The 144,179-nt window shown below is 44.0% G+C and overlaps 1 protein-coding gene, 2 long non-coding RNA genes, 1 other non-coding gene and 1 pseudogene across 8 annotated transcripts; 2 read left to right on the forward strand and 3 right to left on the reverse strand.

Moving 5' to 3' along the window:
- Window positions 1–3,822: 3,822 nt before the first annotated feature.
- On the reverse strand, window positions 3,823–83,890 carry ITPRID2 (ITPR interacting domain containing 2). Of its 4 annotated transcripts, XM_020808256.3 has the most exons (18): window positions 83,566–83,883; window positions 82,626–82,671; window positions 61,710–61,759; window positions 60,732–60,788; window positions 56,939–56,978; window positions 55,332–55,430; window positions 53,814–54,022; window positions 51,696–52,381; window positions 38,805–38,877; window positions 29,150–29,244; window positions 26,726–27,895; window positions 24,181–24,258; window positions 23,548–23,675; window positions 20,080–20,230; window positions 17,271–17,336; window positions 9,338–9,751; window positions 5,770–5,894; window positions 3,823–5,018 (listed from the first exon to the last, which is right to left on the reverse strand). In XM_020808256.3, the coding sequence occupies exons 1-17, from the start codon at window positions 83,762–83,764 to the stop codon at window positions 5,790–5,792; spliced, it is 3,666 nt and encodes a 1,221-aa protein (XP_020663915.3). In that variant the 5' UTR covers window positions 83,765–83,883; the 3' UTR covers window positions 3,823–5,018; window positions 5,770–5,789. The 4 variants fall into 4 exon arrangements, with proteins under 4 accessions (XP_020663915.3, XP_072837086.2, XP_072837078.2 ...); XM_072980985.2 differs by lacking the exon at window positions 82,626–82,671 and having other exon boundaries at window positions 83,566–83,586; XM_072980977.2 differs by lacking the exons at window positions 3,823–5,018; window positions 5,770–5,894; window positions 9,338–9,751; window positions 17,271–17,336 and adding an exon at window positions 18,751–19,369 and having other exon boundaries at window positions 83,566–83,889.
- LOC140703581 (U1 spliceosomal RNA) lies at window positions 46,125–46,275 on the reverse strand (annotated as a pseudogene).
- LOC140703315 (U1 spliceosomal RNA) lies at window positions 47,051–47,212 on the forward strand. Its single transcript, XR_012082754.2, has one exon. It is a non-coding gene; the product is annotated as a U1 spliceosomal RNA (small nuclear RNA).
- On the forward strand, window positions 82,704–88,043 carry LOC140702241 (uncharacterized). The gene is made up of 2 exons (XR_012081332.2): window positions 82,704–83,525; window positions 85,319–88,043. It is a non-coding gene; the product is annotated as an uncharacterized LOC140702241 (long non-coding RNA).
- A 20,510-nt stretch (window positions 88,044–108,553) lies between these two features.
- On the reverse strand, window positions 108,554–131,398 carry LOC144589341 (uncharacterized). Of its 2 annotated transcripts, none has more exons than XR_013545414.1 (2): window positions 131,331–131,398; window positions 108,554–115,478 (listed from the first exon to the last, which is right to left on the reverse strand). It is a non-coding gene; the product is annotated as an uncharacterized LOC144589341 (long non-coding RNA). The 2 variants fall into 2 exon arrangements; XR_013545415.1 differs by having other exon boundaries at window positions 131,320–131,372.
- Between the last annotated feature and the right edge of the window lie 12,781 nt (window positions 131,399–144,179).

Genomic DNA, 144,179 nt, shown 5'->3' on the forward strand with positions numbered 1-144,179 from the left:
TTTATTGTATTTTAAATGTTGTAAGCTGCTCAGAGACCTTTGGGTAGTGTGGGCAGCATATAAGTTAAATAAATAAATAAAGAAAGAAACACCAAGGGCAGCAGTCAAGATGGTCTACAGGATACTCTCTTGTGCTCCCTACCATTCAAACTTGTTGAAAAACCAGTCCTGACAACTACTTTGTGTTTGCGTGAGAAGTGGTTAACACAAAAAAGGAGTCCGTTTCTGGGATTTCCCTTGTGTGGTGTCACTTTGTGCATGTTAGTGGTGCTGGGGGACTCCTGTTCAATATCTTGACCAATAGCTTGTGGAATGTCTCAGGGTTCTGATTCCCCAGACTGTTTCATATATACAGGAAAAACCTGAAAGGGGCTATCCAGAATTTTGTGGTCTGGTACCAACAGAGTGCTGATGACACCCAACTCCACCTGCTTTTAAAGATCTTCCAGGAGGCCCTTCTCTCAGTCTCTCAGGCCCGTAGGTGCTAACCAGAGGGGGTGAGGTGCTGAACCAGGGAACACCTGTTTGGCTGTCTGTTGAACAGGCACAAACAGTCCAACCAGCAGTTCGTGCCCATCCCTAATATGAACTTGACAGCACATCATCATCATCATCATCATCATCATCATCTAGAAATACCAGGCAATCAATCAAAATTATAAAAAACATTGATTGGCACGGCACGGCATGAAACCGAACCGTGACGGGGTGCACAGTTATCGTCTCGCTATTTCGGGTTGGACAGGTAACGGTACTCCACAAAGGCGCAGAGCTGCCTGGACGGGGACTCTTTGCCCGCCCGCTCAGTGAATGACAGGCAAGCCTAGCTCAATGTGAGCTTTTAAATGTTTAAAAGCTCACATTGAGCTAGTGGCCTGCTCCGTCCTCTTCCCTGCCCAATGAGTGAAGGGTAAGAATGAGAGTAACTGGTCACCTTGGGGCTAGGTCACTGGCAGTAGGGACACAACGTCAGGTAGTGCTGAACTGGGTAGGTTCAGGTGAGTTCCAGGGTGGGCACCCTAGACGGTGCAAGAGATCCCTCCATTCAGAATTGCATTTCCAGAGGTTTGGCTGAGGGGAGAGAAAACTGGGAGACCCCAGGGAACACTGGGCACTTGGAGTCTAGAGACTCGGGTAGAGGGCGGCCCTGGGTACTCCGGGTGGGTGGCCGAGAGGGTGCTGGACAGTTCAACAGCACCCTTTTGGGGTAGGAACTCCCAGGGGCAAAGGTCTGGACTGGTTGGTCAAGAATGACGAGTAGAGACAGGGGTATTCATATTCGTTTATGAATACAAATATCCACCCACAGGTGGAAATAACGAGGGTTGTGGTGTCCACTCACCATTTGCCGCTGACACGAGCTCGGTGGAGCCTTCCTGTTGTGCCATTGTCCGCAGTGGATTAGCCACTCCTGGCGGGAGGCAGGATGACAAGCCTCTCTGCCAGGTTGTGCCGGATCCTCGTTATTTCCACCTTCGTGGGGGATATCTGTATACAAATACTCCCATCTCTAATGATGAGGGTTCCAGACCTGTTAGCACTACAGCTGCCCCCCTTGTAAAAAGGAGTAGTTAAAAGTTAAATAGTTAATAAAATTGTGGCCCTATTTTTAACCATATTACTGTGTCTTGTCTCGCTATTTCAGGTTGGGCATGCAATGGGTGTCATTCAGCTGAGCCGAACACCCACAAAACTGTCAGTTTTGCAGTGCTTCTCAGAATGCCACTAGCCTTCTAATCATGCTTCAGATCCATATTGGATTGCAAGGCTGTCTTTTCCTTCTTCTCACATGTAAATGTGTGCACACTTTGTGAGCAACATTTGCAAACTGCAAACAACGTGTGCATGAATTTTGATTTATGTTAATCCTTTTTTCGCTTCCCCCTATTGATTAAAGCATGCTGATGGCCCTTTTTCAAGCATACATATCTCTAGCTGTATGTATTTCTCACATGGATGCATACACCACAGGCCTCAGAAATGTATGGATTTCCAAGGCAAGAGTTTCTTTTTGTCGTGGCTCCTCTCTAGAGGTGCAGAACATTATTTATTTATTTTTTGAGGGAAATGTGAACTGATTTCTTTCTGACTCTTGGAGACATGCCAATAATTATTTAATTGTGATTTTAGGTTGGAGAATAAGATGAGTCTTGGCTAAACATAAACAGCCATTTCTTCCTGCATAGATTTGATATTCCATTAAAGTAATTTCCCACAGAATCCTGAGAGGTTAAAAATACGATCTCCCCTCCCCTCCTCCAACAAGCTCTTCCATGTCAGGACATTATATATCAAGCTTTCCAGTTCTGTAAGTTCTTACAGCCAAGCAAAATTCTGCTTCCTTTGAATGCTACCTTGCCTTGGTGTAATCTGCTTTCGGGCACTCCCTTAGATTCAAAAACAGGCTGACATGAGACCATTTGAGAAAAATAAGTCCAAATTTTTGGTGTAACTAGTTGTGTGGCGATTTACATACTGGCTAATAAGTCCAATTCATTGTTAACAGTATGAATCTGAAGGATTGTTTATGTAGGTGTCGTCCTACACAGTGCAAAGAAAGACCCTTTTGAGGGTGAGAAAACACAGTTGCATAAAAGAGCAGAGTACGATGACGTTCATGACCTGCTTGTGGGCTTTTTGGAGGCATCTGGTTGGCCGTTGTGGAACGGAATGTTGGACCAGGCAGGGCCTTTGGTTTGACCCAGCAGGACTCCTCTTGTGTTCCGTGACATTTGCTGGCTGCGTGCAACCAGTGTAATAATAAACTCTTCTATGTGGCAGGGGCTTTTCATTGTATAATCCCACGTCTGTGTTCAGATGCCGTGCAACCACATGTAGACGCTTTCACAGGCTTATGCTTTTATTATTCCTCCACAAGGAGGAACCAAAAGGACAGATCGCTACAGTTCATCATTTACGGAGAAGAAAGCGGGAAAAGCGTGTAGGAAGGTGAAGACTTTTGTTGGACGAAGAGCACCGACAACTGCTTTCCGTCCACTGTTTAGCGCTGCCGCTGCTGATGTCCAAATAGCCATTTTGTTGTTCGGCCTCCTGTAGGAAAGGAACAAAGGTGTAGGTGGAGCGACATTTTATCTGATGACGACAATGAGCAGACATCAGTACCAGGAAGAATTCCAGTGGCATGCAACGTCATCTGGCAGTTTAGAGATGAGGAACATGTGGCCTTCGAGTTAATTGTCCCAACTCCACTCACCACTGGCTAAGCTTATATAAATACCTTTAAAAAATTAGGGCTAACAGCAATTGCCATCCAACATCTGGAAACTAGAGGTCCCCCCCTTCTAATAATTTAAGTGGCTTCAGCCCAGTTCTCAATGGACAAGGACCATTTTCTTTCTGGAGGAAAGGCTCTTCTCCAAGTGACTTTAGCACCAAAGGAAGGTGTAACCATGGGTGGGGCTCTGTCCCTCTCTCGGCTTCACCCCTGTATGTGTGCATGACTCTGCCTCCCCATGTGCTGGGTTCTGTTGGGACCAGAAACTCATGCGATCACTGCATGGAGAAGAGAGCTGCGCGGAGGGAAGCGGAGTGATGCATGCACATGGACAGCTTAGCAGGCACCTTGGCAGGGATACATTCGATCCTTTTTTTCCTTCTGCTTTGCCCACGTGTGTGACTTTTAACCCAAGAAGCATTAAAAACTGGCACTTTTTTTTAAAAAAACCCTTCCTTTAATCTGCCAGGGGGCTTCTTCTCACAAATGCCCAGCCGATGACATGTTAAAATGAATCTTTATTCAGAAAACTTCCACTTCTTGTTGCAAGAGAAAAAGAGTAAAGATTTCAAATGATAACTCCAGACTTGTAGGCAAAATAAATAATTTTATTGGCACAAACAGCCCTTTCCAAAAGAGATCAGCCCTTCTGTATATTCTAAACATACAGCTCGTTGACAGGCTTTTCTTCTGTAATATTGTTAAAATTTTACTAGTCATTGATTACATCTTCAACACAAATTTATTAGCGGGGAAAAAATAATTTTAAAAGACAAGAATCCTAGTGGCATTCAAACCTTGTTGCCCTTCAACTGACTGTGCATCCCACAGGCAAGAGCCATAGGTCAAGAAACTCTACAAACGGCCCATTCTCTTTTGCTGTGACACATGCCATTTCTCCCAGCTTCTAAACAGAACATTGTTCCTTCCAGTTTCCCCGTAACAACCGCAGAAGAGACCATCCACCTCAATGAAATGGCATACCACTTTCTTGTATTAAACTAGTGTATTACAAACATGTCTGAATAAAAGGAGGAAGACGCCGCCTTCTTATATAATGACATAATTCATATATATTAATGTTTATATAAAAAAGAGGCACATGAAGGAATAAGGGAAGATTAAAGAAGCAGAACATTATTCTTTTTAAAAGTATCTACTGCACAAGGATAAGGCCTTTCAGTGTGAGCATCTTTAGTAGTTTTAGGTAAGTTCATGTACTTCTCTAAGCTTTGCAAATGGTAGCTTCTCCCAAGGCTTACAATTTTTTTACAACAAGCTACCCTCCTCTTTTGAAGTGGCACTCAGTAACAGCAGTGGAAATAGTTATTTCAAGCTCTCAGAGTGAATCTGTTATTGCACAGTTAAATACCTCACAGAGGTCAGTGGCGAGGGGTGGGGTGGGGTCCATGGTTGTGGGGGGAGGAAATAACAGTCCGAGGCTATTTTGCACTGAACTGGGGTAGGTCCAGCAGTCTTCAAGTCTTATGAGGAACACTCCTCTACACAGAATTAAGGACAATGCACACACAGATACATACAAATAAATATTAAGGCTTGCAAAACAGCCAGAGTTCTTCTCTTGATGATTCATGAGCAGTAGTTAAGATACAGAGAGTCCTGGTCAGAGTAGAGGGGCCCAATGTGGGAAGTTGGACAGGAGACCGCTAAGAAAGGACTGTACTCAGCAGCCGTTGCTTCTGTCCAAAAGTGTCCAAGCACACACCTCCCTTGGCAGCTTTCAAGAGGAGAATTCCATTGCGCCTCCGGACCACATGGCAACCTTGGAGGAAAAAGAAATGTTACTGCTCGACCATCATTTGGCATCGGGCACAAGGGTTTAGGTAATGGAGCAGGAGTCTATGGCAAAGATCTGGAGGTATGCTTGGATATCCAACATCATGGGAACTGGAACTCCCCAAGCCGAATGGTGGAAATGAGAAAGCAAGACCAGACAGTGAAAGGAAGACCTCCCTACCACCATATATGCTGTGCCCCACGTGTTTCTGCCTTCAAGAGGAAGGAGACAACCGCGGTGCTTGCTTGGCATCCAAATGCTTCCTGAGAGTCACTGCAATATTCCATGGGAAGAACTGTACTGTGACAGAGACCCCCTTTACAGATCCCAAAAAAGCTGGAGGACTCCCAGCACAGGACTCTTGCCCATCTCCTTCCTTTTCCAAACAGAGGTAACATGAAACACAGCCTACTCTATATGGCAGTAGGGATATCTCTCCCCCCCTCAAGAGTTTTGGGAGTGGGTGCCTTAGAAATCTGAAAGTCCCATCCTAAAGGGCCACCCCCACTGAGTTTCCATGGGTGAACGGGGATTTGAAGCCAGGCCTCCTGAGTCCTAGTCCAGCCATCTATCTACTACACCACACTGGCATATATATGGTTTCTCACCAGAGTGAGTCACTTAGTGTGAAGCAAAGTTTGAATGCTGGCTGACACTTTTCCCATAAGCAAAGCACTTATACCGAAGCACTCGAATACACTGATAACAGGAACAGAGTAACACTAAAAGGCATTACCTCTTGTACCGGGTTCATGGTTACATTTCTTGCTTAGCATTAGTAGATCTGCTAGGGGATGAGACAGCTGCTAACAGCCCACTGACAATTTCCCGTCTGATTTCACCAACAATCGACTCTTTGATCTAAAAAAAGAAGAGGATGTTGAAATTACATTCCTTCCCTGAATTATATTAGTGTAATTTATAGTTTTTCTCTTGCAGCCTTGCAGGAGGGACCTAGAGATCTCTGCACAGCCCTCTGCAGCATCAAAGCCTGGAGGAAGGCTGGTTGCTTCCCATGCTCACCAGAAGACAGAGGCATGGCATGGCATGCACAGCAGCCTAGCCTGTTGGTGGTCATGAGCAGCATACCCAAGCAGGCTGCCCACTTGCAGCAGGAACCACTGAACTCCCAACACCCAACTCTACCCAGCCTCGTTTGGTGGGTGCCTTTCTTGCAAATTTTAGTCTGCTTTTTTTTTGCTAGAATGCAGAGGAAAAAGAAAGGGACCAGAGCAAGGAACACAGGAAAAAAAATTGGGGGGGGCAGGGTGGGTGAGTTCAAAGACAGTGACCAAATAGGATGGCTGGTCTTGCTGAACCTAATAGCTAGCTTGAGTGGGCAGGGCCAGTCTGGAGCCTGGAAACACTTTGCTGTCCAAGAGGATATGATCCATGTAGAAGTTCTCATGGCTGCCTTCCTGGAGCGGCTGTGAAGCTGCTCCAGGAACCGAGGGCCCAAGCTGTGATGGCTCCTGGCAACCAAAGTTCATTGCTCTGGATACTCTCTCATCCAGGGACAACTGCAACCTCCCCCAAAGAGAAAGACAGAATGACAACAATTAGGAACAAACTGGGTGAAAAGGAGGACTGCGTTCTGAAATAAACTGATAATGTCATCCTAAATTGGCTCACAGATAATGGATGTGCACACAAGAGGCAGGATTCATCTTTGTGGCCCAGGCTCAGGAACAGAAAACTTGCATTCTATTCTTGGCTTTGCAAGAGCCAGACTTCCTGTGTGACCTTGGCAGGAAGCTGTCAGCCCTCTGCATCCAAGTTTGCGGCTGGCTCCAGCAAGGAATACTTTTGCACTCCGTTAAAATAATGTTTCTAAAGGATGCGACTTCTCGTCTGAAAAGGAGCTTACACGAAAGAGCAGTGCACCTCCAGGTACTCTGCTGTTTCTTTAAAATGTTTTTCCCTTCAGCTGAGTATATTCCTAAAAGCATATTTTAAAAAGGAAAAGAAAAAAAAAAGCACTCACGAGCATCACTTCTCAGAAACAGCACTCTGCACATCAGGGCCAAACCCATTTTATGTATGTGATGCAGGCCTGCTGCATCCTGAAGAAAATTCCTGGAAACAGAGTCGCTCTAATCTGTCTACATTACTCCCCACCCCACCCCCCGCGCACCTTGGTAGGACTTACAAAAGCACATGAGTGTTTTGAGAAACTAAACTGAAAGATGGCCAAAAATCTCAGTTGGATAACTGAAATCACGTAATCTTCCTTGACCTGTTTGTTGAAAGCCACATTTGTTCAGAGAGTGGAAGGCATTCTTTTAAAGAAGACAGCTGGCTGGAGAATGACAGGAGTGGTCATTATGAAAGAGAACTTTCTAAAGCTCCGTGGTTGTCTTTTTTGCTGTCACATTCCAGAAATCAGAGAACAAGTGGTATGTTCTTCGAAAGAGTAAGAATAAAAACAGGCAGCATGAAGTCTCATGACTGTGTGTGTGTGTGTGTTGTGTGTGTGTGCGTGGGAGCGCAGCCTTCTTCCAAGGGAATGGAGTTATCTGGATTGTGGGTTCTTTTCCATTCTGGGAAGTACACTACAGGTCAAAAGTGCGAACACACTACAGACCCTTCCAGCCCAAGCTGAAACACTATTCACAGATTACGCCCCTCCCCATTCCCGCTTTAAAAAACGAGATCATTCAAGTACACAAAAGGGGAGAAATTACTTGGAGAGCCACGAGTTTAACATTTATGGGGGAAAAGGAATATCAAGAATGCATACTAATGGATTTCCCTGCAATGCATTTGTTCTCTTCTGGAAGCAAACCACACAAGGCTGATGCTCTTGGTATTTATGAGATGCAAAGAAGTGTATTAACATGAACGGCGCTCTCCCACTCAGCAGCCCTGCCCTGTACGAGAACTATAGGCAAAACAAGCATTTTGGGCAGCTTGTGCATTTGAGAAACTAGGGCCTTAATCCTGTACTTACCTGGAAGCAGGGGCAATTTAACTTAATAGGACTTCATAGAAGACGGTGTTCTAAAGAAAGGCTGAAAAAGGAACTCAGCCAGGCACTTTGCCCCACTGTTTGGTCTGCTGGAGGGTGGGGATGGGCTGGTTCACTCCTTTTTTCCAGCGATCATGCGACATAATTGCTGGAGCAAACCAAGTTGCCCCCAAAGGAGCCCTATCCACACTTCCGACCTGCACTTTTCTACTTCTTTTGGTGTGGGTAAGATTGCTGTGTTTTGGCCCATCTCCAGTGTGCATGTGTGATCGCTGGGAAGGGGCCAAAAGGGAGCCTCCTTGTTGTCAAAGCTCTTTCCACTCTGAACTTCTGATATGGTGAAGTGGCTTAATAAGCAAGCCACTTCTCAATATCAGCAAAATTAACATTTCCTATGATTTTCAGCAGAGGGAATGAAAATTTTATTTTTTTAAGACTGCAGCAGACTATCACAGATGTGCTGCATCACTAATTAAATTTTTTTTTTTTTTAAAAAAAATATTCTTTGCCTTCTCTGAAGAGCCAGTCAAGAAACCACCTGCCGCCAAATCTCTGCCTGCTTATGCTCGGGTCTTGGCAGGTGCTTGAGAAGCCGCCTTTGTCATTCTTCACCTCCGCACCTCCCTGCTGCTGTGCGCCTTGCAGGAGGTGGCGGGCCAGTCTGGTTAGCGCATGCACAGCTCTCTGGCACTGGCACCAGTAGAGTGCTGCTCGAAACTGTGAGTCCTGCCTGGTGAGGTCTGCGCACTTTGAGCTCACCCACCGGGGCCAGGCTGCAGGGAGCTCCTTCCTGCTCCTTAACCAACAGCCACTGCTGCCCTTTTGTCCTTCTCCTGCTGCTCTTTGCCTATCCTCGTCCGCCACCTCTCTGTGCACTCTGAGCCGTTCCACTGCCCCTTGCAGATGTCCACTGGGCAAAGTTGGGCAGTTGGGCAGAGAGGAGACGACTAGGCTCATGGCAGGGGCAGATGGTGCCCTATGCTCTTCCATGCTCAAGAAGAAGAAAAAAATATAGAGGGAAAAAGTCACTTTCTGCTCCTGGAACTTTCAGAGAGCAGGATTTCTCCCATGGAATCCAAAACGCAACAGAAGCTTCAATCAGCATGGCCAATGGGGTTATGGAAGCTGAAACCCAAAACTACTAGAGTGCTAAAGGTTCTCCTGTTCTAGTTCATTTCCTCTATTCCTAATCACTGTCATAGGCATGAAACCAACTTCCATGTTAAGTAAAACCTCATCTGACCGAATGCTTCAGCTAACAGGATGGTGGCTTTTATTGGCTGGTTGGTTTGAGTTGGCAATTCCAGTGGGCAATTTTAAGCTAGCCTTCGCTTACCTCTCGGATGACTTGCTGCAGTTCATCGTTCTCCACGTTCTTGTGCATTTCTTCAGCTGCAGGCGCAAGAGGCATCTTTTCAAGTTTTTGCTCCGCCTCCAACTGGGAGGCCAGGTGCTCCTCTGAACTTTCCGGCGGCCGCCTTGCTTCTGGTCTTGCCGGCGGAGAAGGCATCAAGGCCACACAGGCTCGGTAGACTCTTTTGCCGGGAGCCTTTGACTTCACTGTTTCAGATGAACGGGCACCAGCTTTTCTACTAGCTTGACTGGAACACACAGAAGATGTGTCGGAATTCCCACCGTGATCAAAGGCAGACTCTGAGCCTTCTGCTGGACAAGTCTCCATGCCATGCTCCCCCAGCCCCAGCCCCAATTCTGACTTCAGGTAGGACTGCTCCCGAATGAGTTCTGACACCTGTGGAAACAAGGGAGATGCAGGGGAAAAAAAGAAAGGTTACTTACCTGTAACGATGGTTCTTCAAGTGGTCATTCTGTGAATTCACACAAAGGGTTAATACCAGCGCCAGCGTTGGGCCTCTCGGAACATTCTCTAGCTGCAAGAGAAAAGTAACAATGTTTAGGACTACCCCTACTGCGCACGCCCAGCCTAACCGTCCCTCAGTTCCATTTGTCCGCCACAGGTACCTGAGTCATAGAGATGCCAGTGACAGACAGATAGAGGGGAGGCCGGGCGGGATTGTGTGAATTCACAGAATGACCACTTGAAGAACCATCGTTACAGGTAAGTAACCTTTCTTTCTTCATCGTGGTCTTCTGTGAATGCACACAAAGGGTGATTAGCACGCTTACTAACCGGATGGTGGGCTGTCACTGAAGAGCTGATGTTAACACTGCCCTCCCGAACCTCGTTTCCTCTCTTGCCCTCATGTCCAATCTGTAGTGGGTTATGAAGGTAGAGGCATTGGACCAGGTAGCGGACCGGCAGATGTCGGGCAGGTCGACGCCACGGAGTAAGGCAGTTGATGAGGCTACAGCCCTGGTGGAGTGTGCCCTAAGGCCTTCTGGAGGATCTCTGTGGTTGAGCTCGTAGGCAAGGGTGATGGTAGATACGAGCCACCTAGAGAGCGTCGACGGCGAGGCCGGACAGCCCTTCTTTGAACCAAAATAACAGAGAAACAGTCTGTTGGCCTGTCTAAAGTCCTTGGTCCTAGAGACATAAAAGGCCAGGGATCGTCGAACATCGAGCATGTGGAGCATGCGTTCAACATCAGTAGCCGGAGACGGAAACAAGGTTGGTAGAATTAGTGGTTGATTTACATGGAAGTCGGAGACCACCTTCGGGAGAAAAGAGACGTCCAGATAAAGCATAACTTTGTCCTTAAAGAATTGAAGGAATGGTTGGTCATAACGGAGAGCTGCTAACTCACTAGCCCGGCGAGCAGACGTGATAGCCACCAGGAACAGCGTCTTTAAAGAAAGCATCTTCAGGTCACAGGTAGCCATGGGTTCAAATGGAGGCCTGGAAAGAGCATGTAGAACCAAGTGAAGGGACCACTGTGGGAGTGGTGGACGAACGGGAGGTCGGAGGTTAGAGAGACCCCTCAAGAACATCCTGACGGTAGGGTGAGAGAAGAGCCGGGAAGAGGGAGAAGCCCTGGGTTGGAAGAAGACAACCGCAGCAAGGTACACCTTGATAGTAGATATAGAAAGGTGAAAATCAAACAGGTAACGGAGATACTGTAGGAGCGTGGAAAGAGATACAGGGGAGGGAACAAGATCCCTCTGCTGGGTAAATTTCAAAAAACTTTTCCACTTGTAGGTATACAAGCGAGACGTGGAGGGCTTGACGGCATTAGTCAAGACCTCTTGGATTTCGGGACGATCCTCCATGCCGTCAGATGGAGCGTGTCGAGGTCGGGGTGAAGGACTTTGCCTGCTTCCTGGGTCAGCAGGTCCGGCCACAGTGGAAGGGTCATGGAGTCCACAGCCATGCTGACTAGAGTGGGGAACCACACTTGGCGAGGCCAAAAGGGTGCAATGAAAATGGCCGGAGTCATTGAACGTTGGAGCTTGATTAGGGACCTCTGTATCAACGGAATCGGTGGAAACATGTATAAGAGACCCTGGTTCCATGGAATCATGAATGCGTCGCCGAGAGAATGTAGGCCGAGACCGGCTCGAGACGCGTACCTGAGGCATTTCGCATTGTGAGGGGATGCAAACATGTCCAGCACTGGAGACCCCCACCGGTTGCAAAGGTCGTGGAAGACCAGAGGGTTCAATTCCCATTCGTGTGTCTGATGTTGAAGCCTGCTCAGAGTGTCCGCAATTGTGTTGTCCTCTGTGGCTACATGGATGGCTACCGGGTAGATATGATGACGGTAACACCACTCCCAGAGGAGGATGGAGAGATACAGGAGTGAGTGAGAGCGAGTTCCTCCCTGCTTGTTGACATAATGCATCGTGGTAGTGTTGTCCGTCACCAGCTGAACTCCGCGGCCCTGTAGCAGAGGAAGGAAGGACCTGAACGCTTTGATAACTGCAAGTAGCTCCAGATGATTGATGTGGAGCATGGTTTCCTGTGGGGTCCATAGGGCATGAATGGTGTGATGGCCGCAGTGCGCCCCCCAGCCGGATGGACTGGCGTCCGTTGTGACTTGAGCGGTGAGACGGAGTGGACGAAAAGGCCGACCAACCGTGAGGTGGGGTGTGTACATCCACCACTGGAGCTGCCTGGCGAGCTCCGGGGTGACCCGGAGACGCTTCCTCTGGCTGTCCATCATAGGGTCGAATAGAGTGAGGAACCATGACTGGAGCGACCGTAGCTTGAGGCGAGTGTGAGCGAGCGCCGGTGTTGTAGAGGACATCAGGCTGAGGAGGTGTTGGGCGTGATGGGCTGTCACCCGAGCACGAGGGTGAAATTTTCTGATGGCTCGTTGAATCTTGTGTATCCTCTCTGGGGGAAGAAATGCCCGACCCTTTACAGCGTCTAAGCAAACCCCTATGTATTGTACTGTCTTGGAGGGAACGAGCTGAGACTTCTGTTTGTTGACAGTGAGACCGAGATTGGAGAGGAGATACAGGATGAATTTTGTGTCTTTCAGGGATTGTCTTCGTGAGGTGGAGACTACGAGCCAATCGTCCAGGTAAGGATAAACGTGGATGCCCCTGAGACGAAGGTAAGCTGCCACTGGGGCCATGACCTTGGTGAAGGTCCGGGGAGCTGTGGACAGGCCGAATGGCAGGGCCTGGAATTCGTAGATTGTGCCCTGAAAGATGAACCGAAGAAACTTGCGGTGGTCGGGGTGGATAGTGACGTGGAAGTATGCGTCCTTTAGATCTATAAGGACGAACCAGTTGTTTTTCTTCAGTAGGTGCATGATGGACTCTAAGGTGAGCATTCGAAACCGTCTGGGTCGCAGGTAAGTGTTTAGGAGTCTTAGATCGAGGATGGGCCTTATGCCTCCTCCTCTTTTTGAGACAGCAAAGTAGCGGGAGTAAAACCCGTGTTGTATGTCGCGGGATGGTACTGTATAGATGGCATCTTTTTGCAAGAGAGATGAGATTTCTTCCTCTAGCGAGGAGTCGAAGGGAGAATGATTTATGAAACCTAGCGGAGGAGATCTTATAAACTCCAGCTGGTAACCGTGCTGAATAATTTTTAGAGCCCAAGTGTCGGTTGTGATGGCAGACCAGTTGTGAAGAAACGGTTGAAGACGGGTGGTAGGTGGTGAATGGGTAAAAATGGGGGGCCGAAAGTCAAAGATACTGTTTTTGTTTCCTTCCAGGTGGCTTAAAGGATTGGCGGCGATGAGACGGACGAGGCCGGTATCCCTGGTAGCCCTGGACAGAAGAAGAGGACTGGCCAGAGCGTTGCTGAGGTAGGTGCTTATAAGGACGGTACTGTTGAGAAGGTTGATATTGACCGTAAGATTTACGCCATTGGGGTCTTCGCTGTCTAGACTGAGTTTGAACAGAGTAGGACTTGGCAGTCCTCTTGGCCTTGTGAAGGTCTTCTAAATGGGAGTCGGTCTTTTCGTTGAACAGACCGCTAGTGTCAAAGGCGAGACTCTCAACCTTTGATTTGACGTCATCCATTATGTCTGCAGAACGGAGCCAAGCGTGGCGCCGGATGGTGATGGCAGACATGAGAACTCTGGCAGAGATCTCTGCTGCATGTCTGATGGAGAGACGCTCATGCTTGGATACCGTCTGAGCTTCCTCATATGAGTTTAGGAAAGCTTGCCGGGTGTCTTCAGGTATCATTTTTAGTCCTGGCAAAAGTTTAAGCCATAACTGTTTGTGATAAGCCCCTAGAACAGTCTGGTAATTTATGACTCGAAGTAACAAGGTGACAAGGGAGTAGATTTTCCTGCCGATGATTTCCAGTTTCTTACCCTCTTTGTCAACGGGGGTAACGTGAGCTTTGGCAGATGGCCTTGAACAGCTTGTTTCAACAATGAGTGAGTTTGGAATCGGATGTTTGAGCAAAAAGTGGGTGTTAGCCCCATGAATCCTGTAGAAGTGTTCTGTGCGACGAGGGACATTAGGGGTATTCGCAGGCTGAGCCCAGAATTCCTTAACGGCCTCCATAACTACAGGCACAAAGGCTATACTAGGGGGAGCGGTACTGTCCTTCTTGATGTCTCCGAAGAACAAGTCCTCACCCGGAGGCGAAGGAAGATTCAAGTCCAGTTTTAGTGTTTTAGCAAGTCTGGACATCATCTGTGAGTAGGAAGAAAAGTCCTCAGATGGAGAAGATGCGTGAGGATCACCAGTATCTGAAACCACCACATCTCCCTGAGGCAACTCGTGCGGTGGCAGGGGTGGGGGTTGTTCTTGATCAGAGTCAGAAGAGTGCTCCGTGGACACCTCATCTGGATCTGAGGAGAAGACATCCCTCTTCTTTTTTGGAGGGGGTCTCTCGATGCCGACCGACGCTGTCGGAGGTCGAGTCGGGACCGCAGTCGACGCCGAGGTGGAAGGCACCGGTTGCGGTGCAGGGGCGACAGGTAGCGAAGGAGGCTTTTCTCCGACTCGGATAACTCGGCGTCGACGTGGAGGGCGGGTCGACTCTGAGGAAGAAGACAGGTATATGTACCGGATCTTCTTATGGTACCGGTCTCGAGATGCGGACGTCGAAGACGAGGAAGGAGACCTCGAGCGCTCACGTCGACGTCGATGGTGCTTACGACGCTTGGGACGGTCGGAGTCCACCGAACAGGAAGAAGAGGATCGACGTCGATGTTTACTACGACGCCGATGGGAGCGGCGCTTCTTCCTAGAGCGTTTGCGCTTAGAAGATTTTGAGTCCGAACGATGGGAAGAGTCGGACTGGGTCGAAGCCCGATGCCTCTTCTTCGACCGTTTCCGTCGAGGAGACTTCGACCTCGAGCGGCCGGAGGAAGGGGACCGACTCGGGGAGCGATGCTTCTCCGTGCGGGGACGTTTGCCTCGAGGGGATTTCGACCTCGAACGCACGGGTGAGCGAGGCACCTTGTCTCGAGGAGATCTCGAGCCCGAGTGTACGGACGAGATCGACACGGGAGACGACCCCTGGCCCGCAGGAGATGGGCTATGTGGGGCAGAAGTGAGACCAGTAGTGACTCCTACTAACTGGCTCGGTGTCGGGGAAGACATTCCCGATGGTGGCACAGCTTCAGTGCGTCGAACCGGAGGAGGAGCGGGTGCATCGGACGAAGCCTCGAAGCGTCTCGCCAACCCTTCGAGAATTGGTGACGGTATCGAGCCCGAGCTCGGAGAAAGTCGAAGGGATGTCACCTTAAGCTTGGCGGCTGCCTTGGCTTTAGATGTCTTCGACGGTTTAGCTTTCGGCGGAGCAGGGGCCGGGGGCTCGGGATTCGAAGTAGGAGCGGCCGATTTCGACGCCGCGGATTTTTTCGACATTTTCGAAACTTTGGAGACGACCGATTGTACAGGAGCTGCTCGAGAAGTGGAAGCCATTTCCCCCTCCGAGGGCGCCGTGGAAGACAACGTTGACTCCCACAGGTGAAGTTTAAGGCGCTGCTGGCGAGCCTTAAGAGCGGCTTTAGTAAAAGCTTTGCAGTGTGGGCAAGTTTTGGAGTTGTGCGATTCCCCCAAACAATACAAACAAGTATCGTGGCCGTCCTGGTGGGGAATTTTGCGATCGCACACCACACACCTGCTGAATGGCCCGGAAGGGGACATAGGGCGGTAGAAAAACCGACGTCGACTAGTTTAAGGGAGAAGGCAAAGCAGTCCGTAAGCAGTCCGAGTAAAAGCCAGGAGAATAGAATAAACCGAGTCGTCTAGTTGAAGGGAGAAAGCGCTAGGGTAGTCCGTGAGCTAAGCGAGGTCAAAATCCAAGGAATAAAATCAGGTCGCAAATAGAACGCAGCTAAGAACGAAAGGCTCCAAACCGCTAGGCGGAAAAATGGAACTGAGGGACGGTTAGGCTGGGCGTGCGCAGTAGGGGTAGTCCTAAACATTGTTACTTTTCTCTTGCAGCTAGAGAATGTTCCGAGAGGCCCAACGCTGGCGCTGGTATTAACCCTTTGTGTGCATTCACAGAAGACCACGATGAAGAATCAACTGTTTAATCCATCTCACAGCAGTGATGAATACATTCAAACATAAAATGAAGCCTTGGCCCATGGACGACGAGACATGTTTTAAATTGAAGCAGAATTATTGGGATCTCTAAGGCCTAGCAAGACTTCAGTAGCATGCTTGACTATCTCATCTGCTGAATAAATACTCAGAGATGATGGCCTGCCTCTATTTTCAGACTGTGATTTTGTACCAGAAATTTGAGTCTGGTAATAAATGGTGGTCCATCATAATTATCAATGGAAGGATGGGAAAATGGGAGAGCTGTTTATTTTCTTGCAGGACTGTATTGCAGTTTTAATGATTATTTACTGTTTCCCATGCTGTAAATCCTGCAGAATGAGAAAATGCTTATTAAAAGGATTATTTCCCCCCACTACCTCTCTAGCAACAATTCTACATTCTCTATAGAACAGCACAGCCCATAGGCTATGGTCCTAGGACGACATGTACAACAGTTCACAGCTCAACTTCATTACACTAGATAAGTGGTTCCCAACCTTGGGTCCCCAGATGTTCTTGGCTTGCAACTCCTAGAAATCATGGTTAGCACAGCTATTGGTGAAGGCTTCTGAGAGTTTTAGTCCAGGAACATCTGGGGGACCCAAGGTTGGGAGCCACTACATGAGATCGCAGTCATGCTGTCCTTTCGCATGACTACATTTCACAATCACTTATTCTAAACCAAGGGTGAATAACTTTTAGCCATCCAAATATTGTTGGACTGCAACTCTCACCAGTCTTAGTCAGCGGTGTCAATGGTGATGCTTGGGAGGAAGTTTAGTCTGGGAAGATATGGAAGGCCAACACTTATTTTAAACTATGAGATGCCCATCTTCTTTAGTATTAACATTCTCTATGCCTTAATTCAAAAACCAGAGCTGGGCTTTATCACTTTATACTTTTACCAGTCCCAGATATGTTTATTTAAAAATTTCTTCAGGACACTTCATCATACAGGATGCAACAGAATGTAGGTAGGGAAGAAAAAAAGAAGTCAAAAAATCAACCTGTCTAGAATTGAAAAATAAGGCTTGAGATACAACTTTGCCAGGCTGAACATCACAGAACATAGAATTAATGGCATTTGTCAACCTTTATAGATAGAGGGTGGGCAGGAAGAAGTCTCTGTGTTAGCACCGTTCTTTCATAAACTTGTTGATCCTATATGGGGCTCTGTCTGTAGCAAAGAATAATCCAGAAATTCTTCTCCAGATACTTTTCTTTAAAACATAAAATCCTTAAAATTACCCACTGTTAGCTGCTGAAAGCAGTTCTACTGAGGAAAGGAGAAAGACCTGTTCACCCCTGTGTCAGCAGGACTGAACACCCCACAAGAACCCTGCAAATCCCTGCCTTCCTGGCTATTTAGGGATACTTACGGGTTCCATAACATTCAGCGGAGAAGGGCATGACAGGTTTTCAATGCTTCTGCCTCCATACATGCCCTGGAGTGGAGGGAAGAAATCAGAAATTGGGATTTTAATTGCTTCTTTGCAAGCAGCGTAATTGCGTGTATTATACAGAAGCGGTAGACGACAACTCTGAGGAACTGCTCACTCTCCCTGAAGCCTGCCCAGCCATGTGGTAGCATTTTCCAACGTTTTCATCTTTAAATGAGGCACATCCTCATTAGGACAAGGTGCAAAGAGAGTGCATGCTTCATTTCCATATCTGTGGGCAGGTGGAACAACAGTGACAATGGACACTGGGGAAGTGTGGAAATGGCCTGGTGCAGAGGGATCGCTTTCCATGCAATGAGGTGACCTTTCAAGAAAATAACAAACCAGAGAGGCAAACAGCATCTCAAAGTCATGGTGAGGATTTCTATTGTCTACGATTGCGGGCCAAATGTTTTTAACTCTCCAGGTCATGGGACCAACCAGGTGAAATATAACACCACAATCACCTCATGGGACCCAGCTGTTCTCTTGCAGCGCAGTCTCCCACATAATGACCTCCTGTAATGACAGGAGGCTGAAAGCAAGGGCTTGCGATCCAGCCCGCTTTCTTTTCTATATCCCCTTTCTCCCTTCTTGCATCTTTCCTGAGGAAACAATTATTCTCTTGGAAATGCAAACAACATATTTTTGCGCTTCTGCACCCTTTTATTGTGTCTTTTTTGAAGGAGAAAGGCAGGATAGAAATATTTTAAATAAATACAAGAATAAAACTTTTTGCTTGGCTTAATAAAAGTATCCAGAGGTCAATTTCCCCACTGTGCTTCCTGGAAGAGCAGCCGGTCCGGGGCAAGCCTCACAGCCTCAGAGCACCTACAGAAGAAAAAGGGACTAGCAAACCACTCTGGAGTCCTTTATACCTGGGAAAACTCTGGGAAGAGTGGCCAAAAGTCAGAGTCAACCTGGTGCACTGTTATGTATTTTAATAAAAGCATCACTTTAGCATGGATTCTGGAATTTATTTCCTGCCTGCACTGCTATCCCTGTTTATGTCACCAGCCAAAGGAGCTACAGGTTGTTGTTGTTTAAGTTTGTTTGTTTGTTTTTTGCACAAACTTTTGTAGACAGGCTGAAGTCCATTGCCTCAGATGCATCTGAAGTGGGCTACAGTACACACAAAAACTGTATATAGAGAGAATATATAAAATATATTCTGTTGCAACTAAAAACAGCAAGGAGCCTTGTGGCACTATTAAAGCAGTGGTCCCCAACCTTTTCCCAATCAGTTGGAGGGGTGGGGTCCGTGCACGGGTGTGTGTGGCATGCTTACGGGGGGGGGGGGGGAGAGGAGATCTGAGTCCGCAGCCGGTCCTGCTTAGGCCACGGACTGGTGTCAGGTCATGGACCAGAGGTTAGGAAATATGTGCTTATCCTCCTCCCCCGCCCATGGGAATTTTCTACATTTTATTTTGGCGTTTCAGATGCTGTCATGGACCTATTAATGTAATAGAAGAAAACCTTTAACAAACTGCAGGAGTTTAGTCTCCTGCTCTACATGCTTCCCTGTTTTCCCTCCAAAACCTGGACTCTCCACCTTGAAAGAAGAAGAAAAATGAAGGCAGAAGGGAGGGGCATGAGGTTAGTGTTGGAGTCAACAGAGTGATTCTTCTCAGAAAGCCAGCTTCCTCAAACGTGACCTAACCCAAAGAACGACTTGGGAGTCAAAAACATCCTTCGTTTTGACTAATTCTGGCCCCTTAGGCCACAACATTTCTCTCAGATTTCTTCTTCACATAAACATCAACAGAGAAACTGGGGGTTGGAAGACCAGGATTGTTAATGGCACAGGGATGGTCAAGGCTAGGTCAACTTTGAAAAATTATTTCTTGCTTCTATTTCTTTGGGAGGTTGTGGTGTATAGCTGACAAAGAGCCACCCATTTTCTTCCTAGCACCCCTTCCCCCTTCTAACTCCCCTTGCTCCCTTTCTCTTTCTCCCTCTTTCCTCATTTCTATGGCACTCACTCACTCACTCTCTTTTTGCCTCCCTTCTCCACTGATTTGAGTTCTTCATCTGTACATCTGGTAAGACAAAAGGGCTCAGGGGAAAAGCAAAGGTTCCCTTTTTGAGGAAATGTCAGCTTAACTGCCCTCTGGGGAAAATGCCCCAACGCTTGCAATTCCCCTAAATGCACAGGAAACCTCTTCTGGTGCAAGTTGCAACCCCAAGAGAGAACCTGGCCCTCTAGGTAGCCCAACACAACCACAACCCATTCTAAAACACATCCATGGGAGCACCAACTCTGAAGTGCCTGGCTCTAATCAGGGGCACCTCCTGTACACTTACACCTGATGGGACAAAGTTGGATTGTGTCCTCAATGTGCACGGCCTCACCATTCCAACCCTGTGAACTGATCAACATCTGCTTTTGCTATCAACTCAAAGTGGCCATGTTGCTTAATGACTCGACAATACGCTGTCGCATCTAACACAGATCTTGGATCCGTGTAAAAATCACTCCATCCAGAAACAAAATGCTGAATACAATGCCTGCTCATGAAAGTAGTGTAACTCACTCAAATCTACCTAGTGCCTACCTAGAATGATCTGTGACACTCTGGTTTAATTGAAGAGCACTTGGTTTCTCCTTATCATCCTGCCCAGATCTGTTTCCTATAAAGCAACAAATCTTCAGAACCTTGTTTCTACAGTAATATTCTAAGGCCAAGACTGAGCTGTAACTATTTACAATACAACCAAAGTCAACAGTGGAGTAAGGCACAATACCTACCATAAGAGTTTGCTGCCTGAAAGGAGAACAGGAGTGCATATTCCGAAGTTGGTCTTCGAGAGCCAGAAGACGTTCCTCTAACTGCATTTCTAGTTCCTGTAACTCCATGCGAACAGATTTTCTCAGGGTTTGAAGCTGGTCAGCTTCATACCTAAATCAGAAGTATGTTCAGCACAGAAGAGAGCATTATCCCCTTGACTACAGTGCTATAACAGATGGATTCACATCATCTACCTTCTACAGCAATGAGGAACTAATCTCACATCACTCCTGTGACATACAATCCTGGGCATGTTTGCATGAAAGACAAACAGTGAGAAAAAAAACTGTGACATATAGCAGTATTACAAGCACTGTGATAGAAAAAAAAACTGTGAGATTAACAGAAAACACAACATATTTAGAAAACAAACATTCAGAACGTATAGTGTAACACACTCCGCCTAGGAGCCTAAATCCAATGCCACACTCATGGATGCCTGCTAACCGGATCCAGTTTCCTTCTGCAGCCCTCCATGACCTGCTCCTGTTATCTACTCCAGAGAGTTTTCTCAACACTTTGGAGCAGATTTCAGAATAAACAAGGGGTTGTGGCGATGATGTGTGGCAGAATTACATCCCTCTAAGTCCCCACTGACAGATGTGGTTCGCTCTGTGGAAATACCCTTTGGGATCCTACCTATATTACAGTGGTGCCTCACTTAGCGACGTTAATCCGTTCCAGGAAAAACGTCGCTAAGTGATTTAATCGTTAAGCGATTTTAAAAAGCCCATAGGAACGTATTAAAACACGTTTAATACATTCCTATGGTCTAAAAACTTACCTTAAAGCGAAATTCCTCCATAGCGGTGGCCATTTTGGGTGCCTCTAAAGCCCCCGCTGTTTTGGAACCGCCAATCAGCTGTGCTTCCTCCAGGGAGACTGAGGCACCGCCGCCCCCACCGAGGCCGAGAAAGGTTGCTGCAGGCGCAGAGGGTCTTTCTCAGCCGGGGTGGCGGCGGCAGTGCCTCAGTCTCCCTGCCGAGGCTGGAGTTGAAAGGGGTGAGGAGAAAGAGAGAGAGAGCACGCGGAGGCGGCTGTTTGTGAAACTGGGTTCCCTGATCTTTGCAAACAACTGCCCATCAGCTGTGCTTCGGGCTGCTCTCTCTCCCCTCCCAGCCTCCCAGTTAATGGGCAGTTGTTTGCAAAGATCCCAGGGAAGCCAGCCTCCCATACCCCCGCGGACCAGCTGTACTTCAGCGCGTGCTCCCTCCCTCTCTCCCCTTGTAGCTCCACCCATGGCAGGGAGACTGAGGCATCGTGCCGCCGCCACCGCCTGGCCGAGAAAGACCCTATGCACTTGCAGCAAAGGTTGCTGCAGGCGCAGAGGGTCTTTCTTGGCCGGGGTGGCGGCGGCGTCTCAGTCTCCCTGCCGAGGCTGGAGTTGAAAGGGGTGGGGAGAGGGAGAGAGAGAGCACGCAGAGGCAGCAGTTTGGGAAGCTGGTTTCCCCGGGACCTTTGCAAACAACTGCCCATTAACTGTGCTTCGGGCTGCTCTCTCTCCCCTCCCAGCTCCAGCCCAGGCTGGGAGGGGAGAGAGAGCAGCCTGAAGCACAGCTGATGGGTGGTTGTTTACAAAGATCGCAGGGAAGGCAGCTTCCCAAACCCGCGCCCATCAGCTGGGCTTCGGGGCTCTCTCTCTCCACCCCTCGCAATACAGCTGATCGGCGGGGCCTTTGGGATGATCGTGGGGAAGCGCTTCCCCATGATCATCGCAATGCGGTTTCCCCCCCATTTAAAACATCACAATGCGATCGCTTTTGCGATCGCAAAAACTCCTTCGGTGTGCGGATTCATCGTTAAACGGGGCGCTCGTTAAGCGAGGCACCATTGTATATTGAATCTATAAAACATACACAAAAGACATACAGACCTTTAAGTATCAGGTTTCAGACCACCTTAGATTTTTGTGGCCCAATGTACTACACTGAATTATGTTAAGGGGATAGGAGTCTATGTCCTTTTAAAATTAGGAGCCCCCCCCCGCCCTAAAGAAAAGGAAACCTGAGAAACACGGACATTCCACAGTTCCCTTACGAAGGGGTACAAATTTGCTTTACTTTGTTTTTCAAAGCAGGTTGTAAAATCTAATAGAGCTGAAACGAGAGAGTAAACGAGCCCCTTCACCAAGAGTAACACAGTGTCCAGAGCAGAACATAGATTTGTTCAGTAAATAAACAAACTCGGTGCTATACAAAAGGGTTTGGATGATATTCAGGTAGTACAAGTAATATATGATGGAAGTAAAGATTAAGGCTGGGGCACAGAGGCAGCCTGTTTGAAGGGAAGAACACCAGATGAAGCCCACCAACCCAGGGGCCTTTCAAACCACTGTTTTTCCTTCTTCACAGGATCTCGCTGCAACGATAGAGACACAGGATTTCACTGGAAGCAGAGGTCATTTGAAGGATCCCGGGATATCAAGAGGCCTGGCACTGGGGATCTTGGACAAGAAAGAAGTGGCAGGAGGAATGGTTCCCAAACCTGGGCCCCCCAGGTGTTGCAGGATTCCTGACCCTACCAGCTATACTTCTTCTGGCAGCTGAAGTCCAGAAACCTCTGGAAATCAAAGTTTAGGAACTAGTCTAACCACTGGATAAGCAGTTTTAGACTAGACCTGGGAAACTTCGTACCCAAATTGTCACAGGAGGCACACTGGGCCTCCGTAGGGCACACCTGCTTGCTGTTTCCCAACCAAACTTCTCAGGTTTGAAAAGACAAATTGAAGAAGGGAGAAAACCACATAGGACCTCCTGAAAAGAATTGAATTTTTGAAAAAATTAAAGCCTACTTAAATAAAGTAGCCTATATTCCCAAGAAAACAAAATGATAGGTATCGGCTGCAAGCAGCAGCCTAAAATGGGTGCTGAGGGGAGTATAAACATCAAAGCCATTTTCCTGGAACAACCACAATGGTAAGAAATAGGAACAGGATTCTAATCCTTACCCCCAACGCGAAAAGATGTGAAACTTACCACAAGAGAGTAGATAATAAGCAACAGGACAAAAATCTGCTGTGGACAGATGTACTCTGAGCTGAGCAAAAAGGAGAGAGATGGCAGGATGGGGGGGAGAAAAACCAGCATGGAGAAAGCTGCAGTGGTCTAATGCGAGCGATGGTCAGAAACAGAGCATTTTAGTGCCAGAGGCAGAAGGCAAAGAAGCATCAGGTCCTAGATGTTTAGAAGAGGCAGCAGAAGGAGCAGGAGGACTGGTTCTGGCCAACATGCGCGGGTGTGGAGCGAGAAGGAGAAGCATGTTTTTGATTAGTTCAAGAATATGCACCTAGAAGAAAACACAGCAGTTTTGGAGTGAAAGAGAACTGGTAGCAAGACTTCAGAAGAAATCAAGGGCTCCACATTTATGCACAAATACTACTGCAGGTTGCTAAAGGGAGGACTCCCACTTTGTTGGCCACACATGCTAACCTTTCTTCGTCCGTCATGTGCTGATAAACTGTTGTCTGTTGGCGTAACATGGCCAATTCCAAGTCCATCATCTGGGTTCTGAAGAGGTTTAGGTTCCTTCTCACCACTTGAAGATCTTGGAAGGTATTCTAGATTGGTACACAGGGGAAAATATCCATATTTACTGAACATTGCCAAGATCCAAGTAAAAAGAACAATTTTTACCAATATATTTTTGTGGAAACTATTTGGATCAAGGCATGGTGAATAGATGGCCCTCCAGGTATTCCTGAATCCTAATTCTCATCATGGCCCAGCATGGTTGTGCTGGACAAAGCTGGTGGGAACTGTTCTGAGGTAGGCTTTGCACTGAGTAGGTGGCAGGAACCTGCAGCTCATGGGCTGAAGCAGCCACAGATCTCGCCTCATTCTCCTTTTCCCTCGAAAACAGGTCAGAGAAAGCAAGAGATGACGTGTCCGGAGAAGGTAAGAGAACCTACACACCAGTTCTGTCTCTTCATCTGAGAAAGGGGACAGGAATGCTGCAGAGCATCCACTAGCTCAGGAATCCTGTATGCATACTCACAGTTAATACTGTTTTGCCATGAACAAACAAGATATGCATGAATAATAATTTTTAAAAGCACCATTTACTTCATAGAGAGGTAGAACAGATGATCTCTCAGGGCTGTAAGGGGATGAAGGAACATCATGGCCTCTCATCATTGGGTTCTAGAAAGGGAGAGAAGGAACAAACTATGTAACTTGATGCATCCAATAAAACTAGTAGACAGCAGCCTTGCACTCATACATGTGGGAGAAGACAGGAGAACTTTAAAGAAAGCAGACAAGGCGGACGTGCTCGTTTTGCTCTTCTTGAATAACTTGACAGTCAAAATAACTTTGCACTTCAAGGGAAACAAACATACTCTTTCAACCCGCAGTCTGTGGCCTGGACCCACACTACTGCCCCCCCCCCAAGAGACATGCATGCAAGAAGAGCCAATCCTACTAGCAGAGTTACAACGGCTACTGCAGTACTGTACACTGAAGACATGGATATAGGGCAGCCCAAGTTTGCTCTACCTCAGAGGCCCTCCAGTTGATGGACTACAACTGCCATCAACCTCAGGCACACAGCCAATGATAAGAATTCACAGGGATGTGGTCCAACAGCATCTGGAGGTCCCGTTGCTCTGCTCTGCTCTGACTTCATCTCAATAACTGTTTCCAGAGTACATGCCTCTGAACATTTGGACATGCACTAAGATTTTTGACATCTATAAACCTGTAATTCCCCTTCTCTCTCTCTCTCTCTCTCTCTCTCTCGGGTGATAGGGCATATTCAGATAGAAAGCTGAACCACGTGTCTCTGGAAAGAGTATTTGTTCTAAGCTGAAAAATAAGTTTAATTTCAACCCCCCTTCCAGCAGAGGAATTTGCAGGCAGCAACTCAATACCTTTGAGATGTAATTTCTCACCCTTCTCCCTTCAAAGAACAAAGAGCAACACATAGGACATAGTCTACCTAACAAACTGTGCCAGAGCTACACCCCCCCACATCCTGCACAATGAATGGAAAGAGCATTGACCTTTTTAGCTTGGTTGTATGTTGCAAATCTAGTACACCAACTCTTGGAGCAATGATGACCTACCAACACCAAAGGAATGTTCGAATTTCACAAACCAAGTGAGTCAGGCTTTGTTACTGTTCATGATCAACCAGATTTCAACACTTCTGGTCCGGTTCTTGGGAAAACCCCACGGAGGAAGCAACAGTCCATACGTATCATATTAAGCTATGTGAGATTTCTGTTTGTGAAGGTGTCTTGAAAAAGGTGAACATCTCCCACTCCCCTGCTCCTACAAGCCCTCTGAAAACAACAGAGGATTGTAGCTGGCAAGCCTTCTGTAATAGGACTGACTGGACTGTGAAATGCAAACTGGAAAAATATCTAGGAAAATTTACAGAAATGAGCCCATGTAAAGGGTGGGTGCTTAAGAAAAAAAATCAGATAAAAAGCTATAAATATTCAAAATATTGCAGCTGAAATGCTAACATTGCCATTCCTGCTGTTCTCTTCTGCCTTTCCCAAATTTGAGCACACCCTTGAAAAATACATGTGGCATGAAAATCTTATCGTGCGTTTAATTTCCTTAGATTTTCACAGTGAACTTGGTTCACAGCTTGAGGCCTGCCCATGGTTTTGATAACATCTCTGGCGTCTGAGACATGGCCAGATCTTAGATTCACCCCAGGCAGCATGTGCAAGAAGCCTCTAAATAGGGCTGGACAACTGCGAAATTTATTATACCTCAAAGGCTTAGAAATGTGTTGTGATATAAACATCCATTACTAAATAAGAGTTCATTCCTCAGAAGCTTTTGCCATGATAACTTTATTAGACTTTAAGATGTACAATTCTTTGATTCCAGATTAAATGAAATAAAATTCTTTCCTCATAGATTTTTGTTTTCACATCCTAATTTTTGGCCTTGTTTATGCAAATGGCAAGATGATCAAGCATCCTATTTGGACCTGTGAATTCAAATCCCAGCGTAGAAACAGAATCCCGGCATGGCCTTGGACACAACTTTTTTTTCCACGACAGTCATCAGAATCAATGACATACATGGCAGCACAAAATGCCTTCAGTTTGTAGAATTATAAATCTATACAAACAACTGAAGTCCAATGTATTCATGAAGGCTTTCACGGCTGGGGTCTAATGGTTGTTGTGGGTTTTTCGGGCTCTTTGGCTGTGTTCTGAAGATTGTTCTTCCTAACGTTTCGCCCGTCTCTGTGGCCGGCATCTTCAGAGGACAGCACTCTCTAGTGGACCAGAGCACAGAGTGCTGTCCTCTGAAGATACCGGCCACAGAGACTGGCGAAACGTTAGGAAGAACAACCTTCAGAACACCGCCAAAGAGCCCGAAAAACCCACAGCAACCAACTGAAGTCCAATTGCATGCTTTATCTTTCTTCTTAGCCAGCTCAAGTCACATAGACATGCAGATCCCCACCTCATCACAAGTGGTAGCCTCTTTCTCCCACCCAATGCCCCAGATGTCTTTGACTACGACTCCCCTGATCTCTAGTTAGCTGGGCTATTGAGTGCTATGGCTGGGGCTACTGGCAACTGTAGTCCAATACAACTGGAAGCCCCAGAGACGGAAAAAAACTTCGACTCTTTCTTACCTGGGAAAGGTTTTGTAAGGAGCTCCTGATGTCGTGCAAAACTCTCCTCAGCTGCATTTCGACCGTGGAGGGCGTGTTCGTAGTTGGGAGCTGGCAAGGGGGTCCATAAGGGCCCCGTGAGTGATAGCATCCGAAGGGGGAAGGCAAGGCACTGCAAGAAGACCCAGGGGTGCTCGGGATGCTGTGCGCACTAAATGTTCTCATGTGAGCACACAAGGGCCTGTCTGGGCACTCGGAATGCAGCGAATGCAGCGAACAGGAGGACTGGGACATAAAGGCCGGGAGATGCAGAGGGCAGCTCCGCCTCTGGCTGCGGCATGGCTCCTCCGCCGTCTTGTTTACAGGAGGAGGGGAAGATTCTTTCTTGAGAGAGGAAGGTGCAATGAAGAGGGTGGACGTACACCTGGGAGGACTGCTGCTGATCTCAGGGCTGGGCTGCCCTTCTTCCTTCTTCTCGCCTTCTTCAGGTGTGCCATACTTGTATGTGAAGGAGGGAGGGCTGCAGAAGGTCTGCTTTCCCGGAGCCACCTGAACACTCACAGAGGAGACAACTCTCACGGGGTTTAACAGCGTGGTCGGGAGGGACTGGGAGCGCCGCAGGGGGTAGCCCAGGTCAGCGATTCGATGCCTCTGCTTGAAGAGAAGGTCTTTGGATTTGAGCAAAGGGCGGCCGGCTCTGGAATCGGACGAGCCGCCCATTCGTCTCTGGGCTCTTTGCAAAGCGCTGCTAACCCGCTCCGCCGAGGAAGGAGCCGAACTGCTGCTTTCTATGGAGGGCACGGATTTGAGAATGTGGTGGGTTTTGTAGGGCGGGAACTCGCACTCGCTGCTTTTATCGACATCACTCTCTTCGCTGCCTTCCTCCAAGGCTTCAGCTGCCGCCTCTTCGCCACTTTGCACAAAACGTCCTTGGCCAAGCTCTTTCCCTTGGACTCCACTGGGAGTCCGGCCCTCCAGCATCATCTGACCTTTTCCTTCCTGCATCTCGGAAAGCATCTCTGGGTTTCCTTGCTCTGCTTCGGAGAGGAGGAATTCCTCCTCGTCAAGCTCACTGAAATAGGGCTGCTGTTCCGCTACTGGGGTCTTGAGTTCTTCGCTGCAAGACATGACTGTGGTCTCACTGTCACAGCTGTCGGCGCTGCTTCCCATGGCCTGCAAGGAGTCATGTCCCTGACAAGGAGAGATGGGAAAGGGGTGGGGAAGAACCAGCGGCCATGAAAACAGACAAAGAAACAAACAGAACAAAATGTTTGCCTTTTCACAGAGATTAAAAAAACACTGGGCAGAGGGGGCCACGACTTTGTCATATTTTTAAACTATGCAAGGCTTTCCTTTTCCTTTTTAAATTATCACCTTTGCCACTGAATTTGGATTCCTTTTCACTCTACAGAAAGAGACTTCTTGTTCAGCCCAAAAAGATACTTCCTACAAACAGCACAGGAAAGCCCTGGACAGAAAGCCCTTTAAGAAATTCAGCCAATTCTGCCTGTCCCCTGGATTCCCTTATTTCCCAAATTCAGTCATGCAGACACAATACTTGTGGCATTCAGAACATGACTGCTTTTTAAAACTCAAACTTTATTTTTCTTTACTTTATTTTTAATTACTTAGTAGCTTGTAACCTAACAGGCCTCCATGAGCAATGCAGCACTCTCATTAGGGTCGCCCACATTGAGCAATTACATCCCTCCAAAAACATTATATGCGTTTAACAATCTGGTAAAGACTTTCTTCCACCAGATTTTTTTTTCCTGATTGAGCTTAATTTTTCCCCTGTCTAAATGGCAGCAGAATAGCAGCACACGGTACTGCTACTGTTTAGTTGTCCTGTTCCGTCATATGATATTACTGGGAGAACTGCATTGTTTATGCTGCTGGTACTGATATGGTGTTTCATGTTTACCTTCAAGCAACAAGCTTGGATTCAGAAAATATTGGAATAATTTATTTATTTATAAATAAATAAATAAATAAATAAATAAATTACCTTCAAGCAACAAGCTTGGATTCAGAAAATATTGGAATAACTTTGAACATGCTATTTCAACATGGAAAGCCACAATGATTCATGAAACTAAATGTTATTTTATAAACTTCATGCTTGCACTTATCTAATTGGCAAAAGAAGTGGAAGCACTCAAGGCTGCTGGGTAATTATGAGGTCCGTACAATAGACCACCATGAAATCAGAAGATCCTGCCGCACTTAGATCAAATCTTTTAATTGCAAATAGGACTTGTTGTTGCATCCTCGTCAGTACAGAACACAGAAACAAGCCAATCCCACCACTCTACACTCCTCCCTTTTATGTGCTAAGTATCTTTCACACATATTGCAAAATGCTAACTATGGAAACAGGCAGGGAGCAGCAAGTGGGGTTTTGAGCAATGAGGACAAACACATCTCATTCACATGCAACCTTACCTGAAGTTGATTTAGCAAGAAGCAGTCTGTGGAAGAAGCATCTTCTGCAAAACCGCTGCTGTCCGAATGCTGACTTGCTGATCGTAAAAGCTGGTCTAGAAGAGAGGGAAATAATCACATGCAGGGTGAACAGGCCTCTCAGAGTTAACATGTACACAAATCTGTATTTAGCTACTTGGAAGGATGCATGCGTTTATTTTAGAGAACTTAAATACCCCATCTTTCCCACATTAAAGGCTTTGTTTTTCAAATCACTGCCATTTCCCCAAATCACACAGAAGACACCTTAACTGCGAGGGACCAGGATTTCCATCATTTACCCAAATCACGACGTCTGTCACACAAAAAAAGGGAGGGGGGAACACTTGCAAATATGTCATACTTGTGAAATTTCTACTGGTGGTTGAAAGACAGCCATCCTTCACATTTTTCAGTCCTGTTTTGTGGGATGCAGAAAGTAAGTGAATTCCAGGGTAGCATTATGCAATCTACGCAGGGTCCACTAACCTATTCATTTTTCCCCGCTCTGTAAGACAGTAACTTCCCCATTGCAGAAGTCCTATTTGTACATTTCTTCGAATGTGCAAAGAGCCCTAGATACTTGGGTGATGATTGAGGTGTATGTTCTGTCTAGCCCTACACCAGTTGCTACCAAAACACCCCATCAACTGAGCAAACGTTCTGGTTGTTCCACCAATCTGGCAAAAAAAGAGAGGGACTATCCAGTGTCTGGCAAGCCCAAGTACATGTCTGGGGTTGGCTTTCAGCTTGATGGAACACAAAAGAGTAGTAGATTTTATCTGAATTTTAGCTGATAGATATCAAGTGACTTCAAATGAAATGTACTTGTATTTCATGTAAAGATCTATAGGATAAAACAGTAACAAAACAAATTTCGTAGAATGTGTATGCATGAAGTCATCCTAAACGAGGAACTAAAAACTGCTTCATCATTCAACCTGAGTCATTTTGAGCCCATTCCAGACTGGGTGTGATGGGAAGTTGGCCATTGCACTTTAGCAACATTTTAAATTTTTTTGTAAACTTCAGATACAAGTTTCATGCCCCATTCAGTACAATCTGCCCTAAGACAGACTGATGGAGCGCCATCTATTTGTGCAGAATGGGCCAAAGAGATGGCAAGGCTGACACTAATCCAAGCTGAGCTATCAACTGGCTTTTAGCATGCCACTAGAAATGCACATTTACATCCAGTTGCACTGGAGTACTTCAGGCAAAAAAGAAAATCATTCATTCATTCATTCATTCATTCATTCATTCAGTCTGTCTGTCTGTCTGTCTGTCTGAGAGAGCTCTACATACACAAAAAAGGAGAGATAAAACTTGAGATGAAACAGAAACAACTTTGCTAGATTAGGGCAGATGACTATGTTTATGTGGTACATGTGTATGTGTTTGTATGTTACGGAGAACATTGGAAATCTGTCCCTTTTCCCTAACACCGTGCAACACTAAACAGCACACTGGCTGTACAATAAAAGGTGACCCAGGATCTTCAAAGGGCAGGATCAAAGAAGGGGGGCTATGGGGTGGATGACTGCGCTGGACTGAGGGGCCCTGTGGACACTGACACCATCTGCAGTGTCTGTCAGATCACATAATCTGAATAGAAGCATAAAACAGGCTGCAAATATTTCATTATCAGGTCAAAATACTTAGCACAACAGGAATTCAGCCATGTGTCCTTCCCTACAGAAAGTGAGTGTGAGGGAGACAGTGTGTGTTTGTGTGTCTGTGCAAAATTTTCTCCAGTATAACTGTGTTTCTGTTAGCCCCCAGCCACTTATTTGAGAATTTCTGCGGTTTATTTTCAGGACCATGAACCAGGTTGCAGGGGGAGAAAGACAACTGGCCTCTTTTCGCTTTCCACCACTGGAAGTGCTCTGATGGGTAAGAAAACGTTCATGGACAGAAGGAACCCTTTCACCTGTGGAAAACAAGTTCTAGACCCAACCCAATTTCTATAGGCTCTTAAATATTGTTCACTACATACAACTACTGTACATACGTTCCGAAAACAGAACCCTCTCAAAATTCATCATAATATTTGTGTGCAGAGACACAGGGAGGACCATTTCTCAGAGAACATTTCCAGGGAAGGTGAAATTCTCCAGCAGTGCCTTAAAGGTGAAAGTTACCATTAGCAGTAATTGTAGTGCAAATCTGCTCTTTTTAGCCCGAGGGTTTGGACTGGATTTTTGTACTCCTCTAGCAAATAGCGACAAAGAGAACTGTGTGAGAAGTTAGGAAAACATTGCCCTCTCTCTTTTGGCATTCAAAAGCACCGTGCAAAGGTGAGGGTGGGCGATACCTTTGTTAGACCACTAACAATTTATAAACAGAAGCTAGCTTTTGGTCCATACAGAAGTAAGCTAAGCACAAGAATCCTGAAGCTTATCCGTAAGAATTATTCAGAAATTCCTCCATGTTTGAAATATATTTCCAAAAGGATTTTATTTTCTATCAATTTAAAAGAGAACGGCTGGGCAAGTTTTCAGCACAACACTATTATGTAATGTATGCTACATTTTACTTCTCTCCAGGAAGTCCTACGTTACAGATCCACGGTCATATGGAAGTGCTTCTGGGCTCTCTCACCGGTAATGCCAGCAAAGCATAGGCGCTGGGAGATTCTACCAAGCTGGTAAAGCTTCAAGTATGACTCCTAATGGCAGATATCATGTATGCAATCTGTCAGCCTAACTAAGCACAGAGAGGCTCTTTATCATGAGAACTGCCACTAGGTCATGAATAGGCCATAGCTACAGGATGCGACAGTTAGAACTGGATATGGAAGAACTGACTGGTTCAAAATTGGGAAAGGAGTACGACAAGGCTGTATATTGTCCCCCTGCTTATTCAACTTATATGCAGAATATATCATGCGAAAGGCAGGACTGGAGGAATCCCAAGCAGGAATCAAGACTGCTGGAAGAAATATCAACAACCTACGATATGCAGATGATACCACTCTGATGGTAGAAAGTGATACATGCAGGAGGAATTAAAGGACCTCTTAATGAGGGTGAAAGAGGAGAGTGCAAAAAAAACGGTCTGAAGCTCAACATCAAAAAAACTAAGATCATGGCCACTGGTCCCATCACCTCCTGGCAAACAAAAGGGGAAGATATGGAGGCAGTGACAGAGTTTACTTTCTTGGGCTCCATGATCACTGCAGATGGCGACAGGAGCCATGAAATCAAAATACACCTGCTTCTTGGGAGGAAAGCAATGACAAACCTTGACAGCATCTTAAAAAGCAGAGACCTCATCTTGCCAACAAAAGTCCGAATAGTCAAAGCTATGGTTTTCCCTGAAGTGATGTATGGAAGTGAGAGCTGGACCATAAAGAAGGCTGACCGCCGAAGAATTGCTGCTTTTGAATTGTGGTGCTGGAGGAGGCTCTTGAGAGTCCCCTGGACTGCAAAGAGAACAAACCTATCAATTCGAAAGGAAATCAACCCTGAGTGCTCACTGGAAGGACAGATCCTGAAGCTGAGGCTCCAATACTTTGGACATCTCATGAGAAGAGAAGACTCCTTGGAAAAGAACCTGATGTTGGGAAAGTGTGAGGGCAAGAGGAGAAGGGGATGACAGAGGATGAGATGGTTGGACACTTTCATCGAAGCAACCAAAATGAATTTGACACAACTCCAGGAGGCAGTGGAAGACAGGAGGGCCTGGCGTGCTCTGGTCCATGGGGTCATGAAGAGTCAAACACGACTAAACGAATAAACGAACGATGATATGAACAAAGCAACAGAGTGGGGATACATGCAGTTGATAATGGTGGAGGGACTACCCACACCAATGAATTCACAGATTTTTTGAAGTAATCAAGGGGTGCACGTGTATATACACACTGTATGGACACACACATGTATATCACTTTTTTAATTACTCCTAAGGATGGGGAAACAAGAAAGCACTAACAGGTTACTTAATCCAGTTTTATCTTTTGCCTTGCCGTATTCAAAATTCAAACAAGTTGAAATTTTGGAGCCACATTGTTCTACATGAAAAGGGAACACTTTAATTTAATTTTTTTTTGTAAGAAGTGGCCAATTTTAATTTTTTAAAAAAAATTCCAATTTTTAAAATTTAAATTGTGATGTCATTCAATTTAACTCAAATCCAGCCTGCTTCTAACAGAAAGCTTGTGCCAAGTCGTACCACCAGTCCCTCAAATGCCTCGCAGCTACAGGCGAGCGATCTTGTCTTTTGTTCTTGCCACTCACCATAGGTGCGCCATCACTGTGTTACAGCTCTTTTTCTGTCTTGGCAAAGGAAGCCAAAGTTACAGCAGCTGAGATTTTTTTTTGTTTTGTTTTTTGACATGCTAGCTGCTGTGGGCCATGAAATAAAAACCACGTGACAGTAAAATTTAAACATATACATGCACGTGGATACTCATCGGCATTGTTTCTGAAGCTCCCGGGCAAACGGCATTTAGAAACAACTGGCCAAAACAACTTAGAAAAATGAAGGGTGGGGGGAAGTGTGTGTGTGGGGGGGGAGAAAAGTATATGCTTTCACTGGGCTCTTGGAAAATACACGAGTCTTGAAATCATACTTCACTTGTGTTTGCACCTCAGCAAGTCTCCCATTATACCAATTCTTATCACGCGTTCTTATCCACTAAACAAACTGGTCTGAACCGGCTGCCCTTGCCAATTTTACATTCTGTCAACTCAGATCTAGCCTTGAAACCAGAAAAACAGGAGGCAGTCAACAGCACAGCCTCCTTCAAGTTTTTCCACTCAGCATGAAAACCGGTGAGGGCAGGGAGATGGGAGATGTTTTTAATTTGTTGTCTTTTGCATTACCTGCTCTCATTTTTCTGTGGCTTCAAGGGCACAAATCTCTCTTTTCCCTCAACAGGCAACTAAAGACTTCCCCATTAAAATCCCTCATGAAGTCCAAGTCTGTTCTAGTCTTCCCACTTTGCCTGTTGCCTAGATTAAGACTGAGTGACAAGCAGGGGTTGCCGGCACATGGATCAAAGCTTGCCATCTTTCTCCTGGTCAGAGTCTGACTAAACCAGAACCATGAGATTCTCTATCAGAGCATCTTGTTTTTAAGAGTGAGTTTCACAAGCCCAGGTGGGGTCATCTTGGCAGTCTCTGAAAAAAACCTTCAGTCAGAGAAGAGATCAAACTGAAGTGGGGTTTATCGCAACAGGTTTTAAACTGAACAAAAGTTACAGTCAGACCCACCTGAATGTTTGCTGCCTTTAGGACTGAGCAATCAAACCACAAAATACTAATAATAATACGAATCATCATCATCATCATCATCATCATCATCATCATCATCATCATCATCATCATCATCATCATCATCATGGTGGCAATTAGTCCAGACCCTGAGGTGCGAAAACTGCTGAGAAAATATGGAGCAGACTTCTAGACAACCCTTTCAGCTATACCTGGGGCCAAACGTCAGTCCTTCTAAGACTTGCCCTGACATTCAAGTTTACCAGTCCCCTTGATCCAGCTTGGAAACTGATTAAGGACATGCTGACTGACAGACAGAACATAGTTTTTTTCTCTGGGCTAATGCACAACAACAAATGGCAGACACGAGAGGCTGGGATGTGAGAATAACTAACACACACAACCTGCACATTCAACAGGACCAGCAGTGGACAAGGTAAGAGGAATACATGGGATCCCGGCTCAAGTTGCTGCTAAGCTCTGAAGCGCAAGGGAAATACAGTATCAGTTTCACCAAATCATGGCAAGAATAAAAAGTGCGGCTGAGGGACGAACCACACATTCAATGACATGAAGAATTTCAGGGAAATCCTGTGAAAATAACAACTTAACACATGACAACAGAAGCCTGGCTTCCTCTGACTTCGGTACAGAGAAAATGAAGGCAAGGGTCCTGTTCTGGCTTGCTAGCTAGACAATTGATGATTAAATGAGAAGTTAAGGAGAATTCATATTGCCACATTTTAATTCTGAGTCTTCACATTTGTTAAATTTGCTGGGGACGTATTCTGGAATGAGAGAAAGCCAGCGAGCTCAGCAGCCAGCATAAGATTCACCCATCAGGCCAGTACTGAGTGAAATGGGGGTGGGAAACATTAAGAACCTAAGAAGAGTCCTGCTGGATCAGGCCAAAGGCCCCTCTAGTCCAGCGTCCTGTATCTCACAGTGGCCCCCTCACCAGATGCCTCTGGGAGCACACAAGACAACGAGATATCTGTCTCCTGACCCCCACCCCCGCTGCATCTGGCATTTTGGTGCTCAGGAACAAATTCACTCAAGCCAGCTAGCAGTTCACATACTGGGCACGTCAACAACACTTCATTTTCACTGCATACAGAAAGTGAATACCTTTTGGTCCAGGCTTGCTGCTTTACAACAACAACAACAAACCCTGTGAGCAAAATGCAATGCCACAGGGGTTGTGTAACAGCAAATACCAGCACTGACGATACCAGAGAAACTTGTTTCCTGGTGATTAGAATTCATTATCTAAACAGTACATGGGAATATATGAGCAATGCTGCATTTTTTAAAGAAACAGTATTTCAAAAGCTAATGGATTATGATGATGAGCTGCATTAAGATTTAAAAAAATAGAAAGCAACATTCAAAAACAGAATGATAACATTTTCAAGGTTTGTGATAATGCAGGGAACAGGAGCAGTGAAATTCAGTGTACTTAATATTAAAATGTCAGCAATGTTTTTTTTAGATCTCCAGCTTTTTTGTGGAAAAGGAAAAATAATGAGTTGGTGTAACTTTTACTGCAAACCTATTTAAACCTATCTCAAGATGCAATGCATTACAGGAAGTAACCATAATCTCTGAAATTTCAGTGCCATCAAAATATATAAGGTCATAATATTCTGTGCCAAAGAGTACCACTCTGGCATGGACATCAAAAGACAATCTTAGAAAGAGTCGGGGTGAATTAAAATCAATGATTTTTTTAAATAAAAATGAATTTTTAAAATTTAAATCAAATTTATTTTAATGAAATGCTTTTGGAAGAAAAATCTATCTAAAGATTATTTTCTATTTAAGAAACATTATAGGTCAAAGGTTATCCAGCATGAAATAGAACTTAGTTATGTAGTATGAAGCTGTATATTCATGCAATATTTACATTTTTGGTAAACTAATTCAATTAATTCGTTATTCAAGCTCAGACAACATGCATTTGTTCACAGTAAAAATGGTACAAAATGAACAAAGTTCAGAAAAATAACAATGCTATTGTAGTTCAGCAAATCTATGTGTATCAGCACACTGATGTTTAAGCAAATACAAGAATACGTATGCTATATGTTATTGTTTCAGTTAAATAAAACAATTTAAGTACTTCAAATATGAGTGATTAACTTATTCAACTAAAATCTGTTCTGATACAAATGTTTTACTTATTTGACAGGTTATTGTTCTAAATATGAAATCTACATCTGCTTGCAAACATTAAAGATTACAACTACCAGCAAGAATGAGTCTTTACATTTAAAAAAAATCATGATTTAACCCGAATCTTGCTGATCAGTGATTGAAATCATGGTTTAAATTGACTTGATTTAAATCATATCCACCCTAGAGAGAGTTGCATGGGAACTCCAGAATCAAGCTAGTTCAGTAACATGCTTAGGAAAACAATGAGAAACGTCTTCCAGTGTGAGCCTAGAACAGCGTTCCCCAACCGTTTTTGGACCGCGGACCGGTTGAGGGGTACGGATTCCATGCGTGGACCGGTTGGGGGGAAGGGGCACCTCCGCTCTCCCGGGTGGGCGTGTCACGCTCGCAGTTTGGCGTGTTGAGTTTGGGCGCATGAGTGACACGCCCCTCACACTCGTGCGTGACACTCTTGCCTCTTGGGCGAGGGGGGAGGCAGGCTCGCAAGGGAAAGTGGGCAAGCTGTCAGGGTTGTGCGGAGCCCTCCTCGCCTTTCCCCATCGCCCTGCGCTCCCGGCCGGTTGCAACAAGGAGGTCGCTAGTGGCTCATTGCCCAGCACTGCTTGGAGCTACCGCCGCCGCTGGTGCCGCTCCTCCTCCTGCTGCAGCAGCTTGCCTTTTCCTCCTGCCCCTCCACCTCCAGTGGGCAGGCATTTACCTTCCTTTGCTGCAGAGAAAGCCCTTTTGCTCACCCAGTGATTGAAAAGGAACCACCAAAGCGGGGAGTGGTGGGGGCAGAGGGCTGGGAGGCCCCAACAAGCTGGATTTAAAGAGACAGCTAAGCACATTCTTCCACCTTCTGCCTTCTCCACATTCCTCAGGTTCAGCAACCCAAGCGTGGAGAAGGGGTAGCCGAGAGTCTAGCCACAACCCTCCGCTGGAGCAGGCAGGTAGCAGGTTTCAAGCAAGCATGACCTTGACTCCCCGTGCACACTCCCCCTCCCTCCATCCAGCAGGTCAGCAGAACTCACCCCGCAATCAAGCCACCGCTCGGACCACGCGAGAGGCCCTGCGACTGGAGACAGAGCCTGGGAAATTCAAATCCCCCCCCCCCCGGGCTCTTGCCTCCTACGGCCGTGTCTTTCCATGCTGCTGGCTTTCCAGCCGGCTCCGGGAGGCCGCGCCGCAGTTTGCGCAGGTGCACGCACATGCAGGTGCAAACAACCTTTGCAGGGATGAGTGCGTGCGGGGGGGGTAGGTCTGTCTTGGCGGCCCGGTTGGGCTTAAGTCACAGACCGGCAATGGGCCGCAGACCGGGGGTTGATGACCTCTGGCCTAGAGCTTTCATTTGAGGCTGAAGGATAAGGACACCTTCTTTGTTATCACATAAGGTCCCAGTGATTGTGGATTCATAGCACCCTAACTTTCTCCTTGCCTATGAGCAGGACTACGTAACCGTGATGTTTCTGGGACCCTTTTATGGCTAGCAGCTGCAAAAGAGGCTGGAATAAAGCATCAGAGTCTCTCTTTATTACCTGCTCCGTCACATAATGTGACTGCCCCTGTATTGGCAGAGGAGGATGGGAGTGGGTGTCCTGCCACATAGTACCTCACTGTGACAGGTGGTGAAGACTGTAGGATGCAACCAACATTGGCCACTTCTTGCAAAAAAAAAAAAAAGGTGTAAAGCCAAATCTGCTGCCTCACAAACATTTCCCACTTGGGAAACTAGAAGGGCAGTCCTTGAACTTACTCTGGTTCCACTGAGCTTGTGTACCACTGAGCACAGCAAAACTTAAAACCGACTTAGGGCTGCCCTGTAGGCCTGTCTGTGTGGCCCAACAAGAACAGACTTCTGTACAGTCAGCACCCTGTACAGGAAAATGATGCACACACCACATAAATTTAGGTTTAAGGACCATGTAATTTTAAGGTTAAAAACAGTCATTTTAAATGATAGGGCTTTATTATAAGGCTTTCTATTTCCCCACCCATCCCCAACAGACTGTATACAGATGTCAAACCATTAATTGAGGTTGCCAGCCTGATCCATAGCTTTGTTGTTGTCTGAGCTGCCACTTCATAAGAACACCCCACGATCCAAACCCTAATTGGAGGTGCAGACTTGGATCTTCTGGGTGGGCTGCCACTTTCAAAACTTCAAATACTCGAATCAACAGGCCAGCAAGCACTCTCAGAAACAAAGGAGCTGTATCAGTGTCTCGTTAAAAGAGGGCAAAGCCCAACTATGGTCCTCCTACCTTTCTTAGTTTTGATGAAAGCCAGCTGGATGGCATTAAGAGCATGTGGAATCTCTCCGTCTGTGCTCTGAATCTGTGGGAGAAGCAAAATCAAAGCATTTTAACGTTAAGCCTAATAGACAGTATGGCTCACTGGTTAATTTATGTGCAGGCCCTGCAAAACGGGTTATTTAGTTGGTTACCAATTCCAATGCAATGAAATTTTGTAAGCAATTTCTTGCGGTTTTCCGTTTGTACCTTCCTTCCAGGTTTCTGGAACCAACAAGTAAATACTGTAATTAAGATGGTACACTGAGGACACTATAAAGGTGAAAAGTCTGTAATGCCCTATCAATATGTCAAGATACTGGGGGTTTGGTGGTGTTTTTTTTTGTTGTTGTTGCTTTAAAAGAATGTTGCTTGGTGATTCTCCACACACAAACACAATAAAAACAATTTTTAAAATTTTTGCTACTCTCCTGCAAGATCCTTTTTATACCTTTAAACAAAATTAAACAATATATAAATCTACATGGGGGAGGAGTATAACACCCCCTGCAAAATTAAAAGACCCTTCCTCAATGGCTGATCAGTTGACAAAAGTTTTTCCGAACAAAAACAAAAAGAAAGCAACACACACAAGTCTGTACTACCAAGCAACTGTAGGTAAATAATTTTTTAAAAATTCTTCCAACTACAAATTCTCAGAGTGAGTTATTGAGACTTTAAGTGCCAGTGAATGAAAATGAGGTAGACTCTGGAGAACTTGTAGTTACTGTATTCTCCTCGGTGGATTTCTGTACTTCTACTGCACAGAAAAAGGGAATTTTACCAGAAATTCAAAACTCTGCAGCAGTAAGACCAACTAGTTAACTGGTATGTCATCTCAAGATTCATGTTGAAACAATAAAAAGCCAGCTAAAGAGTAAAAAGGAAAAAAAAAGGCAGCTTCTGGAAAGCACTCCATAGATCACACTTACATTGTGATTTTATTCACTAGCCTACTGGCGAAATGACAAGTGGGCCCTTAAATTGAGCTAGGGGCCAAACCTTAACAACAGCCACACACAACCTTAAAACAGAAAACCAACAGCATTTTACACCCACCTGCCCACCCAAATGCTATTAGCAGCATGATCCTTCCACTGCAGAAACCCATCTGTAACATGATCCAGTTTAAAGTTCTGTTCCAGGGACTTCTTATATATTTCTCCCTCTCTCAGCTTCATTGCTGTAGGTTTTGTTTTTAAATAAAAGAGCAACAGTGAACGCAGAAAAGTATTACGTGAAACTCTAAAGCTAGCCCCACTGCCTTAGGATTTTTTGATGGCATATTGTTCCATCTGTGTGGTGTTATGTGTTTTTACCATATAATATACTGAACATGGAGTGTTCATCTGTGGCAGGCTTATCACTCAGCGGCTGAAATCCTGTTGCTTAGCGTACTAAGTTACAACTATATCAGGCCTATTGAATCACTGGAGATTTGCTGAGTCAACTCTTCTATAAGTTCCATTGTTTCGAATGGCCCAACTCCAGTTGCGAACCAGTTTGGCACAGTAAGCCGGAACTAGGGTAGGCCTATTTGAGTCAATGGAACGTCTGGAGGAGTTGACTCACCAAATCCCCACTGGTACAACAGGCCGAATCTAGTTACAACTTATTAAGGTGAAGCAACAGGATTTGGGGCAACAGCTATAGGACACCACCAAAAATGTAAGAAGCTTTCATATCACTTGACATTCTTTCAAGCACAATGCATTTCAACCAGGAGCCTATTACACAGTTCATGGTTTGCATGACTCACTCTGTGAGACTCTGCAGCAACATGGACTGGCCTGCTTATGGGGGTGGGGGAAGCTGTAATACAAAATAGCTCTTTTGTCTGCACAGCAAGAAAATGAATTTAAATTAATTGCTAAATAAGCAGTTCTTGTGCAACTTTCTCCCCAAAGTCAAGCTACACAGGAAAGCTTTTGTGTTTGAACTGGGAAGAGTTTCACATTTCCTTGTTCTGCTCAAGAAGAGCCCTTATTTGATAGATGCACCCCAGACTATTAATTTTTTTCTGGAAAACAACAACAACACACAAAACCTAAATGTACAAACCAGAGCAAATGAAAAATCTAGTTTAAAATATTTATTTTCAGGCATCTTAGTCTGTTTCAGCAAGAAAATAAACAAACAAAACCTCCCAACAAATTCTGTGACACCCTGAAGGCTTACACGTAAATTACGGCATGGATATTGTGTCGACAAAAGGTTATGTCATGGTCCATTGTGGATGTCCTCCAGCAACAAGTGACCGGAATGAATGAAATGTTGTAAAGCCATCCCCCCCCCCCGAACTTTAGCAACTTTCCAGAAAAATACCATAGCCAAAGGTATCAGAAGCTGCCTAGAGGTCTGGGGAAATTAATAGTTATTCTATGCCGCCACCATCAAGATCTTAAGATGAACAAGATTATTATTTATGATAATAGGTATTCTATCTAAAATACCTGCTTATTCTGCTTTTAGATTTTTCAAGCTGCTAATATAAAGATCCAGATGAGGGATGCAAATTATATTTGCTAATTCTGTGCTCTTGTTGATTTACACCGTCCCTTGTCCATAATTTGGAGAAAAATTTTGCAGTTCTCATATGATGACATAAGAAGCATGGCTTTATATGCAAAGTCAAGCTCTAGGAGCTGTCTTTAAACTAACCAACCGATCTATGGCACAAATAGAGCCACTGAGGGCATCAGAGTGATTTTTTAACATCGCATGTGTAATCAAAAGAAACATCAGTGAAAATGTGATGAACTCCTATCATTTGCAGACAGGATAGTATGTAGACTGTTTTTTATAGCAAAGGTAGTTATATGATTGCTGGACAACACCGATTATTTAACTGGACCAAATCTAACAGTGTACTTTTGCTGGACTTTACAACATCCAGCAAAAATGGCAACCCCCTCTCCTTCTTGCACTCCCATGTGCACCCCAAAAAAATGGCTCCAGAGAACTGAGAAAACTGCAGAAGCAAATGGTTTGTTATCATAGAAGGCGGCAAGTGGGACAGGGAGGGAAAGAAAACCCCAAATCTGCTGACACAGGATACTGAAGCACACTATTGGGTGTTGGCCCAACTCTGCAGCCTTTCTCACCAATTGCATATCATTCTCTTCCATCTCCTCCTACTTCCCCAAATCATCTTGTTTTTTGAGGGCAGAGGGGAGGGGTCTTGCCCTCCTTTTTTCCTTTTGCTTTTAACATGGCATTTTCTTTCTGGCAGATTTAATACCTCAATACTGTAGTTTAGAATTCTAGTAATGTTTACATGGTTTTGCTTAAATTTTCTTTTTAAGAGCTATTTGTGTCTGTTTTAACTTGCTAATTTGTACAGAGCTTTTAGTACTGTATAAAATAGCAGAAATGTAATTAAAAGAAACTCTAAAGAATAAACAAAGTAAAACTTATTGTATTGCTTTCTAGGTGTCTGGCTCTACAACTTTGGTATTTACCATTACAAACATTTAGAAGCATCTCTTGGTTGTTAAAAACCACTCTGAAATTTAATGGCACAGAAAGCTATACATAGCTGCTACTTAATTACAGAGAAGATTATACTCACATTGTAAGCAAGCTATGAAGACAAAACTTACCATGGTTCTGTTTCATCTCCAGGTAGTAATTAAATAAGAAAACTGAAACACTGGGCATCTTTAATTATGTGGAGAGCAGAAGCCAACAAATTTCAGAGTCTGGTTTTATCACTTTTCATCTGAACAAGTTTAATGACAATGACTCCTAATGTGGCAAAGGGCTTTTCATTTTTTCCTGAAGTGAAGACATCCTCACCAATCTCAGGCCCAAATTTGAAACAGTAGTTTCAAAAGATTGCTCACTGACGGTTACATTGACGATGACTGATGAACATTGGTGTTTTTTTTTTCAAAATGTGACAAGCATTTCTAAAAACTCCATTACATTTTATGGGAAATTATCATTCTTATATATAACTATGACGCCTTAGATAAAGCAGAGCCTTTGACTCAGCTGCTGAATGGTGAGAACACAATGTATTCTCAAAGGCTTTCACGGCTGAGATCCAATGGCTGTCTTAGGTTTTTCGGGCTGTCTGGCCATGTTCTTGAGGTTTTTCTTCCTAACGTTTCGCCAGTCTCTGAAGATGCTGGCCACAGAGACTGGCAAAAACGTTAGGAAGAAAAACCTCAAGAACACGGCCAAACAGCCCGAAAAACCTACAACAACCAGTTGATGAGACAGGCCTATCCCACTGATCTGTTCTATTTGGGGCTGCCAAATGCCTTCTGGCCGAAGGTGGCTTCTGCTGGCGCAGCCGGACCCTCTTGGCTGCTGTAGGAAGAAGAGAAGAGGGCTGTAAGGTGGAGCCTTCTTTCAGGTCCATTCTGGCACAGAAGGCAGTGTCCATGTTGTATTTGGCCTGCGAGCCAAAGAAGTCATCCGCTATATGTGGAAAGGGAAAATGGTGACAATCTTCCACTGCAACAAGGAACCTGGGTTTATCATGGCTTCTTCTGATTTCATAGAGCCCCATAACTGCAACCACTCAAACTCAGCTGCAGCTCCTTTTCAGCCCCTGCCCATGAACACAGAGGGGTCAGGAAGGCACAGCAGTGAGGTGACAGGGAAGATCCCTGACTCCTTCTAAAGATCAGCAACAGCGTGAGAGGACTTTCCTTGGTGTCAACAACAAATGGCAAATTCAGAGCCTACGTGCACGGTTTGTCCCCAATATAGGCATTTGTAAGGCATCATGTTGAACGTGTGTGAGGAGTGGTACGGTCATTTTTATGCACATTCAAAAATAATGTGTGAAAAATGATTCACTTTTTCACATATGCCAGTAAAAAAAATTGAGAGGAAGAACAAGGATGAAGGCCAAAGAATGACTTATGGAGAGGAGAGGGAGAGGCAAAAACTTTGTCAAAACAAATGGCTTTCTTTCCTTTCAGCTTCGTAATGTATAATAAAGGACTGGTATTAAGTGCTGGATATTTCTGGCAACTTGATTAAGTAACCAGCCACCAAAGTACAGTACAGGCAGCGCTCCCCCACCCCCACCCCCAATTCCTCAGAGCAGCTGGCCTCCATATTTCACAACTATTCAACTTTCAGATGTTTCCTCAACTCTTAAGATGTTCTTCAGTGATAAAATAGCTTCTGTTTCTTTTTTTTCCTCACACAACAAACCCCAACTTTATGCTAGTTTATTAAATTAGAAACATCCACTATCAAAAGACTTCCCCTCAGGAAACAGGCATATTTTTCAGACTATCAAGCTGAGGCACTATGCCCCCCCACCCCCCATTATCACAAATTTAAAAAGAACAGATTAAATACAATTGAAATAAAACTGTTTGAGCTTTGTCCAAAGAAAGAAAACAGGGATATTTTGGTACACATTTTGTCATAATAGCTGTTTTCAAGAGGGAAGGCGACTGGGCACGGTATGTTTCTGCAGTTACTCCCTCACATACAGTGGACCCTTGACTTACAGACGGCTTGACTTACAGACTTTTTGAGTTACAGACTTCTCTGGCCGCAAAATTTAGGTTTGACTTGCAGACTGAGATTTGACTTACAGACCAGAAAAAAACCAAAATGGAACAAAAACGGCCTGTTACGGGATTAATCGGTTTTCAATGCACTGTAGGTCAATGGAGACTTGACTTACAGACTTTTTGACTTGAGAACCGCCTTCCAATACGGATTAAGTTCTCAAGTCAAGACCCCACTGTACTAGTCCGAATCCTACTGGTGTTCACATAAGGCTTGCATAACATGCAGTGATTCATTGCAGCTAACTGAAGAGGTGTGCATCTCGGTCACATACCTGGGTCATGCGCTTGACTGAGCAACTGAGATTCACTCCGGCACCCCATCTATTAGCTGCAGCAAGCTACCCAGATGTTACATGACCACCAAGAGGCCATTAAACATAATGCTCCTACTAACAGAAAAGCTGAAAGTCCACCTAGAGGTGGGGGGGGGCAACTTCAGAGGTGAGCCTCTCTCCAAGCCTGAGCTGTTTCTTGGGCCTCAGACATTGGCACAGGCCCCAACAGGCACAAGCTCGTCTTCTGGGTTTCCAAACAGAGGTGAAAAATACAGCTGCAAAATTTGTGAAATCTGTGGCTGGCTCCTGGAGCCTTTCTTCAATGCCCTGGAGAGGGAGCAAACATCAGGCTGGTGGCTTCCTACTCAGCCACTTCTGCTACTTTACAAGCCCAAGCTCCATAGCGAATGCAGCTGGAAAGGCCCCCATTCAAGCACAGCTGAAGAGCCCTTCCCACGATGCCAGGGCCCAACACATCTGAGCCCTCGTGCCAAATGGGCTGCAAAGGATGAGCTCTCATGTATGTTTTATCTAGACTGAATAAGTTATTTTCAGCCAAAATGTAACACTTAGGGCCAACTGATCTGGGAAGGTGGCTGCCACATCAAAATCCTCCTACAGTGACTTTATTATAACATTATAGGTGAAAACAAAGTAAAAATAAAAGGCAAAAACAAAACAAAACAAAAAAACAAAAACATGGTGGCACCTTAAAGACTAATTTTTGTATTTTTTTAATGTGAGCTTTCGTGGACAAGTCTGCTTCATCATAGCACTTCGGCATGGTGTTAAGCCAGAACATCTGAAGGATAATGCGCCAGGGAGAAAAATCCTACTTTGGGGAAGAATAATCTAGTTTCCCAGATATTTATGTATTTCATTTCAAAAATGTATATCCTATTTTTCAACAAAAGGTCTCCAAGGTACCATATGCACAAAATTAAAGGTCAACAAGAATAAAATACAAAAGAAACTCAAATTTAAATGAGTGATAGAACTAGACACATGGGCATACAGTGGTGCCTCGCAAGACAATTTTAATTCATTCCGCAGAAATTGTTGTCTTGTGAAAACATCCTCTTGCGAAATGCGATTCCCCATTCCAATGGGGGAAAAATCACTGTCTTGCAAAAATTGTCCATAGAAAACATTGCCTTGGAAAACACAGTTTCCCATACGAATGCACTGAAATCTACCATATTGGGGAAAAGCATTCCCCTCACTTGCACTGCCTTTTGAAATGCAATTGGTGTCAGATGGCCTTCCCCCTCTTTTTCTCTCCAGCAGCAAAGAGAGTGTAAGGAGTCAAAGCAGCCCCCTGGCTCCTGATACTAATGACGACTCCTTCTGCCCTGATCCTTTACCACTGGGGAGAAAAAGAGGGAGAATGCAATATAAGACATCACCAGGACTTGCTACCTTTGCAATAGGTCCTGATGAGAAAAAAAAAGATAAAAAGGATTCTCGAAACACAAGGGAAATTACAAATGCAATCCCCCATTAACACAAATTTCCCACATTTGGGGAAATCATAAGGATCAGCACACCAAAAGTGCAATTGATGAGCTTTACCCTGGAAAAACCACTTTCATAACCATGGTATTTCCCCTGCAAGGTATGAGTTAGATGGCCCTTGCACCTCATACCCCCTTCTGTCCCCTGACCCCCCCAAGGCATGGTGACCCCCTGGCTACACCTCCCACTCAGTACAGGGCTGCACAGCCCTAGACCTGCCAGAGGCTAAGAGAGCTCCTCAGTATTTTGGGGTGCCCCACGGGACCCCCATCAGGGGCTAGGTGTTCTTCCAACAATCCTCTAGTGCAGTAGTTCTTAACCTTTTTGAAAGAAACGCCCCCTTGAGCCATTGAGGAAGTTATAATCGCCCCCCTCGCCGCGGTGATGATATCTTATTTATTTATTTATTTATTTATTTATTTATTTATTTATTTATTTAAGACACTTAAATCCAATGATCCCTGAAAACAAAATTAAATTCCAAGAAAATGAAATGCCCCCCAAAAAGTAATATTTAATTATTTAGTTGCAAGTGAATTTTAAGATGCAAAAAGAAATATAAAAAGGGTATAAAAACAAATTCAGGAACTAAGAATTTCAAGACAAAAACTCTGAAACTAAATTAAGATTGGAGGCAAATATATATTCATGCACAATGTAAAAAGGCTGCAGCCATCTTCACAGGTTTGGCTTGCTCCAGTGCCCCCCTACCGCCCCCTTCTGCTCCAGCGCCCCCACGCCGCCCCTTTTCATTCTAGCGCCCCCCTGAAAAATGAAATCGCCCCCTGGGGGGCATTATCGCCCACGTTAAGAACCACTGCTCTAGTGCATAGGTAATACCTTATGCTAATACAAGGGGGTAGACGGTGCAAAGGCCACTCCAACTCATACCTTGCAGGGGAAATACCCTGGTCATGAAAGTGGTTTTTCCAGGGTGAGGCTCATCCATTGCACTTTGGGTGTGCTGATCCCTGTGATTTCCCCAAATGTGGGGAACTCAACTGCATAATTTGTGTTAGTGGGGAATTGCATTTGTGATTTCCACGGTGTTTTTAGAATCTCTTTATCCTTTGGTTCCTGGCTATTTTCACCATCCTGTATCATTTAAATTTTTAGCCACAGCCCCATTGGTGATGCTTTGCAAGATAGTTCCCCCCCCATTGGAACGCATTAATTACATAAGACCTACTTTTTTTATCCAAAAAAGTGGGGGAGAAAGTGCCTGCTGTTGGCTTTCCAGGATCTGCCTCCTAGAAAGCCAACAGCATACACTTTCTCCCTCACTTTTTTGGGATTAAAAAATAGGTCTTATGTAATTAATGTGTTCCAATGGGGGGGGGGGGGGAAACCATCTTGGAAGCATCGGTCTAAATCTTCCATAGAAAACATAATCTTGCGAAGTGCCACCACAATTGCAAAAAACCATCGTCTTGCGAGGCACCACTGTATTACCAACACTGCAAAATGTCACTTTCATTAGGTTAACACAAACCTTATTGTATATTATATCTGCCTTTCACAGGCATGGATACAGTAATTCCCCATAAGTCATCTGGATACATTTAGCTTTCTTACACATGCTTCTATTAACAAGTTTTCAAGCTTTGTGGAAACAATACAGTTACTAAAGCAGAATGGCTGAATCATAAACCCCACGAAACCACCAGTTCTGGACTAATCAATATATGTAATAGATAGACGTGTGGAAAACTCAGTTTCTAATTTAGTCCTGTTTCTCTGAACCCACAGCGATTCCAGACTCGTCCTTTATTTGCATTATTTTGCAAGACTTTGTGGGTTTTTAATGCTTATATGGAAATGTACACACTGTCTATCTGCACTTCCCGTAATGTGTACATTTGATTACACACTTCTAGCATGCATATTTTTGTATTCATTTTCTTGACTGACTGAAATGCACCTATGCCTATTTTTCAACTGTGAAAATTTTAGCCATCAACATTTAAAAAAAACATGTGCAATTTCATGTGTACTTCATTTCTTTGAAAGCTACCACAAGGTATACAAATCTATGAATTTCTGAGGTCAAGTGCCTTTTGTCTTTCAATATATCTCAAGAGATAGGAAAAAGGTAATTTCATTGAGAATCTGAACTTCCCTGCCTTCTAAATAGCAGAGGCATCCCATTGCATGTCATGGCATAGATCTGCACCAAGTATCGGTGCCCACTATCCTCACGGTTGAAACCATACCTCTTCAAACAATATGAAGATTGGGAAACGTGTTTGAAGGACAGCAACAAAAAAACGAACTAAAGGCTCTTAAGGACAACTCAACTTCCAAGATGTCTACCCATCCAGGAAGTTAGTTTGCAAGGGTGGCATCGTGGAAAACATACGAGTCATACAATCAAACTATACAAGCAAGAGATGCACATTTCTCATTAACATTAAAACAAAAACACGAAGACTCAAACCCAAATCACAGCTGTGTTCACGCGAGGCAACATAACCAGTAAAACAGATATTGGATATGAAGTACATCTTACAAGCCCTTTGCTAGGTCTGGGTTTTCAGAAACATTGCCTTGATTCTTGCTTCCAGTGGCTATCCTTGAGCTGCTGCTTCTCCCTATCTTTGCTTTGCTTTTCTTGCAGGGAGGGGGGAAGCGCTAATCATCTTCCAGCACTTGTCCTTGTTTGGACCACAGGATCTGTGCCCTGCCTGCATTTGTACTCTGCTAACATGCAGCCCGTGCCCACTCCACTCCACCCCACTCTACTCCACCCAGCCAGCCGGCCATCTCCTTGGCCAATGTCAACATGGAATGCAGGCTCAGTGAGCATCTGATTGGGCCAAGAGCAAAGAGACCAGGGCTCCTGAGGAAACTTTGCCCTGACTCATGCTCCCATGCTGGCTATCTTGACAGCAACAGACTTCCTCAAGGAGCACAAACCTCAAAGGCTCCAGGATAGTACGGGAAAACACATATTCACGTATTTGCCACACTATGTCTTATGAAAACATTCCACAGAAAAGCTGCGGAAGAGAAACAGAAAACATGGCGAATCCTGGTCACCTCAAATACCCTGTGATTGTTTTATGTGTTCCTGCATGTGAAGATTTTTTTTTACTTCTCTAGGAAAAAGCTAGATTTCTCACTCCCATATATTAAAACCCAGAAGACCAGAATGTAGATGTTCTTTTCCAAGACTTCATCGTCGTTTCAGCACACAAGCTGTTCTTTGCTCACTCAGACTTCTGCCTGAAGCTTCCTGCATATATTCAATGCCTTGGTCGGAGCCCTTCTGAATGACAGGCATGGATAATCGATGGCCAATCAGGTATTTTAAACCACAACTCCAACTCCCATTATCCCTTACCACAGACCATGCTGGCTAGAGCTTCTGATACGAGAAGGCCAAAGCAACGGGAGAACCACACTTTCCTCAGTCTTGCCATATGTGCTGTCATGAATTGTGTGGAAGACAGGCAAGGTATAAATATACTGTATCCGCTTTCTCCCAAACTGGTGCCATAAGAAATTCTTGAGTAGAGGCAGATGTGTTAAGACTATAATGTCCACACTGGCAAGGGGTGTGATGGGAGTTATAGTGTAACATTTGGAGGCGACCAGGTTGGAGAAGGCTGCAATGAGACTTCGAGACCCAGAAATTATCTAGAACCTCCTAGGCAGAATTCTGGAAATGGGAGAAAAGAAACCAGAAAGAAAAGCAATGTCTTTCTACAACTTTATAGTGCTTTCCCCCACATCTATTAGTTTGGAAGAAGACAGTAATGCCCCCTCAGTTCCACTGATTCAAGGGAATTGCCCCAGTGGTCTATGGATAGGGTAGTTCAGAGAGAGATTCCCCTATAGAGTCTAATGGATACCTAGAGTACCCTCCCCACAAAAAAAAAAAAAAAAAACAGCTCAAAGGAGAAAGAGAGAGAGAGACTAAGTTATCGCAAAAGACAGTTAAGTTTTGGTTGTGGTGCGGCACAACTATAAAGGCAGGCATTGAAAATATATGTGTACTGTATTTATCCTGAATGCCTGGACTTGGATGCATGAAGGCAACCGTGTTAAGTCACCTCCAGAGCCATGACTGGAAGCCATTTTGGGCCACGCGGATTAAAAACATAACTCTGAGATGCACTATGATATGAGCAACTGCCTTAACAATGAAGGGATCTGTTGCTCCATGCAACCCACAACTGCAGAGGCAGGGGAACTTTGGGGCATCATAATTTGGGACACCGTCTTCTTCTATAAAGAAGCTTCTTTTTTTCACAACTTGAGTTACTCCTGTGTATCTACATGCATTTTGTCATGCAATTCCCATCAGCCTTACCCAGCATGGCCATTATGGGACTAGGGGAGCTTTAGTTCAGAACACCTAGAGAGTACTGCCTTATCCAAGAGCAACTACTACTCAGAAAGGTTTCAGCCGCACATTTTTCCTATCCTTTGCCATCCAAACTCATCTAACCTACAGACATCAGAAACTGAACCAAGGATTTCATGCAAACAAAAGCAAAGGATGGGAAGATTATTTTGTGGCTGAAGCTCCCAAAATCTCCTGGTCAACATGGCTGCAACATGCTGGGAGTTTCAGTCTAAGCTAATAACTTTTCCATGCTTTATTCAAAACACATGTGCATGCCTTTCCCCAATGTAAAGCTTCAAGTCCCGGGACAGTAGCTGAACAGGGAAAGCAAGGCAGCTAATGAAAAGTTGAGTAAATGGAGGAATATACACTTTTGGTACTTCATTCTCAACAGGTGACACACATTTCTGGGCTAGATTTCATGCAAAGAGATGCCACTGATGTATATACTTCTCATTGCTCCGTTTTTAAGGAATACAGGGTATGGTACCCTTTTTTTAAAAAAAGCTTCGTTTTGCAGCTCGAGCTATTTTTAACCTCTATTCGCCAATTCAAAACGCAACAGGCTAACCCACTGGTTAAGAAAGTCTTTAATTCAAACCACAAAAAAGGTGCAGCAAGCAAAAGATGTGGTTAGAAATAAGCCCTTTAAGAACATCAGGCATAACACCAGGCACTCTCTCTTAATTCATGGGTGTGGACTGTATGGTTCTTCAGCTGTTGCTGGACTGCAACTCACATCACCCCCAGTCAGCATGACCAATGGCAAGAATATGATGGGAACTCTAGTCTAGCAACATCTGGAGGGTCACCTCCTCCTCTGTCCTTTAAGACTCCTGCCTTAAGGGATCAACAGCAGGCTTCCAGGGACAAGTTTCCTTCACAGCAGCCCCTCCCACTTCCTCTTGATCACAGGTTTCAGGCTTTGACTTAAATCCCTAGTTAGATCAACAGTACAGTCAGCCAAGGTAAACAATAGTTCCTTCTAAACCACTGGATTTAAAATCATCACTAAGGACAGCCTGTTTACACTGCCTCTCAATGACTTTCAGGCATGAAGTCGTGCCTCTTCAGAATTACTTTCGGCCACATTTCAAATCTATTATCTTAACCGGCTGTTTCCAACATTTGCATAGAAAGCTCAAGGAGACATGCGCACCCTTCCTTCTCCACTTACCTCTTCCATCTCAAAGGAGTCCTTCTGCTGCAACATGAGGCTGGCAATGGATCGGTTTGCTACTGGAACAAAGGGCTCCTTGTCCACTGTAGAAGGAGGAGATGGCAACTCAGGGTCACCTTCACGTTCACAGCTGGTAGACTCTGGCACTCGGCTTTCAAGGCTAGAAGAGGTGACAGTGGCAGCTTTTTCATGAAGGCTATCTGCATGACCAAGGGAGGGACCATCCTGGTCCTTTTCTTGAGACCCAAAGCTGCCTGGTGCTTCCTGTTCAACAGCAGTGCCATCCGAAAGTTCCAAGCCAACACCAAACTGATTGCTAGGCACCTCCTCTTTCACTGTAGCCAGCAGGGAGGCTTTGAAGTGCTTGGGAGTTTTGGGTTCATTTTTAACCTCAGCTTCCTCATTCCCATCCTCAGTTTTTGCCCTCTCAGATGGTGAGAGTGTTGTAGGGCTACCACCTTCTCCTGCCTGTGGATTCCCACAAAGATTGAGTTTAGATAAGGTCTTCATGAGACGATTCGCTGTGTTGCTTCGCGTCAAGGGAGGCGGGCTGGAGGCCTCTTTGCTGGAAGCTGTTGAATTCATGCTCCCAATTTTCTGCAACGGAGTGCCAGAAACTTGGGAATACAAGGAAGAGAATGCATTGGCCACAGTCGTGAGCACTTCAATTTGACGAAAGCGACCTGGCAAAAGGACAAACCAGAGATGGCAAAGAGAACAATGGGCACTATTGTGAAATTCAATAATGAAGCTACAAATAACTTGGAACTTACAGTAGGTAAAAACAGAAAACAGAATGGCAGGACAATAATACATTAGAGCCAAGGTTATGCCAGAGTTTTGACCCTCAGACATCCTTATTATATCCACATTTTTGTTTCTAAAATGTGGCTGATAAAATAAATCTTGATGTTAAAGGACAGTTTTTTGCTTTCTCTGAGAGGTCAGACAGGATTAGGAAAAATGTTCGTTTTTTTAGAATATTACCTCCACTATTATATTGAAAGTTGTTGTTGTTGCTACTATTAGTCACAGGGGCAATCTTGAAAACATGACTTCAGCTCACCTGAGGGACACTATATCTTTGCACATATTTGGTAAGGAACTTTTTTTTTTCTTCCGAGAGAGGGGAGAGAAGTGGGATCTCATCCATAGCTTTTGCACACAACCCTCCCATCCCCTTACACTCTTCTCTTGTCTTGTCTTTTCAAACCAGCTCCATACCTCCTTTTCTGAATTATCTCCTCAACTCCATCTCCAAGTACAGTATCATTATCACCATCACTGTTTGCTCTGTTTTCAACATGGCCTCAGGCTTCTAGACCAGCCCTCTCTAACATGGATCCCTCCAGATTTTTTCACCTACAACTCCCATAAGCCACACCAATGATGGACAATGGACAGGGGTGATGAAACTCAGACTGGAAAGCCTGGTCCATAGCAGTGGTTGCCAATCTCAGGTCCTTCAGGTATTTTGAACCTCATTTCCCAGAACCCTTGATCAATGGTCATAACAGATGGGGTTAATGGGAGCTGAAGTCCAAAACATCCGGAAATCTTGAGTTTGAGAAGCACTGGTTTAGAGTATCTATCGTTTTCTTAAGGAAGTGTTATCTAGACCAGTGGCTCTCAACCTTGGGTCCCCAAATGTTCTTGGACTACAGCTGCCAGAAATCCTGTCCAGCACAGCTAGTAGTGAAGGTTTCTGGGAGTTTCGGTCCAACATCTAGCAAACCAAGGTTGGGAACCACTGATCTAGACTCCTTCATAACCTTGAAAAGCCTACTTCACTAACAGCAAAGAGAGAAAAAGTTGGCAATAGATGGTGTAGGGAAAGTGATTGGTCAATAGCTCCTTTTCCTCAGAAAGTCCAGAACTGAAGAGACTTCCCAACAAATGGAATTTGATCTATTTATCCCTATCATCAGTATCTTGCACAATAAGACAATGATCTGGCAACATCATACCCTTTGTGGCAAATGTCTCAAGGTTGCTTATACAATGTCCCATTATATATGTCCGTACGTATTTTTCATCACATTTCTACAGCTCCCACTGAGCAAGCTCTCTGAGTGTTTCCCAAAGTATAACATGCTCTTTATTTAACATACATACTTGTCAAAGCAAAATTAGGGTTTTCCACTTCCATGCGTTGCAGCTGAGCATTCAGAAACACTTTGATATCTATCCCTCTGGCAAAGGACGATGAATTAAAAAACCTTGATGGAATTTTAGAAGCAATATCTGGTTCATCTCGGCCAAATCCAAGATTGTAGAGAATCTCTTCAGGATCCTCCTCATATAGTTCCAGTAGTTCAGAAACACTAAGCAAAAACAGAAAACATCACACTTGCTTTCTATACACTCTGTTTATGTACAAGATGAAGTTCACAACCTTTCATGGATTTATGTTATAGTTGCAAGCCTTTAAGAAAGAGGAAAGAGCTGCTTGGTTTCAGCAACTGACAAAGATATTGAGCTGTCTGAGATGGAGTAACATATGGCACTGAAGTATCAAAGCATCCAGTTGGTTCACATACTATAACACACAACCTTATATAGTATCAGTTACAATAAATTAGGTACCTAGACATTAACACACACATGGTGCTTTGGAATACAATAAATCCTTATCTGTTCTGATCCTTGGGACAATCTTGTAAATCTGTTCAAAGTTTATCTACGAGACAGCAGCCTGCCAAGGACCACCTTCAGAGTCTAGTCAGATTCAGATTTGCAGATGTACAGTTCCTGCTAACTGCATTGGCTTGATAAAACCCCATATCAATTTGGTTGCATCTAAATCTATGCTGAAATGTACAAATCCACTTGTCTCAAATGCATGTTATCTATTCCAGTGACTCCTCTCCCATTAAGAAGGGAACGCAAAACTGTATGTGGGTGGCCATATACTCAGATCCCATTCCTCTATCCTCTCCCCATATCTGCCAATCTCATAACGCACAAGCTTAATCAGTAAGTAGGACAAATAAGTCCTGGGTGCCAAAGCTACTGGTTATGACTCTGCTGAAGCTGACAAAGATTATGGCAGGTTCCCAAATTCTGTCTTATAATGAAAGCTCAATAGTGTTTGAGTTCCAGCTTGAAATCAGAGAAACAGAGATGACCTGTGAATGGGCACCCATACATCAGTTGTGTGGCTTTGGATTCCTTTTATAATCACAAGTACACTGTCTGCTTTCAAGACTAGAAAAGGGACAGGAGCAAAGAGAACTAAAACCTTCCTTCTGTACCAAACACGACTTTTCTCTTTGTCCAGTCTTGGTTAAGAGAAGCTATCTGAGGAAATGGGAAGTACCAAGAGCTATGGAAAAGCTCATTTCCCACCTTCTGTAAACCTTGTTTAATAATATTAACAGGGCAGACAGATGGATAACCAATACAGCTGCTTTTGCTGCATGCTGCATGGCCCAAAGTATCCCCAAACTCAAAAAACTGCAAGTCTGCACACACACCTCAACTAGACAACATTTATCAGGCTGGGCAAAAGGCAGACAACTGAGCTAGCATCAAAAATTAAGTTGGCAACTTTTATCGAAAAGACAAAAGAGAGAATGGATAAGGAAAAACACGGCTCTCTTCCAATACCCACACAATACATTCTTTGCTTACCTTGAAACGGTTGCACTGCTCTTCCCTGAGCCAGTGGAATTCATACTTCTTCCCTTTTGATGAAACTGAAGTCTTTTGTCCTTCGCCAACATACCATTGCTGACAATACAAATGAAGCAAAGTATTTTAAAAAGGGCAAATGTACCACCCTCTTTTCAGACCACATCTAGAATCTAAAGTGACACTTTTCCTGTTTTCTTGAAAACACTTCACTTTTATGGTTTGCAATGAGGATGGAGGAACAACACACAGCCTTCGATTCAGAAATGACAACTTCAGGATTTCACCCCAAGGCATGACTCCTTTGAAATTCACTCCTCCCTCTGGGATTTTATTTTCTTTGAGAACTACTGTCCTACCACATGCAGGGGCCTCTTCTATTTTAATTTTTTTTAATGTGGAATTTTATTTTGAAGTCATACGGTATTTTAAAAATACAAGGAAGAAAATGCATGCCTGACAATTCAACAAGATCATAAATTAAACAGGGGGGGAATTCAATTAGGAGATTGCATTCCTTGGCATATTATGGATGAGCCTGATCCCGTGAGAAGCCAACTACTGATAGTCAGCATTTGCATATCACATGAAATCACAGTTTAGTGTAGAACGTGGCAGTTAGCTTTGGAGTGTACTCTTCACATCCCCCCCTCCAAAAGGAACTGGACGCTCTTGCTTTCACTTTTCCTTACACCTCCTTCATACTCTTGCACAAGAACTGTGGTTAATTTAAACAACGGCTTGTTTATTTCAAACACTGTGCCTTCAAATCATGATTTCTAAAGCTAGACTAGAAGAAAATAACCATACTTAGCACTAACCACAACCCCCAGTTTGGATGCCATAGAAAAAAGAAGCAGAAGAAATATCTCCTGAATTCCTACTCTTAGCTTCACAAGAAGCATATGAGAGAGAGAGAGAGAGAGAGAGAGAGAGAGATCTAAGGCTTGAAAGAGCTCCTGCATATCTTGCTGATCAAGTGTTTAGTGCCAAGCAGCTTCAGCAGGTCTACAATCAAAAGGCCTGCTAGGGGTGGTTCCCTTACAAAGCTGTCCTTTCCCCAGGTTTTTAAAGTCCAAAAGTTTACTTAAGCCTAAGAAACGGCTCCCAAGCTGCACATGTTTAGGAAAAACAAGCCATGTGAATTCCCATTTTTAATGAGATGCATTCAAAATCTCCTTAATCTCTCTCTCTCTCTTCAATACAGAAGCACTTTGTGCAGTATTTTTTACTCCTTCCAGCTGCTGCATCCAAACATTAGTCACAGACTATGACTTCACACCTCCAGGAACCACCACCACTTAGGCATACACCAGATTCTAGGACACTTTTTAAAAAGTATAGGACTCCATCTTATTTGGCAATGGAAACCTCTTACACGCTCCTACAGGTATCTGGAATGTCAGAGTGAGCTGAATTAACACCCCTGCATATCTGATATTTGCTAAACTCAGGTGTAGAGATGGTATGAAAAGTGTCCTTCATGCCCCACATATTTGTATCTCCAGTGACACATTCATGAGATAAATTAATGTTTTATACAAAACAGGCTAGTACTTTCACCACATATAAAGCATTACCCTAAAAGCAGAAGTGTGAATATTTACCAGATTTCCATTTGTTCACTACTTTGATGCAGCTGATTAGCTGAAAGAGAGGGAAGGGGGAAATGTATATAACTAACGACCAACAGAACAACAGTCCATTCATGCAACAAATAACACTGTTCCTGTTACTCTCTATATGATGGTGTAAACACATATTGCTTCAAACAAGCTGGTTATTTCAAAACACAAGTACTCATGCAGAAAGATGTGTATCTGCAAATGTTTAAGTATTATCCCTGAATAATTATAGAAAGCTTGATGCTTTTAACACAAAAGGCATGGATTAGTTTTTTAAGTAAATATCCCAGCTTAATTGTCCTCCTACTCTGAAACTAAGAACAGCATCCCTTAGATATAAGATAAAAACGATCTACAGGATTGGGAACCCATAATCTCAGGACGACTCCCTTAGCCCTGGCTGTGCAGTGCAGAGGATGGAAAATCGCCTTGGAAGATAACGACAGATTCCTGTTTGGTTCACCTCTATGTTGGAACTCTTGCACTTGCTCACCTCACCCAGCTGTAAAGACTTCCATGAGTGTAACGCAAATGTATGACCTGGAGAGATACCGGTAACTGAGCTCTAAAGCTTTTTGAAAGACCCCATTAGCCAATGTATAGATACTACTGTATATTTTCTACTTTTTCATTTACCATTCTGCTATGATGGTATTTCATCAAATGGGTTGTTCTAAAATGCGTTCATGTGTTTTTCAATTTGCAAAATTTTGCCTGGAACCAGATCAATAATAGAAGAAGAAAAGCAGGTCTTCGTATACCCAGACGGTAGAATGTATGATGTTCCAGTTGTTCCTGAACTACGCAACACACCTCAGCCCTAAGCAACACAGCCAATGGCAAGGGAAAGTTGGAGATACAGCTCCGTGGCATTGGAAGGGACATACGTTCCCTAGTCCTGTGGCACACACATAATGACACTATAATACTGTACCACTACACTTTCAAGTAACGAAAAAAGTAATTTAGCTGTAGCAAGCTTTCTGAGTCTGCACATTTGACTGCAAGTCACAAGCTGAATGCCATTCCAGAAGTGGGCTGTTTATAACTGTAAGGCAGGAAGCAGCCCTGAGGTAAAGCTTCAACTGAGCCAAGAATGAGCCATGAACGTCTCGCCACATCCTGGCATCTCATTCTTCAGTGTCTGTCCCTTAAATGTTGATGTGAAGGTCATTCTGGTATGCTGTTTATTTTATATATTTAAAAATGATTAACTGTGGTCAGAAATCAAAGAAATCAAACCAAAGACAGTGAAAATAGATTGCTTATTCCAGTAAGCACAGGAATCTGAGGTAAAGGTCTGTCATAAGGAAACTTTCTGATGTAAGTATTCTCCTTCAATAAAATCTTATGAAAGGAAAAACAATACTTCACTTATTTTCCCCTAGATTAAACGAAATGTTGGATAAACTCCCTTTTACTCTAGCACTCTGGAATTCATTAAAAAGAACAATGCCACCAGTATTCTTCTCATCAAAAGCCTGATCCCAACAACAAGACAGACTTTATAAACCCAGATAAGATGATCTTGTTCCCAAATGCTTCAAGGCAGCAGGGAGAATGGAGAAGAGCAGCTTCCACTTCTAATATTACAAGAATGCAAAGCGTTGGTCTTGGTCTATCAGACAGATTATCTTGTGGCAGTCTACCTACTTCCTCTGAACTCCAGAATACTATCTATATTTGCTTTCCACAACATCAGCTGATCACCAACTAGCTGTGTAAGGATGATATCAAATTTGTCCTAGACAGAGAATGGATGATGACCGTTTTTGCCTAAGAATGGTCCAAACACTGTTCTTAAATTCCTCTCTTGAAACAACATTCAAGCCAGCCAGAAAAAATGAGAGAAAATGTAGCAAATTTGGGATAAAAATCAGAAGAGTGATTTAGCTAGTGACAGGGTTTTTATTGTATTTTGCGGTTATAGGTTTGTATGATTATTGTATTGTGTTTTGATGGGTTGTGAACCTCCCAGAAAGTGTTCACACTAAGGGGGTGGTATAAAAGTCAGAATAATAAATAAATAAAATAATAGAAATAAGACTGGGACCTATGAACTAGGTATCCATCAGCTCAGATGTTAACATACCGAGTGACTTTTGGCAACCCGCTCTCTAAGCACCATTTCTCTTTCTGTAACCTGTAATATTTATTTACTTACTGCCCCATTAGTGCAATGCATTGTTCTGGGTGGTTTATACCAGTAAATAAAATATATACAAATAAAACTACAAACAAAAACAAAAACATTAAAACATTTAACCAAATAAAAAAACTATGGGGATGTTAGAGATTACAAGGACAATACAAAGGATAGTGATATAGTTATTTACCTAATGCATAGCCAAACATTCTGATAAAAACAATGAAAATGAAACGTAAAACAAAAGCAGCATATAAAAATAGTACAAAAAATAATTTTACCAATATTAATCATACAATATGTTCCACTTTCTTCTATAAGAACTAAAAGGTACATAATTTGAGTCCTAAGGGACCTCCTAGCCAAGTGCTGAACAGACTCATGTCTGCACAACTTAGCTACTACATCATGCGCTTTTTGAGATTATGCTTCAATTTTATTAGACGATTGTCCTGAAATTAGCATGAAAGAGTGAAAAAATGGTATGTATGTTTTTATTGCCATATACTGTAGAATACTGGTAGATCTGACATACATCCAAAAACAGTACTTAGTCTACAACTCTAGAAACATGCTTATAAGGGAGTAAGCACACGGAACACAGTGGGACTTAATTCTAAGTAAATGTGGACAGGATTGTTCTGTTCATAGCTTAGAAAGAACAAGTTACAAGGGGAGGTTAAAGAGGGTGTAAAAAAGTCACATACCAGAAGTCATATAATTAATAAACCCCATTTTGGTGTTACAAGTAATATTTTCAAATTGCTTTTTAAGTTACTAATGAAGGGATTGTGAGAAGACGTTTTCAAGTGATCATGCCTTTCTCTTATCAATGCAAAAGTTGTGCTTCTTAGAAATGATGAATAATGTAATAAATAATACAACTGATTATTAAAGGGGGGGTGACATTAAAGAATAACAAACAATTCAAGTACTGTTGCAATGAGTTACATAATTAATTGCTTTTTAAAAAGTGACTTTCCATATTAGCCGCCTAGAGTGGTCGTATTGACCAGATAGGTGGGGTATAAATAAATAAATAAACTAAAATAGTTCTGTTCCTCTTCATGGCAAGGCTGAAAGTTAGAAAAGAATGGCATATTTTCTCAAAGCTCACATGTGTGGTAGTTGGTTGTGGTTATGGAGGTTCTCATTCAGACACACTATATTACACTAACAAGAAATGGCTTCAGGTTAAGGCCTAACCACAGTCATCTTAGATGTTTTTATATTATAAGTGCCCTTAAATCAAAATGATGATTTTCCATGTGCAAGCATGACTGAAGGAACTGTAAACTTTACAATTTACCCCCCTCCCACCCCACGTGGGAGGAACAGGAAAGGTCTTAGGTTTAATACTGGAACATCAGTGGAACACAAAGCAGGAAAGAGCAGTTACATCACATCTTGAGTACTTAAACTAGCTTATAGGCGCGTCAACTTGGTACATCACATTGAAAAAAGGCCTTTTTGCTGAATTTTGTTTTTAATCAAGGGTGCCCCCCCCCACAAAGTTTCAAACAATGCATCCCATATAGTTCAAATCAGACGAACATGCATATTCTTTGGATTTTAACTGATTTTTTTTTAAGGTGAAAGAAGTTATCATGTATTTAATGCCACACCCACCTTCTGCTCCCAGTGATAAGTCATCTTCGAAACTTCCTCCATTTTTCACCAGCATGCCTGAAAAGAGGGGGTTTGGCAAGATCAACATCTACAGCCATAGTTGCTTTCCAGTTATTGTCAATGTATGGTTCACATAAAACCAAAGCAATCTGATAATCTTTAAAAACAACATTATTATAATAATACTAAAACTGTGAAGTTAGTGAGGTTTGGGGACAAGTCTACAATGCTGCCACTAAAGGTCTGAATCTGACTGATGTTGCTATCCTGAACATGCCAAGCTGGTCTTACAAGACAAGGGACTGGGGGGGGGGGAATACTTGCAAACAGCTCTGCTCTCAAGCTAAAGAAAGCAACAATTTCAGATCCACAAGGACCACCACACTCCTCCTGTTCTGCTCCACCAACTATAATGCAATAGAAAAACTGCATCTTAAAGCGACGATTCAGATCTCTTACCAGGGAGTTTCAAGCCCAAGAAACAGCCTGGTTCAAACATTCCCTCTCTGCCTCTGTGTATTCAAAAAAAGGAGCTCCAGCTACTGCAAAGGCTTCTTATATGCTCTGTTGCTACCTGCAGGTTCTTGTTGTACTTTGAACTTTTGCATTCTGATTTGCTCAGGTAACTTTTCAGGTGTGGCAAGTTCAGTCACAGCAAGCCAAGAAAGATTGTACCAAAAGGTTGACCTACTTCACAGTGTACTGCTTATCAACAAATTCCTTCTCTCTCTTTCCCTCTCATAGGCACACACAGTCTGCCCGGTTTTTATCACTTGGGAACAAGTGATTACAAATTCCTTAACTGTTCAAACCTCAGATCATTCCTCCGGCCTGCAAATACAGTACTGCAAAGGAACAAGACTGTCTCAACCGCTTCCAAGCAGGGTCAACTCAAAGTTATGCCTTGCATTATTATTGTGCTTTCAGAAGAAGGGGGAAAAAAACCCACACAGAACACTTAAAATATTGGCTCCTTACCTTTTAACACAGGGTTGCTCTGATCATCCAGAGAGGCTCCTAGGGGAGTTCTGAAACCACAGAGGAGATTAAAACATGCATGGATGTCTCTAAGAAGCTGCTTGTTCACATCCTTCCTTAAAAAGTGGCAGTCTTCACATCCGCCACTTCCTCTTCCCAAAAATGTGTGTGTGTGTGTGTGTGTGTGTTCATGCACAAACACATACATAAACAAACTGCTTGCAAAGCAACCCCAAAGAAAACCAAGCTTCTAAAAAGACACTACTCACGAAAAAAGTGGCATAAAGTGTCAGTCTAACAAGCCCAATCAGGAAGTAAGCTCGGTGAAGCCATGTGCGTAAGATTGCACATGCAGCCCTAACTGGGCAAGCACAAGACCACTGAGGTGCTGAGTTTCGGTCAGAAGGGGGTGGGGGAAAGAAGTACACTTCCATTTCTGTATTAACTGGCAATACATTTAATTGACATTTCACACCCATTCCTCTATACCGAGTTCTGAAAGTTTGGATATACTGTATTGAGAACACTTCAGGTTCCAAAGACAATTCAATGTAAGTTTTGAATTTATGTTGCAAATTAAAAAAAATTGCAAACAAAATTGAGAGGTTTGAGAATTTTTTTTTTTACATGTAGTACTTGACTTCTGCCCTTACTATTGGTCTGACCTCAATTCAGGCCAAGTTACCAGAGAGCAAATCCCAATTATCTTAGCAGAACTTACTTCGGAGTAAGCATGCAAAGCTTTCCATTAGCCAAGCCTGAATCCTCTGTAGGGTTGCCAGCTAAAACTCCAAGGCAATGAGGCAGGATGCAGCCACTGGAGTTAGGATCGGCCTCCCCTGTCCAACTTGTGGCATGCCAGTTTCACTGTTAGGCCACACTAGATGGAAAGTGAAAGTCAGCACAATAACTGCATCTTCTCACACACCTTAAGAGGAGCTTTTCAAAGCATAGGTTCAGGGTGACCATGGTCAACCCGTTTAAATTATATTGCTGACTCTTTAAGAGACAAACAAACTTAACACAGCTTGCCTTGCTCTTGTCCTTTTAATGGCAGCCTGTTGTGCAGATATGTTGGCAAGCACTTTATGCCCAGGAAGATTTTGTCTACTAATATGCTGGAATCACCAGGGGAAGATTTTCACAGAAAGGTGGTAAACCAGTTCACCTGTTAGCAGCCGCCTACGAAGATTCCACTGAATCCACGGCTACATGGGAAAGATTACTGTGCGCATGAGAGGAACTGTATGTTTTGCTATTTCATGCCTATTTGTTGCATGCGCCAGGTACATCCAAGTGCATAACCGACAGCCAGAATAACTGCACACACCAGTTACACAACTTCTAGTTTATCCAACACAACTGCTCAATAGGACTTAACCATGTATCATTTAAGGACTTCTTTCTTCCACTATTATTTTGGATACTAAAAATCATGTAACCTCATCTAGAAACACTGCAGTAACTCTGATTTAGTTTAATTGTTCCATTCCCGCAGTAAATTCTTTGGGCTACTATCCTATACTCATTTGCCTAGAAGTAGCACAGGGGTCCCCAACCCCTGGTTGATGGTCCGGTGCCAGTCCGCAGCCTTCCTTGAACTAGGCCGCGGACACTGATCTCTGCGCCCCAATGCACGGTGGGAGTGTCATGCTTGCAGAGGGGCGTGTTGTGCTCACGCACATACATGCAACACGCCCCTCTGCGAGCGTGACACGCCCCTCTGCAAGTATACCAAGCCCAACCACAAGCGCGGGGGGTGTCTGCACCCCGCAACTGGTCCGCGGTACGAAAAAGGTTGGGGACTACTGCACCAGCAAACTAAATGGGACTTTCTTCTGAGTAGCCAGACACATGATTACGCTGTCAATAACAGGCAGCCAAAAGCTGTTTTATACTTTTCCCAAGCTTCCTGGCAGCTATTTTGGGTAGCTGTTGCTTCCTATGCCAGGACTGCCCCAACCAAGGAATCCCATGGATCAAGCAACTCCATTCCACACCAAAAGCTCTGGCCTTGGGCAACCATCTATAAATCCCCCAACTCATACAGGCCTGGCAGTGTTTTTCTTCTGGACAATACGAGACTGACATGGAAGACAGACCCAAAATGTGAATTCAAAAATACAACAGTTCAGCCCTTATATATAGCAGCTTTAAGCCACTGCACAGAAGAACAGTTCTAGAAAACATAAAAGCTTTCCCTTTCATTCATCTTAATAGTACTGTCAAGCAGAGTGTTTTCTGATAGCTCAACCTGACTACTTTTGCTCCATAAAAAATGTAAGACAATTTGATCTTGTTCCAAACAAAATGTCTTGATCACAGCCATCAGCCTTATATTCCTTACATGTGAAGTAAAGAATAAAATTATCAGTAAGGTAAAGGTTCCCCTTGATATTTAGTCCAGTTGTGTCCGACTCTACGGCGCGGTGCTCATCCCCGTCTTCAAGCCGTAGAGCCAGCGTTTGTCCAAAGACAGTTTCTGTGGTCACGTGGCCAGCACATCTAAACATGGAATGCCGTTACCTTCCCACTGTGGTGGTACCTACTTATCTACTTGCATTTACATGCTTTCGAACTGCTAGGTTGGCAGGGGCTAAGACAAGCAACAGGAGCTCACTCCGTCGCCTCAATTCGATCTTACGACTGCTGGTCTTCCGACCTTGCAGCACAGAGGCTTCTGCGGTTCAACCCACAGCACCACCACATCCCTACTAAAATTATCAGTAGGGCCAGATAAATGTGCTCACTGTCTTCTGTTTTAAATGTTTTGTTCCTTAACCTGAAATGCCATTCTAACCAAAGTGATGACTCTTTCAAAACAAGACTGTTCCATTATTTTATCTCTGAAATTTTAATGGACAGCTCAACTTTAATCTTCTGCAGAGACCCTATATATCTGTGGTAACAAGTCAAATCATCATAAACAAGAACTTGCTCTACAAGGTAAGGGAAGAGTGGGTTTCCACAGCATGTTTTTTTGAAATTAAAAGGCGCCTTCTTCTTGGGAGGAAAGCAATGACAAATCTTGACAGCATCTTGAAAAGCAGAGACATCACCTTGCCAACAAAAGTCCGAATAGTCAAAGCTATGGTTTTTCCTGTCGTGATGTATGGAAGTGAGAGCTGGACCATAAAGAAAACTGACCGCCGAAGACTTGATGCCTTTGAATTGTGGTGCTGGAGGAGGCTCTTGAGAATCCCCTGGACTGCAAGGAGAACAAACCTATCAGTTCTAAAGGAAATCAACCCTGAATGCTCACTTGAAGGACAGATCCTGAAGCTGAGGCTCCAGTACTTTGGCCATCTCATGAGAAGAAAAGAGTCCTTGGAAAAAAACTTGATGTTAGGAAGGTGTGATGGCAAGAGGAGAAGGGGGCGACCAAGGATGAGATGGCTGGACAGTGTCTGCGAAGCAACCAACATGAACCTGACACAACTCCGGGAGGCAGTAGAAGACAGGAGGGCCTGGCGTGCTCTGGTCCATGGGGTCACGAAGAGTCGGACACGACTAAACGACTAAACACACAACACACGTTTTTTTTTAAAAGCCTAAACACCAGAAGTTAAACCCAGACAAATGCCACCTACAAATAAAAATGAGAAAGAGGAAGAACTATTCGGAGAGGTGCCTGACCTTATACCTAATTGCATCCTATGGTAACTGCCAGCTCACATGCTCCAGGCACTTCTGAGAACTATTTCTGAGGAGCCACCCAGAGTAGACTTTGGTCTAGATGGGTAGGGTATGTATGTATGTATGTATGTATGTATGTATGTATGTATGTATGTATGTATGTATGTATGTATGTATGTATGTATGTATGTATGTATGTATGTATGTATGTATGTATGTATAAACAAACAAACAAACAAACAAACAAACAGTTATTTATTTATTTATTTATTTATTTATTTATTTATTTATTTATTTGAAGAAGCATTTGCACACACAGTTTGAAGAAAATGGCAGCTACAGTATAGAAATAAGATGGGGACCAAAGAGGAGAAGAGTGCATTATACTACCAGTACTCAAAATTAAGGCATTCATACTCAGAAGGCGGACAAGCTAGAGATTGTTTCTCCTTCTGTGAGCAACAGAGACCAAAATAATCTCTCTTTCTTTAAGCAACCTTTATTGGCATAAAACATTTAAAACATACAATCCAAAAATAAATTAAAATAGTGGGGGAAGTTTGGTTAGTTTTTTTGAAGTTTGGAGAGTGAGCACTTTAGCAAGAAACTCAGCTACTGGGGTCGTAGTTTCCAGAGACAAGTCGTGGAGGAGGAAGCCTGTCAGAAGCTGGGGGGGACCAGAGAAGCCCGAGGATAGCAAAACAACAAGGCAGCTACAACAAGGAACATTTGACAAGTGGCAAACAAATATTTGAAAGTCTGTAACTTGTGAAAGCTTGGAACACTTGTGTGTCAATTGGTGAGGGCTGAAGGGAGAGGGGAAACTGGAAAACATTCTCAAGCGACAGCACTTCTCTATCTCCAGTTTAAATGCCAGTGCTTTCTGTGCACACTGCTAACTTAAATAATAATTTAATAACTACACACCATCCAGTCAACTCTGACTAATGGCAACCCTCCCAAGATTTTCTAGAGTAAATATCATTCAGAGGAGGTTTCCAGTCCCTCCTTCAGATGGCAGTCTGACACCATGCCTCTTGCTGAAGCTGCACAGATGGCAGGAGGCACGGTCCCATCATCCCCCACACAGCAGAGGTGATATTGGCTGCACCCACCCAGCCCAGAGACTCCCTGTGGATTCAAAGTCCTGACTTCCAGCTCAGCAGCCAGCTGCTCCGACTCACTGAAATACATCTTGTAGTTTCAATCACTTTTTTAACATTCGTCTCCCTTGCTTGCTGACTGGCCACTTCAGAGGAAACCACTGGCTTTCTACTCTTTCCCTGGACTTCTGCAACCGATACACACATTGGCCACAACATAGGAACCAGAGTGCAAAAGTGACTTCCTCTGCAGCATAGCAAACACTACCCATAAAAACAGCTCCTTCAACCAACAGGCGACACTACACATTATGCCACTAGAATGAAAGCTGCAGACCAATGTTAGGCAATATGTGTATGTTTGAACACAGGCTACTTGCCCTCAACATCTGCCCAGAAAGCCCTTGGAGACCTAACCAAAGAGCTGGAATATCTGTGAGAAAGTTATCTCACAGCAGCAGGGCCTTGGGGGTCACACTAGAGAAAGCCCCCCCTTTTTCTTGAGTCTTCTGCTTCCTGTAGAGTTGTGTGTTGCTGTCACATGACATATATCCCGTGATAGTGGTTCACACATTTTTTTAAACCATTCTACATTTTAAAATTACATTAGAGGTGGAACGTTCATCTACACCCCTGCAGCAGGGCATATCCCTATCTCTTTTTGTGCGTTTCTCTGTTCCCCTTCCCCCCATCAGTGTGTTGGCAAAACACCCTTGCTGGCCACCTTCTGATCTGGGGCATTTTCCCCTGTTTCCACACTGCATTACCCTCAATGGTGGAGAACCCACAGTCCTTTTGACAGAAACATACTGACGTGCCAGCATTCCCATTTGAATTTTTTTAAAAATTAAGGGAGCTGAATGACAGCTGTCGGTGGTGGTGGTGGGATCACATGCCAGATGTAAAGGAAATGAATTGGTTTTACAGTACACAGTTGTAATATCCGATGAAACGTGGAACAAATATAGTAGTAGCCTCCCAGCAGTCTGGATTTGATGCAGATAGTATGGAGGAGGGACAAAAGAATTGGTAATGGTCATGCGTTGTCTGAACCCCCCAAAAAGGGTAGAAACTCACAAGGATTAACTCTCACAAGGATTAACTCTTAAACATTTTGCTGGTGTGACTGCAACCTGAGTCAGTTTGGACACAAATTATACTACTAAGCAGGAAATGTAATTCCATATGGATGCCTTGGTTCTCTTCCATCTACATACAGTGGTGCCTCGCTTAACGACGATAATCCATTCCAGGAAAATCGCCATTAAGTGAAAACATCGTAAAGTGAAAATAAAAAGGCCACTGAAACGCATTGAAAACCTTTCAATGTGTTCCAATGGGCTTAAAACTCACCGTCCAGCAAAGATCCTCCATACGGCAGCCATTTTCACTGCCTGTATAGCGAGGAATCCGTCCCTAAACACAGCGGAGACCCATTTTAGTTACCCAGCGACCATTCTGAAACCGCCAATCAGCTGTTTACAAATCATCGTTTTGCAAAGAATCGGTTCCCAACGCAGGGAACCAATCATCGCAAAGCAAAATTCGCCCATTTAGACCATTGTTTTGCAATTGCAATTGCCATCACAAAAAGATCATCGTAAAGCGGATTTATCGTAATGCGGGGCAATCGTAAAGCGAGGTACCACTGTATTTGAAACAAGCCATTCCACTGCAAGGATGTAAAGGATCCTCCTCTATTATCCTCTGTTTAGGCTGTCCCAACTCAGTAGGAAGCCTCAGTGAATTTTCAAGCCCCGTAAGATTCCTCAACCCCTTGTAAGAAGACAGAGAATGACATTTTTAACTCATCAAAGCCTATGTGATTTGACTCTGAAAAAAAACAAGTGCCTTCTCCCTCTCTGAAGCAAACTACATACAAATACAGCAAACACAGAACCATGGGTCGATTGTTAAAGATGGGCAAATCCCCTTCCCAGAGTTTCTACCTTTAAAAGACTGTACCAAAAACCACCAGGAACTGTCCTTTAGCACCACTGCATTATTTGGGTGAAAGTGTTATCTGCACATCTTTGTTTAATTTGCACACACAGAGATCAGCCATTCCTGTTCTCTTCCCTTTTCAAGAGCATCACAAAATTTCTTACCTTTCAAAGAGCAAGGAGAACAATTTTGAATCTCCTCATCTTCGCATGCAAGGAGCAAGAAAAGGGAAGGTTTGCATCCCTACTCTGTTAGCGCCAAGCTACACAGATTCATCCACAGAACTGACACCTTGTTTTTGCTGTATGGACACAACAATTGTCACATATTTCATAATACGAAAAAATAAATAAATGCTAACATAGCTGCCTTATGAATAAGCACTCAACAAAACAAGAGTGAACATTCTGGTTGATGCCAAAAATTTCACTGTTTTGTTCCCCTGCTTCTCCGAGAATGACAGAAACATCCATATCTACACAGCCTGGGAAAGCCACAATCTCCAAATATAAACTTTATTGTCTTCCCCTTCATCCTCAAGTGACAGAAATGTCCATTATCTACGGAGCTCAGGAACGTGGCAATCTCCAAATAGAAGTTTTCTAAATATAAAATGGGGAAGGAGTAATATACCACTCGGGACTGCGGAACAAGCAAAGATAAATGTTGTGAAGCCTGTTGTACTTTATGGCGGCTAATACAAACGGCCACTTTGTTCTAAGCTGCTCCTGGCTGCTCAAAGCAAACCAACCTGCGACACAAGTCCAGCCAGTTTATCAGCCAAGTAGCTATTCTAGCCATGGCGGCACCTGTCAGTGTGAGAGGAGAGTGCGGTAGAGCAGTCAAAGCGCTGGACCAGGTGCACAGCCACGATACTCGCCAAGTGACTGTGGGCCGTCTGTCCTGTCTCGTCTTGGCTTATCTCACAGGGTTCAGAGGCCAGAGGGGGAGGAAGAGAGCCATGGACATCACCGCGAGTTCACTAGAGGAAAACTTGAGTTATACATGTAACTAATAAAAAACAAAAATATAGCTTCCCTTGTGTCCCCGCCATTACTGGCACCTTTGCAAAAAAAAAAAAAAGTACACAAGACTTCCTATTCACCCAAAGTATCTGGGGGGAGGAGAGACAGAGTGTCGCATCTTCGTTCAGCTTAACGAGAACCCCTTCTTTCTTTATCTAGATAAAATCAGTCCCTCCCTTGCTTACACTGAGCAGGGCTGACCAATGACAAGACTGGGCAGAGACAGGAATGTACTGATTTCTAGGGATGAGATTTACACTGTATAAGAAATTTTTTTAAAAAGACATTAAAGCAGCTCCTGAAAGAGGCTTCGCTGTTTTCATGGTCTTTCATTGATCACCAAAAGCCAGCCTCTAAAACACAAATGAGTCACATTAACAAAAAGAGATAGAGAAAAGTTACCTGTCCGCTCACGTTTTCCCCTTTCATTTACACTTTTACATCCGGAGTCTGTCAAATCATTTGGGAAATTTCTGATCCGACAGTGTCACAAGAGTCAGTGTCAGTAGTCATCACAAATTTTGAGGGGAGCTGGAATTTTGAATCTATAAAAGGTTTTGCATTGGTCGGACGCAAGTGAGGAGTGATCTTTCTTTGCTTCCGTCATTACTTGTGGGTGTACAAGCGCCTCTCCATCTTGGAATGGACTACCTACCTGGCTTTCTCTATTTTTCCTTTTGGATCATTTCCCCTTTTATTGCCTTCTTCTCTTGAATGAGTGGGAGACTGCCCCCCCTTTTTTTAAAAGATTAGGTCCTGCCACATGCTATAGAAGCATGATCAACAGTGGACTTTTCTCAGGACATAGGAAGACACCTTACAGAGTCAGATTATTGTTCCTTTTAGCTCAGTATCGTCATTACAAGGCTGGGCAACACAGTGTTTCGGGTCTCTGGCTGTGGAGCCAGAGGTTGGAAGTTCGATTCCTCCCACTGGGCTTCTTCGACAGGGGCTGGATTCCATGATCAGTAAGGTCCTTTCCAAGTCTGCAATTCTAAGATTTCTAAGATCTACACAGACAGATAGTAGCTCCCCAAGGTTTGACCAAGAATGTCTTCCCAGCCTCATCTGGGATGCCAGGAATTGAGCCCAAAACCTTTGGCACACAAAGCAGTTGTTAATTTGCCACTGGGCTAGTACAGCCTTTTTCCTCCTTAAAGGCTTCTCATAAATTTGAACGCTCTGGAAAGGGGTATGCCCGCCTGTATTAGTTTCTATATTAAGCCGTCTCCTTCTGTTTTAATCCAATTGTATTGACTGCATCCCACCTTGAGATCCGTTAATATGGGGCGGGTTGGAAATACTTAAGCAACAAAAATAAAGCATTCAATGACTATAAATGAAATTATTATCAGATAGACTAGGGTTTCTGGTACTATACGGCTTTGAAAGGCATCAAGGCTGCACATTTCAAAAGCTGTAACTTTCCTCTTGGACTAGAATTAAGAAACCAAATCTGTTCCCTCTCAGGCATTTTACAAACTGCCCATTTCCTGAAAGGCCTACATGTTTCCTGTGTACTTTCCAATTTAAATGTGTTATTTTTCTTTTCCCCCAGCCATGGCAATGAATGCTTTCCCAAAAAAAGCTTTCAAATTTGGACAATAAAAATCAACCTCCATGGGTGGGAGGATTTCCGATACAGGCATAAGGCCATTTTAAAAAGAACATAACTCTAACCAGCAACCACAACTGAAGTTTATTTACTGCCCCCTGTTTGACTTTGGTTTCAGCTGGTTTCTTCTTTAGAAATGCATGAGGTTTACTCTGTAGCAAGCACTTCAAGTGGTCTTTTTACATTTACTTAGAAGTCAATCCTTTTGGGTTCAACAGGACTACTTCCTTCCTATTGTTTAAACAGTGCCCATGATTTTGCAGCCAGTAAATTTTTGAACAAGAATCCAGCAAAGCAGCTCTTTATAAAGCAAGCAGACTTTTCTATGTTTCCCAGTTGTTTCCTCATGATGAAAGGGAGCCCATGGGAACCTCAGGACGTTTGGACAGAGGGAGTGGGGGGATCGGAAAAATTTTATTGCTAAAAAACTGCTGTGGCTGATAACATCATCAGTCTTATGCAACTTAAATTACAGAAGAGGATTTCAACCATAGAGTAGCCAGATGCAAAAGAGAACAGGGGTCCTGTGCTTTTAAGAGTGGTGTAGAAGGAGGAACGACTCTTTCACACCATAATGCTACTTGAAGCAAAACCAAGAACCATACACTTTGGAAAGCAGAGCGAACCAAACAGCAGTAATGCTTCTGACTGATGTGCAGTGGATTCCTTCAGGAATTTATTTTAATAAGCAAACATACCCTCACCACTATTCCGCACATTTTCATTACTAAAAAGATATAAGAATAAATTAAATCAGATTATCCATCATCCTGTAGCACTGTTCTAATCTAACCCTGAGGATGTAACATGTAACTAGATGATCAGCAGTGTACATTCACTTGGAAGCAAATTCCACAATGTTATTTGGGTAAGTAGAAGAGTATATCAAATACTTTTCAGCTTGTTTTTAATTCTACAGAACTAAACAGAATTTAAGGATGGCAAATTTTCAGTGGATTGCCTCCTGATCTTGCAAACATAACATTTATCTTCACTAACACAGTTTAATCCTATCTAGAGTTGGATGCTCCTATGCCCATGGGCATCAAATGGCCTTAAACACAGTCAGTTCTGAATGCAATCATGCTGTAAAATTTTAATTGCACATTAGTCATAGCAATGCAGAACAAATGTATAATACAGGAACAAGCATTCACTGCTGGCAGTGCCACAAAATTCTCACAGACTGTGTGTAAAGCCCCATTTCAGAAAAGACTCTTATTTACAAGCATGACATGTCTCGTTTTTGTCTTATGCCTCACTAATGCTTTTTTAAAAAGACAATGTCAGAAAAAGTAGACTCTTATTTCAAAGTTGTACTTTTAAAAGAGCTCGCTGTATCATTCTGCACTAGCATATCAGGCAAAAACAAAATAAAGACAAAGATAAAACATTTAGCACCTTAAAGCCTAACAGTTCTATTTTAATGTGAGGTGTGTTTTTTTTGGAAAGTCCACTTCCTTAGACCTATAATTCTCCAATAATTCCTTAGGCAAGTTAACACCTACATTTCACTCACCTGCCCCAAGGCCTTGCCTTCCGTCTCAGGCCTTATTTCCTATTCAAATAGGAAACTGCCCCAGTACTTCCTGAGAGGCCAAGGTCTTTGTGGGAGGTGTAGTTCTTTGGAAGGGCCTTCTACAGAGCCTAAAGGACAGTGAGGCCACACTTCCCACAAAGATCTAGACCTCTCAGGACGTAAGGTGCTGAGACAGGAAGCAAGGCCTGAGGTAGGCCTCAGTATGGATATCTATCTGTAGGTTGAAACTTCCAGCATTCTGCTTGGGGAATTCCTGATGAATTCTGGTAGTTAAGGGTTTTGTTTTGTTTTTTAAAAAAAGCACACCCCTAACAACAATATACAGACACAGGTTGCCCACCCCCTGTACTAAAAAAAGAAGCCTGCACTTCTAAATCAGAAACTGTCCATTTGATGTTTTATGGAACCTGACTGTGTAACAGGCCCTCAGCTAACATACCACCACATAAACAGTTGGACAAGCAGGTTTATGAAACCCCCAGTGGGGAAAAGTTAATGGCTACTTGATTCCTTGGGTTTCAGAATGAGTAAGTTATGCAAGCTTGCATTATAAGGATATGGTTGCTGTCTAAAAAAACAACAACAACCCTGCAAATATTACTAACAACAAAACAACTGGCAATCCTCTTCCCATAAGCGAAAGCAGAACAATTAGTAGCTGAAGTAGGACTGTGAAATATGAAAGCTGGATTGAAGAATATGTGGCCCTCCACACAATTTTGTGTTGGCCATTTTTGTTGAGGCTGATGAGAGCTGCATGAAAAACCATCTAGACCACTGGTTCTTAACCTTGGGTTACTCAGGAGTTTTGGACTGCAACTCCCAGAAGCCTTCACCACCAACTGTGCTGGCTGGGGTTTCTGGGAGTTGCAGTTCAAAAACATCCGAGTAACAAAGGTTAAGAACCACTGACTAGACCAGTGGTCCTCAACCTTGGGCCTCCAGATGTTCTTGGACTACTCCCAGAAACCTTTACTACCATCTCTGCTGGCTAGGCGTTCTGGGAGTTGAAGTTCAAGAACATCTGGAGGTCCAAGGTTCGGGACCACTGATCTAGACAACACTAGGTTTAGGAAATCTATGTTAAGACTATTCTCTTGCAAAGCATAAGTTGCCTGTATATTGAACAACTGCACAACAGAGAAGGAATTTCAACAAGGTCAACCTTTTTCACTCTGTACAAACCACATTTGCCCAGTCCTTTGCTGCATCTTGCCATACTATTACAAAGGCTCATATAACAGAGGAAAGTTTGCAATAGACTTCAGAATTGAGAAAGAAGCAGGGTGATTCATTGTATAGAATCAGAACAACGGGTGGAGGTTCTAATTCATTTTTTTTCCAGAGTTGTATGAAGGCTGAATATTTGTTCTCCTTTTCAGTAGGAGATGTGGTGCTGCTGGTGGCGGGAAACTCCAAACAATGAAATTTCCTTTAATTTCTAAAAGCCTTTTGGATCTGGCTGGAGTGCAGATTAAGAGAAGAGAGAATTTGCTGTTGACCTCTCCCTCAATGACTTGCACCTACTTACCCCTTCCCTCCCCCATATCTGCAAACTGTGTGTTCCCTCTTCAGACACTTCCACTCAACACAAGGAAAGGGGAGAGAGAGGAGTGCGTGGTTTGGGATGAGGAAGCAGCATGGTCTGACTCTCTCTAATTTTCAAGGCCAGTGGAACAGAACTCCTCCTAGAACTCTCCAATTTGTGCAGAACAGGCTTGATTTAGATGAGAACCCAGTTCTGTGGAAAAGCATGCACCCCAGTACACCTGCTCCAGAATTAAAGGTTTGCACATCCTTCAGAGATACAATGGGCACAAATCACACTTCAGCGGTTCAATCCAGTTTGGCATGGTGCCCACACAGGTGTTCCATGGGCGCCACGTGCTTCCCTCCCCCACCTTCTCTGCACGATCACACACTCAATGGCTGCATGATTGTCCACTCAGACAAGGAAGCAAGGTAGGGAAGCCTGCAACACTGCCAGTGAGTGAGTGAGCGTGCCAAGGAGGTGGGGGAGGGAAGTGTTTGGCACCCACAGAACACACCTGTGCAGGCTCCACGCGGGACTGGGCTGAATCTCCAAAATGTGGTTCATGTCCATCTCTATTCAGAAGCACCCTGGGCATTCTTTGGAAGAACAGTGGGATATAAATATAATCAATGAAGTAATAAAAGTTAAAATGAATAAACATGTCCCTCAATACACCATAAATGTAATACAGTATATATGTGGCCCTTGCAGGTTGTGACTTGCCTCAAAGCTTTTCTTCAGCAGGAAACATCAACCTGTGTGAAAGATCAGTTCCTGCTTATGGCACCTCTGAGTCTGGACTGTGTTAGCACTGCCATTACACATGGGGCCATTGCTGATCTGTTGGACTCTGCCCTCAACCCAACCCACGCATGCACAGGAGAACGGCCTTTTCTGTCATTGAAACACTAGCAGTAGAAATGCAATATATATCCTGCAGCAGTAGACCAATAAAAACCGGCTGACTACTTGCCGGGACTGTCCCCTTGCTGGAAATGTCATCCGAGCCATTAGTTGAACTACTATGATGTAATGAAGTGGTAACTAATACTGAGGTTCCTCAACAGAAACTGCATTAGAATGACCCCAACACACTGAAGCAATGAAAGAAGATGGGGGGTCAGCATGGCTTGGAGAACTCTTACCCAAGATCAAGGGAAGAGGAAGACCAAGGTGGGCCACAGAGCCTTAAAAAAAGAAAAGAAATCACCACAACCTGAACCACCAGAACCTGAACATCTGCCATCCAACTGAACACAGTTGTTGGCCCCACTGCAGAGATGGGGAGTTTGCTGCACTGCACCTACCATCAGCCACAGCCAGTCTAGCCAACTATGTTGGATCATGGGAGCTATCATCCATTAACAGCTAGACATTCCCCATACAGGGCCATACAGTATCATCACATCATATCTCTCAGCATTTCTATGGTAAAAGTCCTGTGACATTTTGCACCAGAAAATTAGAAATAGAAATCCATATCCTCTGTATGCCATAAGTACTAAAACAGTATTCCTTTGAAGCTGGCATGGCAAAAGGACACAGGGAATGGGGTTATTAATGGGTAAAAGGTAGAGGTCTATGCGGAAAACCAACAGAGGGACTGGAAAATGCAAACCTGAAGTGGGAATAGGATAGCTCAGTGGTTTAGGCCTCTGGCTGCAGAGCCAGAAGTTGGGAGTTCAATTCCCTCCACCGTGCCTCCTTGCCAGGGGCTGGACCGATCCACAGGGTCCCTTCCAGCTCTACAGTTCTAAGATGACAATGATGATGATGATGATGATGACAAATAGTACAAAGTAGAACAAAACACCTATAAGTTGGCTGCTATGTAGTAGTGGAAGAGGGACAGGCAAAATTAGGACAATAGGGCGGCTGATAAAGGCACAGGACAGAGTGGCTAAAATGAAAATCTCTGCAGGTCAGTAGGAGGGGACATCTTTGTGCATGAACAACCCCAAAGTTTAATCCCTGGCATGGCCAGATGGGGGTAGGAAAAGACCCTACCTGACACTGTGGCGAGTCCCTGCCAGAAAGCGTAGGAAATCCTGAGGTAGTAAACAGTTCAGTGGCCTGACCTGACATCAACACAACTCCTTGTGTTCCCAAACGGATAAAGCATGCGGCGGAAGAATGTAGCTAAAGGGATGGCAAAGACAGAAAAAGGAAAGAGAAAGACAGGCACCAAAGGAATGAAGGTGAAGCTAAAGAAAAGTCTGCCCTAGGAAGAGAAGGGGTTGTTCACTGGTACAGTGGTGCCTCGCTTAACGGGTGCTCCGTGTGACGACGAAATCGCTAGACATCGATGTTCCCTATGGGGGAATTTCGCTTTGCGATGATCGGTTCCCTGCTTCGGGAACCGATCATCGCAAAGTGATGATTTTCGGCCAGCTGATCGGTGGTTTCAAAATGGCCACCGGGTAAACAAAATGGCTGCCCGCTCTTTTCTGGCACAGATTCCTCGCTGCACAGGCAGCGAAAATGGCCACGCTATGGAGGATCTTCGCTGGATGGTCAGTTTCAAGCCCCTAGGAACGCATTAATCGAGTTTTAATGCATTTCTATGGGCTCTTAAAAATCACATTACAACGTTTTCATTTTACAGCGATTTCGCTGGAACGAATTAACATCGTAATGTGAGGCACCACTGTATTAGGGAAGGAGAAACAAGTGGGGAGGGATTTGACTCTAGAGAACGAATAGGGCAACAAAACCAAAGGGAAGGACGACAAATTCACATATGACAGACCACAAAGGATATGTTATAATAGATAGGAAGAGGAGGCAACCCACTCAGATACTTCACTTTAAATTCTTGGAGGAATAGTGAAACACAGCCACAACTAAGGAAAAATCAAGACCAACCAGCAAAATGTTTTGTTGCCGTTTTTGGTGGCATTGGCCTTTGACTAACCCAATGCTGTTGTTTTTCATCTACACATACAGGTTGAAATCCTGTTGCATAAATCAGTACTGTAAATTGCACTAGAGCAGGGCCACTGAATCAGTAGGGATTTGGTGAGTTAGCTCTTCCACAGGTTCTGCTGATTCACATATGCCCACTATAGTTCTGACTTACTTTAGTAAGTAGGCCTGCTTGAATCATATGGAGGTGAATCACCAAGTGCCCACTAATTGAGTGGACCTACTCTAGTGTGACTTCCCATGCCTGAACAACAGGATTTGAGCCATGGGACAAAGTGGGCTTTCTTAGTAAACTTGTACAGGATTCCACTCTATATCTACGAGGTCTTTATGGGGCCAAAAGAAGTGAGATTTTTTTTTCTTCAACAGAATTAGCATCCTTTGGAATACAGTGGTGCCCTGCGGGAGCAACGCCCCGTCGGAGGAGCAGCTCTCGGGTGGGCGTCCGGGGCGGAAGGCCGGGACGGCAAATGGGGAAGCGTTAAATCACTTAACGAGGGGCTCTGGGCCATCGCTGGAGCATTCGCTCAGTGATGGCCCCTATGGCGTTTTTTCGCTTTGCGATATTCGCTAAGCGATTCGCTTAGCGAATATCGCATAACGAAGAGGGGGAGAACAGCTGATCGGCGGTTCCAAAATGGCCCCCGGAAGGTCTGCGCCGCATTTTCGCGCCCTGCCCTTGCTTACCGAGGGGGTGAAAATGGCGGCGCTATGGAGGAAGATTGCTTAACGGTGAGTTTTAAAGCCATAGGAACGCATTGAACGAAGTTCAATGCGTTTCTATGGCTTTTTTATTTCCGTTTAGCGATGTTTCGCTATAGCGAAGGTTAATCCGGAACAGATTAACCTCGCTATGCGAGGCACCACTGTATAGTGCTAACAGGGAAAAATGTTTAAAATATTTCATTTCATTTCATAATCCAACATCTAACATTCGCAAGTACTGGAAAGATAAACCTTCCCTGAGTGCCTACAAGTGTGGCCAATTAGACTGTTGGGCCTTCTCAGGTGTGGCCCCATGGCTACTGTACTCCCTTCCTCTGGAACTGAAGAGGTAGCAGAACAAGCCATCAAATGGACCTTGAACAGCCATCTGTTGCCCTCTGCCATTCTTTAACAATGTCCTTCATGCTACTAATTGGTGCTTCCTAACCTTATGAGATTCCTACATTTTGATTGTCAAAATGTACCTCATTTGGATCTCCTCTATATTGCTGTGAAGGCTACAAGGTGGCCTACATGGAATTTAAGTGAATAGAGTAAGAGTCAATACAGCTCACTTTCTTTGCAACTATTCGTCAACACCATAAAAGGCACAGGAGAAGGCACTACATTATCGAAAAACTCTATGTAGGTAGGGGGAAATCTATTATCATGGGAACACAGTTCTGCTCATGTAATTCAATTTTTTTGCTCCTCTTCTCCCTCCTACAGCCTTATCTCACCTCTGTGGAAATCTAGATTTTGAGGATGTTGGGAGAGAAGAACCGTTTCTGCAGATAGAAACGATAAATCAGAATAAATTAATTGGATGTCTGTGCAAATGAAGAATGCAAGCAGATGTTAAAGAATGAAAGCAGAAGAATCCTGGAAAGGGGGTGTGATTTCTCCAGGTTCCTATATCCCCGTTCTTGGTGAACAGGGTCCTGTATCCAAAGAAACAAATATGAATGTGGCTGCCTTGAAATCTTTATCCTGGAACAGTGCTGCTGTCCTTAAGCCATCGATTTTCAAAACAGAGCTTAAATGCACTCTAAAACCAACTTCCTCCCAAGTAAGTTCACTGACTTTTATCAGCTTAGAAACAAAACATAGTTGGACTGAAGTACTGCAACTCCTAAGCCTTATGATTGGGACCAAGCCTCCCTCAACTTAGCAAAGCTTACTTTCAAGTGAGCAGACATAAGCCTGGGCTACGCAACTGCCACCTCCATTCCAGAAAAACGGAAAGCAATGACAGAAAGCTTTCCAGTAACTGCAAAATCAAAGCAATGAACAGCTTGCTGGATGCCCCAGAGTGGTACTGCAATGATTTCAAGGGTATGCTGGATGTTATGTTCCTTTTTCAAAGAGTACAACAAAGCCTTATGCAGATCAAAGCAGGATTTATAGGCAATGCAAATATTTTGGTTTTAATATGGAGCTAAAATAATTACAGCTGCCATAAAAATTATTCAGCAAACTCTTGCTTCATTAACCTCCTTTCATGTCCAACATGGGTTTTACTGGCACTCATTTGATCACCGCCACTGCTTTGTACATCAGACACTTTCTTCCTTTGACAACCCTGCCATCAAAGTGAAACCTGGGGCGAAGAGAAGGGTCTCAAAGAACTAAATGCAGGTAGAGTGCAAGAAGTAGTTCTACAGTGTATGGGTTTCTGATTTTGATGGCATATATGGCAAAGATTCATATTCTAGGAGTGCAAAAAGCATGGCATTAGAACCCCGGCTAGAAAATGAGTAGGCACAAAAAACAAATATGACAACTTCTACCTAAAAGGACTGCATGAGAACATCAAGTAGCATGCCTGCTCATATCAACAAACCTGCCATGCGCAGAAGTTCTGCCAGGGAAGAATAACCCAAGTTCAAAATTTGTGGGGAGGGGATTCTCGAGGGTAAAGTCAAGTTCTTTGACTTAAGTGGCTTTTCAAAATGAGCTGCTTTTAAAGCCACCTTTTAAAAAAAAAACCAAAGGACTTTTGGAATGATATACACTGTACAGTAGTTCTGGCTGGCTGCAAGCAGTACAACAAGGGCAAAGCTGCTCTGACTTCCTGCGAGATGAGATGGGACAATTAAGGCACAGCTACAAGGGAATCCCCCCCTTGCGTACCTTTGCAGTGTGGAACGGGGCATCTCAAACTCCAGACAGGCTCCTACAGCTCCTTAAAAGAAATGCTCCCAACCAAATTAAAAGTAACTAAATGCTGAGGAATTTTAGATTGCTCTAGCTCAAAAAATAATAATAATAAAATCTAGCCGAATGAGCAAGACTAAATGAAATAGCAGACCCTGCCATTTGCTTCCAACTTAGCCATCTCGTGACAAAGTGAATCACAGTATCCACACCCCAGTCAGAGAAGAATCAAATAATTATAGCATCAAGATGACCGAGTGACAGGGCCTGCATTTTTATCAGTCAATTAGGTGTCCTACGCACCACTCTTCAAGATCAAAACATTGGACAAAAGGATAAAGATCACTGCCAATGGCCAAACAGTTCCAGCATTTTAGAAGAATTCCTTCCAAACAGTAAAGCCTCACAGCCCATAATAATCTGCACCTAAACATTCCTTCAAATTCTGCTGCTCCTTCCTCTCCTGTCTGGGAACACTGAAGGAACTAGATTGTTCTTCAGATCCTGAATTATTATTATTACAAAAGGGGCTTCTACTAACATTTCAGGGGAGGAAGGAGAAGAAACCTATACTAGCTCCTTTTTATCACTAGCAACGTTCAGGCAGGCAGTAGCTGAGGAAGAAGGAATGGGAGAGAACGCCATCTCACTAGCCTTGTTGAAAGAGAGCTTGCTTTTTTCCTCTTTCCTCCCCTTTCCTTTTTCCTTTTGTGTCATGACTTTTTAGATTATATGCTTGCAAACTGGGACTATCTATTTTTAGCTGATTTCATGGAAGGCTGAGTCTTTCCGGTTTGAGGAGCAGAATGCTTTAAACAAATAAATATCCGCAGAGATGGGGAATGTTTGAAGGGAGCGGGTACTTGCCAACAGAAACAATCGCAAGCCCTGTTCTTCTGTGTTACCACTTGCAGATCCCACTGCTTTGCACATGTTGCACCTAAGGTGGGAGCAAATCACTCTTCTCCACCTCTGCTTTAAATCTTCCTTAAGCAAGCCAGGCAAAACGGGAACAGCAGGAACTCAACCCAGACCATGTATTTAACTATGAACTCAAGAGGTCAAAAGCCTGCTTAAAATTACCCAGTAGACGCACACCTCTCATACTTGATTTCTTATCCTGTAAGTAACTGTTTCATGCATCTGATGGTGGAGACTGAGCCTACAAAGGCTGACGTCACGACAAGCATGTAATCTCTTCTGATGCTAGGACTCTGTTAAGAGTGCTAAGAAACACTGATGTGGCTTCTCTACAATTTGCTTCTTTTCTCAGCATGCTACAATATGCCTTAAAAAAATCACTGTAAAGTATCTACAAAAAGGGCAAGATTTAAAAACAAAACAACAGACTTCTAAAGTTATATGCGCTCTATCCAGGATCAAGCTGGGTAAAAGGTTTTTAATAACATTTTTCATTCCACCTTTCCTCCAAGGAGTTTGCAGTAGGAAATATACCTGTTTTCTTTTATCTTCCTAAGAATCCTATGAAGGAAAATTCTGGGCCCAAAGCTGTGCAGTTCCGTACAGATAAACACCTGACATGGCCAAGTCTAAATCCAACTCCGGACACTGCACTACAATGGCTTCGATCAGAGGGGTGCAGAGAGTTGTGGGGTTTTTTGCAGCACAATTCCCAAGACACAACACTGCCCACGTTCAGCTTTGACTATCAGAATCTGGAGAAACTGCTTTTTCTTTGGATCACACCTCACTGAATCTTCTAGTCAGCAAAAAATTAACTTCTCCAAGAACTGACTGTAACTATGATCACACAACTTCTGCAGAGAATCCCTGCTTCATAGTCAACAGCAGAGCAACACTGATGTGATTTCAACTTCATTTTAACAGAGTTCGTTTCTCATGAAATTGTACAAGACCTTTATAGTGCCCACTGTAGCAAGCACGTTTATTATGGTGGAAGGAACTTGAATCGATTAGAAGAGTTTTCAAAGAGGTTGCCATATTAGCCTGTTTTGACATACATAAACTTAAAAAAAGCCACACTAAATACTGCAGCACCTTAAAGACTAAAAGAATTCAAGTGTGAGCTTTCCGGCATCGCAATCCACTTCCTCAGGCTCAATAGCTCAAAAGGGACTTATTTCCTGGTACAAATGCTTAGCAAGGCAGCCTACATGCAACTCGCAACTTGAAGATCACACAGCTGAAATCACAACATTTAGGAACAGCATGGGAGACTTCCTTGGCTTCTGTCAAGCTATGTTTCCCGAGAACACTTTCATCTTTGCACTGCAGGTAGCATCTTTACAATCCAGAACATGCAACCTCCCCAAAAACAGTCACTGTTTCCTGACCAATGTAATAAAATGAACATAAGCCAAACAGCACAGACCAAAGAGCCAGCCCCTCCTTCGTACACTTGCAAACCCTACCAGAAGATTCCCGTGAGAAGCCGAAACAAATACAAAGTTAGGAGTGTTTCAACTCCACGAACTCAGTGTGCCCCACTCTCACTGGGGCATACACCAGAGTAAGTAAACACAGGACTGCAACATCTGCTGGACTGTGGCTCCTGAATTTTAGGCACACAGGGTGGGACATGTCCCCCTGTACTCTAGTCTAGGGAATGCATTCAGGAGCCAGAATTCCTGATGGTATTTCAAATGCCAAAAACTTCTAGACATCAGACAGGACTGAGGACTTTGGTCTCCATCTGAACCAGAAAGGCACATACAGTATAACCAAATAATTCTTTACAAAGAAGTACTTACCTACAGTCCTTAAGCCATATTGCAATTTTTTCATTTGGAATATTGCCTGCAACATTCAGGATTGGTGGAAAAGGGCAGAGAAAAGACAGACAGACAGACAGACAGACAGACAGACAGACAGAAAGTTATAAACTGATGACCAATGCATTCAATTAAAAAGAAGTCTGGGCATCTTGCTGGTGTCCCAGAATTTAACTCAATTTATTCAGTGAGGCACTGGAAGAGCACAATTAAATTAGGCAGTGCAGGAGAAGCCACAGAATCCCTAACCCTGCCTTAATGTTTCGAGGACGGCCCAAAAGCATACAAAGGCTGGCCCGAATGAAATTTTACTGAAATCGGATGCATGTGCTCAGAACGAAGCACTCCGCGCATAAATCTCTCCGGGACTGCAAAGGCAACAGGCGAGCGAGCCTACCCTTGGGAAACAAGTCCAATCCCAGGGAATCCTGCAAGGGAGCAAAAGCCTCCCGAAGCAGAAGCAGCAGCAGTTCTCCTTTCCGCCAGGTATCGCTTCCCCCCCCCCCCTCCCATCGTCCCCGCCGTTATGCGCTCAGGGCTGCAAAAGAAAACTCTCGGGGCCCTCGTCAGGCTCCCGTCTTGAGGCGCCCACTTCGGCGGCCGTCGTCCAGCGCCTGCCTGCAGCAGGAGTCCACCACCTCCTCCCCCCACCCCCGGGCCCCACAAGGTTCGCCCGGCCTTTGGGGAACCCTTTCCACACCACCAGCACCACCACCACCCCCGCGCGAGTGCGAAAGACCCACGACGCGCCCCCCCCCCGCGAGTCTTCCGGGTCCCACAAGACTCTTCGCTGGCCGCAGTTCGTTCTCTTCGGGAGACTATTTGGGCGAGGAGGCGGAGAGGGGGCCGGGGGGAGGCGAAGAGAGAGGGAGAGAGAAAGTAAGTGCGTGTGTGTGTTGGGGTGGGGGGGGAAACAGACCTCCTTCCGCTGCAGCCAAGGGTAACTTGTCCCCGGCGACCTCCGGCTCCGCCGCCGCCGCCGCCTGTTCGTCCGCCTCTGGCGAGAGGCGCTCGGCTTCTGAGGCTTGCCAGGAGTCCCTGCTCTTGGCCCAGGCCTTGCGCTTCTGGGCGACCCCTTGCCACTCGTCGCGCTCCTCTTCCGCCGCCGCCGCCGCCATCGGGAGCCCCAGGTCGCTTCGGCCGCGGCTCCGGCAGCCCCGCAAGCAGAGGCAGAGGCAAGGCTGGCTCGCCTGCCTGAAGGAGAGAGAAAGGGAAAGGGAGGGAGGGAAGGAGCGCCGCCTCGGGGGGGGCGGGTCCGCGTGCTCGCCAGTCAAGCCCCGCTGCGGGAAGCGGCTCCTTTGAACTGGACGGCCCGCGCGCGCCCGGGCCCTACTCTGCCCCCCCTGCGCCCCGCGCGCGTCAATGAACTGAACGCCGGGACCGGAGGAGGAGGAGGAGGTGGGGGGTCGCGTGCAGCAAGCGCTGAGCCCCGCGGAGGGGCGGAAGGCAGGCAGGCAGGCGGCCTCCGGAGGAGCGGAGCGAGAGCAGGCGCCCCGTCCCTCCTCGCCTTCTCGGGCTCGGGGACACCCCCCCCCACGCTCTCCACCCGCTTCCTCTCCAGCTAGCAACTCGGTAGCAACCAGCCCGCCCGCGGGGGGGGGGAGGTGCGGCGAAGGAGGAGAGGAAGCGAGCCGCTCAGTCTCTGCGGTTCACGGCTCCCTCCCGCGCCGGAATTCTTCAGCGAGGAGCCGCTGACACAATTTGGAGGCTTTTCTCCCTCCCTCCCGGTTCCCCCGCGGCGGAAACCCTGCACGCGGGGAGGGGGAGGGGGGAGAGAGAGGAGACGGAACAGACGGCGGGCTAATCAGCCCGGCCGCCCCATTTGCCGTCCCGGCCTTCCGCCCCGGACGCCCACCCGAGAGCTGCTCCTCCGACGGGGCGTTGCTCCCGCAGCTTCCCAGGGAGGCGGGACGCGCGTCTCAGCTCGCGCCGTCGGAATCTGCGGAAGCGGGAAGGAGCCTACCTGCACTCCTCGGCCGCCGTTCGGATGCGGGGGGGTGTGGCTGGGTGGGGGTGGACCCGAGCCCGCCGGGACGGCGCTGGGGGAGCCTGGTCCTTTCATCCCCTCTCGGCCACTTCCTCCTTCATCCGCCTGCGGGGTGGGGTGCGGTGGGGGAGAGGAAGAGGAGCGGGCCTTGGGATGGGACCCCCAAGGGGAACCTCGCGCCCTTCTTTCCTCCGCCCGTCACCCAGGCAAGCCTTGTCGGGCCGGCGCAGGGGAATTGCTTGATCTGTGAGGCGAGGTGGGGAAGCGAGGTTCAGCCCGGAGGGGCCTGGTGGTCGGCCTTGGCCCTCGCCCTCAGAGATGCTGGCAAGTCTTGGTCCGAGTCCCAAGTCGGAGGCCCTATTAGAGACACCATTTCCCCCTCAGAAACCAAACGGGCGGGGGTAGGGGCGGCCAGTCGCCTCCTAGTCGGAGTCCCTGGTGGGACTGAAGTCCAACTTGACAGCCAGTCCATGCCTGGGGTCCCCTCGTCCTCCTCCTTGTGCGTTGATGGCACCTCTGCAGGCTCCTTTCTTCTCTGGGAGCCCCCTTTCATCGGGAGGGTTTCTTTCTTTCTTTTTCTTTAAGTCCAGAATTAGTTTCTAGTTCGTGCACATTTCCTTTCATCCTCACCAGCCCTCCCCACAAATGTGAGTTTCTCTGATTATCTCGAATACTGTACTTGCAGGGTCCTTAACAACAAGAGTGTGAGGCCTTGGTGGTGAAAAGCAGGCAAGCCAGACAGTGGATAAAGGATGAATTTTCCTGGGAGGCCCAGTTGGGAATCAAGCTTCCAGCATCTGGCAGATTCCAGATTGGCTGAGCTATCAGCATCCTATAAAGAGCTGCAAAAGAAAAGCAACATCAGGAATGGCAGCGGCAGCAGGGGTTGGGCAGGTGTGCTAGTCAGGGCTTAAGTAACCTTTGATTTACAAGTTGTAGAGACTCTCCTCTAAAGACAGTAATTATTAAATGACCAAAATCCTGTTGCTTAGTGCTGTAAATTGCACCACAGTAGGCCCATTGAATCACTGAAGGTTCGGTGAGTCACCTCTGTAAATTCCACTGATTCAAATGGACTTACTCTTAAAGGTAACTTACAATAGGAAACTGTGAGGGTTCTCTGTCGGCCTCCCAAGTTTGTTCAATAAATCAGGAGTCATTTGCAAATCAGAACTTGTAGTAGCCTTTATTTCTTTCTCTAACAGTAACAACTCTTTAACGGTACTCTTAGACAACTTCTCTTGCGAGACCAGCAGGTCCGCAAGGGCAACCCTAGTTCTGTTTCAAAAGGGTTTAACAATTTACCTGCCCAAGGTCCTGGGGTTAGAGGGTTATACTCGGGTAATTCCCGTTCTATCTCTTCTTCATTCAGTAATGGTAAGGTCTCCTCGTCTCCTTCATATCCCCAAAACGAAGATCCCTCTCCCTGACAGGTTCCCCATGGTCCGGGAGGTATCTTCTCCTCTGTGCCTCGGCTGCACGCCATGCCCGGCGTTCCTCTGCTTCTCTGGACACGGCTTCCTGCTCCTCGTTCAGTCTCCTTCTCCACTCACAGGCTTCTGACTCTCCCCAATATGATGGACATTGGGGAAGCCCTTTTCTACATCGATAGTCGGCTTCCTCCCTGGGAACCTTTACCTGTTCCCATAGTCCAGTCCAGGGATCCTGTACCCAAATCAATTCCCAGCCCCTCAGTATATTGTCGCAACTGGTATTTATGTCTCCCATTCCCACCTCAACTGTAGACCGCCCCCTTTCCTCCCTTCCCGCCAAATCTTGCTCAGTCTGTGTAGATGCATTTAACCCTTGTAGGTTTGTCTCCAATTCCCGGGTGTCTATGCTCTCGTGTATCCTCCGGGGCGGGGCAGGAGGCGGAGAGGTTTGTATTCCTTTGGTCGTCTTAGGGAGAGACGGCACTCCGACGAGAACCTCTGCCCTCTCATCTCCTTTATCACAGAAACCAACAGTAAGAAAAAGTTCCGATGCCAATTATTTTGTAGTAAAACATGAAACTGCAGCACTATTATGGACAGACAAAAAACCTCACAATTGAGGCTTTGCAGTGCTACTTTGCCTTTAGTTAAATGCTTCCTGTTTGCAGCTTTTGGCCTGTTTTATTGTTTCCTGATGAGCACAGGCAAGAGATTAGTAAATAATAAATACTTATGAATTACATTTTGAAGAGGCTTTCATAATTACCGCAAGGGCAGCCACTGAAGAAGAAACCTGGCCAAAGGGAAGGCCATTATTGTTCTGTGCTGTCAAGTTGCTTCAGACTTGCAGCGACACTATGAATGAGAGACCTCCAAAATGGCCTCTCCACAGCTGCCCTCCCGAGCTCTTGTAAACTCAAGCCTGTTGTTTCCTTTATGGATTTAACCCATCTCTTATTTGGTTTCTCTTTTTTCCCTCTTCCCATTGTTACTGTCTTTTCCATCATGCCTTCTCATGAGCTATATGACAACCTTGTTTTTATCATTTTTGCCTCCAGAGAAAGTTCAGGCTTGATTTGCTCTACCCACTGCTCATCCAGGGTACCCACAAAGCTCTCTTACAGTGCTATTTTTTCAAATTAAAGTTTTTCTTGTCACCTTTCTTCACTGTCCAGCTTTCACATCTGTCCATTGTAACTGGGGATACAATAGTATGGATAATCTTGGCCTTTGTCGAGAGTGCTAATACATCCTTATATTTTATCTTTTCTAATTCCTTCATTGCTGTCCTTCCGAGTCTCAGCCGTCTTCTGATTCCTTGGTCTCAGCCACCATTTAGATTGGTGAATGAGTGAAGGACATTAGTAGGCAACGCAGTGCTGTATGAAATGCTTCTATGGGATTTGCTACATTAATTCTGCCTGTTTGTTGCAGAGAACCAGTGAACGTAGGTAATGGGAAGCAACAGAATTAGTGGATACTTCACTAAAATAAAAAAACATTTTAAAAAATTCCTGCCACACAAAACCTTCACTGTAGACTGCTCGGGATTTTCTTTAAGCCAGGATTAATCAACTGCAGTGTTGCTCACCAGGCCAGCTCCATGCAGCAAAACAAAGCAAGTGGTGCAATTTCTGAGGAGAGGTAGATGCCGTCAGGAACTGATGTCTGAATGGTGCCGCTAGACCTGAAAGTGCCAGCCTTAGAGAGTGTGTCCTTTGGCATTCTGCCTCCATGCAGCAAAAACTCTTCAGCAGGCATTGCATAATGTATAGAGCAGTAGTTCAAATGGGGGGGGGGAATCATTTAAAAAGGTCAAAAAACTGTAACAGTTTTGCTTGAATCAGCCGATTGCCTGTTCATTGCTAAGGGCTAAAGTCGGCTAATCCTCTTCTGGTTTTGTCAGCACTCCATAAAAGTTCTGGCAACTGAAGCCTTTTAAAATCTTACTTGAATTCATCAGAACCCTTTATTCCCTTTAAAACTTGCAGTTAAGCAGATTAAAAAGCAGCCAGTGCGCTCAGGGCATCCAAATCTGTACAGAAACTAGGCTTAAGGCCCAGAAGAGCCTGGATAGCCTCCTGTGATCCTTCTGTGTAAGGCTTGTTAACTGGGACTTGATGGGATCCAAAAGATCTGGAGGGCAGCAGATTGGGGTGTGCTATCTTAGAAAGTGGAAGAATGTATAAAAAAAATTAAGCTATATCGTCACTGGCCACTTTCCTCTGCCCCAGGACACTGTTCTTCGGCCCAAGGAGTTGGTAAATTTGAGTACCCAGCTCCTGGGGGTGGGTAGTGAGTAGCCTGCATAATTATTGTAAACCACCCAAAGAGAGTTTTAAGTGCTTGGGTGGTATATAAGCAGCACACTTTGCTTTAGTCCTGTCACAAATTCCTTTTATGGGTCTGAACTGAGCCCTATGCAAGCTGCCATCTGACTGAAATAAATAGTGTGTGGGGGGCTTTATTATGAATGTCAGTTCAAAAGTGAGCTAGATAAGAAGGTTAATGGTATCACCAGTTATTTATCTAGCTTGTAACTGGCAGCTCCATATCTGGCAGCCTCAGAGCAGGAAAGCTATTTTCTGTTGTCTCTTTTTCACTACCCAGTTTCTCACCAGCCAGTTCTTAGTGTCAGGAAGTTACAGCTTGGCAGGAGAGAGAAAAACGGAATATGAATTGCAGCTGTTGTACCTTTAGCACAGAGGTAGGCACTTCTGGTGACTTTGGGAAACAGCTTGCTGCTCCTGGGACCCTGTTCCAGTTGCTATAATTTCATACTGAAGTGACAGCTCATAACACACAAGTCACCATGAGTGCTACCTCATAATAGAAAAATGAGATAAAAATGTAATAAATATTTTTCCGTGGAAAAACTGGAGACTAGGAGGGAGTGCGGGTGCACAAAAAACGCCTAGGACAATGGTTCCCAACCTTGGTTGACTCAGGTGTTCTTGGACTGCAATTCCCAGAAGCCTTTACCACCAGCTGTGCTAGCCAGGGTTTCTGGGAGTTGCAGTCTAAGAACACCTGGGTCACTTGGGTACAAGTGTGTGTGGGTTTTTTAGGAGGGAGACAGGGGCTCCAATTCTGGCTTAGCCATTATGGATAATATTTGCCCAAACCTTGGAAAATTATATTCTAAAATTAATTTATTATGTAACTTCCCCCTCCAATAATTCATGGTTGTTGTTATTATTACATAAAATATTGGTGACATGTTGCCTTATCCATTGTATGATCCATGATTTTTCAATTACAGTGGTGCCTCGCATAGCGAGGTTAATCCGTTCCGGATTAACCTTCGTTATAGTGAAACATCGCTGAACGGGGCAGGAAAAGCCATTGGAACACATTAAACAGTGTTTAATGCGTTCTAATCGGCGCCTTTACTCACCGTTCAGCGATGTTCTGAGATGGCCGGCAGCCATTTTCGCACCCTCCCCTCGCTTAACGAGGGTGCGAAAACACTGCGCGCGGCCATTTTGGGCCTTTTCGGGGCTTCTAGCGGCCATTTTGGGCCATTTCGGGGCTTCCGGCGGCCATTTTGGCCGCTGAACAGCTGGTCGCCGGGGCTTCGTTTTGCGAAGATCGGTAAGCGAAACGCTTACCGATCTTCGCAAAGCGAGTTTCGCCCTATCTAAAAGTCGCTGAGCGATCGCATTAGCGGTCCCAAAAAAGGGATCGCTATGTGATTTCGTCGTTGTGCGGTGCACTCGTTAAGCAAGGCACCACTGTACTGCCAAAAAAGTGGGATTGATAAAAGAATGTCAAGAAATTGAAACATTTTGGCTCAAAATACTTCTAGAAGGGGAAGGGGGTGTGGAATGGGGCATCCGTAATTGAAAGGGGAAGAAATTGGGAGTGATCTGGTGCTCTCTGGATCCTTCTCGTTGGAGAAGAAACATTCCCCCTTGTGAACTGAAGGATTGCTCAAGTGCAATATAAGATAGATTGCGCTGAAGATAAGAGCCTTTTAAACATGGCTGGGATGGCTCTAAATTCCCCTGTCTGGACGGGGAATTAGTTTCTGGGCACAGAGAGGACTGTGTTATCACAGCCTCTCACCAATCAGGTGTTAAAGATGAGGCGGCTGAGAGGGGGGAAAAGTGATGATTCTAACTGAGCATCAGAAAAATAGTTTGAGACAAACTCAGACTTCAAAGACGTTATGATTGGAGCCCTCTGTTTGAGCTGGTGAACTCATTCACTTCATTTTCTTTATGATGATGATGATGATGATTGATTGATTGATTGATTGATTGATTGATTGATTGTATTTATACCCCGCCTATCTAGTCATTTCGGCCACTCTAGGCGGCTTACAACATAAAACATAACCAGTTCAAGAAAAATTTATAACAATTAATTAATTAAATGATTCTTCAATGGGAAAAATACAAAATAAATCAAATAAAGAGAGAAAAAAGGAAAGAGGACAGGAATTAACTGGAAGGGAAGGCCTGCCTATACATCCACGTTTTTAGTTGGTTTTTAAAAGTACCCAGCGAGGTACTTTAACATTTTAAATCTCATGTGTTTGCTCAAAAAATTATGAGGAAGTGTGTGGATTTAGAAAAGTTCTTATTAAAACAAAAATAAACCAGATGGAAGTTTCACTTATTCCCTCATTGTCATCCAGTAGCAGCAGCTGCTAAACACTATTCACTTCCGTGTCAAACAATGTGACCGCGCACTCTAAGGCCTCGCACGCAGCTGTACAAAATTCTGTAACACACCAGAGGCCAAATCACGCAAGATAGCAGACATCATAATGGGACTGGGTGTATTACTCACTGAACAGTATGAAAAGTGAAAAGCTTTCAGTCCAATTGAATCCTGGCTTTTTCATGCCTAGCAAAGTCAACAGAAATCTAAGTTAGCTGGGATAATTGGTTCCATTGATGTCAAGGTATCTTGATGGGAATATATCTTGAAAGAAAGTGTTGCCCTCTAAGCTGTAAATTTTAATTTTTCCACCTTGGAATTTGAAACTTGGCTTAGAATCTCAGTTCAGACATGCATGCAGCTGAGAGGGAATCAAATCAAAAACTGCTATGATTTGTTGTGAAAAATCTGCACTCCATTTTTAGTCTATTCCAAATTATTCCCTAAAAAGATGCAGCAGTTCCACCACTGTGTATAAAAGTATCATTAAAAAAAAAAGATGAGCTGTTGGAAATGTGGATTCAAACGCTACAAGTACAAACTCAGAATATGATTCCCAGACGACTTTGAATAGTAGAAATCCTAGTGATTATGTGAGGCCCCTTAAGCAACATCATGGATCTTATGATTCACTGATGAACTGAAATTCAATCTGCAAAAGTTTATGCTACAAAACAAACAAAAAATAACTGACCTTTTTAAAGTGCCACAACACTCTTGTTTTTGCGTACATGAAGTTTCGGTGTTTTAAACCATTTTTCAATAAAAGGCAGCATGCAAAACTGTGAACTTCTACCCAAAGCCTGGCTCTTTTAGAAGCTAACCAAATCTTAAGCAAGAAATAGTAACATATTCTGCATTTAGCAGGATTTGCTCTGCTATATCAAAACCTCTGGAATGAGCCAGGAACTGAATCGGAGCCAAGAGATCCACAGAAAGATGCCAGAGCCATGGAGACTTAGCGGTAGTCAAACAGGAAGGCTGTTTCAGTTCTCAGAAGGGGCCAGGCTGAAGGGTTAGGGTCAAGCCAGAGCGTAAGAACATGTTGCTGCCAAGGAAAATAATAATAGTTCACCACAAAAGGCAGCTGCACATGGAACTGAAGCACTAAATTTTGTGGCACATTAAGGACTAGCAAGTTTCATTTGGCGTCAGATTTTTGTGGACAGCAACCAGCTTGTGGTTGTTGTGGGTTTTTCGGGCTCTTTGGCTGTGTTCCGAAGGTTGTTCTTCCTAACGTTTCACCAGTCTCTGTGGCCAGAGTGCTGTCCTCTGAAGATGCCAGCCACAGAGACTGGCGAAATGTTAGGAAGAACAACCTTCAGAACATGGCCAAAGAGCCCGAAAAACCCACAGCAACCATTAGATCCCGGTCGTGAAAGCCTTCGCGAAAGCAACCAGCTTTTCATATGCAACCTGAAAATTGGCTGATGTCCATAAAAACATATCAAATGAAATGTCTTAATTTTTAAGTTACTATAAGATGGTTGGTTGAAGTTGTTGCCACAGATGTCCATGGCTATCTCTATGGAAATTACACAGTTTCTTAGTACTAGCTCTTGCCTGTCTCAATACGTGGTGCTTTCAGTTAATCTGTTGGGTTTTGTACATAAAGAACCAAATTTAAAAATAGCAGGCAATGTGTTGAAGATTGAGACCCAGCTGTGAGGGTTGTGTGCGTGTCTGGATTGTGGCCAGTGGGCATAATGAATTCAGTGTGTTTTGTTAATTAAAATACAAATAAATTCTCTTTCAGAAAATGGACAATATGGGTCAAGCAATAGCTATAAAACAAGTACATTTACATAACCTAAATACAAACCTCTAGTGAATCACAAAAATATCCTCCTATAGTGACCTGTCTGACAAATGTAATGCTGAAAGTCAATCAAGTTACTAGAGAAGACATACGGGCCAACTGTCTGAACCTGTTCCGTGGATATACTAAAAAACTGAAGAGTTTGAATCTACAGGGTGCATAGTTGCATAGGCCTGCTCTTGTTAAAGTAAGTTGCATCAACTGGTTAGTTGTTAAGAGTGCTTTCATCAAAAAAAGGGACACCAGTGTATGAAAATTTGATCAAATATTTATTTTTCCTTCACAGTGAGATCTCCTGGGATGATTCCCAAAATTAGATTCTGGCCCATCCTGTGAAGCCAGAGCACTGGTGCACCAGAGTGGGAATGCAGAAAGGCATGGGGTCTTCACATCTGACTTAATCAGTTTGGCCAAGTTCAGGTATCTTGGGGAATCACTGTTCAAAACATCTGGAACACCAACATTCCCCCCAGCCTGGCTGCAAAGGGAGGCAAGTGTGGACATAACTGCAGAGGCTCAAAGGATCTTCTGTTCTACCTGCACCATGTTTGACCCTACATGTGGCGCTTGTTGAACATCCAAGGCACCAGGACAGAATTCTTTGTTTTCACATCTCCCTTTCTCCAAGTTAGGGAGCTGACATTGTCTGGCTTGATCAAGGGTCTCCTCGGTCCTGTATCTAGAGATGATCCAAACCTCTTCACCCTGTGCCATGTCTGCAGCGCAATCCTATAGGAATATCATCTGGAAAAAATTGTTGGGATAGTCTTAGGAGAGGGGAAATGATTTATAAGCATGCAAATGTTTTCTAAGAAAGCAGAATCTCCCATTCCTGGGATAGCTGGCAGACAATCCTGCATGTACTGTACGTCACTCATGGTAGATTTGCACTAGTTGGCTGTAGCCAATGGTTAGTCTTAATTCATGTGTGACATTTAAGTCCTGCCTTGGCCATGGGGACCTCCCCCCTTTCAGGTCTGCAGCATTTCAAGCTGAGGAACAGAATTCCTCCTCTATGCAAAGGTACAACAGGAGATAGGATAGGGACCTTTTGGGCTTCTTGTCATTTTGCCTCTTTCCCATTCTTTGCCTTGTTCCCTAGCCTGTCCCACCAAAGTTGAAACTACACACACAGATTAGCCTGGGTGGAATGCAAAGGGACTTTCATGGCTTCTCATGGTACAAGTGGTTGAAAACAGCACCCAGTGCTACTCTAAACAACCACAATATGGCTTCTTCAGCTCTCAGCTGGTGTGGGAGAGCCGTTCCTCTTCCACAGAGGGAGCAGCATGGCTCTCTCATTCTGGTCTTCCAATTTTTGGGGGTGGGGGGGGTGGGGTGGGGGTGGAAATAGGTGTCCTGCTTACATGTTCTCTTTTTCAATGTGAAGAATAGCATCAAAACAGAAGGCATGTGTTCTAAATGGGTTCACATAGGCCACAGCAAATCTTTTGCTGCAGATTACAGGAAAATTGTAGTTGAGGCCCCAGACTTTTCCTCTGCCACTCCTTCTTCTTCCAGGTTCCTATTTCTCAGTTTTCTTCCAGCGGCCTTACTTCAGTCTTTCCTGCCATTTACTCTGTCAGAACACAGCCTGGGCCCTTCCAGTCCTCAGTGCCTGCCCCATAAAGCAATGCCTGTACAGAGGAGCTGCATGAGGATTAAATCTGGAACAAACTGACATTTTTTCCCTTCCCTCAAAGAATCTGGACAGCAAATGTTCTCCTACCATTTTGTTCCAATTAGTTAGAGTTGTCCAGCTGCGCCACGTCTCCACTGAAGAGTTTATTGCCATCAGCAAAACACCATATAGATGGAAATCATAATCTCAGGTTGGGCTCAGGCATTCTCCCATGTCAGGACAAATAAGGTCCTGATCATTTTATTTTGCTGTGTTTATCGAGTCATGTGTAACTGATACAGCAATCTGTAAAAGTGTGCCATAGTATCAATAAGATAAATAAAACCTCTTTGATTTTATGGGCACATTCTGTGAAGAAGGTGCCCATACACCATGTATGGGCACCTTTTACATTGGCTAAATCCCATGTAGACATGCCAGGGACTTGCTCAATTTGCAGTCCTTTATTCGCCCCAAAACCTTGTATATATGGAACAACTGGAAGGATTTGGGGTATATGTACCCTGATAAACAGCTGGATTGCTCTAAGGGTCAATCTGATAGCGTGAGCAAGAAGAGAGCCCTAATCTCACCCCCTTCAGAGAGAGATCTCCTGGAGGACAGAGAGAGATCCGCTTGTACATTTAAGTCTCTCTCTACAATTGGGAAACCTGGAGATGGGTGGGTGGGTGGATTTATAGACTTTTTTTCTCCCAATACAGTGGACTCTCTACTTACGGAATTAATCCGTATTGGAACAGTGGCTGCAGGTCGAAAAGTCTGTAGGTCAAGTCTCCGTTGACCTACAATGAATTGAAAACCAATTAATCCTGTAACCAGCCGTTTTTGTTCCATTTTGGGTTTTTTCTGGTCTGTAGGTCGATTCTCCGGCTGCAAGTCGAACCTAAATTTTGCAGCCCGAGAAGTCTGTAACTCGAAAAGTCTGTAAGTCGAGCCATCTGTAAGTCAAGGGTCCACTGTATAAGGGACTCAAGGTGATTTTTCAGGACCCCCAACTGCTGTGAAGCACAGGTTTTCCTCTTCAGACATATCTTTTCCCCAGGGAGATGCAGGATGGGGCTAGAACTCGCCCCTTCTCCCATGTTCAGTTTACCCTTTTTAAAAAATCCACAAACAGGGCTATAGTGATGAGCAAATTCTGTTTTAAAGGGCGGATGTGAATCACAGAAGGAATGCTTAAAGATAAGGGGAGGGTTTCTAGCTGGAAATAAAATTGCTGTCACATCTAGCTATCTAGAACACAACTGACACACAGAGCAGGATTAGGGAGAGGAGAAGGCTGAGACTCAGAAGGGCAGCAAAGAAGAAGCTAGAAAGGATCCGCAAGTGTAAGGACATGTCACTGGAGACCAAGACCATCCACACTCTTGTATTCCTGATCATCATGTTTGTGTATAAAAGCTGGACAGTGAAGAAAGCAGAGGGGAAAAGGAGTGCTGGAGGAGAGCTTTGCAGGAACCCCAGACTGCCAGAAAGATGAGTGGATCCTAGAGAAAATCAAACCTGAACTATCTCTTGAGGCAAAAATGTTGAAACTGAGGCTGTTCTACTCGTGGCCCTATGAAAAAGCTGCCACACAAAGAAATGACCAGGCTCCAGGGCAACTAATACGGAAGACCATGGGCAGAATTCTGTTGGTGTTTGTGTAAGGTTTGCAGACCTTGCCACAGTTAGTTGTCATCCAATTGACAGGGTGCGGGGGCACATCTCCATCACGTGCCTAATTGCCAGTCAAGATGTGCCTCAGTAAATAATCAGTTAGCCACAATTAGCTACAGGAAATAATGAAAACCTTATGCAAACACCAATATAATTCTGGTCTGTAAAAATAACCCTCCCCTCCAAAGTTACTGTACTTGGTGATGGAAGACAGGACTGTAGTTAGGACTAACCTGTCACTGCGTCTCACTAGCCTGCTGCCTCAGTTATGGTGGAGGACACTATCTCATGTAAGATTCATATATTGTTATGGGGAGGATTTCTATGACATGCCATATTTTTTCTGCAGCCTATGTTTGAGCTTATGGGTGGGTTTGAGCATGGGGATTCTGGGGATTGTACTCCAGAATAATCTTTCCAAGTTGGGAAGGGAAGCCACCCTCTCTTCTTCTGCCACTGGCTGCATAATGTCTTGGGTTGGATCTGCAAGCTTTGCTTTGCTTTGCTTTGCTTTGCTTTGTTTTTTAAAGGTAAAATGCTCCCCTACATAGGTTGAGTAAATCGGCTGTCAACTGCCATACAAAACAAGTGGTTTGCTTCCTAATGGTTAGGGCAAATGTTAATGGATTCGGTCTGGCTATAAAAGCAAAATGTATCACACATGTTAAACCGGTATGTAAAAGATTGTGCCTGTAAGGGATCTTGCCAGCACATATGGATTATTTGTTGGGGAAAAAAGGCTTTAAATGTTCTGTGTGTCTCTCACTGTGGCAGAGAATTGGATCACAATGGCTGCTTAGACTCTGGAAATTAAATACAGTTTTTGGTATGAGCAAAAACAGCTGCTGGAACTTTAGAGCAATGAAAGCAGAATTCAGACATCTGCCGTGACATTCATTAGAGTAAACATGGTTTAGTTAATGAGAAATGCTCAGGGTGACTTTTGTTACCATATAATCCTACTACCTTTTTCTTCAAAGTATGAGAACGTGTAGTTGGAAGGAAAGAAGATACAGTCTTAAATGCCCGAGTTGGTACACCAGGCTGGTACTGGACAACTCCTTGGTTTAGGTCGCTAGTTGTGGAGCCAGAGATTGGTATTTGGATTCTCCACGGAGCTTCCGAGGGAAAGAGCTAGCCTGTGTAGCCTTGGGCAAGTTGCACCGTCCCAGGATGCCCCTAGAAGAAGGAGATGGGAAACGACTTCTGAGTACGCTGTACCCAGAAAACCTTGAAAGGCAACTTCGGTAAAGGCGTCAGTCAACATAAGTCAGAATTGAGTTGATGGCACTCGATTATTATTATTGGATGCAATGTAGTTAAAAACAAAAAAAAAAGAAAGCAAAAGAATCATCAAATGAAAACTTGGAAACAACTCAAATGGTAACGATAACTGCCGTTTATATACCTAAATTGAAAGACAGTGGGTGCCTGCAGATGAAGGTACCCCTTTTTGTATAAATTAGGGAAATATAAAAGCAGAAAACAGCAGATGTGGTGAATGGGGCTTGATACGAATGATGATACTTACTGTATGTTTGTGATATATCCAAATACAAATGATGCTCAGTTTTTTTAAATAAAAAAAACCCCCAGAATTCTGATTTGTACACTAAACATTGATAAGCTCTAACGCTGGATGTTAGAACTCAGTGACCTCTTGTGATGTCATCTCTCCATGTGCTTACCTGAAAGAAACAAGATCTTAAAGGGAAGCAAACCCTGATCAATCTCCTACACTGGTTTCCTTCTGGGTTAAATAGTTGCGAATTTTTGCATGTACCAAATCCGCACGTGACATCTGCTTTTCCTCAAGAGTGTTTTATTGCATATGCAAGACTGACATTCCACAAATGGGGGCGGGGGACGGAATGTCTGTTTTCAGCTAATGAGCTTTCTCATACATTCACCCAGGCTGGGAATCTGTGTCTTCTTTCATGAGATAATCATCAGTTCTGCTCGGAACTGTCCTCACATGACAAGAAACTTATAATCTGGAGTTGCAAAAAGGCAGGAGAATCCTATTAGACGAGAAACCAGCTTCCAGGACAATTGTTGTTGTTGTTTAGTCGTTTAGTCGTGTCCAACTCTTCATGACCCCATGGACCAGAGCACGCCAGGCCCTCCTGTCTTCCACTGCCTCCCGGAGTTGGGTTAAATTCATGTTGGTCGCTTCGATGACACTGTCCAACCATCTCGTCCTCTGTCGTCCCCTTCTCCTCTTGTCATCACACTTTCCCAACATCAGGGTCTTTTCCAGGGAGTCTTCTTTTCTCATGAGATGGCCAAAGGACTGGAGCCTCAGCTTCAGTATCTGTCCTTCCAGTGAGCTCTCAGGGTTGAATTGGGTTGTGTTAAACCAAAGACAGTACTGTGCCACTACATCTGAATGAGGTATTGTTATCTTTTACTTTCAAAAGTACTGTAACTGATGCCTTCAAATCCATCTGTAGCCATTTTTAAAGCAGTGAAGAACATTACTCTATTTTCTTGAAGTGCAGCTCCATATTTATTTATTTATTTATTTATTTATTTATTTATTTATTTATTTATTTATTTATTTATTTATTTATTTATTTATTTATTTATTTATTTATTTATACCCCGCCTATCTAGTCATTTTGACCACTTAAAAATATACTTAAAAAGCAAGCAGATTTTCCTCATAAAAATATACCTTGCTCAATTTTTTTATTAATAAGTTGCCAAAAAGAGCTTCTCTCTCCAATGACAGAAGAAACAAGGATCTCAGTTCTGACCACCCCCAAACATCAACTGAAATCCAGTTGTAAGTTGCAACTGGAGTAGGCCCATTGAATCGGTGGAGCTTTGGTAAGTGTTCCCTCACCAAACCCCACTGATTCAAGAAGCCTACTCTAGTTGAGACTTCATACTGGATTTCAGCTTCTGTTCCACAAAAAATGAAGATGACAGCAGAAAAAAAGCTTCATCTGTTAATTTCCTTAAAGTCTGGATTCCACAGCCAAAGTACTCAAGAAAAACTACCGAAGACCTCCTATTTTTTTCTTCAAAATACAGATAACAGAGAGGCCGAGAAATTCTTGTAGTCTCCTTCAGTCTCGAGAGACTATGGTAACATGCTCTGTATGGAGGTCTTGGAACAGCTTCTAGTGTGGCTGAGAAGGCCAATTCGAGAGTGACAGTCTCTTCCACACTGAAGACAAATACAATCTGTCCCCTGTCCAGCTCCCTGGTTTTGCTGGTTTCGGGACTGCCTCTTTGCCTCGGCTTGCTGGACAAGGGTCTCTTCAAAATGGGAGAGGCTGTGATGCACCACCTGCCTCCAGAATGAATGTTCAGATGTCAAGGTTTCCCATCTGTTGAGGTCCATTCCTAAGGCCTTCAGATCCCACTTGCAGATTATCCTTGTATCATAGCTGTGGTCTCCCTCTGGGACGATTTCCCTGCACTAATTCTCCATACAAGAGATCTTTAGGAATCCCACCATCAGTCATTCTCACAACATGCCCAAGCCAACGTATAGGTCACTGTTTCAGTAATGTATACATGCTAAAAATTCCAGCTCTTTCTAGGACTACTCTATTTGGAACTTTGTCCTGCCAGGTGATACCAAAATGCATCGGAGGCAACGCATATGGAAGGTGTTCAGCTTCCTCTCCTGCCATGCACAAAGGGTCCAGGACTCACTGCAGTACAGGAGTGTGCTCAGGACACAGGCTCTATAAACCTGGATCTTGATATATGTCATCAGCTTCTTATTGAGCCATGCTCTCTTTGTGAGTCTAGAGAACATGGTAGCTGCTTTGCCAATGCATTTATCCAGCTTGACCTCTAGGGAGATGGTGTCAGAGATTGTTGAGCCAAGGTACACAAAGTCATGAACAACCTCCAATTCTTGTTTGGAGATGGTAATAGAGGGAGGTGAGTCCATGCCCTGGCCCATGACTTGCATTTTCTTCAGGCTGATTATTAGTCCAAAGTCTTGGCAGGCCTTGCTAAAACGATTCATGAGTTGTTGGAGGTCTTCAGCAGAGTGGGGAACAGCGGCTGCATCATCGGCGAACAGGAAGTCCCGCATGCATTTCAGCTGGACTTTAGTCTTCGCTCTCAATCTAGAGAGATTAAAGAGCTTTCCGTCTGATCTACTCCAGAAAGAGACACCTTCTGTTGCAGTTCGAAAGGTGTGCTTCATCATGACAGCAAAAAAGATCCCAAACAGGGTCGGCACGAGCACACAGCCTTGTTTTACTCCGCTTCGGATGTCAAAGGGATCTGATGTTGAGCCATCAAAAACTACAGTGCCCTTTATTCCCTCATGAAAGGACCTGATGATGTTAAGGAATCGAGGTGGGCATCCAGTCTTGGGAAGTATTTTAAAAAAGCTGTCCCTGCTAACCAAATCAAAGGCCTTTGTGAGATCTATGAAGGCCACAAAGGGTGGCTGTTGTTGTTCCCTATATTTCTCCTGCAACTGTCTGAGGGAAAATACCACGTCGGTGGTGGATCTATTAGCTCGAAATCCACACTGTGATTCTGGATAGACTCTGTCTGGAACCTCTTCAGCACAACACGGGCAAGCAGCTTCTCTACAACGTTGAGAAGAGAGATGCCACGGTAGTTATTGCAGTCGCCCCTGTCACCTTTGTTCTTATACAATGTGACGATGTTTGCACCCTTCATGTCCTGTGGTACTCCACCTTCGCTCCAGCAAAGACAAAAGACTTCATACAGCTCAGTGGTGATGATCTCTTTACAGCAGTTCTGCACTTCAACAGGGATGTTATTCTTCCCAGGAGCCTTGCTGGAGGTGAGGGAATCCAAGGCCGCTTTTATTTCTGCTGAAGTTGGTTCGCTGTCCAACTCTGCCAAGACAGGAGGCACTTGATGTTCTGAGAAATTCAGTGCCTTTAAATTAAAACATTTGTGCCTCACAATTAAAATGTGAACTCCCAGAATTCCACAGCCACCAGGCTCTAGGAAGACGTAATCCAATGGTGTTGCTTTTGCCATCCCTGGAGTTCTGTGTATTGGGCCATCATCCTCTTTCCCTCTGAACAGCTAAATGAGGAGATTGAGCCTGATTTAACCACAAGACCACTTTACTTTCCCTCAGAACTTCTCCCATGCACTTTGATTGTTAATAATAATAATAATAATAATAATAATAATAATAATAATAATAAGAAGAAGAAGAAGAAGAAGAAGAAGAAGAAGAAGAAGAAGAAGAAGAAGAAGAAGAAGAAGAAGAAGAAGAAGATTTAATCAGTTAAATGGATTTATTTATCTGTTCATGGCCTCCAGATTTTACTGGCTTCCACAACTGCTTTTTAAAAATATCGAAACCAGAAGTGCACATCAGCGTGCTTCTGGCTTTGATTCTTTTATTTATTTATTTTGCATTTTTGGTCCTGTGCAGGGGCTAAACATTTGCCTCTGCCCTCGCACACCAAAATTGTGCGGCTCGGTTGTCAGTCCTTTCTCTCTTTCTTGACTTTGTCTCCACACAATGTCACAGACCAAGCAGGTCTTGGCACTCCAGCTGACTGTTGATATTTTGTGTCCACAGAGGTTCTGCATTCCTGGTTTAGGGCAGATTAAACGTCCCTTCTGTACAGCAGCAACAACAACAACAACAGACACCGTCCTTGTTCATTGGGGACCTCTGAAAGCTTACAAAGCTTTCCCCATTTAAGATACCTGCTATTTGTTAATGTGCTAGGAAGTGTCAAGTCTCCAGGTAACAACAATGCACCTGTATGTAGACAATCATCAGTTGGGCATTATTTAGGTTAAACACTGCTATGTGTTTGTCTTTTTTTTCTTTTCTTTTTTCCCCTTTTTCGCGCACCAGTCATTGTTTGTAGAATAACTCCCAGAGACCAATGACGCAAGTGCCCCATTTTTTGTTGTTTGCTTTAGCTGAGGTTGGATCTGATCCATCGGCACCTTTTCCCAGCCTCCTTTCGATTCAGCCAGTGCACACCAGCTTCTGAAAGAACCTTACTGAGAGTTGTTTTTTTTCAATGAAGGACAAGTGAGGCCGATCCTGTCTTTTAAAGGGGAAGGATTATCCAAAGGCAAAGAGTCAAAGTATTAAAAAATCAATGTTTTTCCCTCCCTCTCCAGAGAAAAAAGAAACTCCTATCTCTTTTTTTGGGAGGGGGGAGGGACTATCTGCCCATCTATCCACCTTAATGCAGTTTATAAAAGCAGTAAAATATAACAGAAATGTAAATTTGAAAACACCTCAGGAAATGAAAAATGAAAGAGTGAGACGGACCGCAGAACTGCTGGTGTTTAAACAAAGAAATACATAAGAAGTACTTAAAGGCCTGGGAGAAGAGAAATATTTTTCCAGAAGATCTCACAGTAGGTGATGGTGAAAGTATTGGAAGAAGGATCTGAGTCAAGGTTCCCTCTAAGGGGTGTGGCTGCACGAGTGGGTGCAACTCAGCCCCTCTGCACAGCATCCCTCCTATCCGTGCACCCCCAGTGATCATTTCCAGCACATTTGGTTGTGACTGCGTTGGAACCCTGCATGGAGGGAGAGTCATGCATGCGGAAGGAGGAGTGGAGTCATGTGAGAGAGGGAATGTTGGTAACAACCTTAACCTTGAAGCAAGCTGATTGGGGAACTGATGTTCCTTACTATTGCTGGGATTTAACGTGCCTCATGACATTTCATGTCTTAGCATCGAACATAGGTGCTAGGACTGGATTATCAGAGGAAAGACCTGGAACTCTTAGCAGGCCCTTGAAGTTCTCAATATGGCAGATGTAACAGTGCAAACATACCGATGAATGAACAGCCCGCCATCCTGACTTATTGGTGGCTTCTGTGGCAAGCTTCTGCAAGCAGAGACGGCACTTGAACAGCAACGCTGAGCACCCCAGACAAAAATGGGCCTAGGGGACTTCCAAAGCCCGACAGAGCTGGTTGTGTGGTCACATAGGACAGTGGTTCTTAACCTTTTTGAAAGAAACGCCCCCTTGAGCCATTGAGGAAGTTATCATCGCCCCCCTCCCCGCACTGATATTTATTTATTTATTTATTTATTTATTTATTTATTTATTTATTTATTTATTTATTTAAGACACTTAAATCCAATGACCCCTGAAAACAAAATTCAATTCCAAGAAAATGAAATGCCCCCAAAAAGTAACATTTAATGATTTAGTTGCAAGTGAATTTTAAGACACAAAAAGAAATATAAAAAGGGCATAAATACAAACTGCAGTGCAGGAACTAAAAATTTCAGCCTTCCATCCTTCCGAGGTCGGTAAAATGAGTACCCAGCTTGCTGGGGGGGGGCAATGTGTAGCTTGTATAATTAAATTGTAAAACCGCCCGAAGAGTGCTTGAAGCGCTATGGGGTGGTATATAAGTCCTAAATAAATAAATAAATAAATAAATAAATAAATAAATAAATAAATATTGGAGGAAAACATATATTCATGCACACTGTAAAAAGGCTGCAGCCATCTTCACAGGTTTGGCTTGCTCCAGCGCCCCCCTACCGCCCCCTTCTGCTCCAGCGCCCCCACGCCGCCCCTTTTCGTTTTACTGCCCCCCTGAAAAATGAAATCGCCCCCTGGGGGGCATTATCGCCCACGTTAAGAACCACTGCTATGGAGGATGAGGGAATTCCTCAAGGGCTGAGAGACATCTAATTCTCACAGCACAAAGCTTTTGAGCTTTACACACCCCTGTCTTGCAGATTAGCTGGCTTTCTTGTGCGATTGGTCATCAAGAGGCAAACAAAAGCTTCATTTGCAAATATGATGGCTCAGACATGGTGGTGTGCTGGAATGCTCTCTTTGGAATGTTTTAGCTTCTCACAACACACACTATATGTAACGCACAGTTTGACTTGGTACTATAAACAGGCTACAATTTTCTAAAGTTTTCACCAATAGGAAAGCTGATGCTGAACGACAGTGGCTTGTCATGTATTCGTACATACATAGCTAGGGATGTGAAAGTCTGAATCATGTTACCACAGTGGCTGGCCCACCATGACAGACTTGTTAAGGAAGTTTCAGATTCATGCCTTTTCATGGATCGGTGCTTCCCTTTCTTAACTAATATGTCTCTCTTTATTTGTTAAATCTCTTATGCCAGAATATAGCTTGTGATTAGCATCTCTTGGAGTTTGGAATTTGTGTGCTGCCTATTTATTTCAATTTATTTTAATTTATGATCACTATACAGTAGTTTTATTTTATTTTAATGTAAACTACCCTGAGTAGTGCATTGCTGTACTGAAACGGTGAATGCATGAATGGATGGATGAATTAATGAATAATAATAATGACAGAAGCAACCTATTGCACATCTTTTGATTAATCAACAAAAGCCATTCTGGACTTAATCCACCTCTTACTTACTTACTTACTTACTTACAAGATTTTTAGCCGCACCATTACCAGTGGTCTCTGAGCGGCGTACAACATTATTAAAACTTTAAAAACTTAAAGCCATTAAAAATAGGCAATATTATAATAATAATCTATATTAAAACAATCATTAAAACATTAATATTAATAAGTCTTGCTATTCATATGGCCAGCTAAAGAATACTATTTAATTAAAATTAAAATGCTGGCTAAACAGAAAGGTCTTTGCCTGGCACTGAAAAGCCAAAAGTGTTGGACCCAGGCAGATCTCTATGGGGAGGGTGTTCCAAAGCTGGGGGGCAACAGCCAAGAAGGCCCTATTTCGGCATGCTGTCCCCCTCACCTCTTTCAGGGATGGCACCTTCAGAATGGCCTCCTGGCCTGATCTTAGAGAATGGGCACGCTTGTATGGAAGAAGGCAGTCCTTTAGGTAACCAGGTCCTAAGCTGTTTAGGGCTTTATATGTAAAAGTAAGCACTTTGAATTGGGCCTAAGCAGCAACCGGCAACCAGTGTAAATTTTTCAGAACTGGCCGGACCGTCTTTAAAGGCTGCCCCATGTATAGCACATTGCAGTAGTCCAGTCTAGTTGTTACCAGTGCATGTGTGACTGTTGCCAGGCTCCCCTCATCCAGGTAAGGGCAAAGTTGATATAGTCTCCACAGCTGTACAAAGGCACCCCTGGATACCGAGTCCACCTGGGCTTCCGAGGTCAAACCCGGGTCAAGGAGCACCCCCAAGCTGCAGACCTTGTCATTTAGGACAGTGGTTCTTAACGTGGGCGATAATGCTCCCCAGGGGGCGATTTCATTTTTCAGGGGGGCGGTAAAACAAAAAGGGGCGGCGTGGGGGCGCTGGAGCAGAAGGGGGCGGTAGGGGGGTGCTGGAGCAAGCCAAACCTGTGAAGATGGCTGCAGCCTTTTTACAGTGTGCATGAATATATGTTTTCCTCCAATCTTTCTTTCTTTCTTTCTTTCTTTCTTTCTTTCTTTCTTTCTTTCTTTCTTTCTTTATTTATTTATTTATTTATTTATTTATTTATTTTGGACTTATATACCGCCCCATAGCACTTCAAGCACTCTCCGGGCGGTTTTACAATTTAATTATACAAGCTACACATTGCCCCCCCCCCCCCAGCAAGCTGGGTACTCATTTTACTGACCTCGGAAGGATGGAAGGCTGAAATTTTTAGTTCCTGCACTGCAGTTTGTATTTATGCCCTTTTTATATTTCTTTTTGTGTCTTAAAATTCACTTGCAACTAAATCATTAAATGTTACTTTTTGGGGGCATTTCATTTTCTTGGAATTGAATTTTGTTTTCAGGGGTCATTGGATTTAAGTGTCTTAAATAAATAAATAAATAAATAAATAAATAAATAAATAAATAAATAAATAAATAAATAAATAAATAAATAAATAAATAAATAAATATCAGTGCGGGGAGGGGGGCGATGATAACTTCCTCAATGGCTCAAGGGGGCGTTTCTTTCAAAAAGGTTAAGAACCACTGCTCCATAGGCATCCTTCACTCTCAAGAGACTATGGTAACATGCTCTGAATCGAGGAGTGTCCTCTCCAGAACATGAAGCCCGGGTAAGGTAATGTGGAGGATAGGCTGTTACCCAAGCAGCAGATCCCCCCTCTCCACATTGCTGAAATGATCCAATGGAAAGGCAAGAGCCAATACAACTGGTTCCAGCAATGTTGCAGGAGTTGGCAGAACGACACATGCTGCCTTCGGGACTCCAGCTCCGGATTTTGCCTCGAGGTTAACTCCTGAAGCCTTCTCCATGAGTGGATATAGCCACAAGGCAGTGGAGGTTTGAAATCGGAGTTTTCCTTCTCCTAGATGGGCTGCCTTCCATGGCTGACGAGCCCCACCTACCCTCATCCTATCACGTGCCATTTGCAATACCATATTGAGCATACAGAAACGTGTGGTTTGCTCCATTTTAAAACAACCTTTCTCAAAGGAGGACTGGATTAGAGTGACATAGAAAGAGGGGAAGGGAAGGAATTGTGCAAATGAAAGTCAGCCTCAGTATTAAGGAACATGTCTCTGCAGCAACTAATAAAAAGTGTTGAAAATCTCAGTTCAGAGTGGGAGTGACACTGAGTTTGCAGTTACGTGATTTTGAGTTCAGCAATAACAACACAGTAGAAGGAAACAGAATGTCACTATGCCCCAGGGGTTTTGAAACCCCAAGGCAAAACCTACACCTTCCAGCTCTTAGCAAGCAACTTGTCTTTTTACCGGCCTGCAACCTGCTGCCCACCAGATGTGTTGAACTGCAAATCCCAGGAGCACAGCTGGGAGTCACAATCCAGCTCATTTAGAGAGCAATGCACCCGGTTGAGGAAGGCTGCTGCATGAATTGCACGCAGTGTGGCTACGTAAAACCACAGGCGAGGCACAGCACACACTGATAGCTGTGTTATCATCGTTGTGGATTTTCTAACAAGTGATGTCCTTTGGCAACGCTTCTGAAGCCGCCTCTCCCTTTCTGTTTTCTACGCCCCAAAAGTGCTTCAGCATAAGGCAGTCTTTGTGTGCAAAGATGTAGAGAAGCAGTTCTGACTCATTGTCTGCTTTATGAGTCAGCTGTTTTAACAGTCTGCGATGACTCCAAAACATGGTACACCAGGAAGCTTACTGCGATGGGTGGGAAGTTGTTCCCTCATGTTTAGATGTCATTTCTTTCAAAATTAGTTTCCCAGTGTCAGCTTGCCATGGTCTGGCTCCACAGACTTACAAGTTCATCTAGCAGCTCACAGAATCTTTTCTTTGGAACCTCTTGTTCTGCAAACTTCCTTAGCCATTTGGTGTATTAACAAATGCTTGCATTCATGAAAACTTCTGCCACATCTGTAAAGGTTAATATAATCCACCTGTCTCCACTTTGTTACATGATGAGTCTCATTACAGGCGAAATGTGGGCCAAATGGCTACATCAGTTCCTTTAAAAATGTTTCTACCTGTTCTTCTGGCCAACGTTCTTGAGGCAGGTCCAATGTGATGAAAATAAGCAGACTAGGAAGACTAAAAGAGAGGCAACATAGAAGCCAGGAAAAAATAAACAGTGGCAAAAATATGTCAGGCAGCTTATAATTTTGTCTAAAGGAATGTCTCAAGTTTACTCAGCATCCAAATCTGATCAAGACACGGGCCAGATGAAAGGACTTGAGGACAAAGACATCGCAAGGAGACCCAACCAAGAACAGCAGCTGAGCCTGAGTCTATGGCCTCCCTCCGAACTGTGCTGCCAGTGAAGTTGTCACCCAGCTCCATACAGGAACAAGCAGCCCTTCAGTTTCCATCATCCATCATTATTTGGTTCCATGCCTATGCAGATGAGCACTGCTTGCCAAAAGGATGTCATAAAGATGGAAGTACCAATAGTCTCCATGGTGGAAAAGATGTCCAACGTGTGATGCGTTTTCATGTCTACTCCAATCTACCCGCCACTCTTTAAAGTTTTAAAGTTCTTTACAATTTTAAAACTCTTCTAATAACTTTTTCAGTTTTCCAGCACCTAATCAAGAAGCACTGTCTGGGAGCACTAATACTGAAGAAAGAATGCCCAGGGTTGCTGGCTTTCTAGTACAGAAAGTTCTCACAGTCTGAGGCTCACACTGGTTATGGAAAGAAAACCAATATCTGCTGTGCTATGAAACTGTTGCCAGGAGCTCACCTAAGACCAAGGCTCTTACAAAACTAGTTGAGCCATAATCCTTTGCGTAGTCTAGATGCTGTTCTCCTTCATGTCCTCTGTGAATACACACTAATGCAGTGGTCCTCAACCTTGGGCCTCCAGATGTTCTTGGACTACAACTCCCAGAAGCCTTCACCACCACCTCTGCTGGCCAGGATTTCTGGGAGTTGAAGTCCAAGAACATCTGGCGGCCCAAGGTTGGGGACCACTGCACTAATGGGTTAATCTGCACCTGAGCAGAGCAGTCTTCAGTAACTTCCACAGCTTTAAGCACTTCCCCTACACCTGGCTATATAACTCCGCCCCGGCCCAGTGCTTCAGTTCTTTTTCTGACCGCCACTGTAGCAGCAGCTTCATTTGGAACTTCACAAGTAGAAACAATTCTTCTTTTTCTTGCCTTTTCCATTAACCCTTCATCTCGCCCTACTGAAGCACTGGGCCAGGGGCGGAATTATATAGCCAGGTGTAGGGGTGTGTGTTCCAGCACTAAGTGCTTAAAGCTGTGGAAGTTACCAAGACTGCTCTGCTCAGGCGCAGATTAACCCATTAGTGTGAATTGACAGAGGACTGCTCGAAGAACCAGAGTTACAGGTAGGTAGGTAACCTCTTTTGTTGTCTAACAGCATCTGCAGTGCTGTACACTACTTGTACCCAAGTTGGACCTCCAGCTTCAGTTATGCTGCATGGTTGTTCAATGCATATCTGCTAGACTTGCCTTCATAACTCTGTTTCTTGAATGTTCATTGAAGATGTTTTCCTTAGATGAAAAGAAAGCAGATTTTCCGTGGAAGGCAACTCCCACCTCATTGTAAAACTAGCCAAAGATGATACACTTTAAACCGTGCAAGTAATGCTCTGAACTTAGCAGCAGTAGCTTAATTAAAAGTTGTTAAGATGAGAGTTAGTTAGCATTTGGATGTGTGAAAGTGACAACCACTTGATTCAACATGTCCCAGGCAATCACTGCAGCAATGCAGTTTCAAAAAAAATAATAAATTCAAATGAGTAATGAGCTTACACAACTCCACCTTTCTGACTTGGCAGAGCTACAATTTGGAAACACTGTTGAGAACAAGTAATTAAGATCTTGCTTCGTGTTTTGGAAGCTGGCGAAACTTTTATTTTCTGTGACATCAGGGTGGCGTCAGGAAGTTCTGGCTCATCAAGAAAGGTCAGGATGGTCTGCAGGGCCCCATGCTGACCAATTCCTAATTGCCTATCCGAGGAGATCCAGTGATACCTGCATCAGGGGCACCTCACTGACTGAGAAAGAGGTGGGCACTTCACATGAGTGTTTGGAGGGGAGGGTCACCCCCATCCAATCCTGAGCTGCTTGCAATTTAGATCCTTGAAAGAACTCAATCATTTATGCGAGTGTGAATTAGATTTGCACCCCACTGTTCCCAAAATGTGGACCTGAAGGTGGTGAACAATACAAAGCAAATAAACCAAGTGAAATGAACGTGTTCTCTTCTTGCACCTCACTGCAGCATAGGGTTGACGCTGCATTCTTAGAGTCTATGCCAGTGGAGAAGAAGCCGGCGTGGCTTCTGGCATGGTCCCCAGTGGCAGACTGGATGGCTGCCATCCCAAGATGGAGGTGGCTGCTGCCCCCTAACCTATCTGTTGTTCATGCCATTGACAACCTGGCCATTGTTCTTGCTTTCGTTGACTTGGCTTTTATCCTTTCTTTCTTCATAAAGGTTTAGGGTGGCCAACGATTTATAAATATTTACAAAAGGAGAGTTAGAATCAGAGGTTACATATATCGAAAACCACAAGTGTCTTAAGTCATGGCTTTACAAACGCCTGCTTGAATACAATAAAAGCAATCAGTAGATCAAATGCTCACTTGGCTCTCCAAATGCCTATTTAAAGGAATATGTTTACAATTGGCCTGAAAGAGAAGAGTGTGGGGGACAACTGGATGCTGGACACAAAGCAGTTCCACATCGGGGGTGCCGCCACCAGCAAAGCCCTGGCACTTATGGTTGTCCGACAGGCCACATCACTCCAGAGCAGCCATTCTTAACCCTTTTTAGGCCACGGCCATAAACACAGCATGAAAGAAAGATAGGCAAAACCAGGAGTGTATGAGTTGCATAATGAACCTTATAAGGAAATGTGTGAAGAATTTGTTTCCAGTCTGTGGATCCCGTCAAATATGACAGGGCTTGCCAGAGGGCCACATGGCCCCGTCTGCTCTACAGAACCACAAGCAAAGTCTAATTATGTTAATATTTTAATTTGTTTGACTTTTATTTATATATTACATAGGTCCATTATATTAAATTGTTCAACACTCTGATACGAAAGAAGAAAGAAGGAACCATGAGCAAAGCTTCTTTGGCTGTTCTTAAATCCTGGATAGGGTTGATATAAGAGAATGTGGTCCTTTTGCTCGCTCACCCTGGAAATAAAGAGATAAGATACAGGTGATGGGTTTAACTAGGGCCACACTGTATTAACTCATGAAACTTTTAACTTCCCTCAGTTCTGCAGAGGGGCCAACTGTAGGGCGGATCTCTGAATCAGGGGCCATGGGTACTTCTTTACCCTGGCCCTGCCTGATCTGGTGAGTTCCAAGCCCCAGGTTTGTGCTGTCACGTCGACAGCCAGTTCCTGGGCAGCTAACACTCGGATGACCCTCCCCACCACCAGCCACCAAAGTCTTGTGACTTTAGACTGCCAGCAGCCATGGCTGGCCACCCCTGCACCATGCCATGCCAACAGTAGAACCTTGAGATCCTCAGTGCTAAGATGTTGGTAGCACTATACAGCAGATGTAGCCTTTGGAACTCACTGCTACTCCATTCACCATCTGCACTCGCCACCAGTGTGACCTATTGAACTGCAACACCACCCCTGATCAGCCCATCCTTGCCCCATAGGACCCTTGCCCCATAGGATAGGCAACAATTACCCACACATCTTTTATCAATATGCCAATCGGGTGATACAGGTCCAAAATTCCTCTCTGGCCCTGAAGCAACCAGCTAGTCTCCCACTGAACTCTGTGGGCTGGCGTGTGGGTTGCCGCACCTTCAGCAGAAGTCTGAGCAAGGGTGGGTTCCTTTTCCCACCCTGCTCAGGCAAGCCCAGGCAGCTCATGGGTCTCCAGGCTCCTTGTCTCCCCATCCAGAGAAGGCAGGCAAATCTGCTCTGCCCATGCAGCTGTTAGGTGCTCGCCCAGAGATAGGCATTAGCACTAATACTAATACATGCTCCCAGAGGCATCTGGTGGGGCCACTGCGAGATACAGGAAGCTGGACGAGATGGGACCTTGGCCTGATCCTGCAGGGCTCTTCTGATGTGCTTATGTGAAAGTGCTCTGGGGGCTCACTGGCCAGCAGTGAAAACATTTCAGAAGTGTAATATCTGCCATCCTTGTTGCCCCATCAACAACAGCCTCATATACAAGGGGCAGTTACCACAGAGAAGCCCCATTTATAGTCCAGTTGGGAAGCTATCAGACCACAGATCGACTGTGAATCAGGAATGATTGTAGCTGGCAGACCTACCCTCATCGGGCACCATCAATATTCTTAACCACGGAGGACCACTCGCTCTTTCAGTCGTAGCTTTGAACCAAAGGCAGCTCCAGATCCCTTATGGCTCGTACTCTTAATTTCCTTTCATAGTTGTGTTTTGGAGACTCCCAAATGTCACTTTTGCGACCTTCGGAGATTCGCTGGCATTTGTTCCAGTGTTTTATCTCAAAAGGGCCTGGCATATCTAATTTATTTATAGTTGCACAGTTGTAGTTTCAAACCATAATAACCATTAACTATGTAATGTCCGTATTACAAATTGGACACAGAGTATCGCTAGGCTACTGAGGCAGACATGACAGTCAAAACACTTTCGTTCCTTAGTTCTGCGTTGCATGTTTGAGTGTTGTGGTGACTTTGCTTTTGAGGTTATAAAGTTGAGATATGTGCTTCACGCAGGAAAGTATATTGTGTCTATTTGTATTACACTCAACTGACCAATTTGCCCGTTGATCTCTGGCCATTTTAACTTTCACATTTTCTCCCCTTGGTGTTTGATACATAAGTGAAAAAAAGCATATACATTCATACAGATCAGTTCTTCTTCAAACCAGCAATAGGTGAATCTCAAAAATTATGAATATAGTCCCGTTGCATTGGCAAAAAAATACGCTGCATGTGGCCAAGCGACAGCAATAAATAAAGCTGCACTGAATGCTCATAACAATCAGCATCTCATTTTCCCTTCCTGGTTCCACCCTGCCTGCCTGCCTGCCTGTTCCTATCTCCCCTCTGCCATGCTTCCTTCCATTTGTTGAGCCATCTCAGCCTTAACTCTAGATAGCCTTGGCTGCTGCCTGATTGAATCGTACATGACATGCCTGCAAAGTACCAATACAGGATAAATCCCCCACCGGGCCCCACAACACATGCCTGGGAAAGGAAGGGAGGGGGAGATTAAGTGACTTTCCCTGAGGTCACACGGTATGTCTGTGGCAGGACCAAAGGCTGGAGACCATTAATGAACTGTATTTATCGTCTGGGCTAGGCTGTCTCCGCCTGTTACAGCACCAGCTTCTAAAGACTCATCCTGACAGTGACTGATGCTAAAAGCGCTGGCATGAAGCAGATTCATTTCCTTCAAGGGCAGACATTTTGTCTGAGGGTTATCTAAACCAAAATCTTGCATCACAGTCCCCTCCTAACGGAGATTAAGGTGCAGTTTAATCACCTCCCTAAAGCCACCATTTCCTTAGCTTGTGGTACACAAGGGAATGTAATTGAGGTAGCATTCTTGCTTTTGTTTCCCAGTTCTGAGAAATATATGTCTGATTTTTTTTAAAAAAGGCTGTCCTTCAAACAATCGTTGACTGGTTGAATTATTTGCTGCCTTCCTCCCCAAATGAGATATAAAGCCGCTTATACCTATAACTAAAAAAAGGAAGGACAGAAACACAAAGCTGTAATATGAAAACACAAGCACATTTTGAGATTAAAACAGAATCTCGTTAAAAGAAATTGAACCCTCATTCATATGGATGAAAGCACACCGACCAGCCTTGCCTTGGCCTCACTGGAATTTCCATGTACTGAGGGTTAGCTGTAGGATTAGCAGGAGGTTCAGGTTAGAGGCCTGGTTTAATGGGCACCTATCATCTTTTCTGAATCCACTTTCCTGAGCATTTCCTAGATTCCAGTGTTCCCTATCCCTAAATGGGACCAACTTATTGACAACCAGAATATCTCATGTCTGCTTCTTGGCATCATGATGACTCTTCAGAATATGGCATGGGATGTATTTTGGTGCCATTACCTCACACTGGCTGGGACCAAAAAGCATCCCAATGAGAAAACAACAATAGATATCTTGTCACATCAAATTTTTGCCTGTAAGCAAAAGAACAGTTCTATGGGACATGCCCAAAATTTGGCAATATTATTTTCAGCTCTTCAGGTGGCAAATATGGCAGAAGGCCTACATAGTAAATCAAGTTCCGTCTAGACTGAGCAAAAAAACATGACGTTAGGGAACTAAATTTTTTCATCCTAGTGCATGACAGTTAAAAGGGGCTTTTTGAAAAAATACTACAAATAATTATGTGTTGTCAAATCAGTTGTGAATTATGGTGGTAATTTTTTCAGGATTTTCTAGGTATTGAGAGTATTCCAAAGTGGTTTTCCATGCCCTCATTCTGAGGATTACCAAGTTCACACATATGGGTTGTTCTCCCAGAAGGCACAGTGGGGAATTCAACTCCCAAACTCCAGGTCCCTAGGGACCTCCTAAGACATTTCCTCAGAAAATACGAGCAAATGAAGAAACAGGCATCTACAGGTAATGTGTAGAGCAATCCTATGTCTTTATGAAAAATTGAGGTTTACTCCTGAGAAAACTGTGCATAAAGGGCTTTGAGATGAGTGGGAGGGAGGAAGGAATTGATGATGGCGGGCAAGCAGGGGGCAGGGGGCAGGGAGGGAAGGAAGGAAGTCCTGATATTCTTTTTCCTTCATCTTTACTCCTGATGTTTCAGAGTGTGAAAAGAGAGGCACAATTATAAGCCAAACAAAACATTAGCTAGCATGAGGAACTAATCAGGGTATGCAAATAGAAGCCTATTTTCATAAAAGAGAAAGGGGTACTCCAGAATATAATATTCTTATGTGTTTCTTCCCTAAAATGACGCAAATGGGCTTTAATCATTAACTCACTGTAATTGAACAGTACCTGAGAAACAACCAACTGGAAAAACATTCTGGGATGCGTCAGTCCTATTTATGGTCTGTAGCTGTCTGAGAAATGAATTATTACACCCACACCAATATCAATGTAATCTTGATTTTTTTCTTCTCCTGGAGCTACAAAAATGAATTGATCATATACAAGCCCTCACAAAACTATTTTTAAAACATCTGGTAAAAGCCAGCATGCAAAGCCTGCTGCAGTCACTCAGTCGAAAGAGGTGTGAAGAAGCGGACATTCCAAGTGTGCTCTTTATATTTGCACCAAGTACTTCTACACCACAAGTCCCATCAAACAAGCTGCTTTTCTTAATTTCATTAACACACAGGGCAAGCTTTGGGTGATGGCTGAGAGTGTGTGTTTGCACATTTAACGTTTGAGTGTCAACCATATGCTTTTTTGAAGATGTTTCATTTGGTGATGTTGAAAAAAGAAGTCTTTAGTTATATCCCATTGCAACTACTGCAATATGTTCTTTATGCGTCTGCCTTTGGAAACTCCAGCTGGTCCAAAAATGCTGTGGCCAAGTGGGTGACTAGAATTGGTAACTGGAAGCAGCTGATTTCCTTTCACAACAGTTTTACTGCCCACCAGTTTGCTTCTGGGCTCAATTCAAAGTGCTGGTTCAGACTGATAATACATCTTTGATCCAGGTTGTCTGAAGGACTGTATTCTGCACGTTTTAATGCATGACCTTGTTTTGAGTTCAAACAGTATTTTTTATTCAGTCTCACTGTGAGTGTCTTCGAGTCCCATTTTGGAAAGAAAGGTGGGATATAGCTCAAATAAATGATATGTCTTCAAGCCCTCAAAAGACTTTAAAAATATTCACAGAATTATCTGCACAAAGAACAGTGTTAACTCCCTCTCCCTGACACAACACTAACCAAAACAACCATACACAATGAAGAGGATTTGGAGTGTTCCAAAGAGCCCATTGCCACATCACAAGCCGTTTGTGCAGGAAAAGTTAACAACTTGCTCCACTCATACAGGCTAGTCCCAAGCCTGATCAGAACCATGTGTACTGACTAGAGAGGGGTGGGTGGGTTGGTTGGTTGGTTGGTTGGTTGGTTGGTTGGCTCAAGAATCTTCAATGCCTGATGGATATTTTTATTTGTTACTAGGCCATTGCAGAATGATGCTGGGTAAGGGCCCCATGTGAAGGGCATAACAAACTCACTCCATAGTGCACTTCTGTTGCTTCATTTCTTTCACAACAGAGGCTGATGTAGTCAGAGCTTGAGGAATTATCTTGACAAACGCCAGTGAAGCATGACAACTTCATTAATGCTGTCAACCTGTAAAAGATATAAAGCAGTTGAGTTTGCCTCACAGTGCCTGTCCTGTGTACTTTAATATTGCTGTGTGTCTGTCATTCCATACATTGCAAAAGGCAAAAATAGTAAAATAATTTATTGTGTTTTTCTGTGTATATCACAATACTTTTGTCTAAAATATTTAGACTAAAAATTGAGAGTCGTCTTATACACGGAAGTAAGCTGAAGATAGAAATGGCCCATACCTTGCCTCTGCAAACAGACTGCCTCCAATCACAAGGCTTAGCTTCCTACAGTCATGAGCCTTATGGAACTGACGTCAGCTGATGCTCAACAAACCAACTGGAACACACCTTGTTGGAGGTGGAGCCTGTAGGCAGTGCTCAGATGTAATAGGAACTCGTAATGTCCAAGTGTTCTGAGCCCAGAGGCTGAATACTCAAAGCTAGATTAAGATTTCTTAATTTTGGGTTAGAAAAGTGTTTGTGTGTGGGGGGGGTCTTATACATGGAAAAATATTGAAATTGAAACCTTGATTTCTCGTTCATGTCCTTTAACTCAAGGGTGTGAATCCAGATGTATCTCCCACTGCTTTCTATGAGGCTTTCTGTCTTTCCCTGATATTTCTTGGCCATCAAAATGTCCTCAGTTTCTTCCCATGAAATTCTGCACATTAATTCTTGAGATACAATGTAGGAATTGATGCCATTTTCTGCAGAATTCCTGATCAACACTTAGATAAATCTCATGTACTGCTATGCAAACAAACAGTGAATATTAATCAGTTTACCTCTGACCATTAGTCATTATTAGCCATTACATGGCTATTAAAAAGAAAATAGCAAACAATGAAGGCTGTGATAACCCTCATTTTGCACAGGCAAAACCGCCTTGTAATAATGAAACACACACACACACACAAACCTGATTCTTCTTGCATTGTGGCATTCAGTGGCTGAAATCTAGTAATGCAAAGTTATGCTGTGTAAGATTGATGATGTCATCAGCCACAAATGCAATAAAAAGTTTCTTTTAGGTTCCCTTTTGAGCTGGAGAAGGCTTTGGAGACAGTGGGATGAGGAGAGTCTTAAATACATCTGAAAATTGTCATTGTTGGTCCCTCATGTGTGCATATGTGCATTCAGTTCTTCCAAAAAACAAAGGAACAAAAAACAACAACAACAACCCTGGTTTATGAATGTGGGATATTGTGCTTCTATACCCATGATTCAAAATACCAGGAAATAGCCCAGTATTGCTGCACAATATTGTGCCCACATTGCTAGCAAGAAAAAGGATGCCAGGCTTTAGATAGCTAAGGGCAGCCTGAATGTTGACAACACCAATAGGATACCCTCTTCTCTTCACTACTAGAGATGGGCATGAATTAGAAAAATGGTGATCCATTTCAATTCATGTTTTGTCAAGGTTGATGAATCATGAATAATGAGTTTATGATTTTTTCTGACGAATTGACAACTTGATTCATTGATTCCTTTTACCTTTAAAACCCTACAAAAGGCGCTCCCCAAGCACCAAGAGACACCACAATTGCAGAGAAGGTTCCCCCGACTCTTCTCTCCAATCCCTCCAAGTTTGGTGAAGATTGGGTTTTAGCCATCCGAGATATATGCCCACAAAGTGGGTCCCACCAAGAAAGTGCCCTTTAGGAGCTGGCTTGGGGAAAACCAATCTTTGCCAAACTTGAGGGGATTCTAGAAGAGAGCCAGTAGAAGCTTCACTGTGATTTTGGTGTCTCTATGTGCCAATGGAGAACTTTCATGGGGGGGGCTCTCTGTGGGTCTAGAACATGGACTTCTGAAATACCAATTTTCACCAAACCTGGAGGGATTGTAGAAGAGAGTCAGGGGAAATTTCCCTGCAGTTTTGGTGACTTTAGGTGCCTTGGGGGCCATTTTATAGCTAAACGAATCAACAAATCAAAAAATTGCTAGGAGTTCATTGATTCCTATTCATCAGGGGCACTGATTCGTACAAATACGGATGGATGAATTAGCAATGTTTGAACAAATTTGGTGACTTGTTTTTTAATTCGCGCCCATCTCTAATTATGAGCCCTCGTCTAAAACCTCTGGAAGGCCAAGCATTCTCACCCCAGCCTTAGAGACCAACATGATGTGATATTTGTCATGCAGTTTATCAGGATCTGGCTCACACTACCCTGGGAGCTGTAGGATCAGGGCCAACCCGAGCCAGGAATGGGCTGGTGTTTGCAGGCTCAGACCCTGGCCTGTGTAGCAGCTGCTGGGCCACTCAGGAGGCTCACCTGAAGGCCTAGAGGGAAGGCCTATTGAAGGAGTGGTTCTCCCTCCTAGAACCTGCCTCAGCAATGAAGGTCTTCTGGCTGTGCTGACTGCCTTGTTGCTCCTAAGCTCCAGAATTCCTGCTCCTTGCCCACTGCATCTCGGCACCTGGTTCTTGCTCTGTGTTCTCAGCCTTCTGCTCCTGCCTCTGTTTAGTCACGACCAACTGCACAGTGAGTGCCATGGGACTCCATACTCTGTGTGGTGGAATGTGTCCTGGTACCCTTACCCCTGGTGTGGATCTGCCTGGGATATCCTAGACTTTGACACAGTTTGTCCTTTGGTTCCTTAAATTTAGGAAGATGCATAGTCTGTGTCAGGATGGGGATGCTAGTTTGGAGGCCTTTGCGGAGAGTGCTTTAATGCTGTGCAAACTTGGAGGGCTTGTAGAGCAGAGTCAGTAGAAGCTTCTCTGTGATTTTGATGTCTTTAGGTCCCTGTGGGACTGTTTTATATCTCAATAAAAATTGCTAAACATTCATTGGTTCAGTTCATTGGGGGCCATCAAGTTGGACAAATACGAATCAACAAATTAACATTTTTTAAATGAAATTGGCAATTTGCTTTTTAAGTCGTGTCCATCTCTACTCACTACCATTCACAAAGTGAGATTTGGCAAGAGAAGAACTGTCATATTTTAATGTGAGCTTTTGTGGACAGGTCTAGCTCTTCAGACAAGCTCACATTAAAATGTAACAATTAGTATTTAAGATGCTATAATATTTTTATCTTTATTTTTCATTTTTCATTTGTTTCTGTTGATACAGTGGGGTCTTGACTTGAGAACTTAATCCGTATTGGAAGGCGGTTATCAAGTCAAAAAGTTCTCAGGTCAAATCTGCATTTCCTATAGGAATGCATTGAAAACCATTTGATCCGTATCTGCTCTTTTCCGTCCATAGAAACTAATGGGAAGCTGCTATTCTGCCTTCGACCACTAGAGGGGGATATTTTGTTTCTTTTTTCTTAGGTCAAGAAAGGTTCAGGGAAGGCAGGGAAAGTACAGTCCAGGCAGTACCAGGCAGTCTGAAGACTCCCAATCCACTCTCTAAACGCTGGGAGGAGTGAGGAAGCAGACAGGCACCCGTTTCACTGGCCAACAGTTAACTGAAAGTTCACATTTTGCACTTTCCCTGCCTCCCACGTGGTTTTTTTCAGTTCTTAACTCAAATCTAAGTATGTAAGTCAAGTCAATATTTTCCTATGAGAGTGGTTCTTAAGTCAAAATGTTCTTAACTCGAGCCGTTCTTAAGTCAAGACCCCACTGTATACTAAGCAAGGAGAAAATCCAAGAAACTGGCTCCTTTTTTTGTCAGTTAACTATTTCTTGCCCAAATACAAAGCAGTTGTCACAGCTGTTTTTCGATAAGAGTGAGTGGCAGTGAGCACAATGGGGTATCCTTTAGTTTGCAAGACCTGAGCAGATTTTATTGGAAAATACAATATTGTGGGGGGGGGGAAGGGAACAACAGAGAGAATACCTTAATGTGAACCTCAATAAAGAAAGCCATTGCTTTTGGTTTGCAAGATCTGAGCAGAGCTGTTAATGATAGCACATATTGAAGGCCACTAACTCATAGTCACCACACATCAAAAGTAGCAAATAACAGCTTTGAATGTTTTTAAATTAACAAACAATTGTATAGTATAGTGACAAGAAGGGTGGAATGGTTGAGACTATAACAGGATGTAGGCACCAATGTTCTGCTAAGAGTGAATGAGACCATCCCCAAGCACAAAAAAGCAAAAAACAATAATTTCACAGCTTAAATTAATGAGTTTCTGAGTATTTGTTCTCTATTTTTTTATATCTTAATTTTTTTTTACAACCAGACACATAATCCCTTTGCAAACATGAATCTCTGTTTGGCTAGGAAGGGGTTAAAATGCAATAAGATCCTCATTCACAGTTCAAAAGTTCAGATTGCCCTAAACCTGGAGCTATTTCCCCTTTGAAAACTTGTGTCAAGAGCCTGGTCTCAGAAATCTTGAAAGAATGTTGACTGAAAGCTCAGGGCTGGGACAAATACAACTGCTCTGTGCTTTTGTAATGCATAAGTACTTTAAATATGCCTTACAAAATTGTAGGCTAAATCCCTGGAGATGCATGGCAAAATGTCCCTCTTTCTGGATGATTGGCACTACATTTCTTTGTTTAAAGAAATCCTGGTTTTTTTACTCTATAAAGAAAATCTGTCTTTTGATTGTTTCTGTGACCTTTCAGTGTCCACCAAACATCTCCCTTCCTAGACCACAAAGCTGCAGCAATGTATCTTCTTTCGTAAACCTGTTTGATGCATGCTCAATTTATAACAAAGTTACTCTCTTACTCTTTTGAAAGGCCTGTTTTGAGGATCAGTATGTGAGCCCCTGAAGCCTAGGTACCTTCCAAATTAAAAAAAGTGGGTTAGGTCAACCATACTCTTTCAAGATAAGCAAGATTGGTCTTTTCAATTTATTTGATATGTTTTAAATATGAGAACATTTAAGGTTGTATGTTTCTGAATGGGGGGGGGGAACGGAGACAATGCAGTGTAATGGCTCATACTTTGTGCTGGTACCCAAGAGATGAAGGTTCTAGTCTCTACTGGAGCAGGAAAGACCCTGCATAACCTTGGACTAGTCACAGTCTCACCCTGAACTTCACAAGGATGTTGTAAGGATAAAGTGGCAAGGAGAAGAGCCAGGTATACCAACTAGAGGTTATTGAAGAAAGGGTTGAATGTCAATAAGAAAGAAAGAGGAAGGAAGGAAAGAAGAAAGGACTAAACCGGTTTTCTCAGTGAAACGTAATATGAGAGTAAGAGGCACTCTGTGGATACTTGAAATATTGGAAGAAAGAATCTAGCTTGATTCAGGTGTCCTTGGCAGCTTTGCATGACTGAATGTTCTTGCTCACACCTGCCTCAAGTTAAAAATAGGGTCAGGATCGAAACAGGTGTTTCCTTTCAGACGTTTATCTATACACACTATATTTTAAAGTCTGCTGGAGGAGTGCAAGGTTACTTTTGTTCAGTACCCAGAGATAATTAGATCTTTGCAACCTCAGCATTTTGTTAAGGAGAAAGCAGAAGGAAGAGGTTCTGTATCATTCACTTTTCCTGTTGATGTTATTCAGATCCTTATATTGGGCAGAAACTGTCCTGCCACCCATAGTGGAAAAGTAGTATGGTTTATGTAAGCCCACAGAGGTCCATCAGAGACTCGCTTATCTTTTTTTTTCAACCATAGGTTTCAAGGCTCAATGCCATTTAGAACCCAGAACCCAGGTCAACCCTGTAAACCCCTACAGCACACTGGCTGAATGCTGATCTCATGAAAAAAAGGGAGCTTTATCTCACGTTCACACTAGCGTCTGCTCCTGAATATACCACACTATTTCCTTCCGAGCCATGCATCTATTTCAGCCCTGCTTGCCATCTGTGATAGCTTAATCCCAAGGATTAATTATTGTGCTTCCTTGCAGGAAGTGTGTTTGTTTGTATGTGTGTGCTTGCATCCTTCAGGAAAGCACCTGGCTCTTAATCCACCACCTGGTTGCTTGATCTCTTGCTACTGTATGTGTACTCAAAGGAACCCGTTTGGCCTTTGCTCCCCTAGATTCCGTGGACATCCTCCAGGGTCAGAGAGTCTCCCGATGCTGGCTACCTTCAGGGTCGCTGTTGGACTCTGGGATTTCAGTTTGATCGCCTTTAGAGCTTCATTCCTTAGTAGTCACAGCGGTGAGGTAATAGTTCCCCAGTACTGATACTAATGCTTGCCTAAGATCCCTCTCCCTTGTATTCTCCAGTTCCACCTCAGGTTTGTTGGCATATAGTATTTGAGACTTAGGCAAATAATGTATTTGTGGTTGTTAGGCAACTGCAGCATACAATCCTCACCTATATCCAGGTCACGACAAACCTGTGTTTGGGTAAGATACTAGTACAAGTCTCTCTGTTTTCCTGACAAGCGCCCTGGGCTGGGACTATTTAGTCTGGAATGATGTTGAATATCTTAGATCAAATAGAGTGGGCCTGTTATCACAGGGCCCAAAGACACGTTTAATATTTACCCTGCCAAAAGAGCAAAGTGACATAAAGTTTTCATTTCTTAAGATTTGTTTTTTTAAGAAGAGTGAAGGGCTTTTGGTCTCTTGAATGAGCAATCTTGCACATTTAACCACTTTAGCCACAGTAAACATAGTTTCTCATGTGTTGGAACACTGTGCAACACCCTACACAGTGTGTGTATATATATTTCATATACACCACGTGGAGCATAGAACTGTTACATTTTGGATGAATGCCCTCAAAATCTTCCAGTAAGCATGTCCATGCTGGGGGCTGTAGTTGAAATTTTCCCCTCTCTGATTCAAAGTAGGAAACTGAGAGCCAGTTTAAATTCTCACTCACTCACTCACTCACTCACTCACTCACTCACTCACACACACACACACACACACACACACACACACACACACAGAGAGAGAGAGAGAGAGAGAGAGAGAGAGCAAGAGATGTAATGATTTGTGTAGAAGATATTGTAAAACACATGTTCAATCTGACCATGTAAATTTAATGTCTCCACCCTATATCTATTTGTCTCAAAGGAAGTGAGACTCATCTCAGTGAAATTTCCAGTCAAGATAAAGGTATTATAGCTGTGCATAGAGAACTTCTTGAGGTTCTCCACCCTATTTATGAGAAGAGAAATTTTGGAAACGGTTAGACCAATTTTTTCCAGGGGAAGGAAAAATTCTCCAACCATTTGTCAGAGAAGAGACTCACTATTACCAAGGGTTATAGATCTTCTTGCAGAGCCACTACAAATGGCAACAACAGCCTCTGTGTTGGCAGCCTGCCTCCCTTGCCGTGTACATCCTAGAGGGGCCATTGTAGATGCATCTTTGCCCCAACTGCAAATGAATTCCCTTAAGGCCTGTGGCCAGAATCGGGAGAGAGGATCTGCATCTTGCTTCAGGGGGAAAAAAAAGGAAACTAGAGGCAATCATTTGCCTTTCAATGTCCCCAAAATGTTCTCTTCATGAAAAATATGAACATAATGGGTTAAATCCTGTTGTTTACCACACTAGGTCACTCTAGAGTAGGACCATCAAATCAGTGGGGATTTGGTGAGGCCATTGATTCAAATCACACCCTGTATTGCTTTTTAAATTGCAACCAGTGCTCCCACATGGGCTGCAGATTGATTCAGGAGTTCACCGTTCATACTGGATGTGAGGTGATTCTCATTCCAGCCCACAGCCTCCCCTTCTTTCCTTCCTTACTCTGGTCACTCCTCTGCCAGTCCTTCCTTCCTTCTCTGGTCCCACCTCTGCAGCTTCTTTTACGGGGTGTAAATATAGGAAATAATAAGGACCTAGAGATTAGATGATAGGGTGATCTAGTGCTAAATTTATACATAAGATTTTTTAAATAATTACAAATGGGGGATGATCAGAGGAGAGGAAAGAATGTTTCATTTCTCTCAATTTGGTTCTATGAAATCTACTTCATTTTCACAAAGCAGAAGTCACAAAAGGCACACAGCCCAGCAGAGCAGGGAGCAGGTCAGCCTCGTTAATTTCAGTGGGACTCTGAGGGTCATGGCATTCCAAGCAATGTGTCAAAACAGTGGGTGTTTTGAATAGTTGTTTTAGAGGACCACACGTTTTGCCTCCAATTGTCTTGGTAGAGAAAGAGAAAAAGAAGTTTGTGGTTTCTCCAAATGAGAAGAAATTTGCAAATTTTGGTAATTTCTCTCCCAGTTCTCTGGAGTGGATTGGGGGGGGGGCAGGAGGAGAATTCAATGACATAATTCATCAGTTATATGTATCCAATCCATCAGTCATGGCGCTTGTGGGCCCTCTATCTAATGTGAAGCAGATACAGCACTTGGGCCATCGTACTTCAAGATTTTTCTTCTTGGGAATATAGCAGACGGGGTCCATCTGGCTCAGAACTGGTCTTCCCAACTCCCTCTTGTCAACTACAGTACTGTATTGTATTTTTTGCCCAGGGCCCACCAGAACTTTGAATCGGCCCTGTGGAGCGGGTGACCCTGGTAAAACTACTTAAGTATCTCACAGAAAACCCTAACAGGGTTGCCATAAATTGGAAGCAAGTTGATGGAACAGCATCATCATTGCCGCCATCAGATTTCCTCTAGTCTCATCTTTGCTTTAGGAGTTGACTCCCAACTCCTTCTGATTCAGTAGGCCTACTCTAGCTGTGACTTACTATGCTAAGCAACAGGATTTCAGCCACTTCCTTTCCCTCTTAGCAATGCACTCACTTCTCACTATGTGCAGCAACTTTCTGCCAGCAGATCTCACCTATCAGACTCTGGGAGGCAGGCCCTCAGTAGCACAACTTAGCTGCCTTTCATATTCATCATTATGCCTCAATATTGTCTTTCTGGCATGCATGCACACACTCTCACACACAAACACACTGATCTGCAATTGTTCTTGAAACGTCTGCCCCCAATGACCTCCCCAAGGCAAGTTTCTTCATTTTAAGTTTTGACCCTGAAAACTTAGGGAATGGGGCTCAACCCCATTCATGGCTGTATTGGAACAAGCTACTATATATTTGTCACTTTCCCCATAGCTTTGAATGCTATAGAAGCCAATTGTCTTATCTAAAACTAAAAATAGCTCCAGGAAGTGTTCTGTCCTCAACCACCCACTCCACCCCAAATTTGCAAGATTAAAAAAAAAGCATGCCACAATTGCTCAGTGTATCTCAGAAACCTTGTTCTCTTATCAGCCGTGCCTTCCACAGTTAGTATTTTTAGACTTGGAAACAGAGCCTGTTTTGTAACCCATTATTTCATCTGGAAGCAAATATAACCTGCTGTTTTTCAGAGGAAGCAAAACTGAAAACTTTTCTTAGGGCAGCTTACAATGAAAACAGCAATAATCAAAATTGCTATCATGTGGTGTGTTTTTTTAAAAGACAATTTAATTATCAGCAGAAAAGGGGGTGGCATTAAAAGCAGACGACTTGCTTGCTCACCAAGCATCAAGACCTATTGTGGACATCAAGAAACTGGGTTCATTATCTTTGTTACAAATCCCAATAGCAGTAAGTGCTCCTAACTAGAACTGGGAAAATATGTGGGAATGGGGGAGTTGTAGTCCAAAATTTCTAGTCCTGATTCTGAGAGTTGTAGTCCAAAAATTAACTCCTCCATACATTACACCTATTTATACCATCTCATGGCCTAATCTGTAAACATACGGGCCAAATGACTAGGGGTCAACATCAAGTCCTGCATTTCTGGGCAATTCATAATTTTCATACTGATTTTGTACTTGTTATCTTTAGCGTCTCGCATACTGTGCACATGTCTGAGCTGCGAGGAATCACGGTCATAAGTTCTTATCCTTTTTTAAAAAACACACACATTATCTTAGTTAAAGAACAACCAGCTGATTACTCTTCAAATTGTATAATATTAGAGTAAACATTCCTTGAAAACTGCAGCTGGGATGGCCAGCAAAAGGACAGATCTAATGCACGTAAAACTGGGGCAAGGTTCATTCCTTACATAAAATAAAAGGTTTAGGGGAGAGGAAGGGTGAGTGGCCCCTAAAAGATTTTAGGGCTACAATTCCCATCAACCTTTGCTAGCATAGCCAGCAAGTTACAGAAGCTGCTGTCCAGCAACATCTGGAGGTACCTTCCTCATTCCTGATGCAAGGTGTTCCAAATCCAAGCAGAAAATGATTCCACTCTATTCCTATATAAAATGTTTGTAATAAGTTAAGCTAGCAAGCCATAAAATGTAAATAAAATCAAGAGCTGGCTGGATAAGTCTGTGAGTAGAGTGCCTGGCTGAGGGGCCAGAGTTTGAGAGTTCAATTCACCCTCTGTGCCTCCTGGGAATACAGCCAACCTGGGTGGTCTTGGGCAAGCTGTGCGGTCCCAGGACACCCCCAGAAGAAGGGAAGGGGAAGCCACTGTGACAACCCCAGACCTACTGGAGTATGCCACACTTTAACTATGCTGCCACCAACCATTCCCTATAAGGAGTCACACAGACCAGGAATGGATTTTTAACAAACAAAAGAACAAGGTTTATTTAAATAACAAACAGGGTAAATAAAAAGATCAAGTAAATAAGATACTGTAACGTGGCTTAGTCTCAATCATACATACAACAGTTTGGTTCACACAGAACACTTTAAAGTAAAGCACAGACCCTGAACCTATCAGTTCTGGCTACCCAGATAGAGACCTGAACCTATCAGGTATGTACTAACTGGCACACAGTTGTACCCAGTCTGACACACAGACTCCCACTCCTAACTCCACACCAGCTCCAAACATATATACAGTACAGCACCTCCCCCTGATGTCCCGCCTTCCACTCCCCATAGGATGGAACTTTCCCTCCAAACCCATGACAGACAGGTACCATCAGTGCTGTATGTAACAGCCACTTATGAGTCCTGTATAACTTGGAGACCCTGGCAAGAGTCACCTTGAGTCAGAAAGAATCTATTTGAGTTCATGCTGTCATTTTCATGATTAAATGTAATCAATTTTTTATGCTATATTTTAAAAAATATTTAATATAAAATATGTCCAACAGGTATATGATAAGACAAGCAGCATTGAAATATGGTGACTACCCCTCCAAAAGGGAAAGAAATAATAAGAAAAGGCTTTATTTGCTTCCATAGTTATTTTTGATTTTATCCCATTCAGTTATAGCACAAAAGACAGAAGTTCAAAAAGTTACTTTTGGGGGCTGGGGGGGGCAATACAGCTCCTAGAGCCAGACTTTCCCAGACAATGTACCTCTCTCTTTCTCTCCTTCTTTCCGCCATCAGCTGGCTCTTTTAATTCTCCTACTCCCAGCAAATAAAGAACTTTCCCAAGCTCTGATGATGGAGAATCACTCCTCTGTCGAGGTCCATATTTCCTTGAGGCAGTCTTCCACACGCCTGTGGTGGAAAGGGAATGGCCAAAGCCAGATCCCAATGCATGTGGGATCCGTCCCCCCTCTCTCTCCTTCCCCCTCCACTGCTTTCTTGTCCCTTTTTCCCCAGCCAGAACCAAAAGGGGGCAAGGCTTCTTTGTCTCTCTCTGTCTGTCTGTCACTTGCTTTTCTCTTCCTCCTCCTCCAGCAGGGTCTCAGAGGGAGATGAGATCCCTCCTGCCAGGTTACTCACCCCCAGCTATTTATAGAAAGCAGATTCAGGCTGTAGATGTTAATGTAGGCTACAGATGTTCAGATGATATGCAGACTCTAGATGTTGAAACATCAGTGTTCATGGGGTAGAACAGTGGTCCCCAACCTTTTGGACTACAACTCCCAGAAGCCTTCACCACCACCTCTGCTGGCCAGGATTTCTGGGAGTTGAACGCCAAGAACATCTGGAGGCCCAAGGTTGGGGACCATTGGGGTAGAAAACCTCTACTTTCTTTCCCAATCTGTGGGGAGTGAGCTTATGAAGGTAAGGGTTAAATATAAAGGGCTCGAACTGCATCTGCTCATGCCTATCCTGGGGTCCTGCTGTTTTCGCACAGGGCAGCAGAGTGGGGCGATGTGGAAGTAGGGCTTGCTTGCCAGCCGCGCGGAACAACTGCCTGCTCTTTTTTCCTCTTTCATCCCTATTCGTTTTTTCTTCCTGTGTCTTTTGGATCATGAGGCTGTTTGCGAACAAAGGCTGACTTTTATTTATTGTTTAGGAGACCTCACAGGTACCCTTTGGGCCAAGGAGCAGAGAAAAATGCAGGCCGTGAACTAAACAATCAGTCATCCAATCTCATGGCTCCTGGCTTGCAAACCCTCCTTGCCCCAAACACTGAAATCCATGTTTTAATGATTGCATTTAAGAGTTAAGGGTGATGTATCAAAACTACCTGTGTTCCTCTCCTTCACACCTTGATCCTCCCATGCAAAATCCACAGTTCTCTGCATGAACATGCAAATGGAGATCTGAAAGAAGTATGAATAGGCCATGTGTTGCTCGTAGGTCTCTTGTGTCCATCCACAAGCCTTCAAAAATACTTCTTGCGAATTGTAGATAAACCTGCATCTTTTTTTTTCAAATATATTTTTACTTGGAATTTTAGGGACATAAACCATTTACTAGCCTATTACAATATCCTCCATTCCTTGATCGGAATGTGTACCTAAGAGGAACTGCCTGCTTTATCCCTTCCACCAGCATGATCTGAAAGAACAAGAAAAACATTAAAAATAAAAAGACCTGCCTTATAAAAGTCCACCCTGAAGTGGTTTTTGTTTTCTTAGTACAGCTGTTTCAAACAAGCTACACCTTCTAGTGATACTATCCAGAATCTTATCTGTTTGGGTTATGGCATTTTCTTACTGAACACATAATGTCATAACTTCCAGCGTTTGGCAGGCTTTTAAACAAATATTGTTCCTAGAGATCCTGCTGGTTTCAGTGTTTCATTCCTTTTAATGCTCTTGTTTGTCATTAATGGAATTCAAGCACATCAGGCTGATCAAGAGGAAGGAAAGCAGGAAAGGAAGACGTTGAATGGATAAACAACGTATCTGAGCTTCACCATCTCAGCAACAGCATTTCTTTGCAAGACCCAAAGAGAGAAGAGAGAACCATTCCTCATGAAACCCTGAACTAGGGCCAGCCTAAGCCATTTTGCTGCCCGAGTCAGAGTAGCAGATCTTTTCCTCCCCGTGTTAAGGTGTAGAGAACTGAAAATCAATTGCATTCTTTTAACACAGGAGGAAGATAGATAGATAGATAGATAGATAGATAGATAGATAGATAGATAGATAGATAGATAGAGAGATAGAGAGATAGAGAGATAGAGAGATAGAGAGATAGAGAGATAGAGAGATAACTGCAAGGATCCAATTGGCAGTCCCAGCTAGCGCAGAACCCTGAACCGTGTTCACTTACTACTCAGCAATGGGTTCAGTTGGTCTACTCTATCTGGAGCAGGTAATTGGATTTGGGCCAATTAAACATGTAACCACTTGCTGCTCTTTCAAGACACTCAAGATCTGTTGGCTGAAGTGGCTGCCTCCCTCTGCCTAATAATTGGGCCGGTCCTGTGTCTGATACAGTGGACCCTTGACTTACAGACGGCTTGACTTACAGACTTTTTGAGTTACAGACTTCTCTGGCCGCAAAATTTAGATTTGACTTGCAGACTGAGATTTGACTTACAGACCAGAAAAAAACCAAAATGGAACAAAAACGGCCTGTTACGGGATTAATCGGTTTTCAATGCACTGTAGCTCAATGGAGACTTGACCTACAGACTTTTTGACCTGCAACCACCGTTCCAATACGGATTAATTCTGTAAGTCAAGGGTCCACTGTACTGCCTGGACTGTATTTTCCCTGCCTTCCCTGAACCTTTCTTGAACTAAGAAAAAAAGAAACAAAATATCCCCCTCTAGTGGTTGAAGGAGGAATAGCAGCTTCCCATTAATTTCTATGGACGGAAAAGAGCAGATACGGATCAAATGGTTTTCAATGCATTCCTATGGGAAATGCAGATTTGACTTGAGAACTTTTTGACTTGAGAACTGCCTTCCAATACAGATTAAGTTCTCAAGTCAAGACCCCACTGTAGTAGGCCCTCACCCTTCCTCCTCCCTCCCTCTCCCTTACCTCTCGCCTAAATAGACCACACAACATGAACAATGTAATATAACATAAATAAGACTGACTTGCTAAGATAACCTTGGCAGCTGTAAAGAAGTGAATGGTGCTTAGGTAAACAAACAAACAACATAACAATGAAAACAAAGTCCTGTCACCTCAGTGCACATAAGACTTCAAAGGCCCAGTGAGCAGTGGACAGTGCAGGACCCCCCCCCCCACAAAAAAACACACCTCTTCATGTGGGCCCCTACAGATAGCAGGCCCTGGGTGAATGCCCACTTTGCCCTCTGAATAAAGCAGCCCTGCCCCTCCAGTGAGTTACCATGGCCAATCAGGATTTCGAACCCAAGTCTCCTGAATCCTGATCTGACACTCTCTTCATTACACTGCACTGGCTCTGTAGTATATCTGGAACTCAGGGGTAAATCACTTTCCAGCATGTATGCATGTATGCATGCATACATTTATTTATAAGATTTTTACCCCACCTTTCTCCTTTTAAAAAAGGGACCCAAGGTGGCTTGCAACATTACAAACACAATATTAAAAGCTACTACAAAGAGTAAACAGGGACGGGGACTTGTGACTCAAGAGGAGCAGTTGAGTCTGACTCAATTCTCACTGGCGATTCGACTCACACTTGACTTGGGGGTTGGGTGGGGACTCAGGACTTAGCTTGCGACTTGGACTCCTTTGTCCCCTGATGATTTTAACACTCGCGCAGACGCACCAAGGGAGGCGAAGTCCTTGAGACAGCCTGGAGGCCAAGCCATTTAGGGCTTCATATGTTGGAACCAGCACTTCGAGTTGTGCCTAGAAATCAGGTGGTGGCCATAAGATCCAAAGAGATCTTATTTCTAGCACCAAGAGTGTGTGATGAATCATTTGTTAAACCCCACCCAACAGACTAACTCTACAACTTACACAGTTGTTAACCAGGAAGGATTTATTTTCTTAATGTATCTTCAGAACGATAACATTCCAGAGGGCAGGGAAGCTTTTATGAGCTAAGAATACACAGAAAGGAAGAACTATAGGATGCATCATTTCCCTCATAAAACAGCCACTGTGTGATTGTCCTTTTTCTCTGGAAGAGTGTGTCACTCCCTCTAGTACATTGCAGATAAAAATAAGAGATTTGGAACATCCCTGCTCCCATGTTATGTCTCCTATTGATGCACATTGCTAAAGGCTCTCTGGGATTCATTTGCCCTGTCACAAAACATCTGCAGGGCAAGACGCGGAGAGGACTGATGGAGGGAGTCTGGAGGAGTGTTTCCCTGGAGGATGCATCATTGTTATCAGCAGCAGCAGCAGCAATGACAATAGCGGAAGCTGTTTTCCAAAGATTAACAGCATTCAGACATTAGGCTAAGGTCCCTCTGTAAAACAGAGGCACCCGGCCATTCACATCTTGTATCTTAACTTCTACCCCATGTAAATACTCATACAACAGGTAAACTCCACTCTTGGATTCCTTAAAGAGAAAAAAGAAAACCAAGCTCTACGTAGGTAGAACTAAGCTGTCAAGCACAGACAGGCTTGGCTTCCTTCCCCCAAGATATGGATTAATTAGGCTATATTCGCAAAGATAATGATACTGACATTTGGGTGCAATGTCATTATCTTTGGCTAGTGGGGGTATGTGGTAGAGTTTACTTGGAGTGGACATTCAGGACACAAAAAGGGCACATCGATATGCTCATATTTTGAGTGAGGAGAAGATTGATTTGGAGTTTGAATTTGCTCAAGTGAGGGAAAGATTACAGCTTCAAACCTAACTATTTTCTTGAAAGCAATTTCTGCCCCCCGCCCCCAGGAATGTCCCCTGCTTTTTAAAAGATAGGAACAACTGAACAACTTTCATAAACAATTTAAAGTAAAAGTTTCTAAAGACACTGTATAAATAAAACAATCAACAGCAACTATGTACCTTTGACTCACCAGAGTCTCACAAACAGTTGGATTTCTGAGGAAACCACACACACACACTCACAAAAGAGAATGAGTTGCTCTCAAAGGCTAGGTCTTAAATAAGGCAGGTGCTGACCATTGACAGGGGTGGCTCACAAATCAGAGCCCTGTGGTGGAGTGGTTCACTTGCAGTACTGCGGTCGCATCCTACCCATGACCGGAGTTCGATCCTGACAAGGTTGACTCAGCCTTCCATCCTTCCAAGGTCAGTAGAATGGGCACCCAGTTCACTGGGGGTGGGTGGGGAGTCTTGTTTGCATAATTGCATTGTAAATGGCCCAGAGAGTACTCTAGCACTATGGGGCAGTATATAAGTCAAAGCAACAACAACAACAACAACAAATCTGCCCTTCATAAGGGAAATTCATTGCAGGGCAGAGCGTGGAAGTTACTAATAATACATAACTAGTTAAATATGGGTAAAGAGTAACAGCTGCTACTTACAAGCTTAGTTTTTAGATGCAAACATTGAGACCAAAGTTACTCATCTGTAATAACAGTTGCTTTCAAAAATATTTTTACAGAGCATTTTACGGCATTTTAGAGACACTTTGGCAGGAATTTTCTGGGTGTTATGCCATTCCCTTATCAACCTGAAGTGGCAAAAGAAGTGTTGCTTGGTTTCATCTTCTACGTTTTCATTAATCAATGCTTTCAAAATACAGTATAGTGTCAATGTTGGCCAGTAGATGGGCCTGGTGAGTATTTTTCCTATTAATGCAATATGTAAGAAGCAACACAAAAAAAGGAATGAAAATGAGGAGACCAGCCTGACTGACAAAATGGATTCATTTTAAAATGTGAGTTTTAAGGGTCAGACATGCCATAAGCTAGATCTTCTTAGGGGGTGAAGTGCAAGTTAGAAAACCACTATTTTCATGCTATAATTGCCACTGTATTTTGTCCACTTGGATAAAAGGCAATTCAAGCTTTCACAAGGTGGCATGGTTAAGAGGTAGAACGGCAGCATCAGGGAATAATAGTCATAATAACAAGGTTGTCATAAAGACCAAACCAAAAGCTGCCGTCTCCACCATTGGGTAGCATGGAAACCTCTCAGCAACCATAGCTATATAGTGGCTAGATAATAAAACACCTCAGCAAGGCAAAATGAGATCAAAACAGAAATGGTGATTTACCAGAGACCTAAAGCAGGGAGGGAGAGAGAGAGAGAGAGAGAGAGAGAGAGAGAGAGAGAGAGAGAGAGAGAGAGAGAGAGACACACACACACACACACACACACACACACACACACACACACACACACACACACACACACACACACACACACACACACACACCATTAAGTAAAGGCAGCTGGAGCAGGACATAAGAAAAAATGGTTGCATTCATGGACTGAGATCCAGGTTTACCTATAATTCAAGTAGACCCAATGGAATGAAAATAATTTAGATAGGGCACAACTCATTTATTTCCACAAGTCTCCCCTCAGGGCAAGCCTGTATCCAACCCATGGCTTGGAAAACAGACTGACTCAATGATCTGAAGCCTTAATGTAAAGGCTAGCCCCTACCTACTCCAACCCACTGAATCCAAAGGGGGCCAGGCAAGGCAGCACATAGGTATGTTTCCCTGACTGATTGTGTCTACACTTGTTGGATGTTGGCCATGGTTTCCAAGAAGTCGGCTGCACTGAACAATTTTCAGAAGAGGGTTGGACCTTAAGCCTCTTTCAACTAAGGCGATGCTGACCCCTTCCCACTGTCCGTTTGGTTGGGACATACAACACGTCCTGCTGAAATGCCATCTAGTTATTACCCTGTTTCCTACCACCAGCCCACCAGGCATCTATGAGAAGTTCCCCCAAGTGGCATGTAAGAAGAACAGAACTCTCTTATTCTCTTCCCCTACAACTAGGTACCTGAGGCAACCTATCTCTGATTCTAGAGGTAGTATGATAGTCTTAATCCCTGTTAATTTCTCTAATTCCCTTTTAGATTCACCAAGAGTCAAAGTGCATTTTAAGAAAAACAATTATTTCTCAGTATTATAACAAGTCCTTGCAAGTGCCATGCCTGAGTGATCAAAACTGCAGAGAAAGCCTGTGTTTATCTCCCGAAAGAAAAGTAATCTGCAACAGGTGAAGTAAGAAAAACTTGTGCTAAAATAAGCATAGTATCTTTTATTTCAATCCTTTGATTTGAGTTGAAATCTGAGTTCATCACACCATTCTATGATGTTGACAAGGTACTGTGTGAAAAAGTATTTCCTTAGTGAAAATTTTCAACTTAAAACAATCAGAGACCAAAAGCGTGTTTGTTCTCTAGCCTACCTCCATATCTATTAAATCCACTTATTTTTCCCTCATTCCGCATGATGAAAAGATCTGAGATTTAGTAGAGATCAGATTATTTCAACCAGGATAGCCATGTTAAAAAGCAACCTAACTATAACTCTTCCTGGATACATGATATAGTAGAATGTTTTACTTTGGTCTGCCAAAGGAACAGAGGAATGAACATTCCTTAGAACAAAAGGGTGACTGAAGTATTTGTTTCTCATGGTTATTCATTAATATTTCCAATGAAACACTAATTCTTTCCATGTTTCCACTTGCATCAACGTTCAAAATGCAGATGTGTAAGCATGTGTGCTATGCCACTGTACTCTGTGTTAGGACACAATAGACAGGAGAGAAGAAGTTGCAAAAGAACATCGCTTTCCCTGCCCCGCGTTCAGTCAGATCTGGAGCTCAGCACTCCAAAAGGTGTGTAAGAGCTAAATGATTATAGGTGGGTGTGACAACCCCAGACCTACTGGAGTATGCCACACTTTAACTAAGCTGCCACCAACCATTCCCTATAAGGAGTCACACAGACCAGGAATGGATTTTAACAAATAAAAGAACAAGGTTTATTTAAATAACAAACAGGGTAAATAAAAAGATCAAGTAAATAAGATACTGTAACGTGGCAAAGTCCCAAACATATACATATAACAGTTTGGTTCCCACAGAACCCTTTAAAGTAAAGCACAGACCCTGAACCTATCAGTTCTGGCTACCCAGATAGAAACCTGAACCTATCAGGTATGTACAAACTGACACACAGTTGTACTCAGTCTGACACACAGACTCCCACTCCTGCTTCTAACTTCTCCACATCAGCTCCAGATATATATACAGTACAGCTCCTCCCCCCTGATGTCCCGCCTTCCACTCCCCATAGGATGGAACTTTCCCTCCAAACCCATGACAGACAGGTACCATCAGTGCTGTATGTTACACCTCCCCTCTTTATAAGTTGTTTTGCAGGGGAAAAGCTAAAGTGCTTTTCTCCAAAAAACAACCAGGATCAAAACACACAAAAACAGTTATACAATAACATACAATCCCATACTTACACTCTAGGTTAAACATATTACTTATGCATTTAAACATTCATATTTACAATACATTAAGTTACCTTTATTAATACAAACCAAGCATGTTTAAAAAAAACAGGTACATTTAACTTTTGGTCACCAAATATACATAGTCCATGTTTCTTCACCGTCTTCACTCTTCGGGTCTTCTTGACAAGGCGTCAGCAACACAGTTCATTGACCCTCTGACCACCTTCACTTCAAAGTCATAATCTTGCAGGTTTAAAGCCCACCTCATAAGTTTACTATTGTGGGTTTTCATTGTCTTTAACCACTGCAGTGGTGAGTGGTCAGTGCACAGAACAAAATGTCTTCCCCAGATGTAAGGCTTGGCCTTCTGGATCGCGTATACTATGGCCAGGCACTCCTTTTCCACGGTTGCCAAATGTCTCTCACCTTTCTGGAGTTTCCTACTCAGGTAGGACACTGGATGCTGGTCACCATTTTCATCCTCCTGGCAAAGAACTGCTCCTACCCCGCTGTTAGACGCATCGGTGTAGATGATGAACTCCCGGTCGAAGTCTGGAGCACGCAGCACTGGATAATTGATGAGCGCCTCCTTCAACCTCTGGAACGCCTCCTCACAGTCGCTGGTCCACGGGATGCGGTCATCAGTCTTCTTCCGCGTCAGATCGGTCAGCGGAGTCGCTATCTCGCTAAACCTCGGGATGAACTTTCTGTAGTAGCCCACCAACCCAAGAAATGATTTGACTTTTTTCTTGGTGTTGGGTCTGGGCCAATCACGAACGGCTTCTATCTTGGCCTCTAGGGGTTTGATCACTCCTCCCCCTACTATGTGACCCAAGTATTTTATTTCTGGGCTACCCAGCTGCAGTTTGTTCTCTTTGCAGGGCCTAGGCCACAGCACTTCCTCCCCTGGGTTAAAGTGCCTCTCCCTGGCTTTCTGGTCATACCAGGTTTTCTGTCCAACCTTCTGAGCTTGCAGGTTCTCTGCTGCTAGCTCTAAGTTTCTCTTTAGGTCATTCATTAAAGAGTCTATATATGTCACAACGTCTTGTGGGTCATCCTGGGTGATCTGCTCCCAATTTTGTTTGATTAAATCAAGTGGCCCTTTCACCCTTCTCCCAAACAAAAGTTCAAACGGACTGAACCCGGTACTGGCTTGTGGCACTGATCGATAAGCAAACAAAAGGGATTGCAGCTTCTGGTCCCAATTGTTTGGATTCTCTGCCAAGTAAGCCCTAATCATGCGCATCAGAGTCCCATTGAACTTTTCCGTTAACCCATTACTTTCAGGATGATAGGCAGTGGTTTCCTTGTGTTTGATTCCACAGATTTGCCATAACCGTTTCATGAGCTTTGATGTAAACGATGCGCCCAAATCTGTGATTATTTCTGAGGCAAATCCCATCCTGAACATATACCCCACCAAGGCATCTGCCACTGTGTTAGTTTCGATGTTAGTCAAGGGAATGGCTTCGGGGTACCTCGTGGCATGGTCCACAATGGTGGGAATGAACCGGTTCCCCCTCTTTGTGGCCTTGGGCAAAGGTCCCACAATATCCACTCCTATACATTTGAACGGGGTGTCAATCACAGGCAAAGGGCACAACTTCGCTTTGGTCCTGTCACGGTTATTCCCCTGCCTCTGACACACATCACATTGTTTACAGAACTCCTTGATCTGCTTCCCTATTTCAGGCCAGTAAAAATTTTGTGTGATTCTCTGCTGCGTTTTGTTCACCCCTAAGTGCGCAGCAAACATGTCAGAGTGCCCCCTTTGTAAGATCATGGGGCGATACTTTTCAGGTACCACTAGCTGACTTCTGATCCCATCTCCCCCTTTTGAGATATTCCTCAGGGTCTCTCTATATAAAATTCCATTTTTCTCGTGAAATCTTGCTGTGGTTTCAGGTGTTAGCTGGGTGTCTGTCACCTGTTCAAAACACTTTTGGAGAGTGGCGTCTGCCTTTTGCTCTTGGCCAAATTTGCTGTCTGTGGTTAAGGTTTCCACCACAGCTTCGGAACTACCCTCATCTGCTTCCGTCTCGGGCTCTCCAGTACCCCCCTGAACTGTCCCCGTGGTAGCTTGTGAACGTGTAATCACTAGCACCCGTTTCACATGTTCAGCCAGGTCATTTCCCACGAGCACGGCTGCTGGCAGAGTCGATGAAATCGCTAGCCGCCAAACTCCCCTCCAGCCTTGAAAGCTCACAGGTACCTCAGCTACTGGCAGTGAGACCACCTGTCCCTCAATCCCTGCCACCTTCAAGCTCTCATTTGGGATTATATACCTCCCAGGAATAATGTCTGGATGGCACAGGGTCACCTGGGAACAAGTATCCCTTAGCCCCCTATACTGATGGTCAAGTATTCCTACGTCCACCCCTGTGGTCTCAAATAATTGCGAATCTGTCCTCACTAGTAAGCAGCGCTTGACCTCCACAAGAGGACCATTTTCCCCAGCCTGATCAGCAGATGTAACTGTTCCAGATTGAGTAGCCATGGCAACAGGCTCCCTCAGTGACAAGGAGCTTTGCTCTGTCTGGACACAGAACACAGCTTTTGGCTTGGTTCCACTCAAATCATGAGGCAAATTTCCCTTTATCTGCTTCCATTTCTCACACCCTGAGATTAGATGGCCCTTTCCCTGACAGAAATAACATTTTCTGCTGTACTTGGAGTCTTTCTCCTCTGGTTTTGGTTTTCCCTCCAAAATCTGAGGTCTTTGTGGTTTCATGTCTGAGGGCTTCCCTTCACCATTATTGTTATTCCTATTTCTACTCATTATTTCCATCTTCTTCAGCTCAAACACCATTTTGTCTACTTCCAACAGTCTCTGTTTCACTTCCCTTTCAAACGCCAGTTCCCTCACCCTCAGTTCATGCAGTTGGGCTCGGAGCATTTTTCTGAGTTCTGGGGTCAGTTCTCCCGTGCTCTCATCCCCCATTTCTGCCATTTGGCTTCGAGTCAAGGGCATAATCCCCCCCAGAACAGGCTGCCTTCAAAAGTCAAGCCTCAAAATAAAGCGACGACTTTTTCCTTTTGCCTCAGAAACAGCCTTCTATAGATTGCTGCTGTTCCTTCAGCACTAACTTGCAACTGTTGCCAGGCAGAATCCACCCCCCTCTGCTAGGCCTCTCAGCAGACAGGCTAGATCACTGTTACTTTACACAGCTTTGCCTCAGCTCTTTCCCGCCAAAACGGGTTGCCTCAGAGCTCCCTAATCTAGTCCCCAATCTGAGGTTACACGTTCTTCCACTAGCCTACCTCCCCGTGAGGTAAGCCTAGAAGATTACCTACGCGCTCTCAGATTTTCCCTGACTAGACCCCCCTTGCTCTGGGCACACTTGCCAAGGCTTTGCTGGACCACTGGACAACTGGACCAGTCGTATCCCACACGCTGGACACCAATCAATGTGACAACCCCAGACCTACTGGAGTATGCCACACTTTAACTAAGCTGCCACCAACCATTCCCTATAAGGAGTCACACAGACCAGGAATGGATTTTAACAAACAAAAGAACAAGGTTTATTTAAATAACAAACAGGGTAAATAAAAAGATCAAGTAAATAAGATACTGTAACGTGGCAAAGTCCCAAACATATACATATAACAGTTTGGTTCCCACAGAACCCTTTAAAGTAAAGCACAGACCCTGAACCTATCAGTTCTGGCTACCCAGATAGAAACCTGAACCTATCAGGTATGTACAAACTGACACACAGTTGTACTCAGTCTGACACACAGACTCCCACTCCTGCTTCTAACTTCTCCACATCAGCTCCAGATATATATACAGTACAGCTCCTCCCCCCTGATGTCCCGCCTTCCACTCCCCATAGGATGGAACTTTCCCTCCAAACCCATGACAGACAGGTACCATCAGTGCTGTATGTTACAGTGGGTTTTGCTGAACAGCCTACGAATGCATTTTCCACATTGTTCTGCCTTTTTTTAAAATTATGATTTGAAGGAACAGGGAAGTTACTGTAAGTCTCCTCATTTCATGCTTTGTTACTTGAGAGCATGTGTCTGAACAGTTCCAAGCTGCCTTATTTGGAAATAAGTCCCACTAAATTCACAGTTGGAGGACCCTTGACCTTTACCATACAGAATGGATGAGCATGGTGTTATGTGCCATCAAATCGGTTCTGACTTATGGTGACCCTAGTAGCGTTTCCAAGGCACATGAAATATTTAAGGAGTGGTCTTCCCATTGCCACCTCCCAGAGAGCTTCCAGGACAGGGTGGGGATTCGAATCCAGGTCTCCTCAGTTTGTCACCCCATTCATTATACCACCCTGGTTCTCCAGTCTATCTAGAGGGTGACCAAATGTACAGGACAATTTAAACACTCACGAATAAGAAGTTGACACCGCTAGTTAGTTGTAGAGTATTGAGAGAAGCTGTGTCAGCTTCTTAATCTGCAAGTATTTAAATAGGATTTTCCACACCAGCATCCCATATCTATTGTGGAAGGGCCTTCTATGGGGTTCCATCAGGCTTTCATTGAACAATTGCCCTACCCCGTTCATAGAATTTTATGCGGTGAGGGGGCTCAGCATTTTCAACTTCAATGTGCGGCCTTTTAGGGGTCCCCCCACTTCTGCTCCTTCTGTTTCTTTCCTTATGGCCAAAAATCTATTGAAGAGGGAAATGTAAGATGGAGCAACAATGTCTTCTGATGGCTAGCAGTAGCATCTGTCTATCTGGGAGCCCATTGCTAGGTCCAGAATTGGGAATATGTGAAGTGGGTCTTGTTTTCCCCAATCTACTGAACAACCTATTACAGTATTTGTATTGAAAAATGTTGTGTTTCTTAATCCCAGTGTCTGAAAGGGTCCCTGTTGGGATGATAATTTCCTGAATCCCTCAGTCAAAGCCATTGGATTCTGGGGGTTCAGCCCCCACCCCCATCACTTCTCTAAATAACCTATTCCACCTCCTCATCTCCTCCTGCCAAATTCATGTAACAGGAAAGGTCTGGTGTGGCCCCCAATATACAAAGGTGACTTTTGAGTGAGGCTGAGGGGCACCCCACCCTGAAATATTGGGGGTGAGGGATCCGCTAGATGCCACTGAGCTCCAAACATCTGAAGATACATTGCTGAAAAAAGAAAAAAAATCCTTATTCAGCATCATGTTTTCTTTGCAATAATCAATGTGTAAAATATAAAAACAAGTCAAGGCAAACAGCTGGCATGTACCTCGTATGATCAAAGATTCTTTCTCAGCCCGTCAGTTGTTTTCGAATCAAGTCAGCTCTTGTCCAAATCATTTGCAGTTGCAAAGTTTGCCAGGTGACTCCAAATTTAAACATGAGCTCTCTCAATCCAGCGTTCTTTAAAACAGGACGTAAAATTGCCAAACTCCTTGGGTCTGTTTTTCATCATTTTCACTCCCAACTTCCATGATTATTCTTTTTATTGAAAAAGAAATCAAGTAAGAAAGTCTTCTTTGCGACATAGCCAGTAATACATTCCACCCCACCACAGCCACTCGTATAATTAATGAATCTGATTAGATCTCAATGTACTGTATCTTCCGTTTCCTGACTGATAAGGCTTTGAAGCTGTTGACATGTTTGAGAATTTGTGCACACAATGGATCTTGCGTGAATATTAAAAAAATTCACACAGATCACAAATGGCATTCTCCCTTGTGTGTGCCAGCAGTTGGGAAAAGATGTTCATTTTAGGGTTGGTAAAACTTTAAGGAACATTTACTGTATAAAACATTGTGAAGAATAAACTAACGGTGCTTATAAGACTTTCATAATATATTCTTATCAGATATATTAACAGATAATGTATCAGACCAACAGAACAAGCAGGAGAAACAGACTAAATAGATCCTAACAGAATGAGCTGTTGTTTCTTTTTCTATCCTGTAGTTCACCCACTACAGCAGCAGACAGAATCTGATTGTGCCCCACCACACAAATAACACATTCTAATCATACCTAGAAACACGTCTGCACATACATACAAGCTGGGTTGCACAATTATATACTACAACAGAAGCATTGTGCCGATAGCTACGATGTTGTTGAACTGATAAAGATCAATGGTTTGTCTTCTAAGGAATGCTACCAGGTGACTTGTTCTAATTCGTTTTAATAGTAGCCTCCCACGAGGCTGAGCAGGAATCATCTATCACTGTGGAGAAGAAAGCTTTTTTTTTCTAGAGGTGATTATTCAGGGCCAAACTATTTCTGACACAGATCCTGTCCAGAGAAAAAGGAGTTCCTTAAGTTCTGAAATGGCTGATGGTCTCAGCAGGAATTTCTGCAGTCATCATAGACAAAGCCTCTGTTTACCTCCTGGTGTCCAATATTTTGTGATTGGACACCAGGAGGTAAACAGAGGCTTTGTCTGCAAGGATGACTCTTCAGGAACATGGGATAGCTGGGGCTGTGTCGCTGAAACACTCATGGATTTCAGCATCTAACCACAGCCTATCTGTAAGGTATCATTTGGCCTCAGTTCCAGAGTCTGGCCTGACTTAAGATGCCATAGTTGTGCCAAACTATGTTAGGAATGTCTGCAAACACTAGACATATGAACTGCCATGGATTGCAGTTCTGCATTTGCAACAAACTAATACTATTATGGAACACTGATGTGTTTGTACATTCATGTGCAACTCTGTTCCTTTTCTTGCTTTCGTTTTTAGCCAGGCCTACCAGGAGCCTCGTGGCGCAGTGGTTAAACTGCTGTACTGGCACCAAAACTGTGCTCACGACCTGGGGTTCAATCCCAGGTAGCTGACTCAAGGTCGACTCAGCCTTCTATCCTTCCGAGGTTGGTAAAATGAGTACCCAGCTTGCACCCGGGGTGGTGGTGGTGGTGGAATGTGTAGCCTGCAGCAGTAACTTAGGGGAGCTAGGGTTTTATTGATGCAAGATTCAGGGGTGGAAAGGAACCAGGCTGCAAAGGTGTGCTCATTCTGTCTGTCCTGGTCCAAGCACAAATGCAACTTTCTTGTTTACAAGGCCCCATGCCTGAGGAAATATGCACTCCAATATAACACACTATGTCCACTTTTCAAGATGCCATGTCCCCCAAACGATTCTCATTTATCTTTAGGTTTTGCTGAAGTTTTAACTCTCTTTTTAGGGGGGAAGGGAAGGGGAAGGAATGTTAAGTAGCCAACTCAGAAGGAGACCTTTTACACCAGGTGGCATGACATACGGTCTGCAACTCTTTTATCATAGCAGATTTACTTCGCACTTTCATTTAAAATGGAAGAACTAGGATTGTGCTGAAGCCTCGTGCAGAATTTGGGCCTACAGGATGAAAATAAACACTGGAAATTGATAGTAAAACTGAAAGGGAACTAGTCTTTGTTAATTTGGAAATCCATCCGAGAGGATAAAGGACTGCTACGCCTGGTTGTTGTGGGTTTTTCGGGTTCTTTGGCCGTGTTCTGAAGGTTGTTCTTCCTGACGTTTTGCCAGTCTCTGTGGCTGGTATCTTCAGAGGACTGGAGTAGGAACTCTGTCCATGCTCTGTTGCTGTATTTATAGCTGTGGGAACAGCTTTTGTCTTTTTTCAGGAGATAGGGTGATCAGCATGTTTTTTGTTGTCATAAGGGGGGAGAGATTATCTGTTACTGTGATTGATGGGTGTCGTTAGCTGGTCTTTTTTGTGCAATGATCCCTGGTCCTTGTGGCTGGGTAGAGTTTTTTGACCTTTTACAGGTTGTATTTTTCAATATTGGGAGCCAGGCCATGTTTAGTTTTAGGCCTTCCTTTTTGTTGAAGTTCTGTTGATGTTTATGGATTTCAATGGCTTCCCTGTGCAGTCTAACATAATGATTGCTGGTGTTGTCCAGTACTTCAGTATTTTGAAATAGAATTTCATGTCCAGCTTGTTTTAGGGCATGTTCAGCTACATGCGGTCTGTGACCCCTTTGATGTATGGCAGAAATACTTTATTTGTGGGTGGCTGTTTTTCCTCTTTGGTTTGGTGTTGTTTTCTTGGCCATGCATCAAAGGGGTCACGGACAGTATGGGGAAACTTTTTAAAAAACAAAACCTACAAACAGTATTCAAGCCCACCACAAAAATACAACACATGCTACGGTGAGCAAAGGACAAAAGGGATCCCCTCACCTCTGCAGGAGTATACCGGATACCTTGCAGTTGTGGACAGGTATATACTGGAACCACAAAATGCAGCATTCACACCAGAATCAAGGAACATGAGAGACACTGCAGACTAAAACAACTGGAAAATCAGCAGTAGCTGAACATGCCCTAAAACAAACTGAGGATCAAAGAAAGCCTAGTAATACTCACTGTATAATCTTTCTTATATTCTCAAGAATATGCACTGGCTAAAGTGATGTGACTGTCCAGATTTGCAGGAGGCACAGTTAGAGCACTACTAACTTATTAAGCTGGAAACAAGGTGGACTGAAGACTTCCTCCTCTATATCTACTGTTTTTTTCCTTCTTTGGTTACCTATTGGTAGGTAGGGCAGTAAACTTAGGAAGGAGAAATGGAGGGAAGGGAGAAGGGAAGGAACGAGCAGACCCAGGCATCAGGCGTGGGAAGGAGAGGATCAAAACAAGCTGCAAACAAGGCTGAGTTCCAGTTTTCTCCCTCCCTCTATTGACTCTTGTGTAGCTGACACAATGAAGTGAATTAACCCAACTTCTTAGGTGTGACTTCACAGTGGATCCATTTCCATTTTTCCTGTTCTGTGGTCACACCCTTAGACAGATCAGGCCAGCTTTGGTAGCTTTCAGAGGGTATGAGACAAATTCATTGTGGATAATGTTACTAGGTGTGTGGCTATAAATTATTCCTCTTGTCAGAGGATGTATATACCTTTGCACATGCCCAGGAGGCGGCGGCACCTGCAGAGTCCTGCTTATGACTTCCCACAAGCAGCTGGTAGGCTACTGTGGGAACAGAATGCTGGTCTAAATAGGATTTTATTTCGATCCAGAATAGTTCTTTTTAAAATGTTCATATTCCACATAGGGAGAAAGCAGCAGGTAAGCCTTAAATTAATACTTACAATAAGCTATTAAAATTAAATTTAAATTGAATCTGACCTTTAATATCCACTAAAAGAAGGAAGAACAAAATTAAAAATCAGTAGTCATCTATTAACATAAAAGAGCAGGTTGGGATACAAAAAGTCGAGTTCATGGATTTCCATGAGCTCAAACCTCGTTGTTCTCGTTGCTCTTGTTTTGCAGAATTTCATTTTCGAGTGCAATAAATAAACCAGAGCATCTGAATAGGCAACAGTCTGCTTTTGTCCTTGTGTGTTCTACTTGCAGAATTCCCGTTGGCATCTGACTGGCTGCTGTGACAAGAGAATGCTAAACTGGCTTTTGGTCTTAACAAGCTTTTCTTCCAGTTCAGCACAGATCTACTTCTGTTCATTTGTCTTAAAACCACAACAAAGCGTCTGACAGTAAAGGCACCCCATACCACCTTCATCCCTCAT

This window comes from Pogona vitticeps, chromosome 1 (assembly GCF_051106095.1).
Source record: "Pogona vitticeps strain Pit_001003342236 chromosome 1, PviZW2.1, whole genome shotgun sequence".
Lineage (NCBI taxonomy): Eukaryota > Metazoa > Chordata > Lepidosauria > Squamata > Agamidae > Pogona > Pogona vitticeps.

What these genes read in the sequence shown, in the direction of transcription:
- ITPRID2 (XM_020808256.3), bottom strand. Translation starts at nt 83,764, where the DNA reads ATGGCGGCGGCGGCGGCGGAAGAGGAGCGCGACGAGTGGCAAGGGGTC. An exon ending in CGCTGAATGTTATGGAACCC is followed by an intron (nt 9,752 to 17,270) that starts GTAAGTATCCCT and finishes TTGTTTCCACAG; the next exon opens with GTGTCAGAACTCATTCGGGA. An exon ending in TGCAGCAAGTCATCCGAGAG is followed by an intron (nt 5,895 to 9,337) that starts GTAAGCGAAGGC and finishes TTCTTTTTTTAG; the next exon opens with ATCAAAGAGTCGATTGTTGG.